The 142,622-nt window shown below is 37.5% G+C and overlaps 21 protein-coding genes and 4 pseudogenes across 21 annotated transcripts in view; 3 read left to right on the top strand and 22 right to left on the bottom strand.

The window, feature by feature from the left end:
- Positions 1–601, top strand: part of LOC136283649 (RYamide receptor-like) — a 1,041-nt gene extending 440 nt beyond the window's left edge. The window contains exon 1 of the mRNA XM_066172837.1: positions 1–601. This exon is cut by the window's left edge and continues 440 nt beyond it. Within this exon, the coding sequence (XP_066028934.1) occupies positions 1–601 (601 nt within the window).
- A 7,218-nt stretch (positions 602–7,819) lies between these two features.
- On the bottom strand, positions 7,820–8,795 carry LOC131780485 (QRFP-like peptide receptor; annotated as a pseudogene).
- Positions 8,796–10,618: 1,823 nt separating this feature from the next.
- Positions 10,619–12,060, bottom strand: LOC136283996 (QRFP-like peptide receptor). Its single transcript, XM_066173657.1, has one exon. The coding sequence runs from the start codon at positions 12,058–12,060 to the stop codon at positions 11,062–11,064; it is 999 nt and encodes a 332-aa protein (XP_066029754.1). The 3' UTR covers positions 10,619–11,061.
- An 8,558-nt stretch (positions 12,061–20,618) lies between these two features.
- On the bottom strand, positions 20,619–21,743 carry LOC136283648 (neuropeptide SIFamide receptor-like; annotated as a pseudogene).
- A 2,194-nt stretch (positions 21,744–23,937) lies between these two features.
- Positions 23,938–24,936, bottom strand: LOC131798684 (neuropeptide FF receptor 1-like). The gene has a single exon (XM_059116360.2). The coding sequence runs from the start codon at positions 24,934–24,936 to the stop codon at positions 23,938–23,940; it is 999 nt and encodes a 332-aa protein (XP_058972343.2).
- Positions 24,937–31,332: 6,396 nt separating this feature from the next.
- Positions 31,333–32,331, bottom strand: LOC136283998 (RYamide receptor-like). Its single transcript, XM_066173675.1, has one exon. The coding sequence runs from the start codon at positions 32,329–32,331 to the stop codon at positions 31,333–31,335; it is 999 nt and encodes a 332-aa protein (XP_066029772.1).
- A 4,860-nt stretch (positions 32,332–37,191) lies between these two features.
- Positions 37,192–38,395, bottom strand: LOC136283647 (uncharacterized). The gene is made up of 2 exons (XM_066172836.1): positions 37,594–38,395; positions 37,192–37,230 (listed from the first exon to the last, which is right to left on the bottom strand). The coding sequence occupies exons 1-2, from the start codon at positions 38,374–38,376 to the stop codon at positions 37,192–37,194; spliced, it is 822 nt and encodes a 273-aa protein (XP_066028933.1). The 5' UTR covers positions 38,377–38,395.
- Positions 38,396–42,460: 4,065 nt separating this feature from the next.
- LOC131791769 (QRFP-like peptide receptor) lies at positions 42,461–43,526 on the bottom strand. Its single transcript, XM_066173686.1, has one exon. The coding sequence runs from the start codon at positions 43,524–43,526 to the stop codon at positions 42,552–42,554; it is 975 nt and encodes a 324-aa protein (XP_066029783.1). The 3' UTR covers positions 42,461–42,551.
- A 1,828-nt stretch (positions 43,527–45,354) lies between these two features.
- On the bottom strand, positions 45,355–46,353 carry LOC136283646 (RYamide receptor-like). The gene has a single exon (XM_066172835.1). It carries the CDS (start codon positions 46,351–46,353, stop codon positions 45,355–45,357), a length of 999 nt encoding a protein of 332 aa, XP_066028932.1.
- Positions 46,354–53,337: 6,984 nt separating this feature from the next.
- Positions 53,338–54,441, bottom strand: LOC131798693 (RYamide receptor-like). Its single transcript, XM_059116369.2, has one exon. It carries the CDS (start codon positions 54,439–54,441, stop codon positions 53,443–53,445), a length of 999 nt encoding a protein of 332 aa, XP_058972352.2. The 3' UTR covers positions 53,338–53,442.
- An 8,522-nt stretch (positions 54,442–62,963) lies between these two features.
- Positions 62,964–64,087, bottom strand: LOC131791776 (neuropeptide SIFamide receptor-like). The gene has a single exon (XM_059109159.2). It carries the CDS (start codon positions 64,085–64,087, stop codon positions 63,113–63,115), a length of 975 nt encoding a protein of 324 aa, XP_058965142.2. The 3' UTR covers positions 62,964–63,112.
- Positions 64,088–66,182: 2,095 nt separating this feature from the next.
- Positions 66,183–67,181, bottom strand: LOC136283645 (neuropeptide FF receptor 1-like). Its single transcript, XM_066172834.1, has one exon. The coding sequence runs from the start codon at positions 67,179–67,181 to the stop codon at positions 66,183–66,185; it is 999 nt and encodes a 332-aa protein (XP_066028931.1).
- A 7,837-nt stretch (positions 67,182–75,018) lies between these two features.
- Positions 75,019–75,965, bottom strand: LOC131798695 (QRFP-like peptide receptor; annotated as a pseudogene).
- A 1,394-nt stretch (positions 75,966–77,359) lies between these two features.
- Positions 77,360–78,343, bottom strand: LOC131798691 (RYamide receptor-like). The gene has a single exon (XM_059116366.2). It carries the CDS (start codon positions 78,341–78,343, stop codon positions 77,360–77,362), a length of 984 nt encoding a protein of 327 aa, XP_058972349.2.
- Positions 78,344–80,176: 1,833 nt separating this feature from the next.
- Positions 80,177–81,022, top strand: LOC136283644 (RYamide receptor-like). Its single transcript, XM_066172833.1, has one exon. The coding sequence runs from the start codon at positions 80,177–80,179 to the stop codon at positions 81,020–81,022; it is 846 nt and encodes a 281-aa protein (XP_066028930.1).
- Positions 81,023–81,504: 482 nt separating this feature from the next.
- On the bottom strand, positions 81,505–82,218 carry LOC131798689 (neuropeptide FF receptor 1-like). The gene has a single exon (XM_059116364.2). It carries the CDS (start codon positions 82,216–82,218, stop codon positions 81,505–81,507), a length of 714 nt encoding a protein of 237 aa, XP_058972347.2.
- Positions 82,219–83,624: 1,406 nt separating this feature from the next.
- On the bottom strand, positions 83,625–84,632 carry LOC131798687 (substance-K receptor-like). The gene has a single exon (XM_059116363.2). It carries the CDS (start codon positions 84,630–84,632, stop codon positions 83,625–83,627), a length of 1,008 nt encoding a protein of 335 aa, XP_058972346.2.
- A 6,636-nt stretch (positions 84,633–91,268) lies between these two features.
- On the bottom strand, positions 91,269–92,866 carry LOC131791742 (substance-K receptor-like). The gene is made up of 2 exons (XM_066173670.1): positions 92,611–92,866; positions 91,269–92,482 (listed from the first exon to the last, which is right to left on the bottom strand). Exon 2 carries the CDS (start codon positions 92,431–92,433, stop codon positions 91,420–91,422), a length of 1,014 nt encoding a protein of 337 aa, XP_066029767.1. The 5' UTR covers positions 92,434–92,482; positions 92,611–92,866; the 3' UTR covers positions 91,269–91,419.
- Positions 92,867–98,823: 5,957 nt separating this feature from the next.
- LOC131791768 (RYamide receptor-like) lies at positions 98,824–99,898 on the bottom strand. Its single transcript, XM_059109151.2, has one exon. It carries the CDS (start codon positions 99,896–99,898, stop codon positions 98,900–98,902), a length of 999 nt encoding a protein of 332 aa, XP_058965134.2. The 3' UTR covers positions 98,824–98,899.
- A 7,487-nt stretch (positions 99,899–107,385) lies between these two features.
- LOC136284022 (QRFP-like peptide receptor) lies at positions 107,386–108,360 on the bottom strand. Its single transcript, XM_066173733.1, has one exon. It carries the CDS (start codon positions 108,358–108,360, stop codon positions 107,386–107,388), a length of 975 nt encoding a protein of 324 aa, XP_066029830.1.
- A 1,924-nt stretch (positions 108,361–110,284) lies between these two features.
- Positions 110,285–111,283, bottom strand: LOC136283643 (QRFP-like peptide receptor). The gene has a single exon (XM_066172831.1). It carries the CDS (start codon positions 111,281–111,283, stop codon positions 110,285–110,287), a length of 999 nt encoding a protein of 332 aa, XP_066028928.1.
- Positions 111,284–118,134: 6,851 nt separating this feature from the next.
- LOC131798692 (neuropeptide SIFamide receptor-like) lies at positions 118,135–122,339 on the bottom strand. The gene is made up of 2 exons (XM_066172830.1): positions 122,088–122,339; positions 118,135–118,665 (listed from the first exon to the last, which is right to left on the bottom strand). Exons 1-2 carry the CDS (start codon positions 122,337–122,339, stop codon positions 118,135–118,137), a joined length of 783 nt encoding a protein of 260 aa, XP_066028927.1.
- A 1,616-nt stretch (positions 122,340–123,955) lies between these two features.
- LOC136283966 (RYamide receptor-like) lies at positions 123,956–125,418 on the bottom strand (annotated as a pseudogene).
- Positions 125,419–131,705: 6,287 nt separating this feature from the next.
- LOC131769276 (RYamide receptor-like) lies at positions 131,706–132,746 on the bottom strand. Its single transcript, XM_059085009.2, has one exon. It carries the CDS (start codon positions 132,702–132,704, stop codon positions 131,706–131,708), a length of 999 nt encoding a protein of 332 aa, XP_058940992.2. The 5' UTR covers positions 132,705–132,746.
- Positions 132,747–139,190: 6,444 nt separating this feature from the next.
- On the top strand, positions 139,191–140,231 carry LOC131798683 (RYamide receptor-like). The gene has a single exon (XM_066172829.1). The coding sequence runs from the start codon at positions 139,191–139,193 to the stop codon at positions 140,229–140,231; it is 1,041 nt and encodes a 346-aa protein (XP_066028926.1).
- Positions 140,232–142,622: the final 2,391 nt, after the last annotated feature.

Raw genomic sequence — 142,622 nt, 5'->3', positions numbered from 1 at the left:
TATTCTCGCCACTTGGATCATCTCCATTGCTATCAAGTCCCCACAACTGTTTGCCTGGAAACTTGTCGAGAGTCGAAATGGGTCAGCGTGTGAGCTGCGATGGAACGACGCGTTTGGAGATTTATTGCCCTTTAAAAGCTACATTTTGGCATTGAGCGTTGTATTTTGGTTTACTCCTTTAGTTTTGATCGCCATACTCTACGTCACCATTGTGCTCAAACTTAAATCCCAGAAGATCCCAGGCGAGCAATCAGTAAATGTAAGAGAGCAACGTTTGAAGAGAGACAGAAATGTTTTGAAGATGTCTGTTGCTGTTGTGTTGGTATTCATAGTGTGCTGGATGCCTACCACCATCCGGATGTTACTAAGCTTCTATTCATCAGACAACATTATGATATCATCTTGTAGTTTCCAATACTTCAAACATATTGGTTATTTTCTTGTTCAATCAAACTGTGCTATAAATCCTTGGATCTTTTTCATTTTCAGTGGACATTTTCGTCAGGGGCTTAAAAATATCCTCAGCTGTTTGTACAGGACTAATCGAGATGAACTCCCTAAAGTTGAATTGAGGAACTATAGATGTAGCACTAACTTGTAAAAAACAAAAACTGAGAATCTAGAAGAAGAAAATAAAAATTCGAAAGAAAAGTAAAAGAAAAAGCAGGAGGAGAATTGAAAGAAATATAATAGAGTTTGATAAACTGGAGCTTGTAAAAACATTACAATAGTTTGGAGTGTAAATTAAAAATTCATTTTTAAGCCCTAGATGGTCATAGATGTGAATTAAGTGAATGATCTACTTCTCTGTACTATCCCATCTGATCTGGCTTTATTTTTACAAACTCAGAAATATGCTCATACTCAGACGGCCCCGAAGAGGACGGAGCAAAACAAAAGGTCTAATGAGTAGAACAAATAGCTCAGTACGTGCGTTTTAAATTTCCTACATTTTTTTAGCTGCCCTCTGCAAAACATCAACGTGAAATGACCAAAAATTTGCGTTCACTGAGAACGGAAACCCCGACGGCAAATTTGGAACTCGACACCGCTCTCATACGTTATGCTGAAGTTGAGATGCGGCGCCGTTAGTGACGATAAACACATCTACCCATTTGTAGACTTCGCAAAACCCCAACTAAAAATATAAATTCATTTGTTAAACTACATGTTCTTGCCCCCAGGATTGTTTAAGGTTAAAACGTATTACGTTTTGAAATACAGCATGTAATCGAAGTTTCCCGATTCCAGTTCACATATTAAGATCTTTAGTGGTACGAATTGATGGTTTCAGTAATTTTTATGTTTCTCAGTGGTCATTTGGTTTTAAGACGTTTGTGAACTGAGCAGGTCAACGGAAAAAGACCCCCCATGGATGTTTGCATTGAAAACGCCGCCTAATTACTATGTCTTTTGAAAGACCTGCCGATGAAATATGTCAAAGCCACGGTATTTACACATAATTTTTATGCACATGGCTCAACCCTAGTTAGCAATTTGAATCTAATAAGCTTGTGCCTGATGGTACTTTGTTCACGAACTTCCCTTCAGCTGAGCGGATGATTTAAGTTTAGCGCCAACTGAAATGACTAGTGCTGGAAAAGATCAATCTTAGAAATTGAAGTTCCATGTTCTTCTTGATTCATGTTGTGACTGTTTTGAAATAACTTTTTAGATAATAACAAACCTTTCATTCGCCCTATTTAACTACAAAAACAATGGCTACAAAACAACCTTACGGTAAATTATCTCTGTCATAATAACTTAATTAAGCGGTCTTTATCTTCAAATACCTTTGCATATTGCGAGACTACTTTTCGTGTAAACATTCCTTTTTGGGAATTTCCAACTGTCAGCTCAATTACTAAGGCAATTTCTATTTAACGAATTTCGAAATTCTCTTAACGGTGACAGCTTTTTAATCAAAGTATTCAGGCCATTTGTATCGTAAAGCCGCTCTGTAAAAATTTTGCATTTTCTTTCTTTCGATTTAAAAAAAAAATAGCGAATGGAGAATAAATAGTTGACTTAAACGACTGCATAAGCTCATCAACCATATGTGCCTCGGCGATTCCATCTAGTCAAAATGTAACATCGCCGAGCGGCAAATTTCGGTCTCCGCGGTAAAACCAAAGTACAGGTGATATGACTATCAAAGAAGAACAAAAAGACGAAAGAGTAAAAAAAAGAATAAATGTCGGCCTCGATGAACCGCATCCCTGAGGTTGTTTTAGGCAAACGATAATTTCCCTTTTTTTAACCAATCTTTGGCTTTGAACCCAACTTTTAAAATAAGAACTGCATGAACAGACAAAGCAGCGTAATTTTGCTTGAATTAGTTAGTTTATATTGAAGTCCATTCAGACAGGAATACGCTTCTTGCTTTATGTCTTGTACATCTTTTCGGGGAGTTAATTTCACTAACTTGTTAATTTATTTTCGTCACCAAAACTCCCATAAAGTTTCTTGAGTTTAACAAGATTTTCCGTTATAAAAAATTAAGCTTTTATACCTGGCTTCTTATCTTCTTCTGATTTTTTGACATGCCGCTGAATGCAAATGAGCGATCAGTTTCAAGAGGGACCAATGAACGTCTTTATCATCATAGTTTTTAAAAACACCAAACTGACAATCGACAAAGTTCACCTTTGTTATTCAACTAAGAACTTTTACTAAAAAGATATTTTTTACTGTAAAGTTGACTTTCCTTAAGTTCTGATTAAAACGGTCAGTACGAAATTTATCCTTGATTGCGACTGATGAGCATATTATAGTGCGGGGCCTAGCTACGGCGGCGCAACCTGATTAGCCCTTAGCGCTATGGAGAAGCAAATGAAGGGATTTTTAGGACCCTGGCGGTCATGTACAATGGAAATAAAACAAATGCAGGGGCTTACAGCACAGTATGAGTACATCAAAAATCGGACAATCTCCGTGGAATATTAAAATCCACAAGACCATATTACTGTTTTGTCTGATGAATAGATAATATTCCTTTTTCCATCAGAAGCATTTGGGAAATTTTCATACAATTACACGAGAGCGAATTTCCGACACAGATGACTTTATTTCACAGATCTGACATTTTCTCAATTCTGAAGGCCAAAGTGTAAAGGAAAAAGGAATTTTTAAAATTCGTTCCCCATTATGCTCTATGAAAACTTGGGTGTCATCTGAAGCCTCTAATAAGAAACGATTAAGTTCTGTTTGTCTCTATTTGAACATGTTTATATCTTTTCGTCTGTCTTTATTTAATTTGAATATGTTTATATCACTGTCATGTATGAAATCTTAATTAGAATTATAGGGAGGGGGGGGGGATAAAGTATTAAAGAATCCGTGATCTCTTTCATCTCATTAACCAATCATGATTGCTCGACAATCTTGTACTAAATAAGTGTAAATCCAAAAGATTTTTCCCCATGGTAAAAACTCCTTCCTTACTCGCTTATTAATTTTTTCCCAAAAAAGTCATTTCAGACCGCACGACTTTTCGGGAAATTTACATGAATGCTTAAACCGTTATTTTGAATAGTTATGGCTTAATGATCGTTTGATAAATATAATTCTAGTTACATATTTTTAAACATGTTTTTTTAGACTGCTGTCGTTGAAATTTTCCCAAGAGGTAAAAGGACCGGATAAAAAATAAGATCGAATTGATCGCATGTAGCCTCCACTTAATTAAGACAAAACAAAGTACGTAACCACAGCTCTTTCATGACCATTGTGTTCGCGAAAATTTAACCCGTCCGCGCCTTGTTATACCCGAAAACATATAATTAAAATCCTCTTCTTTAACAATTAAAAGCAAGTTAACAGATTGTTTGAATGAGTGTGCTTGAAATAGTTTTTAAACGAAGGGATCAAAATATATTTAGAGCAATAGAAAGAATTACATCTGTTTATTCTTTGGCGTCAGAAATAAAAAGAGATATCAAAGAAGTACATGGGACATTAGGGTTTGACTGAATTAGGAAAAAAAATTGATCGAGAATTGAAAGAAATTTTGCGCTATTTAAACTTCATCAATTCCTTCCTTAGCACTCATATCACCGGCCACTTTGTAAGTTGCTTTTACCTCGGGGTCTTCATGACATTTGCCACTCAGTAATATTTACACCTTGAATAAATGACCTCACCAGAGCACTTAACATAAGTGCGTTTATGCGGTCGTTGATGGCAACGGAAAACAGTAAAATTAAATTTTAAATTTAAATTTTAAATTTAAATTTGAAAGACCTCCCGATGAAATATGTCGGTATTGACACATAATTTTTATGCACAGGGCTCAACCCGAGTTAGCAATTTGAATCCGATAAGCTTTTGCTTGATGGCACTTTGTTCACGAAACTTCCCTTCAGCTGAGCGGATGATTTAAGTTTAGCGCCAACTGAAATGACTAGTGCTGGAAAAGATCAATCTTAGAAATTGAAGTTCCATGTTCTTCTTGATTCATGTTGTGACTGTTTTGAAATGACTTTTTAGATAATAATAAACCTTTCATTCGCCCTATTTAACTACAAAAACAATAGCTACAAAACAACCTTACGGTAAATTATCTTTGTCATGATAACTTAATTAAGCGGTCTTTATCTTCAAACACCTTTGCATATTGCGAGACTACTTTTCGTGTAAACATTCCTTTTTGGGAATTTCCAACTGTCAGCTCACTTTCTATTTAACGAATTTCGAAATTCTTTTAACGGTGACAGCTTTTTGATCAAAGTATTCCGGCCATTTGTATCGTAAAGCCGCTCTGTAAAAATTTTGCATTTTCTTTCTTTCGATTTAAAAAGCATAATAGCAAATGGAGATAAATAGTTGACTTAAACGACTGCATAAGCTCATCAACCATATGTTCCTCGGCGAGTCCATCTAGTCAAAATGTAAACATCGCCGAGCGGCAAATTTCAGTCTCCGCGGTAAAACCAAAGTACAGGTGATATGACTATCAAAGAAGAACAAAAAGACGAAAGAATAAAAAAAAGGATAAATGTCGGCCTCGATGAACCGCATCCCTGAGGTTGTTTTAGGCAAACGATAATTTCCCTTATTTTAACCAATCTTTGGCTCTGAACCCAACTTTTAAAATAAGAAAAACTGCATGAACAGACGAAGCAGCGTAATTTTGCTTGAATTATTTAGTTTACATTGAAGTCCATTCAGACAGGAATACGCTTCTTGCTTTATGTCTTGTACATCTTTTCGGGGAGTTAATTTCACTAACTTGTTAATTTATTTTCGTCACCAAAACTCCCATAAAGTTTCTTGAGGTTAACAAGATTTTCCGTGATAAAAAATTAAGCTTTTATACCTGGCTTCTTATCTTCTTCTGATTTTTTGACATGCCGCTGAATGCAAATGAGCGATCACTTTCAAGCGGGACCAATGAACGTCTTTATCATCATAGTTTTTAAAAACACCAAACTGACAATCGACAAAGTTCACCTTTGTTATTCAACTGAGAACTTTTACTCAAGGGATATTTTTTTACTGTTAACTTGACTTTCCCTAAGTTCTGATTAAAACGGTCAGTACGAAATTTATCTTTGATTGCAACTGATTAGCATTTTATAGTGCGGGGCTTAGCTACGGCGGCGCAACCTGATTAGCCCTTAGCGCTATGGAGAAGCAAATGAAGGGATTTTTAGGACCCTGGCGGTAATGTCCGATGGAAATAAAACAAATGCAAGGGCTTACAGCACAGTATGAGTACATCAAAAATCGGACAATCTCCGTGAAATATTAAAATCCACAAGACCATATCACTGTTTTGTCTGATGAATAGATAATATTATTTTTTCCATCAGAAGCATTTGGGAAATTTTCATACAATTACACGAGAGCGAATTTCCGACACAGATGACTTTATTTCACAGATCTGACATTTTCTCAATTCTAAGGTCAAAGTGTAAAGGAAAAAGAAATTTTTAAAATTCGTTCCCCATTATGCTCTATGAAAACTTGGGTGTCATCTGAAGCCTCTAATAAGAAACGATTAAGTTCTGTTTGTCTCTATTTGAACATGTTTATATCTTTTCGTCTGTCTTTATTTAATTTGAATATGTTTATATCACTGTCATGTATGAAATCTTAATTAGAATTATAGGGGGGGGGGGGGGGGATAAAGTGTTAAAGAATCCGTGATCTCTTTCATCTCATTAACCAATCATGATTGCTCGACAATCTTGTACTAAATAAGTGTAAATCCAAAAGATTTTTCCCCATGGTAAAAACTCCTTCCTTACTCGCTTATTAATTTTTTCCCAAAAAAGTCACTTCAGACCGCACGACTTTTAGGGAAATTTACATGAATGCTTAAACCGTTATTTTGAATAGTTATGGCTTAATGATCGTGTGATACATATAATTCTAGTTACATATTTGTAAACATGTTTTTGTAGACTGCTGTCGTTGAAATTTTCCCAAGAGGTAAAAGTATCAGATAAAAAATAAGATCGAATTGATCGCATGTAGCCTCCACTTAATTAAGACAAAACAAAGTAAGACAAAACAAAGTACGTAACCACAGCTCTTTCATGACCATTGTGTTCGCGAAAATTTAACCCGTCCGCGCCTTGTTTTACCCGAAAACATATAATTAAAATCCTCTTCTTTAACAATTAAAAGCAAGTTAACAGATTGTTTGAATGAGTGTGCTTGAAATGGTTTTTAAACGAAGGGATCAAAATATATTTAGAGCAATAGAAAGAATTACATCTGTTTATTCTTTGGCGTCAGAAATAAAAAGAGATATCAAAGAAGTACATGGGACATTAGGGTTTGACTGAATTAGGAAAAAAAATTGATCGAGAATTGAAAGAAATTTTGCGCTATTTAAACTTCATCAATTCCTTCCTTAGCACTCATATCACCGGCCACTTTGTAAGTTGCTTTTACCTCGGGGTCTTCATGACATTTGCCACTCAGTAATATTTACACCTTGAATAAATGACCTCACCAGAGCACTTAACATAAGTGCGTTTATGCGGTCGTTGATGGCAACGGAAGACAGTAAAATTAAATTTTTCAGTTTACTGGGTTTTTCTCAAAAGAAACTCTTGGTTTCTCTATAATCCTTTAAAATACTGTGCACTACATCTTGGAACATTTTCCTTCAAGTATAGGCTGTCATCACACGGAACCAGCTGTCAAACGTTATTCAACAAATAACGCTATTTCAGTATTTGCTTTCCAGTCATTTGCTTAATTTTATTGCCTTTTTAATTCAGATCACGCCTCGCAGGGGAAGAAAATAACAAAATACAAAATAAAGACGGTATATACATTACTGAGTTGGATTTAGTTCTGCATGAGGAACAGATCCAAAAGATTTTTTCCCACAGTAAAAACTTCTTTCCTTACTCGCTTATTAACTTTTTTCCTGTCTTTATTTATTTATTTTATATTTTATAAAAGCTGTTGGCAAAGTTGAATCCGATTCTCTTTCCTTCAGTAACTGGATTTAAGCAGCTCGGTACCTGTGCTCCATTCATCGTTGCGGTCACGTTCACCGACATTCGATATCCTATTTCGATATCCTATCCTTAGCAAAAACTACTTGATTAATATATTTTATTCATAGTTGTTTCTAATGCAAGGTTGACAGAATTCCTTAATGCATATCAACGGTTCACCCCTAGGAAAAAATGTTTTTACGGCAACAGATTTGTTTCTAAACCCTGAAGTGTGGATGTTCTTTACTTTTCATAATGATGTATTTAATTTAGTTTCAGTTCAGTTTACAAACAATTCTTATTATATTCCAAAGCGGCTGCCATGATACATTGCATCTTTATTAGCCCTGGCAACTCACTCAGCAGCCGAGGAGATTCTTGAGACCTTGGCGATAATTTCCACTGAAAATAAAACAGATGCAGGGGTTCATAGCGCTATTTGTTCGACTCAGTAGCAGAGCAACTTGCTCTAATAACTGTTTGAATCCACAGGACATTGTAGCATTGTTTTCATCTGCAAACATACGTACTAATGCAAAAAATACTGAATGGAATCTAGCATACAGCGAACCCTAACACAATAGCAATGGAAAGCTTCAGCGCATTTCTCTCCCTTCTCAAGCGCTGAATTTGAGCGTTCATTGAGCGTTCGCCTGGTCCTCTCTGGGACTTCAGTTTCAAAAAAATCGCAAGATATAGAATAAACATCAGAACGAAGGGAATATAAAAAAATGCAATAAAAAGTGCCATAAAGTATTTCGTCACGGACGAGGAATCGTCAAAAACACGCATCCATTGCCGCACACACTTGTACTCATGATCATATTCGACCAGCTTGAACGCGACCAGGTAAGGGATGAATGTAGCTATGGCGATGATCCACGTGGCGAGAATAAAGAAGCGGTACAATTTTGAACTGAAGAGCGGGGAACGGAGGGGAAATACCACAGCTACAAATCGATCCACTGCGATGAGCACAAGGCTCTAAATTGACACAGAAGAGGAGAGATCGGCTGAAAAAGGAGCGAGCTTACACAAAACCTCGCCAAGATGGCCTCCAATGGGCCAATCATCGTCATGTATCTCTATTACAGTTTTCGGGATCAAGAATATCGGGAACAGTATGTCTGACATAGCCATGTTCACAATTAGATAGTTGATGGGTTTTCGCATGGTTTTCGTCTTGTAAACAATTATTCCAATAAAGGAATTTCCAACCACAGAAATAATAAATATTACGCAGTAAGCAACTGTGTGCCCAATCCTCAACGCTGTGGGATTATAGCAGTTCGACGGCTAAGTTGCATTCACTGTTGCGCTCAAGTTCGTGGACATTTCGAAGACGCGTTCTTCAGTCACCGTTAAAGTCAAGTATTATTTTATGAAAGTCACAAACACCTCTATTTGTATTACCGCTTGCTGTGGAAGTGATGTGAACATTTGAATATTTTATTTTGATGATGCACGCTGAAACCAATTATTTAAGGTCTTTATTTGGGTTTGTTGTCATAGATCCCGAAATTTTGTTTGTATTTTCCAGTTAATAGCTGTTTTTAAAATTGCCGTCGGCAACTATGGTGGAGCCGGAAAGAAGGAGAAATCTGGAAGAAAGTTTCACAGTTTTCTACGTTATCACCCGCTAATTCGTTACCAATCCGCGGGACACTTTTAAGACAAAATAAAACCACTGAGTGATTATCACTCATGAAGCATGATGAAGCACTCTTTACTTTAAGTGTTTGGGGTTAGCCTTTCAAAAGCTGCGTTCTAGCAAAACTCTCAGTAATGAAAGTCAATTTCAAAACATCAGCATAATCTATCAGGAAGGGATTGCAGTTTTCCGCCGACAATGAATTCTCATTTAAGTTCGTGGTTAAATCGACGTCGTAAATCGATGTGCGTAAAACAAGGATCGCCGTATTTTTTCGAGTAAACGCCGTGGGCGCTTAATACATTTTTAGACTTTCAGAGTAACCGCTTATTCGAGGAGGGCGCTTTTGTGATTTACTTCATTTTCAGCAAGTATTTAGTTTATTTCGCCACAAAATGATAAATAATAACAATACGCGAAGATGTACCATAGGCATTGAATTTCGAGATTGTAAGGAAATATTGAATAAGTTACACTCCTCTTAGAGGCTCTCGACCGGGTTCACCGTTAGGCATAAAACGGCCTAACAGTTTAGCCGTTAGGCGGAAAAATTGGCAAATTTTAACCTTTAGTCGCAAAAAAAGTTAACAGTAAAAATTTTCTAGTAATCACAAGGGAAGGAAGTTAACCGCTAGCCGTAAAATGGCCGACATTTTAACAGTTAACCATCGCCTCCTGAAGAGCCTCCTCCTATACACTACGTTTTCTTTTGCAAGCAGGGGGGTGGGGAGGGGGAAGCAGAAGGAGAGGGGAGGGCCCATAATCAAGGTGAGGCGTCAATCCAATAAATACGGAACTTGAGAGGAATAACCGTAATAACAATTTAGCTTCTGAGAGAAAAACCAGTCCGCATAGCTTTTTTTGATGTTATTTATTTCATCTTGGATTTAAATCAGACTTTATTTTTTCTCATCTAATTATAACAGCTTATTGATCGAAAAAAGTCTTTCATTTTACAGGCTGAAATATTTAAAATGATTGTTATATAAACATTAAAAACGGAAATCCTGAAACCACAGTTCAAACAACCATTGGGGCTTTTGAAGGAAACTAGCTTGCATGAGCAAACTGGACGGAAGGTACCAAGAATTGTGCTCACGGAAGCTTCTTCTTTAATCAATTACGCGTTGCCGCTACAACGTTTACAGTATTCCCTTTCTGATTAACTCCAACTCTAAAGCTTCTTCTTTAATTTATTACACGTTGCCGCTACAACATTTACAATATTCCCTTTCTGATTAACTCCAACTCTAAAGCTTCTTCTTTAATTTATTACACGTTGCCGCTACAACGTTTATAGTATTCCCTTTCTGATTAACTCCAACTCTAAAGCTTCTTCTTTGATTTATTACACGTTGCCCCTACAACGTTTACAGTATTCCCTTTGTGATTAACTTCAGCTCCAAAGTTTTTCTTTAATTTATTACGCGTTGCCGCTGGCGTGTATCTCAAGGAGATCCCACATTATCTCAACAACGTCTATTGTCACTTTGCCTGACCAGTTGAAAATACATACGGGCTGTCTTTTTTCGGGTGCCAAGTCAAAAATTTCAGAAGCAATATAGCGAGGCTCTTCTAAAAGGGATTACGAACAGTTTCAACAAGTCAGAAAGAGATGGCCAGAGTTGTAAAATGTGGAAAGTTTGTTGTCACCAAACAGTAAATCAGTTGATGGATGGGTTTCGCTGCACCAACTACTTCATAAGTGTAGTTATTAGAGAGCTTAAGCATCGACGGCAAGTTAAAAGTTCTTATTCCTTACGGTCGATGAATTAGTGTCAAATCGCGCCAGATTTAGTTTTATTCTTTCTCCTGTTGCTGCCCGCGTCTCAAAAATTTCTCTGCTCAAATTCTCTATAAATAGGGATAAAGAAACGGCGGGCATGTTCAGCCACATCAATGCACGGATAAATCCAAACAGCATGCAGAAGGCTGGGGAGAAAACGATAACTAAGCAGCTTCGCCTGTAGGAAAACAACCGAAGAGATTCTTGAGACCTTGACGATAATTACCACTGAAGATAAAACAGATGCAAGGATTTACAGCACAGTACGAGCGCACCAGAAGAAAGGCAATAGTTCCAAAGTATTGCATGCCACAAGATGACCTCATAGCCATGTTTGATGAATAAAGGAACAGCAAGGTGTAGAGGCTGAGTGGCAACGAGCATACGGCGAACACCAGGACAATGGCTACGGACATATTAAGAACATTTCTTTCTTTCTTCAAACGTCGTTCTCTTGCATTAGCTGATTGTTTCCCTCGAATCTTCTGCGATTTAATTTTTAAGGAAATGACAAAATAAAGCATGGAAATCAAAACCAAAGGGACATAGCTGATAACAACGATCAATCCCAGTATGTAGGTTTGCTGCGATAGGGACTCTCCAAATGTGTCATTCCACTGCCACCCACAAAACAGCCCCTCTGGATACTCGACAACTTTCAGGGCGATCAAATATGGGCAATAGACTGCCATGGCGACGATCCAAATGACGAGAATGAAGTACCGGCACTGCTTTGAACTGATCAGTGGGGAACGGAGAGGAAATACTACAGCTACAAATCGATCCACTGCGATCAACAACAGGCTCTGAATTGACACTAGAGTTGAGACATCTGCAGCGAAGGAACTCAGTTTACACGCCGCATGGCCAAGGGAACCGCCAACCAACCAGTGGCCGGCCGGGTTTAATAGTACAAGAATTCGAGGAAAGCAGAAAATCGGGAACAACAGATCGGAGATTGCCATATTTACAATCAAAATGTTGATTGGTGTTCTCAGAGTTTTCGTCCTATAGACTATTATTCCAATGAAGGTATTCGCAGCCAGCGACACAACAAATAGCAGACAGTAGGCGAAGGTTTGACCAATTCTTCTCGCTGTGGGGTTGAAGCAGCTCGACATGGACTGTGTTCCATTCACCATTGCTGTCACGTTTGTAGACATTTTTCGATACCAAGAGATCAGGTTTTTCTTCAGCCAACAGCATTGCGGTGGGTACCTAAACTCGACTGGATGAAAACACAGCCTATCCATCTTATATAGATGAAACTTTCACATGTTTAATTAATGAACATACCCAGGAAAATTCTAGAAAATCGACAGTCTTCACCTGAGACCTCTAACTAAGAAAAGTATGGTTGGAATCAGCTGTTGTCCGAAATTAAGCAAACGATATGCTTTTTTAAATATTGTCGGCAAAAGGGACAATTTTCTCAAGTTTATAAGCAGGAGCCCATCTTATATGAGTTTTTAAAATCATTATCAATATTGTTCCAATGGCTCCAGAAATAGCCCAGCCACAGATGTTTACTGATATAGAATAACGGTTGACAGCTGGTAGCGAAAAGATCTACAATCTTCTTTTCAATTCAGAATTTATTTTTAATTATGTTGCCATCGAAAGTTAAATCCAGCCTCTAACTTACTGATTAGTCTTGTTGCTTAGTAAACTTATTGGAGTATTAAAGAAAATTTTCACGAAGTCGTAACAAAAAGGAAGGGTACAGGAAAATATAAGGCCGACTTCTTATGTGCGATAAAAAATGGTATGGCTTCATAAGTCTTCTTTTCAATTCAGAATTTATTTTTAATTATGTTGCCATCGAAAGTTTAATTAGCCTGAGCTTGTTGCTCAGTAGACTGGTTGGAGTTTTAAAGAAAACTTTCAGGAAGTTGTAATAAAAGGGAAGGACAATGCCGATTTCCTATATGCGAGAAAAATGGTATGGTTTCATAAGTCACCAGGAGAACTTGTAATAATCTAACAAATTTACATGACAGAATTCATATGGCTTACGATGTAAATTTTTCCTTTAATCTTGTTTCTGTATTCGAGCAAAGATGATATCTCCGTCGCTTTGACCGACTTAAACGATCGCATACACTCATTAACCTTCTGTGCCGCGGCGAGGCTACATATTCAAAATGTAAACATCGTTGAGCAACAAAATTCAGTCCCCGCGGTAAAACCAAAGTACAGGTGATATGACTATCAAAGAAGAACAAAAGGAAAAAAGAGTAAAAAAGGATAAATATCGGTTTCGATGAACCGTATCCCTGAAGTTGTTTTAAGAAAAGGATAATTTTCCTTTCTTTAACCAAGCTTTAGCACTGAGTAGTTCTCGGGGGGCTACCTTTAGTCTCAATAAACAAAACAAAGCTGATTAATGACAAATACCTTTCATTTACTTTCTTTAATTTAACTTCCTTTACTGAGTTGGATCTAGTTTTCCATGAGGAACAGATCCAAATGATTCTTCCTATAGTAAAAACTCCTTTCCTTTCTCGCTTATTAACTTTTTCCTGTCTTTATTTTGTATTTTGTTATTTTATAAAAGCTGTAAGCAAAGTTGAATTCGATTCTCTTTCCCTCAGTAACTGGATTTAAGTAGCTCGTTACCTGTGTTCCATTCATCGTTGCGATCACATTGCCGACATTCAGCCAACAGCTCTGAACTCTCTTTTTTTAAGTGAACGCAGTGATGATTTGCATAGATATTATTATTGTTCTAAATTGCATACGTTAGCTTCTCCAGAAATTTAAGAATATCGACAGATGTACCTGAACCTTCATTTTGATTAGCAAAAGTATCTACAACTGTAGTTACCTCAGATGAAAGAGTTGGGAATGATCTCATTTGGATAATTCTACTTTAAATAGAAATATCATTGGCCTCAGGAAAGTTTTAGAAAGTTCCATTTTCTCAGTCTATTTTCTTCTCTTGACGTGTATGTAAACAGCTGGTAATTACAACATTCAGTTTAAGTAAAGGAGAGACTTCCCTGAGAATTTATTAGTTATCGCATTTTTTATTTTGTTTCGTAAAAAATTAGCTGTAAAGAAGCGATACTACCTCGTGGAAAGAATCTGCCACAAAATAACATGCATGTCCTTATTTATAAACATCTTTGTTAATTGCTACATTATTTTCGGCCTCAAACTGTAAAGGTTTTTGTACGCTTTCAATACGTATCATAAATTTGTGCTTCAGTTACTTGATGCTGATTTTTGTATTTTTTAATTGACCGCTTGCTTGCATACTATTTTTGTACCAGACGATTGACGGATGTCAGTTTCCAAGCCAGAATGAGTCGCGAAAAACTAATATCAGCTAACAAAAAGCGAGGAATGTGTGTGCGAGAACGGCCTGGTAATTGAGGAGCGGGAAAGGGGGAAAAAATGAAGTTAAAATGAAAGCTGGCTGTTTTCTTCCCTTGCGAGGCGTGATCTAAATTAAAAAGACAATAAAACTTAAGCAAACGACTGGAAAGCAAAAACTGAAATAGCGTTATTTGTTGAATAACGTTTGACAGCTGGTTTCATGTGATGACAGCTTATAATAAGTGAAGGAAAATGTTGCAGAATGTAGTATGTAGTATGTTAAAGAATCACAGAGAAACCAAGAGATTCTTTTGAAAAAAAAACTTATTAAACTGAAAAATTTAATTTTACCGTTTTCCGTTGCCATAAACGACCGCATAAACGCACTTATGTTAAGTGCTCTGGTGAGGTCATTTATTCAAGGTGTAAATATTACTGAGCGACAAATGTCATGCCCCGAGGTAAAAGCAAATTACAAAGTGGAGGTGATATGAGTGCTAATGAAGGAATTGATGAAGTTTAAAAAGCGCAACATTTCTTTCAATTCTCGATCAATTTTGTTTTCTTAATTCAGTCAAACCCCAATGTCCCATGTACTTCTTTGATATCTCCTTTTATTACTCATGCCAAAGAATAAACAGATGTTGTTCTTTCTATTGCTCTCAATATAATTTCGTCCCTTCGTTTAAACCTATTTCAAGCACACTCATTCAAACAATAAGTTAACTTTCTTTTCATTGTGAAAAAAGAGGATTTTAATTATATGTTTTCTGGTATATATGACAAGGCGAGGTCGGGTTAATTTTTCGCGAACACAAAAGTCATGAAAGGGCTGTGGTTATGTAATATGTTTTGTCTTTATTTACTGGATGCTACATGTGATCAATTCGATCTTATTTTTTTATCTGATTCTTTAACCTCTTGGAAAAATTTCAACGACAGCGCTCTACAAAAAGTGTTTACAAAATATGTACCTAGAATTATATATATCAAACGATCATTAAGCCATAATTATTCTAAATAACGGTTTAAGCCGTCATAAAAATTTTCTTAAAAATTCTTTGAGTTGCCAGTTAGGTATAGACACGAAGTCTTGCGGTCTGAAGTGAGTTTGAAGATCCTGGTTTATTTCAACTTCCTTAACCGGTCATTTTGAATTAATAAGTGCCAGAATACCAGTAGACAAGATATTTTATATATATATATTTTTTAGCGGGTCGATTGAGTTGTATCCCAATCTTTAAACTTCGTTCGTGACTATTCAAAGAAGGAGTTTCACTTCAAAGTCGTATTAATTAGCCCATTTCTGTTATATATCAGCAGTAAAGCTGACATATTGTGTACCTGCACCAGAAACATCGTAAGCTAGTGAGCGAACATGCAACAGCTCGGGGGCTCAAACTATAACATAGCATATGGGTCAACCAGAAAGAACTGCCAGCTGTCCAACTGTCAGCTTAATCAATAAGTCGCTTCCTGCTCAAAGACTTTCGAAATTCTTGTAACGGTGACAGCTTTTCAATCGACGTATTCCGGCCATTTATATTGTGTAAAGCCGCTCCATAAAATATTTAGCATTTTCTCTCTTTCGGTTTAAAAAGCATCTAGGTCAACCAGAAAGAAATCATCTAAAGAGACTCTTAAAGCCTTGATGATAATTTCCATAGAAAGCGAAACAGATTAGTGATGGTAATAAAACCGAGTGAAGTCTAATTCGGTCTGTAATCATACGAGGGATCGACTAAATCGAACGACTGCGAAGTGGGAGTCCGATTTGTTGATCACGAGTATGATTACAGATAGACTTGGAAGATAAGAAGTGAAAACAACAATTTTAGAGAAATTTATTTACATATAAAAGACCAAACACAAGTCATTTTTAAGGAAGGTAGCTGAACGCAATGCGTGATCTGAATCTAAAGGCAAACATGAATAAAGCACATGATAGAATGGCGACTACCGAAATAGAATAATTTAGTGATGTTGAATGACAGTTGACAGCTTGTCTCAGAATCATCATGCATGAGAAAGAAGTTTTTCTAAAATAGAAAAGTTTAAGCGTGACGTTAACGGCAAATGGTATTGCAAAAGGCGACTATATAACGTTTTTCAGTCTACTTTCAGCTTTAATACCTGCCAGACAACTTTGGATTATTTCCGTCCAACTAATGGCTATTATAATTTATATGTTAATAATCAGACTTTTTTCCATAAATTGAGTGAAGAAAACACTTATTTAAATAGAGTGTAAGAACCCACAAGAGAAGTGCAACCTGAGGAAGACACTCAGAATCTCTGAGCGTGTAAATTAAAAATTCATTTTTAAGCCATAGATGGTCATAGATGTGAATCAAGTTAATGAACCACTTCTCTGTACTTTCTCATCTGATCTGGCTTTATTTTTACGAACTCAGAAATATGATCCTACTCAGACGGCCCAGACGAGAACGGAACAAACCAAGGATCTAATGGGTAAAACAAATAGCTCATCACGTGCGTTTTAAAATTTCCTTCATTATTTTAGCCGTCCTCTGCAAAACATCAACGTGAAATGACCAAAAATTTGCGTCCACTGGGAACGGAAACCCCGACGGCAAATTTAGAATTCGACACCGCTCTCATACGTTATGCTGAAGTTGAGATGTGGCGCTGTAGGTGACGGTAAACATATCTACCCATTTGTAGACTTCGCAAAACCCCAACTAAAAATATAAATTCATTTGTTAAACTACATGTTCTTGCCGTTAGGATTGTTTAAGGTTAAAATGTATCACGTTTTGAAATACAACATGTATAGTAGTTTCCCGATTCCAGTTCACATATTAAGATCTTTCGTGGTACGAATTGATGGTTTCAGTAATTTTTATTTTTCTCAGTGGTCATTTGGTTGTAAGAAGTTTGTGAACTGAGCACGTCAATGGAAAAAGACCCCCTATGGATATTTGCATTGAAAACGCCACTTAATAACTGTCTCTTGAAAGACCTCCCGATGAAATATGTCGGTATTGACACATAATTTTTATGCACAGGGCTCAACCCGAGTTAGCAATTTGAATCCGATAAGCTTGTGCCTGATGGCACTTTGTTCACTAAACTTCCCTTCAGCTGAGCGGATGATTTAAGTTTAGCGCCAACTGAAATGACTAGTGCTGGAAAAGATCAATCTTAGAAATTGAAGTTCCATGTTCTTCTTGATTCATGTTGTGACTGTTTTGAAATGACTTTTTAGATAATAATAAACCTATCATTCGCCCTATTTAACTACAAAAACAATAGCTACAAAACAACCTTACGGTAAATTATCTCTGTCATAATAACTTAATTAAGCGGTCTTTATCTTCAAACACCTTTGCATATTGCGAGACTACTTTTCGTGTAAACATTCCTTTTTGGGAATTTCCAACTGTCAGCTCACTTTCTATTTAACGAATTTCGAAATTCTTTTAACGGTGACAGCTTTTTGATCAAAGTATTCCGGCCATTTGTATCGTAAAGCCGCTCTGTAAAAATTTTGCATTTTCTTTCTTTCGATTTAAAAAGCATAATAGCAAATGGAGATAAATAGTTGACTTAAACGACTGCATAAGCTCATCAACCATATGTTCCTCGGCGAGTCCATCTAGTCAAAATGTAAACATCGCCGAGCGGCAAATTTCAGTCTCCGCGGTAAAACCAAAGTACAGGTGATATGACTATCAAAGAAGAACAAAAAGACGAAAGAGTAAAAAAAAGAATAAATGTCGGCCTCGATGAACCGCATCCCTGAGGTTGTTTTAGGCAAACGATAATTTCCTTCTTTTAACCAATCTTTGGCTCTGAACCCAACTTTTAAAATAAGAACTGCATGAACAGACAAAGCAGGGTAATTTTGCTTGAATTAGTTAGTTTATATTGAAGTCCATTCAGAAAGGAATACGCTTCTTGCTTTATGTCTTGTACATCTTTTCGGGGAGTTAATTTCACTAACTTGTTAATTTATTTTCGTCACCAAAACTCCCATAACGTTTCTTGAGGTTAACAAGATTTTCCGTTATAAAAAATTAAGCTTTTATACCTGGCTTCTTATCTTCTTCTGATTTTTTGACATGCCGCTGAATGCAAATGAGCGATCAGTTTCAAGTGGGACCAATGAACGTCTTTATCATCATAGTTTTTAAAAACATCAAACTGACAATCGACAAAGTTCACCTTTGTTAAGGCCTATTTACACGGTACGACTTTGTCGCATGCGACAAGCTTACGACAGGCCTACGACATGACTTAGGACAATTTACACGCGCACGACATTTTCACCAACGACATGCCAAAATCGCGTGCAATTCCACTCGTTTCGGCCGCGGTCATTGTTTCAATAATTTGCAAGAGAAGGAAAAGAACCTCTTCCTCGCTCCACAGTGATATCATATTCTCTGTTTCCTCATCTGAGAATGTATTTTTCGCTTTGGAAGCAGTCTCCGACTTTCCGGAGGCGACTTCCTCCGCCATTTTGACGCAAGAAAATTTCACCTTCCTCCCCTACTCAGTAGAAATTTGTCACAAAATACGTCATTTTTTATCAATTTCGGCTTCGACTGTCGCAGCGTTTTAAAACATGTTTTAAAATCCTACGACATTTTTCGTGACGTGCACGACAGTCGTAAGCGAGTGGTAGGTTTGATTTACACGATACAATTCGTGTCGTAGGCCTGTCGTAAGCTTGTCGCATGCGACAAAGTCGTACCGTGTAAATAGGCCTTTATTCAACTAAGAACTTTTACTAAAAAGATATTTTTTTACTGTAAACTTGACTTTCCTTAAGTTCTGATTAAAACGGTCAGTACGAAATTTATCCTTGATTGCGACTAATTAACATTTTAGTGCGGGGCCTAGCTACGGCGGCGCAACCTGATTAGCCCTTAGCGCTATGGAGAAGCAAATGAAGAGATTTTTAAGACCCTGGCGGTAATGTCCAATGGAAATAAAACAAATGCAGAGGTTTACAGCACAGTATGAGTACATCAAAAATCGGACAATCTCCGTGAAATATTAAAATCCACAAGACCATATTACTGTTTTGTCTGATGAATAGATAATATTTCTTCTTCCATCAGAAGCATTTGGGAAATTTTCATACAATTACACAAGAACGAATTTCCGACACAGATGACTTTATTTCACAGATCTGACATTTTCTTGATTCTGACGGCGTAAAGGAAAAAGACATTTTTAAAATTCGTCCCCCATTATGCTCCATGAAAACTGGGTGTCATCTGAAGCCTGTAGTAAGAAGTGATTAAGTTCTGTCTGTCTTTATTTGAACATGTTCCTATCTTTTCGTCTGTCTTTATTTAATTTGAATATGTTTATATTATATATGAAATCTTAATCAGAATTATAGGGGGTAAAGTGTAAAAGAATCCGTGATCTCTTTCATATCATTAACTAGTCATGATTTCTCGACAATTTTGTACTAAATAAGTGAGTCATTGGCAGCCCTTTCTCTTATTTCAATTAAGAAATATAAAACGAAACTTCGTCCAAGGAAACCTCTGCGTGCATCTTTTATGCACCTGCCTCCGCGCCTGCCTCTCCTGACTGTAAGCCTCCGACAGGCGAGATTCATGAAGAAATTGAGGGGGTGGGAAGACAAGAAAACTTTATTTACTGAATGTTACTATTCGAAATAAAGAAAAGAGATCTGACAGACGTCAACAAGCGGACTCTATTTGAACAGAATTGTTTAATCAATAGCAAGAGAATATTAAATGTTTATATTCTGTTGTCAGTAGCTTTCCTCTTTCAGATATTTTTCCACCCACAATATACGATTGAGAGAATCAACTATTTGATACTTGCGTCAGGATGTCGCCAGCATATCGCGTCCTATTTTTGAATCTCCATTTAGGTGTTTGCTAAAGTTTTACCAGTATGAGCACCTGTTTGAACAAACGAGGCCTAATGAAAAACTTTCTTATATGGTATTACTACCAGAAGTAAGCAATATTTGATGCAAAGTGAATGTTTCCTCACGAAACAAAGTTGGTGATTGAGCGTTCGGAATCTAGACAATTTGGATTAATACATCTGACATGGTCGTATCTTCTATAAAGTGATTGATAAAATGATAAGTTTCTCCCTGTGTTCTGTATGGTATTTATAATATAATCCAAATGAAGATGATATTCCATATCCGACAGGAATTAAAACTTTTTATTCATAGTTGTTTCTAATGCAACGTTGACAGGATTCCTTAATGCATATCAACGGTTCACCCTTAGGAAAAAAATGTTTTTTCGGCAACAGATTCGTTTCTAAACCCCTCAGTGTGGATGTTCTTTACTTTTCATAATGAAGTATTTAATTTAGTTTCAGTTCAGTTTACAAACAATTCTTATTATATTCCAAAGCGGCTGCCATAATGTTACATTGCATCTTTATTAGCCCTGGCAACTCACTCAGCAGCCGAGGAGATTCTTAAGACCTTGGCGATAATTTCCACTGAAAATAAAACAGATGCAGGGGTTCATAGCGCTATTTGTTCGACTCAGTAGTAGAGCAACTTGCTCTAATAACTGTTTGAATCCACAGGACATTGTAGCATTGTTTTCATCTACAAACATACGTACTAATGCAAAAATACTGAATGGAATCCAGCATACAGCGAACCCTAACACTATAGCAATGGAAAGCTTCAGCGCATTTCTCTCCCTTCTTAAGCGCTGAATTTGAGCGTTCATTGAGTGTTCGCCTGGTCCTCTCTGGGACTTCAGTTTCAAAAAAATCGCAAGATATAGAATAAACATCAGAACGAAGGGAATATAAAAAATGTAATAAAAAGTGCCATAAAGTATTTTGTCACCGACGAGGAATCGTCAAAAACACGCATCCATTGCCGCACACACTTGTACTCATGATCATATTCGACCAGCTTGAACGCGAGCAGATACGGGATGAATGTAGCCATGGCGATGATCCACGTGGCGAGAATAAAGAAGCGATACAATTTTGAACTGAAGAGCGGAGAACGGAGGGGAAATACCACAGCTACAAATCGATCCACTGCTATGAGCACAAGGCTCTGAATTGACACAGCAGAGGAGAGATCGGCTGAAAAAGGAGCGAGCTTACACAAAACCTCGCCAAGATGGCCTCTAATGGGCCAATCATCGTCATGTATCTCTACTACAGTTTTCGGGATCAAGAATATCGGGGACAGTAGGTCTGACATAGCCATGTTCACAATTGGATAGTTGATGGGTTTTCGTATGGTTTTGTTTTGTAAACAATTATTCCAATAAAGGAATTTCCAACCACAGAAATAATAAATATTACGCAGTAAGCAATTGTGTGCCCAATCCTCAATGCTGTGGGATTATAGCAGTTCAACGGCTGAGTTACATTCATTGTTGCGCTCAAGTTCGTGGAAATTTCGTAGACGCGTTCTTCAGTCACCGTTAAAGTCAAGTATTATCTTATGGAAGTCACAAACACCTCTATTTGTATTACCGCTTGCTGTGGAAGTGATGTGAACATTTGAATATTTCATTTTGATGATTCACACTGAACCAATTATTTTAGGTCTTTATTTGGGTTTGTTGTCATAGATCACAAAATTTTGTTTGAATTTTCCAGTTAATAGCTGTTTTTAAATGGTGGAGCCGGAAAGAAGGAGAAATCTAGAAGAAAGTTTCACAGTTTTCTACGTTATCACCCGTTAATTCGTTACCAGTCCACGGGACACTTCAAAGAGAAAATAAGAGCGCTTTAGGGCCCGAAAAAACCGAGTTCTAAGTTTTTTAAAATTTTTCTTTTATGGGAATTGGTTTTTACACATAATAAGCTAAATATTTACGCCAAAAAAATTTCGTGTCATGGGCACTTTAACTCTAATTACCTAGAATTCTTTAACTCATTTCGGCAGGTGAAAAAAGAAATTGTAAAAGGGATGTTTGAATTTTTAAATTGTTTGGGTTTGTTGTCATGGATCATGTCTTAAAGTGCCTGTGACGTGAAATTTTTTTTTGCATTTTCCGGTTAATAGCTGTTTTTTAAAGTTAGAAATAATCGACTTTAGCGCCTAGAGAGTTCTCCTTAACCAATTTTATGTGAAAAATGTACGATTTGGTGGCCAAAAAGTACCGCCATTAAGCGCGCGGCCAAAACGATCATATTACATAGCCGTGACGTAGAAAACTGTGAAAACACGTCGGCAACTATGGTGGAAGCGGAAAGTAGGAGAATCGTAAAAGAAAGTTTGACAGTTTTCTACGTTATCACCTGCTAATTCGTTACAAGTCCACGGGACATTTTTAAGACAAAATAAAACCACTGAGTGATTATCACTCATGAAGCATGATGAAGCACTCTTTACTTTAAGTGTTTGGGGTTAACCTGTCAAAAGCTGCGTTCTAGCAAAACTCTCAGTAATGAAAGTCAATTTCAGAACATCAGCATAATCTATCAGGAAGGGATTGCAGTTTTCCGCCGACAATGAATTCTCATTTAAGTTCGTGGTTAAATCGACGTCGTGTATGTGCGTAAAACGAGGATCGCCGTATTTTTTCGAGTAAACGCCCTGGGCGCTTAATACATTTTTAGACTTTCAGAGTAACCGCTTATTCGAGGAGGACGCTTTTGTGATTTTCTTCATTTTCAGCAAGTATTAAGTTTATTTCGCCACAAAATGATAAATAATAACAATACGCGAAGATGTACCATAGGCAATGAATTTCGAGATTGTAAGGAAATATTGAATAAGTTATACTCCTCTTAGAGGCTCTCGATCGGGTTCACCGTTAGGCATAAAACGGCCTAAAAGTTTAGCCGTTAGGCGGAAAAATTGGCAAATTTTAACCTTTAGTCGCAAAAACGCCAGTTGTTGGGGCGTTTGAAGGAAACTAGCTTGCATGAGCAAACTGGACGGAAGGTACCAAGAATTGTGCTCACGGAAGCTTCTTCTTTAATCAATTACGCGTTACCGCTACAACGTTTACAGTATTCCCTTACTGATTAACTCCAACTCTAAAGCTTCTTCTTTAATTTATTACACGTTGCCGCTTCAACGTTTACAGTATTCCCTTTCTGATTAACTCCAACTCTAAAGCTTCTTCTTTAATTTATTACACGTTACCGCTACAACGTTTACAGTATTCCCTTTCTGATTAACTTCAGCTCTAAAGTTTTTCTTTAATTTATTACGCGTTGCCGCTGGCGTGTGTCTTAAGGAGATCCCACATTATCTCAACAACGTCTATTGTCACTTTGCCTGACCAGTTGAAAATACGTACGGGCTGTTTTTTTTCGGGTGCCAAGTCAAAAATTTCAGAAGCAATATAGCGAGGCTCTTCTAAAAGGGATTACGAACAGTTTCAACAAGTCAGAAAGAGATGGCCAGAGTTGTAAAATGTGGAAAGTTTGTTGTCACCAAACAGTAAATCAGTTGATGGATGGGTTTCGCCGCACCAACTACTTCGTAAGTGTAGTTATTAGGGAGCTTAAGCATCGACGGCAGACGCGGACGGCAGCCGCAAGTTAAAAGTTCTTATTCCTTACGGTCGATGAATTAGTGTCAAATCGCGCCAGATTTAGTTTTATTCTTTCTCCTGTTGCTGCCCGCGTCTCAAAACTTTCTCTGCTCAAATTCTCTATAAATAAGGATAAAGAAACGGCGGGCATGTTCAGCCACATCAATGCGCGGATAAATCCAAACAGCATGCAGAAGGCTGGGGAGAAAACGATAACTAAGCAGCTTCGCCTGTAGGAAAACAACCGAAGAGATTCTTGAGACCTTGACGATAATTACCACTGAAGATAAAACAGATGCAAGGATTTACAGCACAGTACGAGTGCGCCAGAAGAAAGGCAATAGTTTTAAAGTATTCCATACCACAAGATGACCTCATAGCCATGTTTGATGAATAAAAGAACAGCAAGGCGTAGATGCTGAATGGCAACCAGCATACGGCGAACACCAGGACAATGGCAACGGACATTTTAAGAACATTTCTTTCTTTCTTCAAACGCCGTTCTCTTGCGTTAGCTGATTGCTTCCCTGGAATCTTCTGCGATTTAATTTTTAAGGAAATGACAAAATAAAGTATGGCAATCAAAACCAAAGGGACATATATGATAACAACGATCAATCCCAGTACGTAGGTTTTCAACGATAGGGACTCTGCAAATGTGTTATTCCACTGCATCGAACAAACTAGCCCTTCTGAATACTCAAGAACTTTAAGGGCGATCAAATATGGGCAATGGACTGCCATGGCGACGATCCAAATGACGAGAATGAAGTACCGGCACTTCTTTGAACTGATCAGTGGGGAACGGAGAGGAAATACTACAGCTACAAATCGATCCACTGCGATCAACAACAGGCTCTGAATTGACACTAGAGTTGAGACATCTGCAACGAAGGAACTCAGTTTACACGCCGCATGGCCAAGGGGACCGCCAACCAGCCAGTTGCCGGCCGTGTTTAACTCTACAAAAATTTTAGGAAAGAGGAAAATCGGGTACAACAGATCGGAGATTGCCATGTTTACAATCAAAATGTTGATTGGTGTTCTCATAGTTTTCGTCCTATAGACAATTATTCCAATGAAGGTATTCGCAGCCAGCGACACAACAAATAGCAGACAGTAGGCGAAGGTTTGACCAATTCTTGTCGCTGTGGGGTTGAAGCAGCTCGACATGGACTGTGTTCCATTCACCATTGCTGTCACGTTTGCAGACATTTTTCGATACCAAGAGATCAGGTTTTTCTTCAGCCAACAGCCTTGCGGTGGGTACCTAAACTCGACTGGATGAAAACACAGCCTATCCATCTTATATAGATGAAACTTTCACATGTTTAATTAATGAACATACCTAGGAAAATTCTAGAAAATCGACAGTCTCCTGGAAAATTGACAGTCTTCACCTGAGACCTCTAACTAAGAAAAGTATGGTTGGAATCAGCTGTTGTCCGAAATTAAGCAAACGATATGCTTTTTCAAATATTGTCGGCAAAAGGGACAATTTTCTCAAGTTTATAAGCAGGAGCCCATCCTATATGAGTTTTTAAAATCATTGTCAATATTGTTCCAATGGCTCCAGAAATAGCCCAGCCACGGATTTTTACTGATATAGAATAACGGTTGACAGCTGGTAGCGAAAAGATCTACAATCTTCTTTTCAATTCAGAATTTACTTTTAATTATGTTGCCATTGAAAGTTTAGTCCAGCCTGAGCTTACTCATTAGTCTTGTTGCTTAGTAGACTAGTTGGAGCTTTAAAGAAAAATTTCACGAAGTTGTAATAAAAGGGAAGGACAATGCCGATTTCCTATATGCGAGAAAAATGGTATGGTTTCATAATTCACCAGGAGAACTTGTAATAATTTAACAAAATTTACACGACAGAATTCATATGGCTTACTTATTATGTAAATTTTTCCTTTAATCTTGTTTCTGTATTTGAGCAAAGATGATATCTCCGTTGCTTTAACCGACTTAAACGATCGCATACACTCATTAACCTTCTGTGCTTCGGCGAGGCCATCTATTCAAATTGTAAACATCGCTGAGCAACATTATCAGTCCCCGCCGTGAAACCAAAGTACAAGTGATATGACTATCAAAGAAGAACAAAAGGACAAAAGAGTAAAAAGGAATAAATATCGGTTTCGATGAACCGTATCCCTGAATTTGTTTTAATAAAAGGATAATTTCTCTTTCTTTGACCAATCTTTGGCTCTGAGCAGTTCTCGGGGGGGGGGGGGGGGGGCTACCTATAGTCTCAATAAACAAAACAAAGCTGATTACTACCAAATAACTTTCATTTACTTTCTTAAGTCCAACTTCTTTTACTGAGTTGGATCTAGTTTTCCATGAGGAACAGTTCCAAATAATTTTTCCCATGGTGAAAACTCTTTTCTTTCTCGCTTATTACCTTTTTTCCTGTCTTTATTTTGTATTTTGTTATTTTATAAAAGCTGTAAGCAAAGTTGAATCCGATTCTCTTTCCCTCAGTAACTGGATTTAAGCAGCTCGGTACCTGTGTTTCATTCATCGTTGCGGTCACATTTGCCGACATTCAGCCAACAGCTCTGAACGCTATCTTTTTTTTAGTGAACGCAGTGATGATTTACAAAGATATTATTATTGTTCTAAATTGCATACGTTAGCTTCTTCAGAAATTCAAGAATATCGACAGATGTACGCTGAACCTTCATTTTCATTAGCAAAAGTATCTACAACTGCAGTTACCAGAGATGAAATAGTCGGGAATGATCTCATTTGGATAATTGTACTTTGAATAGAAATATCATAGGGCTCAGGAACAGTTTTAGAAAGTGCCATTTTCTCAGTCTATTTTCCTCTCTTGACGTGTATGTAAACAGCTGGTAATTTTATTCGGCGTAAAACTGTAAAGGTTTTTTGACGCTTTCATTACATATCATAAATTTGTGCTTCAGTAACTTGATGCTGATTTTTGTATTTGTTAATTGATCGTTTTTTTGCTTACTATTTTCGTACCAGACGATTGACGGATGTCAGTTTCCCAGCCACGATGAGTCGTGAAAAACTTATATCAGCTAACAAAAAGCCAGGAATGTGTGTCAAGTTATGCGTATCTTTTCTTTCTTTGTGTACGAAAACGGCCTGGTAATTGAGGGACGGGAAACGGGGAGAAAAGGAAGTAAAAATGAAAGCTGGCTGCTTCCTTCCTCTGCGAGGCGTGATCTGAATTAGAAAGGAAATAAAACTTATGCAAATGACTGGAAAGCAAATTCTGAGATAGCGTTATTTGTTGAATAACGTTTGACAGCTGGTTCCATGTGATGACAGCCTATATTTAGTGAAGGAAAATGTTCCAAGATGTAGTAATCAGTATTTTAAAGGATTATAGAGCAACCAAGAGATTTATTTGAGAAAAACCCTGAGTAAACTTAAAAATTTAATTTTACTGTTTTCTGTTGCCATAAACGACCGCATAAACGCACTTATGTTAAGTGCTCTGGTGAGGTCAGTTATTCAAGTTGTAAATATTACTAAAACAACTGAGCGACAAATATCACGCAGTCCCCGAGGTAAAAGCAAATTATAAAGTGGCCGTTGATATGAGTGATAAGGAAGGAATTGATGAAGTTTAAAAAGCGCAAAATTTCTTTCAGTTCTCGATCAATTTTATTTCTTTATTCAGTCAAACCCTAATGTCCAATGTACTTCTTTGATATCTCTTTTTATTTCTCACGCCAAAGAATAAACAGATGTAATTCTTTTTATTGCTCTCAATATATTTTCTTCCCTTCGTTTAAAAACCATTTCAAGCACACTCATTGTTGATATATCTGCACCCGAAACATCGTAAGCTGGTGAGCGAACATGCAACAATTGGGGGCTCAAACTACAAGAAAGCATCTAGGTCAATCAGAGCGAAATCAGCTGAAGAGATTCTTAGGGCCTCGACGATAATTTCCATAGAAAGCGAAACAGACTAGTAATGGTAATAGGACCGAGTGGAGTCTAATTCGGTCTGTTATCATACGAGTGATTAACAAAGTCGAAGGACTGCGAAGCGGCATCATTGACCTTAGGAACAGTTGTAGAAAGTTCCATTTTCTTCTGTTTCCGCATCTTGACGTGTATGTAAAACGCTTTCAATACATGTCATAGATCTGTGCTTTAGTCACTTGATGATAATTGCTGTGGTTGTTTCTTGATCGCTTGTTTGCTCACTATTTTCGTAACAGACGATTGACGGATGTCAGTTTCCCATCCAGGATAAGTCGTGAAACGCTAATATCAGCTAACAAAAGGCGAGGAATGTGTCAAGTTATGCGTATCTTTTTTCTTTTGTGCACGAAAACGGCCTGGTAATTGAGGGACGGAAAACGGGGAAAAAGGAAGTTAAAACGAAAGCTGGCTGCTTCCTTTCCCTGCGAGGCGTGATCTGAATTAAAAAGCCGATATAGTATTTTAAAGGATTATAGAGAAACCAAGAGATTCTTGTCAACACCTAGTTAATTGAGAAATTTAATTTTATTGTTTTCCGTTGCCATAAACGACCGCATAAACGCACCAACCTTTAAACTTTGTCTCAATGTCATTATTCAAAAGTAGTATTAATGAGCCCATTTTTGTTATATATCAGCAGTAAGGCTGATATATTGTGTATCTGCACCAGAAACATCGTAAGCAGGTGAGCTAACATGCAACAGCTCGGGGCTCAAACTACAAAAAAGCATTTAGATCAACCAGAGAGAAATTAGCTAAAGAGATTCTTAGGGCCTCGACGATAATTTCCATTGAAAGTGAAACATATTAGTAATGGTAATGGGACCGAGTGGAGTCTAATAGTGGTCTGTAATCACACGAGTAATTAACAAAATCGAACAACTGCGAAGGGGGAGTCCGATTTGCTGAACATGAGTATGATTACAGACAGAATTGGAAGACGAGAAGTGAAAACAACAACTTGAGAGAGATGCATTTAAATATTGAAGAGGAAAAACAAGTCATTTCTAAGGAAGGTAGTTCAACGCAAGACGTGATCTGAATCTAAAGGCAAACATGAATAAAGCACGTGATAGAATGGCGAGTACCGAAATAGAATAGTTTAGTGTTGTTGAATGACAGTTGACAGCTTGTCTCAGAATCATCACGTATAAGAAAGGAAGTTGTTCTAAAATAGAGAAGTTAAACGTGACTTTAACGGCAAATAGTATTGCAAAAGGTGACTATGTGTATGTATTGCAAAAGGTGACTTTTTCCGTCTGCTTTCAGCTTTTCGCACTTTTTAAAACGAAAAAAATTCATACAAGCCACGAACAAGATTAGTGTTATTCTCTAATTTTACTTAGGATATTTTGGAGGATTACAGCATCTCCTTTGCTGTAAACGTCTTAAACGACCGCATACGCTCATCAACCTTCTGTGCTTCGGCGAGGACTCTTCAAATGTAAACATCGCCGAGGGACAAATTTCAGTCCCCGCGGTGAAACCAAAGTGCAGGTGATATGACAATCAAAGAAGAACAAAAGGACGAAAGAGTAAAAAAGAATAAATATCGGTTTCGATGAACTGTATCTCTGAAGTTTTTTTAAGCAAACGATAATTTCCCTTTTTTTTAACAAATCTTTGACTTTGAGCAGTTTTCAGAGAACTAACTATATTCTCAATAAACAAACAAAGCTGTTTACTAACAAATAATTTCATTAACTTTCATTAACTGTCTTAAGCCAAACTTCTTTTACTGAGTCGGATTTACTTTTCCATCGTAAAAGCTTAGCCTATTAAAAGCTGCCTTCTAGCAAAACTCTTGGTAATGAAGGTCAATTTCAAAACATCAGTATAATCTATCAGGAAGGGATTGCAGTTTTCCGCCGAATTCCTTTATAAGTTCGTGGTTTAATCGACCGCATGTATGTGCGTAAATCAAGGATTGCCGTATTTATTCGGGTAAACGTCCTGGTCTCTTAATAAATATTTTAGGCCTTCAGAGTGACCGCTTATTCGAGGTGGGCGCTTGTTTGATTTTATTCATTTTCAGCAAGTATTTAGTTTATTTCGCCACAAAATGATAAATAATAACAATACTCGAAGATGAACTATAGGCAGTGAATTTCGAGATTGTAAGGAAATATTGAATAAGTTATACTCTTCTTAATCGGGTTAACCGTTAGGCATAAAACGGCCTAAACGTTTAGCCGTTAGGCGGAAAAATTGGCAAATTTTAACCTTTAGTCGCAAAAAAAATTAACAGTAAAAATATTCTTAATAATCACAAAGAAAGGAAGTTAACCGCTAGCCGTAAAATGGCCGACATTTTACCCGTTAACCATCGCCTTTTGAAGAGCCTTCTCCTATACACCACGATTTTTTTTGCAAGCAGGGGGGTGGGGAGGGAGAAGCAGAAGTAGAGGGGAGGGCCCATAATCGAGGTGAGGCGTCAATCCAATAAATACGGAACTTGAGAGGAATAACCGTAATAACAATTTAGCTTATGAGAGAAAAACCAGTCCGCATAGCTTTTTTTGATCTTATTTATTTCATCTTGGATTTAAATCAGACTTTATTTTTTCTCATCTAATTATAGCAGCTTATTGATCGAAAAAAGTCTTTCATTTTACAGGCTGAATCTGAAATATTTAAAATGATTGTTATATAAACATTAAAGTCGGAAATCCTGAAACCACAGTTCAAACAACTATTGGGGCGTTTGAAGGAAACTAGCTTGCATGAGCAAACTGGACAAATGGTACCAAGAATTGTGCTCACGGAAGCTTCTTCTTTAATCAATTACGCGTTGCCGCTACAACGTTTACAGTATTCCCTTACTGATTAACTCCAACTCTAAAGCTTCTTCTTTAATTTATTACACGTTGCCGCTTCAACGTTTACAGTATTCCCTTTCTGATTAACTCCAACTCTAAAGCTTCTTCTTTAATTTATTACACGTTGCCGCTACAACGTTTACAATATTTCCTTTCTGATTAACTCCAACTCTAAAGCTTCTTCTTTAATTTATTTCACGTTGCCGCTTCAACGTTTACAGTATTCCCTTTCTGTTTAAATTCAGCTCTAACGTTTTTCTTTAATTTATTACGTGTTGCCGCTGGCGTGTGTCTTAAGGAGATCCCACATTATCTCAACAACGTCTATTGTCACTTTGCCTGACCAGTTGAAAATACATACGGGCTGTCTTTTTTCGGGTGCCAAGTCAAAAATTTCAGAAGCAATATAGCGAGGCTCTTCTAAAAGGGATTACGAACAGTTTCAGCAAGTCAGAAAGAGATGGCCATAGTTGTAAAATGTGGAAAGTTTGCTGTCACCAAACAGTAAATCAGTTGATGGATGGGTTTTGCTGCACCAACTACTTCATAAGTGTAGTTATTAGAGAGCTTGAGCATCGACGGCAGACGCGGACGGCAGCCGCAAGTTAAAAGTTCTTATTCCTTACGGTCGATGAATTAGTATCAAATCGCGCCAGATTTAGTTTTATTCTTTCTCCTGTTGCTGCCCGCGTCTCAAAAATTTCTCTGCTCAAATTCTCTATAAATAGGGATAAAGAAACGGCGGGCATGTTCAGCCACATCAATACGCGGATAAATCCAAACAGCATGCAGAAGGCTGGGGAGAAAACGATAACTAAGCAGCTTCGCCTGTAGGAAAACAACCGAGGAGATTCTTGAGACCTTGACGATAATTACCACTGAAGATAAAACAGATGCAAGGATTTACAGCACAGTACGAGCACCCCAGAAGAATGGCAATAGTTCTAAAGTATTGCATGCCACAAGATGACCATATGGCTATGTTTGATGAATAAAGGGACAGCAAGAAGTAGATGTTGAATGGCAAGAAGCATACGGCGAACACCAGGACAATGGCAACGGACATATTAAGAACATTTCTTTCTTTCTTCAAACGCCTTTCTCTTGCATTAGCTGATTGCTCCCCTGGAATCTTCTGCGATTTAATTTTTAAGGCAATGACAAAATAAAGTATGGCAATCAAAACCAAAGGGACATATAAGTTAACAACGATCAATCCCAGTATGTAGGTTTGCCACGATAGGGACTCTCCAAATGTATCATTCCACTGCCACCAACAAAACAGCCCCTCTGGATACTCGACAACTTTCAGGGCGATCAAATATGGATAATGGACTGCCATGGCGATGATCCAAATGACGAGAATGAAGTACCGGCACTGCTTTGAACTAATCAGTGGGGAACGGAGAGGAAATACTACAGCCCCAAATCGATCCACTGCGATCAACAACAGGCTCTGAATTGACACTAGAGTTGAGACATCTGTAGCGAAGGAACTCAGTTTACACGCCGCATGGCCAAGGGGACCGCCAACCAGCCAGTAGCTGGCCGTGTTTAACTCTACAAAAATTTTAGGAAAGAGGAAAATCGGGAACAACAGATCGGAGAGTGCCATGTTGACAATCAAAATGTTGATTGGTGTTCTCAGAGTTTTCGTCCTATAGACAATTATTCCAATGAAGGTATTCGCAGCCAGCGACACAACAAATAGCAGACAGTAGGCGAAGGTTTGACCAATTCTTCTCGCTGTGGGGTTGAAGCAGCTCGACATGGACTGTGTTCCATTCACCATTGCTGTCACGTTTGCAGACATTTTTCGATACCAAGAGATCAGGTTTTTCTTCAGCCAACAGCCTTGCGGTGGGTACCTAAACTCGACTGGATGAAAACACAGCCTATCCATCTTATATAGATCAAACTTTCACATGTTTAATTAATGAACATACCCGGGAAAATTCTAGAAAATCGACAGTCTTCACCTGAGACCTCTAATTAAGAAAAGTATGGTTGGAATCAGCTGTTGTCCGAAATTAAGCAAACGATATGCTTTTTCAAATATTGTCGGCAAAAGGGACAGTTTTCTCAAGTTTATAAGCAGGAGCCCATCCTATATGAGTTTATATAATCATTATCAATATTGTCCCAATGGCTCCAGAAATAGCCCAGCCACAGATGTTTACTGATATAGAATAACGGTTGACAGCTAGTAGCGAAAAGATCTACGAACTTACTGATTAGTCTTGTTGCTTAGTAAACTTATTGGAGTATTAAAGAAAATTTTCACGAAGTCGTAACAAAAAAGGAAGGGTACAGGACAATATAAGGCCGACTTCTTATGTGCGATATAAAATGGTATGGCTTCATAAGTCTTCTTTTCAATTCAGAATTTATTTTTAATTATATTGCCATCGAAAGTTTAATTAGCCTGAGCTTGTTGCTCAGTAGACTGGTTGGAGTTTTAAAGAAAACTTTCAGGAAGTTGTAATAAAAGGGAAGGAAACACCGGGACAAAGCCGATTTCCTATATGCGAGAAAAATGGTATGGTTTCATAAGTCACCAGGATAACTTGTAATAATTTAACAAATTTACATGACAGAATTCATATGGCTTACGATGTAAATTTTTCCTTTAATCTTGTTTCTGTATTCGAGCAAAGATGATATCTCCGTTGCTTTAACCGACTTAAACGATCGCATACACTCATTAACCTTCTGTGCTTCGGCGAGGCCATCTATTCAAAATGTAAACATCGTTGAGCAACAAAATTCAGTCCCCGCGGTAAAACCAAAGTACAGGTGATATGACTATCAAAGAAGAACAAAAGGACAAAAGAGTAAAAAAGGATAAATATCGGTTTCGATGAACCGTATCCCTGAAGTTGTTTTAAGAAAAGGATAATTTTCCTTTCTTTAACCAAGCTTTGGCACTGAGTAGTTCTCGGTGGGGCTACCTTTAGTCTCAATAAACAAAACAAAGCTGATTACTGACAAATACCTTTCATTTACTTTCTTTAGTCCAACTTCTTTTACTGAGTTGGATCTAGTTTTCCATGAGGAACAGATCCAAATGATAGTAAAAACTCCTTTCTTACTCGCTTATTAACTTTTTCCTGTCTTTATTTTGTATTTTGTTATTTTACGAAAGCTGTAAGCAAAGTTGAATTCGATTCTCTTTCCCTCAGTAACTGGATTTAAGCAGCTCGGTACCTGTGTTCCATTCATCGTTGCGATCACATTGCCGACATTCAGCCAACAGCTCTGAACGCTCTTTTTTTAAGTGAACGCAGTGATGATTTGCATAGATATTATTATTGTTCTAAATTGCATACGTTAGCTTCTCCAGAAATTTAAGAATATCGACAGATGTACCTGAACCTTCATTTTGATTAGCAAAAGTACCTACAACTGTAGTTACCTCAGATGAAAGAGGTGGGAATGATCTCATTTGGATAATTCTACCTTAAATAGAAATATCATTGGCCTCAGGAAAGTTTTAGAAAGTTCCATTTTCTCAGTCTATTTTCTTCTCTTGACGTGTATGTAAACAGCTGGTAATTACAACATTCAGTTTAAGGAAAGGAGAGACTTCCCTGAGAATTTATTAGTTATCGCATTTTTTATTTTGTTTCGTAAAAAATTAGCTGTAAGGAAGCGATACTACCTCGTGGAAAGAATCTGCCACAAAATAACATGCATGTCCTTATTTATAAACATCTTTGTTAATTGCTACAGTATTTTCGGCGTAAAACTGTAAAGGTTTTTGTACGCTTTCAATACGTATCATAAATTTGTGCTTCAGTTACTTGATGCTGATTTTTGTATTTTTTAATTGACCGCTTGTTTGCATACTATTTTTGTACCAGACGATTGACGGATGTCAGTTTCCAAGCCAGAATGAGTCGTGAAAAACTAATATCAGCTAACAAAAAGCGAGGAATGTGTGTGCGAGAACGGCCTGGTAATTGAGGAGCGGGAAACGGGGAAAAAATGAAGTTAAAATGAAAGCTGGCTGTTTTCTTCCCCTGCGAGGCGTGATCTAAATTAAAAAGGCAATAAAACTTAAGCAAACGACTGGAAAGCAAAAACTGAAATAGTGTTATTTGTTGAATAACGTTTGACAGCTGGTTTCATGTGATGACAGCTTATAATAAGTGAAGGAAAATGTTGCAGGATGTAGTACACAGTATGTTAAAGGATTATAGAGAAACCAAGAGATTCTTTAGAGAAAAAACTTATCAAACTGAAAAATTTAATTTTACTGTTTTCCGTTGCCATAAACGACCGCATAAACGCACTTATGTTAAGTGCTCTGGTCAGGTCATTTATTCAAGGTGTAAATATTACTGAGCGACAAATGTCATGCACTCCCAAAGGTAAAAGCAAATTACAAAGTGGAGGTGATATGAGTGCTAATGAAGGAATTGATGAAGTTTAAAAAGCGCAACATTTCTTTCAATTCTAGATCAATTTTGTTTTCTTAATTCAGTCAAACCCCAATGTCCCATGTACTTCTTTGATATCTCTTTTTATTTCTCATGCCAAAGAATAAACAGATGTTGTTTTTCTATTGCTCTCAATATAATTTCGTCCCTTCGTTTAAACCTATTTCAAGCACACTCATTCAAACAATAAGTTAACTTTCTTTTCATTGTGAAAAAAGAGGATTTTAATTATATGTTTTCTGGTATATATAACAAGGCGAGGTCGGGTTAATTTTTCGCGAACACAAAAGTCATGAAAGGGCTGTGGTTATGTAATATGTTTTGTCTTTATTTACTGGATGCTACATGTGATCACTTCGATCTTATTTTTTTATCTGATCCTTTAACCTCTTGGAAAAATTTCAACGACAGCGCTCTACAAAAAGTGTTTACAAAATATGTACCTAGAATTATGTATATCAAACGATCATTAAGCCATAATTATTCTAAATAACGGTTTAAGCCGTCATAAAAATTTTCTTAAAAATCCTCTGAGCTGCCAGGTAGGTATAGACACGAAGTCGTGCGGTCTGAAGTGACTTTTTCTAAGGAGTTTGAAGATCCTGGTTTATTTCAACTTCCTTAACCGGTCATTTTGAATTAACAAGTGCCAGAATACCAGTAGACAAGATATTTTATATATATATATATTTTTAGCGGGGTTGATTGAGTTGTATCCCAATCTTTAAACTTCGTTCGTGACTATTCAAAGAAGGAGTTTCACTTCAAAGTCGTATTAATTAGCCCATTTCTGTTATATATCAGCAGTAAAGCTGACATATTGTGTACCTGCACCAGAAACATCGTAAGCTAGTGAGCGAACATGCAACAGCTCGGGGGCTCAAACTACAACATAGCATATGGGTCAACCAGAAAGAACTGCCAGCTGTCCAACTGTCAGCTTAATCAATAAGTCGCTTTCTGCTCAAAGACTTTCGAAATTCTTGTAACGGTGACAGCTTTTCAATCGACGTATTCCGGCCATTTATATCGTGTAAAGCCGCTCCATAAAATATTTAGCATTTTCTCTCTTTCGGTTTAAAAAGCATCTAGGTCAACCAGAAAGAAATCAGCTAAAGAGACTCTTAAAGCCTTGATGAAACCCCGACGGCAAATTTAGAATTCGATACCGCTCTCATACGTTATGCTGAAGTTGAGATGTGGCGCTGTAGGTGACGGTAAACATATTTACCCATTTGTAGACTTCGCAAAACCCCAACTAAAAATATAAATTCATTTGTTAAACTACATGTTCTTGCCGTTAGGATTGTTTAAGGTTGAAACGTATCACGTTTTGAAATACAACATGTATAGTAGTTTCCCAATTCCAGTTCACATATTAAGATCTTTCGTGGTACGAATTGATGGTTTCAGTAATTTTTATTTTTCTAAGTGGTCATTTGGTTGTAAGACGTTTGTGAACTGAACACGTCAACGGAAAAAGACCCCCCATGGATGTTTGCATTGAAAACGCCGCCTAATTACTATGTCTTTTGAAAGACCTGCCGATGAAATATGTCAAAGCCACGGTATTTACACATAATTTTTATGCACAGGGCTCAACCCTAGTTAGCAATTTGAATCTAATAAGCTTGTGCCTGATGGCACTTTGTTCACGAAACTTCCCTTCAGCTGAGCGGATCATTTAAGTTTAGCGCCATCTGAAATGACTAGTGCTGGAAAAGATCAATCTTAGAAATTGAAGTTCCATGTTCTTCTTGATTCATGTTGTGACTGCTTTGAAATAACTTTTTAAATAATAAAAAACCTTTCATTCGCCCTATTTAACTACAAAAACAATAGCTACAAAACAACCTTGCGGTAAATTATCTCTGTCATAATAACTTAATTAAGCGGTCTTTATCTTCAAACACCTTTGCATATTGCGAGACTACTTTTCGTGTAAACATTCCTTTTTGGGAATTTCAAACTGTCAGCTCAATTAATAAGTCACTTTCTATTTAACGAATTTCGAAATGCTTTTAACGGTGACAGCTTTTTAATCAAAGTATTCCGGCCATTTGTATCGTAAAGCCGCTCTGTAAAAATTTTGCATTTTCTTTCTTTTGATTTAAAAAGCATAATAGCAAATGGAGATAAATAGTTGACTTAAACGACTGCATAAGCTCATCAACCATATGTGCCTCCGCGAGTCCATCTAGTCAAAATGTAAACATCGCCGTGCGGCAAATTTAAGTCTCCGCGGTAAAACCAAAGTACAGGTGATATGACTATCAAAGAAGAACAAAGAGACGAAAGAGTTAAAAAAAGAATAAATGTCGGCCTCGATGAACCGCATCCCTGAGGTTGTTTTAGGCAAACGATAATTTCCCTTATTTTAACCAATCTTTGGCTCTGAACCCAACTTTTAAAATAAGAACTGCATGAACAGACGAAGCAGCGTAATTTTGCTTGAATTATTTAGTTTATATTGAAGTCCATTCAGACAGGAATACGCTTCTTGCTTTATGTCTTGTACATCTTTTCGGGGAGTTAATTTCACTAACTTGTTAATTTATTTTCGTCACCAAAACTCCCATGAAGTTTCTTGAGTTTAACAAGATTTTCCGTTATAAAAAATTAAGCTTTTATACCTGGCTTCTTATCTTCTTCTGATTTTTTTCAATCATTTCGTCTAGGTCCACTTTTAACTTCTTGGCTGATTTAAAATTTATGTCGCGGACCCTAGCATATTCTACCTCGCTTGCGAAGCTTGGCAGTATCCAGCTGCACTTCATTTGCGTGCACGCCAGCCTTCCATTCACCTTTGTCCAGGCCTCAAGGTAAAAAAGCACGCTAGCAATATGCGAGCATGATTCAGCAAGTCCAGCCTTGCATCCAAGACAATGCGCGCAGTTTATTGTTCCATCTTTCTCGGTAATGATCCAGATTGGAATCAAGGCCTCGTTCATCCGCTGAGAGTGCCGCACTTTCGCCAACACGACAAACTTGCTTGCGACCATATGCCCTTGCACGTTGTAAACAAACCCCGAAACCATTTGATTGTACGCTTCCAGACTGCGAAAGGCTTTAAATTGCTTTTGCGTGTAAAAGCTGGTCTCAAGAACCAAATAACAGAGTAAATCTGTCGATTCAACCGGCGGAAGACAGTCAGGTTCGAAGTGTTTCCCCTCTATCAAGGCAGGATCGATTCCAATCGTCGAGATTTTCTTAACGTAGCGCTCTCTGACTTTCCCATCCAGCTTTTTAGCGTAATCAGACAGGGGAATTTGAACAACATTGTCAGGATCAGACGAAGAATTTTTTTTTTCCTCGGAAGCCATAATTTTCGACTGTGAACTGAGAAGAATTATAACTTTGGACTCTGTTTGCATATATTTCTTACTGAAACACGTGACTCGGATGTGCACCAACATGGCGGAAATTAATTCTGTGACGTCACGTGAAAACGATCTATACCTGGCTTCTTATCTTCTTCTGGTTTTTTGACATGCCGCTGAATGCAAATGAGCGATCAGTTTCAAGAGGGACCAATGAACGTCTTTATCATCATAGTTTTTAAAAACATCAAATTGACAATCGACAAAGTTCACCTTTGTTATTCAACTGAGAACTTTTACTAAAAAGATATTTTTTTTCTGTAAAGTTGACTTTCCTTAAGTTCTGATTAAAACGGTCAGTACGAAATTTATCCTTGATTGCGACTGATGAGCATTTTATAGTGCGGGGCTTAGCTACGGCGGCGCAACCTGATTAGCCCTTAGCGCTATGGAGAAGCAAATTAAGGGATTTTTAGGACCCTGGCGGTAATGTCCAATGGAAATAAAACAAATGCAGAGGTTTACAGCACGGTATGAGTACATCGGACAATCTCCGTGAAATATTAAAATCCACAAGACCATATCACTGTTTTGTCTGATGAATAGATAATATTATTTTTTCCATCAGAAGCATTTGGGAAATTTCCATACAATTACACAAGAGCGAATTTCCGACACAGATGACTTTATTTCACAGATCTGACATTTTCTGATTCTGACGGCCAAAGTGTAAAGGAAAAAGACATTTTTAAAATTCGTCCCCCATTATGCTTCATGAAAACTGGGTGTTATCTGAAGCCTGTAGTAAGAAGTGATTAAGTTCTGTCGTTCTTTATTTGAACATGTTCATATTTAATTTGAATATGTTTATATTATATATGAAATCTTAATCAGAATTATAGGAGGGGGGAAGTGTAAAAGAATTCGTGATCTCTTTCATCTCATTAACTAGTCATGATTTCTCGACAATTTTGTACTAAATAAGTGAGTCATTGGCAGCCCTTTCTCTTATTTCAATTAAGAAATATAAAACGAAACTACGTCCAAGGAAACCTCTGCGTGCCATCTTTTATGCGCCTGCCTCCTCGCCTGTCTTTGCTGACTGTAAGCCTCCGACAGGCGAGATTCATGAAGAAATTGAGGGGGAGGGAAGACAAGGAAACTTGATATATTGAATGTTACTAATCGAAATAAAGAAAAGAGATCTGAAAGACGTCAACAAGCGGACTCTATTTGAACAGAATTGTTTAATCAGTAGCAAGAGAATATTAAATGTTTATATTCTGTCGTCAGTGGCTTTCCTCTTTCAGATATTTTTCCACCCACAATATACGATTGAGAGAATCAAAAATTTGATAATTGCGTCAGGATGTCGCCAGCATATCGTGTCCTATTTTTAAATCTCCATGTAACTGTTTGCTAATGTTTTACCAGTATGAGCAGCTGTTTGAACAAACGAGGCCAAATGGAAAACTTTCTCACATTGTATTCTTACCAGAAGTAAGCAATATATGATGCACAGTAAATGTTTCCTCACAAAACAAAGAAAATCTAGAAAATTTGGATTAATACATCTGATATGGTCATATCTTCTATAAAGTGATTGATAAAGTGATAAATTTCTCCCTGTGTTCTCTATGGTATTTATAATATAATCCAAATGAAGATGATATTCTATATCCGACAGGAATTAAAACCCTTTCTAATGCACATGACTGTAAGATTTTATCAGATACTACTTGATTAATATGTGTTATTCATAGTTGTTTCTAATGCAACGTTGACAGGATTCCTTAATGCATATCAACGGTTCACCCCCAGGAAAAAAATGTTTTTACGGCAACAGATTCGATTCTAAACCCCTTTTTGCACTTTGAAACGAAAAATATTCACACAACCGCGAACAAGATTAGTATTATTTTTTAATTTTACTTAAGATATTTTGGAGGAATAGAGGAAAAATGATATCTCCGTTGCCTTAAATCGACCGCATACGCTCATTAACCTTCCGTGCTTCGGCTAGGCCATCTATTCAAAATGTAACCATCGCTGAGCAACAAAATTCACTCCCCGCCGTGAAGCCAAAGTACAGGTAATATGACTATCCAAAGAAGAACAAAAGGACGAAAGAGCAAAAAAAAAAATAAATATCGGTTTCGGTGAACCGTATCTCGAATAGGTTTTAAGAAAAGGATAATTACCCTTTCTTTAACCAATCTTTGGCTCTGAGCAGGTCTCGGGGGGCAACCTAGTCTCAATAAACAAAACAAAGCTGATTACTCACAAATAGCTTTCATTTACTATCTTTAGCCCAACTTCTTTTACTGAGCTGGATCTGGTTTCCATGAGAAACAGATCCAAAAGATTTTTCCCCATGGTAAAAACTCCTTCCTTACTCGCTTATTAATTTTTTCCCAAAAAAGTCACTTCAGACCGCACGACTTTTAGGGAAATTTACATGACAGCTTAAACCGTTATTTAGAATAATTATGGCTTAATGATCGTGTGATACATATAATTCTAGTTACATATTTGTAAACATGTTTTTGTAGACTGCTGTCGTTGAAATTTTTCCCAAGAGGTTAAAGTATCAGATAAAAAATAAGATCGAATTGATCGCATGTAGCCTCCACTTAATTAAGACAAAACAAAGTACGTAACCACAGCTCTTTCATGACCATTGTGTTCGCAAAAATTTAACCCGTCCGCGCCTTGTTATACCCGAAAACATATAATTAAAATCCTCTTCTTTAACAATTAAAAGCAATTTAACAGATTGTTTGAATGAGTGTGCTTGAAATGGGATCAAAATATATTGAGAGCAATAGAAAGAATTACATCTGTTTATTCTTTGGCATGAGAAATAAAAGGAGATATCAAAGAAGTACATGGGACATTAGGGTTTGACTGAATTAGGAAAAAAAATTGATCGAGAACTGCAAGAAATTTTGCGCTATTTAAACTTCATCAATCCCTTCCTTAGCACTCATATCAACGGCCACTTTGTAATTTGCTTTTACCTCGGGGTCTGCATGACATTTGCCGCTCAGTAATATTTACACCTTGAATAAATGACCTCACCAGAGCACTTAACATAAGTGCATTTATGCGGTCGTTGATGGCAACGGAAAACAGTAAAATTAAATTTTTCAGTCTACTGGGTTTTTCTCAAAAGAAACTCTTGGTTTCTCTATAGTCCTTTAAAATACTGTGCACTACATCTTGGAACATTTTCCTTCACTAATTATAGGCTGTCATCACACGGAACCAGCTGTCAAACGTTATTCAACAAATAACGCTATTTCAGTATTTGCTTTCCAGTCATTTGCTTAATTTTATTGCCTTTTTAATTCAGATCACGCCTCGCAGGGGAAGAAAATAACAAAATACAAAATAAAGACGGTATATACATTACTGAGTTGGATTTAGTTCTGCATGAGGAACAGATCCAAAAGATTTTTCCCACAGTAAAAACTTCTTTCCTTACTCGCTTATTAACTTTTTTCCTGTCTTTATTTATTTATTTTTTATTTATAAAAGCTGTTAGAAAAGTTGAATCCGATTCTCTTTCCCTCAGTAAGTGGATTTAAGCAGCTCGGTACCTGTGATCCATTCATCGTTGCGGTCACGTTCACTGACATATGATATCCTATTTTTGAAACTTCATGTAAGTGTTTGCCTATGTTTAACCAGTATGAGCACCTGTTTGAACAAATGAGGCCAAATTAAAAACTTTCTTACATTGTATTCTTACCAGAAGTAAGCAATATATGATGCACAGTAAATGTTTCCTCACGAAACAAAGTTGGTGATTGAGCGTTCGGAATCTAGAAAATTTGGATTAATACATCTGATATGGCCATATCTACGATAACGTGATTGATAAAGTGATAAGTTTCTCCCTGTGTTCTGTATGGTATTTATAATATAATCCAAATGAAGATGATATTCTATATCCGACAGGAATTAAAACCTTTCTAATGCACATGACTGTAAGATTTTATCAGATACTACTTGATTAATATGTGTTATTCATAGTTGTTTCTAATGCAACGTTGACAGAATTCCTTAATGCATATCAACAGTTCACCCCTAGGAAAAAAAATGTTTTTACGGCAACAGATTTGTTTCTAAACCCTTAAGTGTGGATGTTCTTTACTTTTCATAATGATGTATTTAATTTAGTTTCAGTTCAGTTTACAAACAATTCTTATTATATTCCAAAGCGGCTGCCATGATACATTGCATCTTTATTAGCCCTGGCAACTCACTCAGCAGCCGAGGAGATTCTTAAGACCTTGGCGATAATTTCCACTGAAAATAAAACAGATGCAGGGGTTCATAGCGCTATTTGTTCGACTCAGTAGCAGAGCAACTTGCTCTAATAACTGTTTGAATCCACAGGACATTGTAGCATTGTTTTCACCTGCAAACATACGTACTAATGCAAAAATACTGAATGGAATCCAGCATACAGCGAACCCTAACACAAAAGCAATGGAAAGCTTCAGCGCATTTCTCTCCCTTCTCAAGCGCTGAATTTGAGCGTTCATTGAGTGTTCGCCTGGTCCTCTCTGGGACTTCAGTTTCAAAAAAATGGCAAGATATAGAATAAACATCAGAACGAAGGGAATATAAAAAAATGTAATAAAAATTGCCATAAAGTATTTTGTCACCGACGAGGAATCGTCAAAAACACGCATCCATTGCCGCACACACTTATACTCATGATCGTATTCGACCAGCTTGAACGCGAGCAGATACGGGATGAATGTAGCCATGGCGATGATCCACGTGGCGAGAATAAAGAAGCGACACAGTTTTGAACTGATCAGTGGGGAACGGAGGGGAAATACCACAGCTACAAATCGATCTACTGCTATGAGCACAAGGCTCTGAATTGACACAGCAGAGGAGAGATCGGCTGAAAAAGGAGCGAGCTTACACAAAACCTCGCCAAGATGGCCTCTAATGGGCCAATCATCGTCCTGTATCTCTACTACAGTTTTCGGGATCAAGAATATCGGGAACAGTAGGTCTGACATAGCCATGTTCACAATTAGATAGTTGATGGGTTTTCGCATGGTTTTTGTCTTGTAAACAATTATTCCAATAAAGGAATTTCCAACCACAGAAATAATAAATATTACGCAGTAAGTAATTGTGTGCCCAATCCTCAATGCTGTGGGATTATAGCAGTTCGACGGCTGAGTTCCATTCATCGTTGCGCTCAAGTTCGTGGACATTTCGTAGACGCGTTCTTCAGTCACCGTTAAAGTCAAGTATTATCTTATGGAAGTCACAAACACCTCTATTTGTATTACCGCTTGCTGTGGAAGTGATGTGAACATTTGAATATTTCATTTTGATGATTCACACTGAAACCTATTATTTTAGGTCTTTATTTGGGTTTGTTGTCATATAGATCACGAAATTTTGTTTGCATTTTCCAGTTAATAGCTGTTTTTAAAATTTCCGTCGGCAACTATGGTGGAGCCGGAAGTAGGACAAATCTAGAAGAAAGTTTCACAATTTTCTACTTTATCATCCGCTAATTCGTTACCAGTCCACGGGACACTTTTAAGACAAAATAAAAGCGCTTTAGGGCCCGAAAAAACCGAGTTTTAAGTTTTTTGAAATTTTTCTTTTATGGAAATTGGTTTTTACACATAATAAGCTAAATATTTACGCCAAAAAAATTTCGTGTCATGGGCACTTTAACTCTAATTACCTAGAATACACGAAGATGTACCATAGGCAATGATTTTCGAGATTGTAAGGAAATATTGAATAAGTTACACTCCTCTTAGAGGCTCTCGATCGGGTTAACCGTTAGGCATAAAACGGCCTAAAAGTTTAGCCGTTAGGCGGAAAAATTGCCAAATTTTAACCTTTAGTCGCAAAAAAGTTAACAGTAAAAATTTTCTTAGTAATCACAAAGGAAGGAATTTAACCGCTAGCCGTAAAATGGCCGACATTTTAACCGTTAACCATCGCCTTCTAAAGAGCCTCCTCCTATACACTACGATTTTTTTTGCAAGCAGGGGGGTGGGGAGGGGGAAGCAGAAGGAGAGGGGAGGGCCCATAATCGAGGTGAGGCGTCAATCCGATAAATACGGAACTTGAGAGGAATAACCGTAATAACAATTTAGCTTATGAGAGAAAAACCAGTCCGCATAGCTTTTTTTGATGTTATTTATTTCATCTTGGTTTAAATCAGACTTTATTTTTTTCTCATCTAATTATAGCAGCTTATTGATCGAAAAAAGTCTTTCATTTTACAGGCTGAGTCTAAAATATTTAAAATGATTGTTATATAAACATTAAAGTCGGAAATCCTGAAACCACAGTTCAAACAACTATTGGGGCGTTTGAAGGAAACTAGCTTGCGTGAGCAAACTGGGCGGAAGGTACCAAGAATTGTGCTCACGGAAGCTTCTTCTTTAATTTATTTCACGTTGCCGCTTCAATGTTTACAGTATTACCTTTCTGTTTAAATTCAGCTCTAAAGTTTTTCTTTAATTTATTACGTGTTGCCGCTGGCGTGTGTCTTAAGGAGATCCCACATTATCTCAACAACGTCTATTGTCACTTTTGCCTGACCAGTTGAAAATACATACGGGCTGTCTTTTTTTCGGGTGCCAAGTCAAAAATTTCAGAAGCAATATAGCGAGGCTCTTCTAAAAGAGATTACGAACAGTTTCAACAAGTCAGAAAGAGATGGCCAGAGTTGTAAAATGTGGAAAGTTTGCTGTCACCAAACAGTAAATCAGTTGATGGATGGGTTTCGCTGCACCAACTACTTCGTAAGTGTAGTTATTAAGGAGCTTAAGCATCGACGGCAGACGCGGACGGCAGCCGCAAGTTAAAAGTTCTTATTACTTACGGTCGATGAATTAGTGTCAAATCGTGCCAGATTTAGTTTTATTCTTTCTCCTGTTGCTGCCCGCGTCTCAAAACTTTCTCTGCTCAAATTCTCTATAAATAGGGATAAAGAAACGGCGGGCATGTTCAGCCACATCAATGCGCGGATAAATCTAAACAGCATGCAGAAGGCTGGGGAGAAAACGATAACTAAGCAGCTTCGCCTGCAGGAAAACAACCGAAGAGATTCTTGAGACCTTGACGATAATTACCACTGAAGATAAAACAGATGCAAGGATTTACAGCACAGTACGAGTTCGCCAGAAGAAGGGCAATAGTTCCAAAGTATTGCATGCCGCAAGATGACCATATAGCTATGTTTGATGAATAAAGAGACAGCAAGTGGCAGATGCTGAGTGGCAACCAGCATACGGCGAACACCAAGACAATGGCAACGGACATATTAAGAACATTTCTTTCTTTCTTCAAACGCCGTTCTCTTGCGTTAGCTGATTGCTCCCCTGGAATCTTCTGCGATTTAATTTTTAAGGCAATGGCAAAATAAAGTATGGCAATCAAAACCAAAGGGACATATATGATAACAACGATCAATCCCAGTATGTAGGTTTGCCACGATAGGGACTCTCCAAATGTGTCATTCCACTGCAACAAACAAACTAGCCCTTCTGAATACTCATGAACTTTCAAGGCGATCAAATATGGGCAAAAGACTACCATGGCGACGATCCAAATGACGAGAATGAAGTACCGGCACTGCTTTGAACTGATCAGTGGGGAACGGAGAGGAAATACTACAGCTACAAATCGATCCACTGCGATCAACAACAGGCTCTGAACTGAAACTAGAGTTGAGACATCTGTAGTGAATACACTTAGTTTACACACCGCTTGGCCAAAGGGACCGCTGACCAGCCAGTAGCCGGCCGTGTTTAATCGTACAAGAATTCGAGGAAAGTAGAAAATCGGGATCAACAGATCGGAGATTGCCATGTTTACAATCAAAATGTTGATTGGTGCTCTCAGAGTTTTCGTCCTATAGACAATTATTCCAATGAAGGTATTCGCAGCCAGCGACACAACAAATAGCAGACAGTAGGCGAAGGTTCCACCAATTCTTGTTGCTGTGGGGTTGAAGCAGCTCGACATGGACTGTGTTCCATTCACCATTGCTGTCACGTTTGCAGACATTTTTGGATACCAAGAGATCAGGTTTTTCTTCAGCCAACAGCCTTGCGGTGGGTACCTAAACTCGACTGGATGAAAACACAGCCTATCCATCTTATATAGATCAAACTTTCACATGTTTAATTAATGAACATACCTAGGAAAATTCTAGAAAATTGACAGTCTTCACCTTAGACCTCTAAATAAGAAAAGTATGGTTGGAATCAGCTGTTGTCCGAAATTAAGCAAACGATATGCTTTTTTAAATATTGTCGGCAAAAGGGACAATTTTCTCAAGTTTATAAGCAGGAGCCCATCTTATATGAGTTTTTAAAATCATTATCAATATTGTTCCAATGGCTCCAGAAATAGCCCAGCCACGGATTTTTACTGATAAAGAATAACGGTTGACAGCTGGTAGCGAAAAGATCTACAATCTTCTTTTCAATTCAGAATTTATTTTTAATTATATTGCCATCGAAAGTTTAATCCAGCCTCGAACTTACTAATTAGTCTTGTTGCTTAGTAGACTAGTTGGAGCTTTAAAGAAAAATTTCACGAAGTTGTAATAAAAGGGAAGGACAATGCCGATTTCCTATATGCGAGAAAAATGGTATGGTTTCATAATTCACCAGGAGAACTTGTAATAATTTAACAAAATTTACACGACAGAATTCATATGGCTTACGATGTAAATTTTTCCTTTAATCTTGTTTCTGTATTTGAGCAAAGATGATATCTCCGTTGCTTTAACCGACTTAAACGATCGCATACACTCATTAACCTTATGTGCTTCGGCGAGGCCATCTATTCAAATTGTAAACATCACTGAGCAACAAAATTCAGTCCCCGCCGTGAAACCAAAGTACAAGTGATATGACTATCAAAGAAGAACAAAAGGACAAAAGAGTAAAAAGGAATAAATATCGGTTTCGATGAACCGTATCCCTGAATTTGTTTAAATAAAAGGATAATTTCTTTTTCTTTGACCAATCTTTGGCTCTGAGCAGTTCTCGGGGGGGGGGGGGGGCTACCTATAGTCTCAATAAACAAAACAAAGCTGATTACTACCAAATAACTTTCATTTACTTTCTTTAGTCCAACTTCTTTTACTGAGTTGGATCTAGTTTTCCATGAGGAACAGTTCCAAATAATTTTTCCCATGGTGAAAACTCTTTTTTTTCTCGCTTATTACCTTTTTTCCTGTCTTTATTTTGTATTTTGTTATTTTATAAAAGCTGTAAGCAAAGTTGAATCCGATTCTCTTTCCCTTAGTAACTGGATTTAAGCAGCTCGGTACCTGTGTTTCATTCATCGTTGCGGCCGACATTCAGCCAACAGCTCTGAACGCTATCTTTTTTTTAGTGAACGCAGTGATGATTTACAAAGATATTATTATTGTTCTAAATTGCATACGTTATCCTCTTTAGAAATTCAAGAATATCGACAGATGTACGCTGAACCTTCATTTTCATTAGCAAAAGTATCTACAACTGCAGTTACCAGAGATGAAATAGTCGGGAATGATCTCATTTGGATAATTGTACTTTGAATAGAAATATCATAGGGCTCAGGAACAGTTTTAGAAAGTGCCATTTTCTCAGTCTATTTTCCTCTCTTGACGTGTATGTAAACAGCTGGTAATTTTATTCGGCGTAAAACTGTAAAGGTTTTTTGACGCTTTCATTACATATCATAAATTTGTGCTTCAGTAACTTGATGCTGATTTTTGTATTTGTTAATTGATCGCTTGTTTGCTTACTATTTCCGTACCAGACGATTGACGGATGTCAGTTTCCCAGCCACGATGAGTCGTGAAAAACTTATATCAGCTAACAAAAAGCCAGGAATGTGTGTCAAGTTATGCGTATCTTTTCTTTCTTTGTGTACGAAAACGGCCTGGTAATTGAGGGACGGGAAACGGGGAGAAAAGGAAGTAAAAATGAAAGCTGACTGCTTCCTTCCTCTGCGAGGCGTGATCTGAATTAGAAAGGAAATAAAACTTATGCAAATGACTGGAAAGCAAATTCTGAAATAGCGTTATTTGTTGAATAACGTTTGACAGCTGGTTCCATGTGATGCAGCCTATATTTAGTGAAGGAAAATGTTCCAAGATGTAGTAATCAGTATTTTAAAGGATTATAGAGCAACCAAGAGATTTATTTGAGAAAAACCCTGAGTAAACTTAAAAATTTAATTTTACTGTTTTCTGTTGCCATAAACGACCGCATAAACGCACTTATGTTAAGTGCTCTGGTGAGGTCAGTTATTCAAGTTGTAAATATTACTAAAACAACTGAGCGACAAATATCACGCAGTCCCCGAGGTAAAAGCAAATTATAAAGTGGCCGTTTATATGAGTGATAAGGAAGGAATTGATGAAGTTTAAAAAGCGCAAAATTTCTTTCAGTTCTCGATCAATTTTATTTCTTAATTCAGTCAAACCCTAATGTCCAATGTACTTCTTTGCTATCTCTTTTTATTTCTCACGCCAAAGAATAAACAGATGTAATTCTTTTTATTGCTCTCAATATATTTTCTTCCCTTCGTTTAAAAACCATTTCAAGCACACTCATTGTTGATATATCTGCACCCGAAACATCGTAAGCTGGTGAGCGAACATACAACAATTGGGGGCTCAAACTACAAGAAAGCATCTAGGTCAATCAGAGCGAAATCAGCTGAAGAGATTCTTAGGGCCTCGACGATAATTTCCATAGAAAGCGAAACAGACTAGTAATGGTAATAGGACCGAGTGGAGTCTAATTCGGTCTGTTATCATACGAGTGATTAACAAAGTCGAAGGACTGCGAAGCGGCATCATTGACCTCAGGAACAGTTGTAGAAAGTTCCATTTTCTTCTGTTTCCGCATCTTGACGTGTATGTAAAACGCTTTCAATACATGTCATAGATCTGTGCTTTAGTCACTTGATGATAATTGCTGTGGTTGTTTCTTGATCGCTTATTTGCTCACTATTTTCGTAATAGACGATTGACGGATGTCAGTTTCTCATCCAGGATAAGTCGTGAAACGCTGATATCAGCTAACAAAAGGCGAGGAATGTGTCAAGTTATGCGTATCTTTTTTCTTTTGTGCACGAAAACGGCTTGGTAATTGAGGGACGGAAAACAGGGAAAAAGGAAGTTAAAACGAAAGCTGGCTGCTTCCTTTCCCTGCGAGGCGTGATCTGAATTAAAAAGCCGATATAGTATTTTAAAGGATTATAGAGAAACCAAGAGATTCTTGTCAGAAACACCTAGTTAATTGAGAAATTTAATTTTATTGTTTTCCGTTGCCATAAACGACCGCATAAACGCACTTACGTTAAGTGCTCTGGTTAGGTCAGTTATTCAAAATGTAAATATTACTGAGCGACAAATGTCATGCAGTCCTCGAGGTAAAAGCAACTTACAAAGTGGCCGGTGATATGAGTGCTAAGGAAGGAATTGATGAAGTTTAAAAAGCGCAACATTTCTTTCAGTTCTCGATCAATTTTTTTCCTTAATTCAGTCAAACACTAATGTCCGAGGTACTTCTTTGATATCTCTTTTTATTTCTTAAAGGTTTAAAAACCATTTCAAGCACACTCATTCAAACAATATGTTAACTTGCTTTTAATTGTAATAAAAGAGGATTTTAATTATATGTTTTCGGGTATAACAAGGCGGGGACGGGTTAGTGTTTTCGCGGACACAATGGTCATGAAAGAGCTGTGGTTTATAATATGTTTTGTCTTCATTAACTGGAGGCTACGTGTGATCTATTCGATCTTATTTTCTATCTGATCCTTTTACCTCTTAGGAAAATTTCAACGACAGCTCTCTACAAAAAAATATTCACAACATATGTACCTTGAATTATATATATCAAACGATCATTAAGCCATAATTATTCTAAATAATGGTTTAAGCCGTTATGCAAATTTCGTTTAAAATTCTTTGAGCTGTCAGTTAGGTATATACATGAAGTCGTGCGGTCTGAAGTGACTTTTTTGTGAGGATTTTGAAGGTGTTGGTTTATTTCAACCTCTTTGGCCGGTCATTTTGAATGAGCAAGTACCAGAATACCAGTAGACAAGATATCTGTTTATTTTTTGTTTTTGCGGGGTCGATTGAGTTGTATCCCAACCTTTAAACCTCGTCTCAATGTATGTCATTATTCAAAAGTAGTATTAAAGAGCCCATTTTTGTTATATATCAGCAGTAAGGCTGATATATTGTGTATCTGCACCAGAAACATCGTAAGCAGGTGAGCTAATATGCAACAGCTCGGGGCTCAAACTACAAAAAAGCATTTAGATCAACCAGAGAGAAATCAGCTAAAGAGATTCTTAGGGCCTCGACGATAATTTCCATTGAAAGCGAAACATATTAGTAATGGTAATGAAACCGAGTGGAGTCTAATAGTGGTCTGTAATCACACGAGTAATTAACAAAATCGAACAACTGCGAAGGGGGAGTCCGATTTGTTGAACATGAGTATGATTACAGACAGAATTGGAAGACGAGAAGTGAAAACAACAACTTGAGAGAGATGCATTTAAATATTGAAGAGGAAAAACAAGTCATTTCTAAGGAAGGTAGTTCAACGCAAGACGTGATCTGAATCTAAAGGCAAACATGAATAAAGCACGTGATAGAATGGCGAGTACCGAAATAGAATAGTTTAGTGTTGTTGAATGACAGTTGACAGCTTGTCTCAGAATCATCACGTATAAGAAAGGAAGTTGTTCTAAAATAGAGAAGTTAAACGTGACTTTAACGGCAAATAGTATTGCAAAAGGTGACTATGCAACTTTTTCCGTCTGCTTTCAGCTTTTCGCACTTTTTAAAACGAAAAAAATTCATACAAGCCACGAACAAGATTAGTGTTATTCTCTAATTTTACTTAAGATATTTTGGAGGATTACAGCATCTCCTTTGCTGTAAACGTCTTAAACGACTGCATACGCTCATCAACCTTCTGTGCTTCGGCGAGGACTCTTCAAATGTAAACATCGCCGAGGGACAAATTTCAGTCCCCGCGGTGAAACCAAAGTGCAGGTGATATGACTATCAAAGAAGAACAAAAGGACGAAAGAGTAAAAAAGAATAAATATCGGTTTCGATGAACTGTATCTCTGAAGTTGTTTTAAGCAAACGATAATTTCCCTTTTTTTAACAAATCTTTGACTTTGAGCAGTTTTCAGAGAACTAACTATATTCTCAATAAACAAACAAAGCTGTTTACTAACAAATAATTTCATTAACTTTCATTAACTGTCTTAAGCCAAACTTATTTTACTGAGTCGGATTTACTTTTCCATCGTAAAAGCTTAGCCTATTAAAAGCTGCCTTCTAGCAAAACTCTTGGTAATGAAGGTCAATTTCAAAACATCAGTATAATCTATCAGGAAGGGATTGCAGTTTTCCGCCGAATTCCTTTATAAGTTCGTGGTTTAATCGACCGCATGTATGTGCGTAAATCAAGGATTGCCGTATTTATTCGGGTAAACGTCCTGGGCTCTTAATAAATATTTTAGGCCTTCAGAGTGACCGCTTATTCGAGGTGGGCGCTTGTTTGATTTTATTCATTTTCAGCAAGTATTTAGTTTATTTCGCCACAAAATGATAAATAATAACAATACTCGAAGATGAACTATAGGCAGTGAATTTCGAGATTGTAAGGAAATATTGAATAAGTTATACTCTTCTTAGAGGCTCTCGATCGGGTTAACCGTTAGGCATAAAACGGCCTAAAAGTTTAGCCGTTAGGCGGAAATATTGGCAAATTTTAACCTTTAGTCGCAAAAAAGTTAACAGTAAAAATTTTCTTGGTAATCACAAAGGAAGGAAGTTAACCACTAGCCGTAAAATGGCCGACATTTTAACCGTTAACCATCGCCTTCTGAAGAGCCTCCTCCTATACACTACGATTTTTTTTGCAAGCAGGGGGGTTGGGAGGGGGAAGCAGAAGGAAAGAGGAGGGCCCATAATCGAGGTGAGGCGTCAATCCAATAAATACGGAACTTGAGAGGAATAACCGTGATAACAATTTAGCTTATGAGAGAAAAACCAGTCTGCATAGCTTTTTTTGATGTTATTTATTTCATCTTGAATTTAAATCAGACTTTATTTTTTCTCATCTAATTATAACAGCTTATTGATCGAAAAAAGTCTTTCATTTTACAGGCTGAGTCTGAAATATTTAAAATGATTGTTATATAAACATTAAAACCGGAAATCCTGAAACCACAGTTCCAACAACTATTGGGGCGTTTGAAGGAAACTGGCTTGCATGAGCAAACTGGGCGGAAGGTACCAAGAATTGTGCTCACGGAAGCTTCTTCTTTAATCAAATACGCGTTGCCGCTACAACGTTTACAGTATTCCCTTTCTGATTAAATCCAACTCTAAAGCTTCTTCTTTAATTTATTACACGTTGCCGCTACAACGTTTACAGTATTTCCTTTCTGATTAACTCCAACTCTAAAGCTTCTTCTTTAATTTATTTCACGTTGCCGCTACAACGTTTACAGTATTCCCTTTCTGTTTAAATTCAGCTCTAAAGTTTTTCTTTAATTTATTACGTGTTGCCGCTGGCGTGTGTCTTAAGGAGATCCCGCATTATCTCAACAACGTCTATTGTCACTTTGCCTGACCAGTTGAAAATACATACGGGCTGTCTTTTTTCGGGTGCCAAGTCAAAAATTTCAGAAGCAATAGAGCGAGGCTCTTCTAAAAGGGATTACGAACAGTTTCAACAAGTCAGAAAGAGATGGCCAGAGTTGTAAAATGTGGAAAGTTTGCTGTCACCAAATAGTAAATCAGTTGATGGATGGGTTTCGCTGCACCAACTACTTCATAAGTGTAGTTATTAGAGAGCTTGAGCATCGGCGGCAGACGCGGACGGCAGCCGCAAGTTAAAAGTTCTTATTCCTTACGGTCGATGAATTAGTATCAAATCGCGCCAGGTTTTAGTTTTATTCTTTCTCCTGTTGCTGCCCGCGTCTCAAAAATTTCTCTGCTCAAATTCTCTATAAATAGGGATAAAGAAACGGCGGGCATGTTCAGCCACATCAATGCGCGGATAAATCCAAACAGCATGCAGAAGGCTGGGGAGAAAACGATAACTAAGCAGCTTCGCTTGTAGGAAAACAACCGAAGAGATTCTTGAGACCTTGACGATAATTACCACTGAAGATAAAACAGATGCAAGGATTTACAGCACAGTACGAGCGCGCCATAAGAAAGGCAATAATTTTAAAGTATTCCATGCCACAAGATGACCTCATAGCCATGTTTGATGAATAATGGAACAGCAAGGCGTAGATGCTGAGTGGCAACCAGCATACGGCGAACACCAAGACAATGGCAACGGACATATTAAGAACATTTCTTTCTTTCTTCAAACGCCGTTCTCTTGCGTTAGCTGATTGCTTCCCTGGAATCTTCTGCGATTTAATTTTTAAGGAAATGACAAAATAAAGTATGGAAATCAAAACCAAAGGGACATAGATGGTAACAACGATCAATCCCAGTATGTAGGTTTGCTGCGATAGGGACTCTCCAAATATGTCATTCCGCTGCCACCGACAAAACAGCCCTTCTGAAGACTCAAGAACTTTAAAGGCGATCAAATATGGGCAATGGACTGCCAAGGCGACGATCCAAATGACGAGAATGAAGTACCGGCACTGCTTTGAACTGATCAGTGGGGAACGGAGAGGAAATACTACACCTACAAATCGATCCACTGCGATCAACAACAGGCTCTGAATTGACACTAGAGTTGAGACATCTGCAGCGAAGGAACTCAGTTTACACGCCGCATGGCCAAGGGGACCGCCAACCAGCCAGTGGCCGGCCGTGTTTAACTCTACAAAAATTTTAGGAAAGAGGAAAATCGGGTACAACAGATCGGAGAGTGCCATGTTTACTATCAAAATGTTGATTGGTGTTCTCATAGTTTTCGTCCTATAGACAATTATTCCAATGAGGGTATTCGCAGCCAGCGACACAACAAATAGCAGACAGTAGGCGAAGGTTCCTCCAATTCTTCTCGCTGTGGGGTTGAAGCAGTTCGACATGGACTGTGTTCCATTCACCACTGCTGTCACGTTTGCAGACATTTTTCGATACCAAGAGATCAGGTTTTTCTTCAGCCAACAGCCTTGCGGTGGGTACCTAAACTCGACTGGATGAAAACACAGCCTATCCATCTTATAGAGATGAAACTTTCACATGTTTAATTAATGAACATACCTAGGAAAATTCTAGAAAATTGACAGTCTTCACCTGAGACCTCTAACTAAGAAAAGTATGGTTGGAATCAGCTGTTGTCCGAAATTAAGCAATCGATATGCTTTTTCAAATATTGTCGGCAAAAGGGACAATTTTCTCAAGTTTATAAGCAGGAGCCCATCTTATATGAGTTTATATAATCATTATCAATATTGTTCCAATGGCTCCAGAAATAGCCCAGCCGCAGATGTTTACTGATATAGAATAACGGTTGACAGCTGGTAGCCAAAAGATCTACAATCTTCTTTTCAATTCAGAATTTATTTTTAATTATGTTGCCATCGAAAGTTTAATCCAGCCTCGAACTTACTGATTAGTCTTGTTGCTTAGTAAACTTATTGGAGTATTAAAGAAAATTTTCACGAAGTCGTAACAAAAAGGAAGGGTACAGGACAATATAAGGCCGACTTCTTATGTGCGATAAAAAATGGTATGGCTTCATAAGTCTTCTTTTCAATTCAGAATTCATTTTTAATTATGTTGCCATCGAAAGTTTAATTAGCCTGAGCTTGTTGCTCAGTAGACTGGTTGGAGTTTTAAAGAAAACTTTCAGGAAGTTGTAATAAAAGGGAAGGAAACACCGGGACAAAGCCGATTTCGTATATGCGAGAAAAATGGTATGGTTTCATAAGTCACCAGGAGAACTTGTAATAATTTAACAAATTTACATGACAGAATTCATATGGCTTACGATGTAAATTTTTCCTTTAATCTTGTTTCTGTATTCGAGCAAGATGATATCTCTGTTGCTTTAGCCGACTTAAACGATCGCATATACTCATTAACCTTCTGTGCCTCGGCGAGGCCATCTATTCAAAATGTAAACATCGTTGAGCAACAAAATTCAGTCCCCGCGGTAAAACCGAAGTACAGGTGATATGACTATCAAAGAAGAACAAAAGGACAAAAGAGTAAAAGAGGATAAATATCGGTTTCGATGAACCGTATCCCTGAAGTTGTTTTAAGAAAAGGATAATTTTCCTTTCTTTAACCAAGCTTTGGCACTGAGTAGTTCTCGGGGGGCTACCTTTAGTCTCAATAAACAAAACAAAGCTGATTACTGACAAGTACCTTTCATTTACTTTCTTTAGTCCAACTTCTTTTACTGAGTTGGATTTAGTTCTGCATGAGGAACAGATCCAAAAGATTTTTCCCACAGTAAAAACTTCTTTCCTTACTCGCTTATTAACTTTTTCCTGTCTTTATTTTGTATTTTGTTATTTTACGAAAGCTGTAAGCAAAGTTGAATTCGATTCTCTTTCCCTCAGTAACTGGATTTAAGCAGCTCGGTACCTGTGTTCCATTCATCGTTGCGATCACATTGCCGACATTCAGCCAACAGCTCTGAACGCTCTTTTTTTAAGTGAACGCAGTGATGATTTGCATAGATATTATTATTGTTCTAAATTGCATACGTTAGCTTCTCCAGAAATTTAAGAATATCGACAGATGTACCTGAACCTTCATTTTGATTAGCAAAAGTATCTACAACTGTAGTTACCTCAGATGAAAGAGTTGGGAATGATCTCATTTGGATAATTCTACTTTAAATAGAAATATCATTGGCCTCAGGAAAGTTTTAGAAAGTTCCATTTTCTCAGTCTATTTTCTTCTCTTGACGTGTATGTAAACAGCTGGTAATTACAACATTCAGTTTAAGTAAAGGAGAGATTTCCTTGAGAATTTATTAGTTATCGCATTTTTTATTTTGTTTCGTAAAAAATAAGCTGTAAAGAAGCGATACTACCTCGTGGAAAGAATCTGCCACAAAATAACATGCATGTCCTTATTTATAAACATTTTTGTTAATTGCTACAGTATTTTCGGCGTAAAACTGTAAAGGTTTTTGTACGCTTTCAATACGTATCATAAATTTGTGCTTCAGTTACTTGATGCTGATTTTTGTATTTTTTAATTGACCGCTTGCTTGCATACTTTTTTTGTACCAGACGATTGACGGATGTCAGTTTCCAAGCCAGAATGAGTCGTGAAAAACTAATATCAGCTAACAAAAAGCGAGGAATGTGTGTGCGAGAACGGCCTGGTAATTGAGGAGCGGGAAACGGGGAAAAAATGAAGTTAAAATGAAAGCTGGCTGTTTTCTTCCCCTGCGAGGCGTGATCTAAATTAAAAAGGCAATAAAACTTAAGCAAACGACTGGAAAGCAAAAACTGAAATAGCGTTATTTGTTGAATAACGTTTGACAGCTGGTTTCATTTGATGACAGCTTATAATAAGTGAAGGAAAATGTTGCAGGATGTAGTATACAGTATGTTAAAGGATCACAGAGAAACCAAGAGATTCTTTTGAGAAAAAACTTATTAAACTGAAAATTTTAATTTTACCGTTTTCCGTTGCCATAAACGAACGCATAAACGCACTTATGTTAAGTGCTCTGGTGAGGTCATTTATTCAAGGCGTAAATATTACTGAGCGACAAATGTCATGCACTCCCAAAGGTAAAAGCAAATTACAAAGTGGAGGTGATATGAGTGCTAAGGAAGGAATTGATGAAGTTTAAAAAGCGCAACATTTCTTTCAATTCTAGATCAATTTTGTTTTCTTAATTCAGTCAACCCCAATGTCCCATGTATTTCTTTGACATCTCCTTTTATTTCTCATGCCAAAGAATAAACAGATGTTGTTGTTTCTATTGCTCTCAATATAATTTGTCCCTTCGTTTAAACCTATTTCAAGCACACTCATTCAAACAATAAGTTAACTTTCTTTTCATTGTGAAAAAAGAGGATTTTAATTATATGTTTTCTGGTATATATGACAAGGCGTGGTCGGGTTAATTTTTCGCTAACACAAAAGTCATGAAAGGGCTGTGGTTATGTAATATGTTTTGTCTTTATTTACTGGATGCTACATGTGATCAATTCGATCTTATTTTTTTATCTGATCCTTTAACCTCTTGGAAAAATTTCAACGACAGCGCTCTACAAAAAGTGTTTACAAAATATGTACCTAGAATTACATATATCAAACGATCATTAAGCCATAATTATTCTAAATAACGGTTTAAGCCGTCATAAAAATTTCCTTAAAAATTCTTTGAGTTGCCAGTTAGGTATAGACACGAAGTCGTGCGGTCTGAAGTGACTTTTTCTAAGGAGTTTGAAGATCCTGGTTTATTTCAACTTCTTTAACCGGTCATTTTGAATTAATAAGTGCCAGAATACCAGTAGACAAGATATTTTATATATATATTTTTTAGCGGGGTCGATTGAGTTGTATCCCAATCTTTAAACTTCGTTCGTGACTATTCAAAGAAGGAGTTTCACTTCAAAGTCGTATTAATTAGCCCATTTCTGTTATATATCAGCAGTAAAGCTGACATATTGTGTACCTGCACCAGAAACATCGTAAGCTAGTGAGCGAACATGCAACAGCTCGGGGGCTCAAACTACAACATAGCATATGGGTCAACCAGGAAGAACTGCCAGCTGTCCAAATGTCAGCTTAATCAATAAGTCGCTTTCTGCTCAAAGACTTTCGAAATTCTTGTAACGGTGACAGCTTTTCAATCGACGTATTCCGGCCATTTATATCGTGTAAAGCCGCTCCATAAAATATTTAGCATTTTCTCTCTTTCGGTTTAAAAAGCATCTAGGTCAACCAGAAAGAAATCAGCTAAAGAGACTCTTAAAGCCTTGATGATAATTTCCATAGAAAGCGAAACAGATTAGTGATGGTAATAAAACCGAGTGAAGTCTAATTCGGTCTGTCATACGAGGGATCGACTAAATCGAACGACTGCGAAGTGGGAGTCCGATTTGTTGATCACGAGTATAATTACAGATAGACTTGGAAGACAAGAAGTGAAAACAACAATTTTAGAGGAATTTATTTACATATGAAAGTCATTTTTAAGGAAGGTAGCTGAACGCAATGCGTGATCTGAATCTAAAGGCAAACATGAATAAAGCACGTGATAGAATGGCGAATACCGAAATAGAATAATTTAGTGATGTTGAATGACAGTTGACAGCTTGTCTCAGAATCATCACGTATGAGAAAGAAGTTTTTCTTAAATAGAAAAGTTTAAGCGTGACGTTAACGGCAAATGGTATTGCAAAAGGCGACTATACAACGTTTTTCAGTCTACTTTCAGCTTTAATACCTGCCAGACAACTTTGGATTATTTCCGTCCAGCTAATGGCTATTATAATTTATATGTTAATAATCAGACTTTTTTCCATAAATTGAGTGAAGAAAACACTTATTTAAATAGAGTGTAAGAACCCACAAGAGAAGTGCAACCTGAGGAAGACACTCAGAATCTCTGAGCGTGTAAATTAAAAATTCATTTTTAAGCCATAGATGGTCATAGATGTGAATCAAGTTAATGAACCACTTCTCTGTACTTTCTCATCTGATCTGGCTTTATTTTTAAGAACTCAGAAATATGATCATACTCAGACGGCCCAGACGAGAACGGATCAAACGAAGGATCTAAAGGGTAAAACAAATAGCTCAGCACGTGCGTTTTAAAATTTCCTACATTATTTTAGCCGTCCTCTACAAAACATCAACGTGAAATGACCAAAAATTTGCGTCCACTGGGAACGGAAACCCCGACGGCAAATTTAGAATTCGACACCGCTCTCATACGTTATGCTGAAGTTGAGATGTGGCGCTGTAGGTGACGGTAAACATATCTACCCATTTGTAGACTTCGCAAAACCCCAACTAAAAATATAAATTCATTTGTTAAACTACATGTTCTTGCCGTTAGGATTGTTTAAGGTTAAAACGTATTACGTTTTGAAATACAACATGTATAGTAGTTTCCCGATTCCAGTTCACATATTAAGATCTTTCGTGGTACGAATTGATGGTTTCAGTAATTTTTATTTTTCTCAGTGGTCATTTGGTTGTAAGAAGTTTGTGAACTGAGCACGTCAATGGAAAAAGACCCCCTATGGATGTTTGCATTGAAAACGCCACTTAATAACTGTCTTTTGAAAGACCTCCCGATGAAATATGTCGGTATTGACACATAATTTTTATGCACAGGGCTCAACCCGAGTTAGCAATTTGAATCCGATAAGCTTGTGCCTGATGGCACTTTGTTCACGAAACTTCCCTTCAGCTGAGCGGATGATTTAAGTTTAGCGCCAACTGAAATGACTAGTGCTGGAAAAGATCAATCTTAGAAATTGAAGTTCCATGTTCTTCTTGACTCATGTTGTGACTGTTTTGAAATAACTTTTTAGATAATAATAAACCTTTCATTCGCCCTATTTAACTACAAAAACAATAACTACAAAACAACCCTATGGTAAACTATCTCTGTCATAATAACTTAATTAATCTGTCTTTATCTTCAAACACCTTTGCATATTGCGAGACTACTTTTCGTGTAAACATTCCTTTTTGGGAATTTCCAACTGTCAGCTCAATTAATAAGTCACTTTCTATATTTAACGAATTTCGAAATTCTTTTAACGGTGACAGCTTTTTAATCAAAGTATTCTGGCCATTTGTATCGTAAAGCCGCTCTGTAAAAATTTTGCATTTTCTTTCTTTCGATTTAAAAAGCATAATAGCAAATGGAGATAAATAGTTGACTTAAACGACTGCATAAGCTCATCAACCATATGTGCCTCGGCGAGTCCATCTAGTCAAAATGTAAACATCGCCGAGCGGCAAATTTCAGTCTCTGCGGTAAAACCAAAGTACAGGTGATATTACTATCAAAGAAGAACAAAAAGACGAAAGAGTAAAAAAAGAATAAATATCGGTCTCGATGAACCGTATCCCTAATGTTGTTTTAGGCAAACGATAATTTCCCTTTTTTTAACCAATCTTTGGCTCTGAACACAACTTTTAAAATAAGAACTGCATGAACAGACATAGCAGCGTAATTTTGCTTGAATTAGTTAGTTTATATTGAAGTCCATTCAGACAGGAATACGCTTCTTGCTTTATGTCTTGTACATCTTTTCGGGGAGTTAATTTCACTAACTTGTTAATTTATTTTCGTCACCAAAACTCCCATAAAGTTTCTTGAGGTTAACAAGATTTTCCGTTATAAAAAATTAAGCTTTTATACCTGGCTTCTCATCTTCTTCTGATTTTTTGACATGCCGCTGAATGCAAATGAGCGATCAGTTTCAAGCGGGACCAATGAACGTCTTTATCATCATAGTTTTTAAAAACACCAAACTGACAATCGACAAAGTTCACCTTTGTTAAGGCCTATTTACACGGTACGACTTTGTCGCATGCGACAAGCTTACGACAGGCCTACGACATGACTTAGGACAATTTACACGCGCACGACATCTTCACCTACGACATGCCAAAATCGCGTGCAATTCCACTCGTTTGGGCCGCGGTCATTGTTTCAATAATTTGCAAGAGAAGGAAAAGAACCTCTTCCTCGCTCCACAGTGATATCATATTCTCTGTTTCCTCATCTGAGAATGTATTTTTCGCTTTGGAAGCAGTCTTCGACTTTCCGGAGGCGACTTCCTCCGCCATTTTGACGCAAGAAAATTTCACCTTCCTCCCCTACTCAGTAGAAATTTGTCACAAAATACGTCATTTTCTATCAATTTCGGCTACGATTGTCGCAGCGTTTTAAAACATGTTTTAAAATCCTACGACATTTTTCGTGACGTGCACGACAGTCGTAAGCGAGTGGTAGGTTTGATTTACACGATACAATTCGTGTCGTAGGCCTGTCGTAAGCTTGTCGCATGCGACAAAGTCGTACCGTGTAAATAGGCCTTTATTCAACTAAGAACTTTTACTAAAAAGATATTTTTTTACTGTAAACTTGACTTTCCTTAAGTTCTGACTAAAACGGTCAGTACGAAATTTATCCTTGATTGCGACTAATTAGCATTTTAGTGCGGGGCTTAGCTGCGGCGGCGCAACCTGATTAGCCCTTAGCGCTATGGAGAAGCAAATGAAGGGATTTTTAAGACCCTGGCGGTAATGTCCAATGGAAATAAAACAAATGCAGGGGTTTACAGCACAGTATGAGTACATCAAAAATCGGACAATCTCCGTGAAATATTAAAATCCACAAGACCATATCACTGTTTTGTCTGATGAATAGATAATATTCCTTTTTCCATCAGAAGCATTTGGGAAATTTTCATACAATTACACGAGAGCGAATTTCCGACACAGATGACTTTGTTTCGCAGATCTGACATTTTCTTGATTCTGACGGCCAAAGTGTAAAGGAAAAAGACATTTTTAAAATTCGTCCCCCATTATGCTCCATGAAAACTGGGTGTCATCTGAAGCCTGTAGTAAGAAGTGATTAAGTTCCGTCTGTCTTTATTTGAACATGTTCATATCTTTTCGGCTGTCTTTATTTAATTTGAATATGTTTATATTATATATGAAATCTTAATCAGAATTATAGGGGGGTAAAGTGTAAAAGAATCCGTGATCTCTTTCATCTCATTAACTAGTCATGATTTCTCGACAATTTTGTACTAAATAAGTGAGTCATTGGCAGCCCTTTCTCTTATTTCAATTAAGAAATATAAAACGAAACTACGTCCAAAGAAACCTCTGCGTGCCATCTTTTATGCGCCTGCCTCCTCGCCTGTCTTTGCTGACTGTAAGCCTCCGACAGGCGAGATTCATGAATAAATTGAGGGGGAGAGAAGACAAGAAAACTTTATTTACTGAATGTTGCTATTCGAAATAAAGAAAAGAGATCTGACAGACGTCAACAAGCGGACTCTTTTTGAACAGAATTGTTTAATCAGTAGCAAGAGAATATTAAATGTTTATATTCTGTTGTCGGTAGCTTTCCTCTTTCAGATATTTTTCCACCCATAATATACGATTGAGAGAATCAACTATTTGATAATTGCGTCAGGATGTCGCCAGCATATCGCGTCCTATTTTTGAATCTCTATGTAAGTGTTTGCTAATGTTTTACCAGTATGAGCACCTGTTTGAACAAACGAGGCCAAATGGAAAACTTTCTTACATTGTATTCTTACCAAAAGCAAGCAATATATGATGCACAGTATATGTTTCCTCACAAAACAAAGTTGGTGATTGAGCGTTCGGAATCTAGAAAATTTGGATTAATACATCTGATATGGTCTAATCTACGATAAAGTGATTGATAAAATGATAAGTTTCTCCCTGTGTTCTGTATAGTATTTATAATATAATCCAAATGAAGATGATATTCTATATCCGACAGGAATTAAAACCCTTTCTAATGCACATGACTGTAAGATTTTATCAGATACTACTTGATTAATATGTTTTATTCATAGTTGTTTCTAATGCAACGTTGACAGGATTTCTTAATGCATATCAACGGTTCACCCCTAGGAAAAAAATGTTTTTACGGCAACAGATTTGTTTCTAAACCCTTAAGTGTGGATGTTCTTTACTTTTCATAATGATGTATTTAATTTAGTTTCAGTTCAGTTTACAAACAATTCTTATTATATTCCAAAGCGGCTGCCATGATACATTGCATCTTTATTAGCCCTGGCAACTCACTCAGCAGCCGAGGAGATTGTTAAGACCTTGGCGATAATTTCCACTGAAAATAAAACAGATGCAGGGGTTTATAGCGCTATTTGTTCGACTCAGTAGCAGAGCAACTTGCTCTAATAACTGTTTGAATCCACAGGACATTGTAGCATTGTTTTCATCTGCAAACATACGTACTAATGCAAAAATACTGAATGGAATCCAGCATACAGCGAACCCTAACACAATAGCAATGGAAAGCTTCAGTGCATTTCTCTCCCTTCTCAAGCGCTGAATTTGAGCGTTCATTGAGTGTTCGCCTGGTCCTCTCTGGGACTTCAGTTTCAAAAAAATCGCAAGATATAGAATAAACATCAGAACGAAGGGAATATAAAAAAATGCAATAAAAAGTGCCATAAAGTATTTTGTCACCGACGAGGAATCGTCAAAAACACGCATACATTGCCGCACACACTTGTACTCATGATCATATTCGACCAGCTTGAACGCGACCAGATACGGGATGAATGTAGCCATGGCGATGATCCACGTGGCGAGAATAAAGAAGCGATACAATTTTGAACTGAAGAGCGGAGAACGGAGGGGAAATACCACAGCTACAAATCGATCCACTGCTATGAGCACAAGGCTCTGAATTGACACAACAGAGGAGAGATCGGCTGAAAAAGGAGCGAGCTTACACAAAACCTCGCCAAGATGGCCTCTAATGGGCCAATCATCGTCATGTATCTCTACTACAGTTTTTGGGATCAAGAATATCGGGAACAGTAGGTCTGACATAGCCATGTTCACAATTAGATAGTTGATGGGTTTTCGCATGGTTTTTGTCTTGTAAACAATTATTCCAATAAAGGAATTTCCAACCACAGAAATAATAAATATTACGCAGTAAGCAATTGTGTGCCCAATCCTCAATGCTGTGGGATTATAGCAGTTCGACGGCTGAGTTGCATTCATTGTTGCGCTCAAGTTCGTGGACATTCCGAAGACGCGTTCTTCAGTCACCGTTAAAGTAAAGTATTATCTTATGGAAGTCACAAACACCTCTATATGTATTACCGCTTGCTGTGGAAGTGATGTGAAAATTTGAATATTTCATTTTGATGATTCACACTCAAACCTATTATTTTAGGTCTTTATTTGGGTTTGTTGTCATAGATCATGAAATTTTGTTTGCATTTTCCAGTTAATAGCTGTTTTTAAAATTGCCGTCGGCAACTATGGTGGAGCCGGAAGTAGGACAAATCTAGAAGAAAGTTTCACAATTTTCTACTTTATCACCCGCTAATTCGTTACCAGTCCACGGGACACTTTTAAGACAAAATAAAAGCGCTTTAGGGCCCGAAAAAACCGAGTTTTAAGTTTTTTGAAATTTTTCTTTTATGGAAATTGGTTTTTACACTTAATAAGCTAAATATTTACGCCAAAAAGATTTCGTGTCATGGGCACTTTAACTCTAATTACCTAGAATACACGAAGATGTACCATAGGCAATGATTTTCGAGATTGTAAGGAAATATTGAATAAGTTACACTCCTCTTAGAGGCTCTCGATCGGGTTAACCGTTAGGCATAAAACGGCCTAAAAGTTTAGCCGTTAGGCGGAAAAATTGCCAAATTTTAACCTTTAGTCGCAAAAAAGTTAACAGTAAAAATTTTCTTAGTAATCACAAAGGAAGGAATTTAACCGCTAGCCGTAAAATGGCCGACATTTTAACCGTTAACCATCGCCTTCTAAAGAGCCTCCTCCTATACACTACGATTTTTTTGCAAGCAGGGGGGTGGGGAGGGGGAAGCAGAAGGAGAGGGGAGGGCCCATAATCGAGGTGAGGCGTCAATCCGATAAATACGGAACTTGAGAGGAATAACCGTAATAACAATTTAGCTTATGAGAGAAAAACCAGTCCGCATAGCTTTTTTTGATCTTATTTATTTCATCTTGGATTTAAATCAGACTTTATTTTTTCTCATCTAATTATAGCAGCTTATTGATCGTTATATAAAAAATGATTGTTATATAAACATTAAAACCGGAAATCCTGAAACCACAGTTCAAACAACTATTGGGGCGTTTGAAGGAAACTAGCTTGCATGAGCAAACTGGGCGGAAGGTACCAAGAATTGTGCTCACGGAAGCTTCTTCTTTAATCAATTACGCGCTGCCGCTACAACGTTTACAATATTCCCTTTCTGATTAAATCCAACTCTAAAGCTTCTTCTTCAATTTCTTACACGTTGCCGATACAACGTTTACAGTATTCCCTTTCTGATTAACTCCAACTCTAAAGCTTCTTCTTTAATTTATTACACGTTGCCGCTACAACGTTTATAGTTTTCCCTTTCTGATTAACTCCAACTCTAAAGCTTCCTCTTTAATTTATTACACGTTGCCGCTACAACGTTTATAGTATTCCCTTTCTGATTAACTCCAACTCTAAAGCTTCTTCTTTGATTTATTACACGTTGCCGCTACAACGTTTACAGTATTCCCTTTCTGATTAACTTCAGCTCTAAAGTTTTTCTTTAATCTATTACGCGTTGCCGCTGGCGTGTGTCTTAAGGAGATCCCACATTATCTCAACAACGTCTATTGTCACTTTGCCTGACCAGTTGAAAATACATACGGGTTGTCTTTTTCCGGGTGCCAAGTCAAAAATTTCAGAAGCAATATAGCGAGGCTCTTCTAAAAGGGATTACGAACAGTTTCAACAAGTCAGAAAGAGATGGCCAGAGTTGTAAAATGTGGAAAGTTTGTTGTCACCAAACAGTAAATCAGTTGATGGATGGGTTTCGCTGCACCAACTACTTCATAAGTGTAATTATTAGAGAGCTTAAGCATCGACGGCAGACGCGGACGGCAGCCGCAAGTTAAAAGTTCTTATTCCTTACGGTCGATGAATTAGTGTCAAATCGCGCCAGATTTAGTTTTATTCTTTCTCCTGTTGCTGCCCGCGTCTCAAAACTTTCTCTGCTCAAATTCTCTATAAATAGGGATAAAGAAACGGCGGGCATGTTCAGCCACATCAATGCGCTGATAAATCCAAACAGCATGCAGAAGGCTGGGGAGAAAACGGTAACTAAGCAGCTTCACCTGCAGGAAAACAATCGAAGAGATTCTTGAGACCTTGACGATAATTACCACTGAAGATAAAACAGATGCAAGGATTTACAGCACAGTACGAGTGCGCCAGAAGAAAGGCAATAATTTTAAAGTATTCCATGCCACAAGATGACCTCATAGCCATGTTTGATGAATAATGGAACAGCAAGGCGTAGATGCTGAGTGGCAACCAGCATACGGCGAACACCAGGACAATGGCAACGGACATATTAAGAACATTTCTTTCTTTCTTCAAACGCCGTTCTCTTGCGTTAGCTGATTGCTTCCCTAGAATCTTCTGCGATTTAATTTTTAAGGAAATGCCAAAATAAAGTTTGGAAATCAAAACCAAAGGGACATATCTGGTAACAACGATCAATCCCAGTATGTAGGTTTGCTGCGATAGGGACTCTCCAAATGTGTCATTCCACTGCAACCAACAAACTAACCCTTCTGAATACTCAAGAACTTTAAAGGCGATCAAATATGGGCAATGGACTGCCATGGCGACGATCCAAATGACGAAAATGAAGTACCGGCACTGCTTTGAACTGATCAGTGGGGAACGGAGAGGAAATACTACAGCTACAAATCGATCCACTGCGATCAACAACAGGCTCTGAATTGACACTAGAGTTGAGAAATCTGAAACGAAGGAACTCAGTTTACACGCCGCATGGCCAAGGGGACCGCCAACCAGCCAGTTGCCGGCCGTGTTTAACTCTACAAAAATTTTAGGAAAGAGGAAAATCGGGTACAACAGATCGGAGATTGCCATGTTTACAATCAAAATGTTGATTGGTGTTCTCATAGTTTTCGTCCTATAGACAATTATTCCAATGAAGGTATTCGCAGCCAGCGACACAACAAATAGCAGACAGTAGGCGAAGGTTCCTCCAATTCTTCTCGCTGTGGGGTTGAAGCAGCTCGACATGGACTGTGTTCCATTCACCATTGCTGTCACGTTTGCAAACATTTTTCGATACCAAGAGATCAGGTTTTTCTTCAGCCAACAGCCTTGCGGTGGGTACCTAAACTCGACTGGAAACACAGCCTATCTATCTTATATAGATGAAACTTTCACATGTTTAATCAATGAACATACCTAGGAAAATTCTAGAAAATCGACAGTCTTCACCTGAGACCTCTAACTTAGAAAAGTATGGTTGGAATCAGCTGTTGTCCGAAATTAAGCAATCGATATGCTTTTTCAAATATTGTCGGCAAAAGGGACAATTTTCTCAAGTTTATAAGCAAGAGCCCATCTTATATGAGTTTATATAATCATTATCAATATTGTTCCAATGGCTCCAGAAATAGCCCAGCCGCAGATGTTTACTGATATAGTATAACGGTTGACAGCTAGTAGCGAAAAGATCTACAATCTTCTTTTCAATTCAGAATTTATTTTTAATTATGTTGCCATCGAAAGTTTAATCCAGCCTCGAACTTACTGATTAGTCTTGTTGCTTAGTAAACTTATTGGAGTATTAAAGAAAATTTTCACGAAGTCGTAACAAAAAGGAAGGGTAGAGGACAATATCAGGCCGACTTCTTATGTGCTATAAAAAATGGTATGGCTTCATAAGTCTTCTTTTCAATTCAGAATTTATTTTTAATTATGTTGCCATCGAAAGTTTAATTAGCCTGAGCTTGTTGCTCAGTAGACTGGTTGGAGTTTTAAAGAAAACTTTCAGGAAGTTGTAATAAAAGGGAAGGAAACAGCCGGGACAAAGCCGATTTCCTATATGCGAGAAAAATGGTATGGTTTCATAAGTCACCAGGAGAACTTGTAATAATTTAACAAATTTACACGACAGAATTCATATGGCTTACGATGTAAATTTTTCCTTTAATCTTGTTTCTGTATTCGAGCAAAGATGATATCTCCGTTGCTTTAACCGACTTAAACGATCGCATACACTCATTAACCTTCTGTGCCTCGGCGAGGCCATCTATTCAAAATGTAAACATCGTTGAGCAACAAAATTCAGTCGCCGCGGTAAAACCAAAGTACAGGTGATATGACTATCAAAGAAGAACAAAAGGACAAAAGAGTAAAAAAGGATAAATATCGGTTTCGATGAACCGTATCCCTGAAGTTGTTTTAAGAAAAGGATAATTTTCCTTTCTTTAACCAAGCTTTGGCACTGAGTAGTTCTCGGGGGGCTACCTTTAGTCTCAATAAACAAAACAAAGCTGATTACTGACAAATACCTTTCATTTACTTTCTTTAGTCCAACTTCTTTTACTGAGTTGGATTTAGTTTTCCATGAGGAACAGATCCAAATGATTTTTCCCATAGTAAAAACTCCTTTCTTACTCGCTTATTAACTTTTTCCTGTCTTTATTTTATATTTTGTTATTTTATAAAAGCTGTAAGCAAAGTTGAATTCGATTCTCTTTCCCTCAGTAACTGGATTTAAGTAGCTCGTTACCTGTGTTCCATTCATCGTTGCGATCACATCGCCGACATTCAGCCAACAGCTCTGAACGCTCTTTTTTCAAGTGAACGCAGTGATGATTTGCATAGATATTATTATTGTTCTAAATTGCATACGTTAGCTTCTCCAGAAATTTAAGAATATCGACAGATGTACCTGAACCTTCATTTTGATTAGCAGATGAAAGAGTTGGGAATGATCTCATTTGGATAATTCTACTTTAAATAGAAATATCATTGGCTTCAGGAAAGTTTTAGAAAGTTCCATTTTCTCAGTCTATTTTCTTCTCTTGACGTGTATGTAAACAGCTGGTAATTACAACATTCAGTTTAAGGAAAGGAGAGACTTCCCTGAGAATTTATTAGTTATCGCATTTTTTATTTTGTTTCGTAAAAAATTAGCTGTAAAGAAGCGATACTACCTCGCGGAAAGAATCTGCCACAAAATAACATGCATGTCCTTATTTATAAACATCTTTGTTAATTGCTACAGTATTTACGGCGTAAAACTGTAAAGGTTTTTGTACGCTTTCAATACGTATCATAAATTTGTGCTTCAGTTACTTGATGCTGATTTTTGTATTTTTTAATTGACCGCTTGTTTGCATACTATTTTTGTACCAGACGATTGACGGATGTCAGCTTCCAAGCCAGAATGAGTCGTGAAAAACTAATATCAGCTAACAAAAAGCCAGGAATGTGTGTGCGAGAACGGCCTGGTAATTGAGGAGCGGGAAACGGGGAAAAAATGAAGTTAAAATGAAAGCTGGCTGTTTTCTTCCCCTGCGAGGCGTGATCTAAATTAAAAAGACAATAAAACTTAAGCAAACGACTGGAAAGCAAAAACTGAAATAGCGTTATTTGTTGAATAACGTTTGACAGCTGGTTTCATGTGATGACAGCTTATAATAAGTGAAGGAAAATGTTGCAGGATGTAGTATACAGTATGTTAAAGGATCACAGAGAAACCAAGAGATTCTTTTGAGAAAAAACTTATTAAACTGAAAAATTTAATTTTACCGTTTTCCGTTGCCATAAACGACCGCATAAACGCACTTATGTTAAGTGCTCTGGTGAGGTCATTTATTCAAGGTGTAAATATTACTGAGCGACAAATGTCATGCACTCCCAAAGGTAAAAGTAAATTACAAAGTGGAGGTGATATGAGTGCTAAGGAAGGAATTGATGAAGTTTAAAAAGCGCAACATTTCTTTCAATTCTAGATCAATTTTTTTTTCTTAATTCAGTCAACCCCAATGTCCCATGTACTTCTTTGATATCTCTTTTTATTTCTCATGCCAAAGAATAAACAGATGTTGTTCTTTCTATTGCTCTCAATATAATTTCGTCCCTTCGTTTAAACCTATTTCAAGCACACTCATTCAAACAATAAGTTAACTTTCTTTTCATTGTGAAAAAAGAGGATTTTAATTATATGTTTTCTGGTATATATAATGAAAGGGCTGTGGTTATGTAATATGTTTTGTCTTTATTTACTGGATTCTACATGTGATCAATTCGATCTTATTTTTTTATCTGATCCTTTAACCCCTTGGAAAAATTTCAACGACAGTGCTCTACAAAAAGTGTTTACAAAATATGTACCTAGAATTATATATATCAAACGATCATTAAGCCATAATTATTCTAAATAACGGTTTAAGCCGTCATAAAAATTTTCTTAAAAATTCTTTGAGTTGCCAGTTAGGTATAGACACGAAGTCGTGCGGTCTGAAGTGACTTTTTCTAAGGAGTTTGAAGATCCTGGTTTATTTCAACTTCCTTAACCGGTCATTTTGAATTAATAAGTGCCAGAATACCAGTAGACAAGATATTTTATATATATATTTTTTAGCGGGGTCGATTGAGTTGTATCCCAATCTTTAAACTTCGTTCGTGACTATTCAAAGAAGGAGTTTCACTTCAAAGTCGTATTAATTAGCCCATTTCTGTTATATATCAGCAGTAAAGCTGACATATTGTGTACCTTCACCAGAAACATCGTAAGCTAGTGAGCGAACATGCAACAGCTCGGGGGCTCAAACTACAACATAGCATATGGGTCAACCAGAAAGAACTGCCAGCTGTCCAACTGTCAGCTTAATCAATAAGTCGCTTTCTGCTCAAAGACTTTCTAAATTCTTGTAACGGTGACAGCTTTTCAATCGACGTATTCCGGCCATTTATATCGTGTAAAGCCGCTCCATAAAATATTTAGCATTTTCTCTCTTTCGGTTTAAAAAGCATCTAGGTCAACCAGAAAGAAATCAGCTAAAGAGACTCTTAAAGCCTTGATGATAATTTCCATAGAAAGCGAAACAGATTAGTGATGGTAATAAAACCGAGTGAAGTCTAATTCGGTCTGTAATCATACGAGGGATCGACTAAATCAAACGACTGCGAAGTGGGAGTCCGATTTGTTGATCACGAGTATGATTACAGATAGACTTGGAAGACAAGAAGTGAAAACAACAATTTTAGAGAAATTTATTTACATATAAAAGACGAAACACAAGTCATTTTTAAGGAAGGTAGCTGAACGCAATGCGTGATCTGAATCTAAAGGCAAACATGAATAAAGCACATGATAGAATGGCGACTACCGAAATAGAATAATTTAGTGATGTTGAATGACAGTTGACAGCTTGTCTCAGAATCATCATGCATGAGAAAGAAGTTTTTCTAAAATAGAAAAGTTTAAGTGTGACGTTAACGGCAAATGGTATTGCAAAAGGCGACTATACAACGTTTTTCAGTCTACTTTCAGCTTTAATACCTGCCAGACAACTTTGGATTATTTCCGTCCAGCTAATGGCTATTATAATTTATATGTTAACAATCAGACTTTTTTCAAAAACACTTATTTAAATAGAGTGTAAGAACCCACAAGAGAAGTGCAACCTGAGGAAGACACTCAGAATCTCTGAGCGTGTAAATTAAAAATTCATTTTTAAGCCATAGATGGTCATAGATGTGAATCAAGTTAATGAACCACTTCTCTGTACTTTCTCATCTGATCTGGCTTTATTTTTACGAACTCAGAAATATGATCCTACTCAGACGGCCCAGACGAGAACGGAACAAACGAAGGATCTAAAGGGTAAAACAAATAGCTCAGCACGTGCGTTTTAAAATTTCCTTCATTATTTTAGCCGTCCTCTGCAAAACATCAACGTGAAATGACCAAAAATTTGCGTCCACTGGGAACGGAAACCCCGACGGCAAATTTAGAATTCGACACCGCTCTCATACGTTATGCTGAAGTTGAGATATGGCGCTGTAGGTGACGGTAAACATATCTACCCATTTGTAGACTTCGCAAAACCCCAACTAAAAATATAAATTCATTTGTTAAACTACATGTTCTTGCCGTTAGGATTGTTTAAGGTTAAAACGTATTACGTTTTGAAATACAACATGTGGAGTAGTTTCCCGATTCCAGTTCACATATTAAGACCTTTCGTGGTACGAATTGATGGTTTCAGTAATTTTTATTTTTCTCAGTGGTCATTTGGTTGTAAGAAGTTTGTGAACAGAGCACGTCAATGGAAAAAGACCCCCCTATGGATGTTTGCATTGAAAACGCCACTTAATAACTGTCTTTTGATAGACATAGAAATATGTCGGTATTGACACATAATTTTTATGCACAGGGCTCAACCCGAGTTAGCAATTTGAATCCGATAAGCTTTTGCTTGATGGCACTTTGTTCACGAAACTTCCCTTCAGCTGAGCGGATGATTTAAGTTTAGCGCCAACTGAAATGACTAGTGCTGGAAAAGATCAATCTTAGAAATTGAAGTTCCATGTTCTTCTTGACTCATGTTGTGACTGTTTTGAAATGACTTTTTAGATAATAATAAACCTATCATTCGCCCTATTTAACTACAAAAACAATAGCTACAAAACAACCTTACGGTAAATTATCTCTGTCATAGTAACTTAATTAAGCGGTCTTTATCTTCAAACACCTTTGCATATTGCGAGACTACTTTTCGTGTAAACATTCCTTTTTGAGAATTTCCAACTGTCAGCTCACTTTCTATTTAACAAATTTCGAAATTCTTTTAACGGTGACAGCTTTTTGATCAAAGTATTCCGGCCATTTGTATCGTAAAGCCGCTCTGTAAAAATTTTGCATTTTCTTTCTTTCGATTTAAAAAGCATAATAGCAAATGGAGATAAATAGTTGACTTAAACGACTGCATAAGCTCATCAACCATATGTGCCTCGGCGAGTCCATCTAGTCAAAATGTAAACATCGCCGAGTGGCAAATTTCAGTCTCCGCGGTAAAACCAAAGTACAGGTGATATGACTATCAAAGAAGAACAAAAAGACGAAAGAGTATAAAAAAGAATAAATGTCGGCCTCGATGAACCGCATCCCTGAGGTTGTTTTAGGCAAACGATAATTTCCCTTCTTTTAACCAACCTTTGGCTCTGAACCCAACTTTTAAAATAAGAAAAACTGCATGAACAGACAAAGCAGCGTAATTTTGCTTGAATTATTTAGTTTATATTGAAGTCCATTCAGACAGGAATACGCTTCTTGCTTTATATCTTGTACATCTTTTCGGGGAGTTAATTTCACTAACTTGTTAATTTATTTTCGTGACCAAAACTTCCATAAAGTTTCTTGAGTTTAACAAGATTTTCCGTTATAAAAAATTAAGCTTTTATACCTGGCTTCTTATCTTCTTCTGATTTTTTGACATGCCGCTGAATGCAAATGAGCGATCAGTTTCAAGAGGGACCAATGAACGTCTTTATCATCATAGTTTTTAAAAACATCAAACTGACAATCGACAAAGTTCACCTTCGTTATTCAACTAAGAACTTTTACTAAAAAGAAATTTTTTACTGTAAAGTTGACTTTCCTTAAGTTTTGATTAAAACAGTCAGTACGAAATTTATCCTTGATTGCGACTGATGAGCATTTTATAGTGCGAGGCCTAGCTACGGCGGCGCAACCTGATTAGCCCTTGGCGCTATGGAGAAGCAAATGAAGGGATTTTTAGGACCCTGGCGGTAATGTCCAATGGAAATAAAAGAAATGCAGGGGTTTACAGCACAGTATGAGTACATCAAAAATCGGACAATCTCCGTGAAATATTAAAATCCACAAGACCATATCACTGTGTTGTCTGATGAATAGATAATATTACTTTTTCCATCAGAATCATTTGGGAAATTTTCATACAATTACACGAGAGCGAATTTCCGACACAGATGACTTTATTTCACATATCTGACATTTTCTCGATTCTGACGGCCAAAGTGTAAAGGAAAAAGACATTTTTAAAATTCGTCCCCCATTATGCTACATGAAAACTGGGTGTTATCTGAAGCCTGTAGTAAGAAGTGATTAAGGCCTAGTTCAAACGTCGATCTTTACATGTACCGAACCTAATTGCAATTTGGGTCGACTCGAATAATTAAGAGCGGCAGTTGATTTAAACGTCTATACAAATCTGCCGATCCTAATTGATTCAAACGTCGATCTTTACATGTACTTAATAGAAACGTTAGGTTCGTTACATGTAAAGATCGACGTTTGAACTAGGCCTAAGTTCTGTCTGTCTTTATTTGAACATGTTCATATCTTTTCGTCTGTCTTTATTTAATTTGAATATGTTTATATTATATATGAAATCTTAATCAGAATTATAGGGGGGTAAAGTGTAAAAGAATCCGTGATCTCTTTCATATCATTAACTAGTCATGATTTCTCGACAACTTTGTACTAAATAAGTGAGTCATTGGCAGCCCTTTCTCTTATTCAAATTAAGAAATATAAAACGAAACTACGTCCAAGGAAACCTCTGCGTGCCATCTTTTATGCGCCTGCCTCCTCGCCTGTCTTTGCTGACTGTAAGCCTCCGACAGGCGAGATTCATGAAGAAATTGAGGGGGAGGGAAGACAAGGAAACTTTATTTACTGAATGTTACTATTCGAAATAAAGAAACAAGATCTGACGGACGTCAACAAGCGGACTCTTTTTGAACAGAATTGTTTAATCAGTAGCAAGTTTCTCCCTGTGTTCTGTATGGTATTTATAATATAATCCAAATGAAGATGATATTCTATATCCGACAGGAATTAAAACCCTTTCTAATGCGCATGACTGTAAGATTTTATCAGATACTACTTGACTAATATATTTTATTCATAGTTGTTTCTAATGCAACGTTGACAGGATTCCTTAATGCATATCAACGGTTCACCCCTAGGAAAAAATGTTTTTTCGGCAACAGATTCGTTTCTAAACCCCTTAGTGTGGATGTTCTTTACTTCTTATAACGATGTTTTTAATTTAGTTTCAGTTCAGTTTACAAACAATTCTTATTATATTCCAAAGCGGCTGCTATGTTACATTGCATCTTTATTAGCCCTGGCAACTTGGAAGCAGCCGAGGAGATTCTTAAGACCTTGGCGATAATGTTCACTGAAAATAAAGCAGATACAGGGGTTCATAGCGCTGTTTGTTCGACTCAGTAGCGGAGCAACTTGCTCAAATAACTGTTTGATTCCACAAGACATTGTAGTATTGATTTTATCTGCAAACAAACGTACTAATGTAAAAATACTGAATGGAATCCAGCTACAGCGAACCCTAACACAATAGCAATGGAAAGCTTCAGCGCTGAATTTGAGCGTTCATTGAGTGTTCGCCTTGTCCTCTCTGGGACTTCAGTTACAAAAAAATCGCAAGATATAGAATAAACATCAGAACGAAGGGAATATAAAAAAATGCAATAAAAAGTGCCATAAAGTATTTTGTCATCAACGAGGAATCGTCTAAAACACGCATCCATAGCTGCACACACTTGTACTCATGATGATATTCGACTAGTTTGAACGCGAGCAGATACGGGATGAATGTAGCCATGGTGATGATCCACGGAAACAGAGAGGGAATACTACAGTCCCAAATCGATCCACTGCGATCAACAACAAGCTCCGAACTGACACTAGAGTTGAGACATCTGTAGCAAAGGAACTCAGTTTACTCATCGCTTGGCCAAGGGACCGCTGACCAGCCAATGGCCAGCTGTGTTTATCTTTACAGAAATTTTAGGAAAGTGGAAAATCGGAAACAACAGATCGGAGATTGCCATGTTTACAACCAAAATGTTGACTGGTGTTCTCAGAGTTTTCGTCCTATAGACAATTATTCTGATGAAGGTATTCGCAGCCAGCGACACAATAAACAGCAGACAGCAGGCTAACGTTTCACCAATTCTTTTTGCTGTGAGGTTGAAGCAGCTCGACATGGACTGTGTTCCATTCATCATTTCGGTCACGTTTGGCCACATTTTTTCGATGCCAAGAGATCAGGTTTTTCTTCCGCCAAAAGCCCTGCGGTGGGTACTTAAACTATGCTGGATCAAAACACAACCTATCCATCTTGTATAGATCAATCAAACTTTCACATGTTTAACTAATGAACATACCTAGGAAAATTTTAGAAAATTGACAGTCTTCACCTGAGACCTCTAAATAAGAAAAGTATAACTGGAATCAGCCGTTGTCCGAAATTAGGCAATTGATATGCTTTTTCAAATATTGTCGGCAAAAGGGACAATTTCTCAAGTTTATGAGCAGGAGCCCATCTTATATGAGTTTTTAAAATTATCAATATTGTTCCAATGGCTCCAGAAATAGCCCAGCCGTAGATGTTTACTGATATGGAATAACGGTTGACAGCTGGTAGCGAAAAGATCTACAATGCTCTTTTCAATTCAGAATTTATTTTCAATTATGTTGCCATTGAAAGTTTAATCCAGCCTGAGCTTACTCATTAGTCTTGTTGCTCAGTAGAATGGTTGGAGTTTTAAAGAAAACCGTCACGAAGTTGTAATAAAAGGGAAGGAAACAGCCGGGACAAAGCCGATTTCCTATATGCGAGAAAAAAGGTATGGTTTCATAAGTCACCAGGAGAACTTATAATAATTTAACAAATTTACATGACAGAATTCATATGGCTTACGATGTAAATTTTTCCTTTAACCTTGTTTCTGTATTCGAGCAAAGATCAAATTTCCGTTGCTTAAACCGACTTAAACGACCGCATACGCTCATTAACCTTCTGTGCTTCGGCGAGGCCATCTATTCAAAATGTAAACATCGCTGAGCAACAAAATTCAGTCCCCGCGGTAAAACCAAAGTACAAGTAATATGACTATCAAAGAAGAACAAAAGGACGAAAGAGTAAAAAAGAATAAATATCGGTTTCGATGAACCTTATCGCTGAAGTTGTTTTAGGCAAACGTTAATTTCCCTCAGTTTTTTTAACCAATCTTTGGCTCTGAGCCCAAACTTTTAATATAAGAACTGAACAGACAAAGCAACGAAATTAAGCTTTAATTAGTTAGTTCTTTGGCTCTGAGCCCAAACTTTTAATATAAGAACTGAACAGACAAAGCAACGAAATTAAGCTTTAATTAGTTAGTTTATATTGAAATCCATTAAGAGAGAAATACGCTTCTTGCCTTAAGTCTTGTACATCTTTTCGTGGAGTTCATTTCACTAACTTGTTAATTTATTTATAACACCAAACTTCCCTGTTGAAAGTACTCCGTTTACTGACTCTCCGAAGAAGTACAACCGAACTTGAATTAAGCGGTCAACTTATATTGTGAGCGCTGAATACAAGTTCGACTATTGTACTGTTATAGTGCGGAGCTTAAGCTACGGCGGTGCAACTTGATTATGGCGCCCTGGGCGCCGTAGAGAAACAACTGAGGAAATTTTTAAGACCCTGGCGGTAATGTTCAATGAATATAAAACAGATACAGGGGTTTACAGCACAGTATGAGTACATCAAAAATCGGACAATCTGCGTGAAATAATGAAATCCACAAGACCATATCACTGTTTTGTCTGATGAATAGAAGTACACCAACCACCAGATACTGAGTGGCAGCCAGCCCATTGAAAATGCTGACACGATAGCAATAGAGGTCTTCCCAACGATTTTCGCTCTCTTTAAACGTTGTTCTCTCCCGCTGACTGATTGTTCGCCCGCAGTTTTCTGAGATTTGATTGTTAAAGCGATGGTAAGGTAAAGTATGGTGATCAATATTAATGGGACATAAAAGACGACGGCGATCATTGCCACAGTATAGTGTTTGAGGTACGGAGACCACAGCGGCGTACATTCCAGCCCGTCTGGATACTCTAAAACCTCAAAGAAGAACAGAATCGGGCACCTAACAACCATGGCAATGATCCAAGTGGCGAGAATGAAGAAGCGGCACTTGTTTAAACTGATCAGTGGGGAACGGAGGGGAAAAACTACAGTTCCGAATCGATCGACTGCGATAAGAACCAGACTCTGAGATGAAACAACAGTGGAGACTTCTATTGAGAAGGAGGCAACCTTACACAATGCCTGCCCGAGAGGACCGCTGACCAACCAGGAGTCGCTGATGAATAATGAAGCTATATCACGAGGAAGCATGGAAATCGGATACACCAGATCTGACATGGCCATGTTTGCAATAAAATAGTTGACTGGCTTTTTCAGGGATTTCGTCTTGTAGACAATTATTCCAATAAAGATGTTTCCAACCAGTGAAATTAGAGATATCGGAAAAAATGCAGCGATGTAAGCGATCCTTAGTACTTCGTAATCAAAGCAGGACGACACGCTCTGTGTTTCATTTACCACAGCAGTCTCATTCACCGTCATTCTTGGAGCTGAAATACTAGTTCTTCTTCAGAGCAGTCCTCAGGAAGCTACCTATATCCTCAGTAAAGAAAACAAAGCTGACTCACAGTTTTTACCGAGCTACTCTTTCAAAATAGCTGCATCCACTCTGTAAAACCAATCAACGTTTGGTCGTTTGGGGGAAACAATCTTATTCAGGTACGGATCCAAAAGTTATTCTCGACATATAAATTTCTGGAAGAAAGATGTTTTCGTCTTGTCACGAGCGTGCGACAAAGAAAAAAGTCTTAGTCCCTTTGCGGCATCATTTTATCGGTTTCTTCTTCGGCCAACAGTTCTCTGTCTGACTCTGAATCCTACCTATGCTTTATGAAAGAAAACACAGGTGATTGTTTACATATATACTGATAATATTAATGAATTCATAAATTTCGTCAGAGTCCTTAGTCGTATGCCAAGAGTTCTTAATTGAAAGGCTGCCTAAACCCTATTTAAATAAAGCAGAGACGACTGTCTACGTATACATTAAAAATTGATTAACTAAGTATCTTCAGATATCATTTTACTTTCAGTTAATTTCGACTTATAGTCTGTACTCAAAAAAAGATTTTGAATTCTATAATTTTTTCTAACCTTTTGGTATGATTGGTAAATGGTGAAAACAACAATTTTAGAGAAATGTATTTAAATATTGAAGAGTTTTAAGCCGTCATGCAAATTTCCTTGAAAATTCTTTGAGCTTTCTATGAGAAAGGAAGTTGTTCTAAAACAGAGAAGTTTAAGCGTGACGTTAACGGCAAATAGTATTGCAAAAGGCGACTATGCAACGTTTTTCCGTCTGCTTTCAGCTTTTTGCACTTTTAAACGACAAAAATTCGCACAAGCCGTGAACAAGATTAGCCTTCTCTTCTAATTTTACTCAAGATATTTTGGAGGATTACAGCAAATATGATATCTCTGTTGCTTTAATAGAATCGACTGCATACACTCATCAAGTTTCTGTGCTTCGGCGAGGCTAGCGATTCAAAATGTAAACATCGTCGAGCGAAAAATTTCAGTCCCCGTGGTGAAACAAGGAAGAACAAAAGGACGAGAGAGTGAAAACGAATAAATATCGGTTTTGATAAACTGTATCCCTGAACTTGTTTCAGGCAAACGATAATTTCCCCTTTTTTAACCAATCTTTGGCTCTGAACTCAAACTTTTAGTAAATAAAAGCAGAGTGACCGAGATTTTGAAAGTCATCACAAATATTAACGAGATTCAGTTTCGAGATCGGATAAAAGGTTTTGAGACTCTCGATTTTGGGAGGTGTCCGATTCACATCGTCTGTCATTTTGTAGGGCATAACTCCTGGATCTACGTCTCGAGAAAAATATCATCAGTTTCCTCCAAACGTGCGGTCGTTCATTGTTGTACTTAGTGGATTTATCTTTTGAACGAACCTTCGCCAAAACTCATAAGAGATTCAGTCACGCTACAAAGATAAGGTATGGGAAGCTGTTTTTCTACTACTTTATACACGGTTTTGGGCAATGAATAACTCATGATACTTTTCAGAGACTGAATGAAATGTTTTCGGTTGACTCCTTTTAGAAACCGTGCTAAGCAACTGTTATAAGTGCATGTCTTTGGACACAAGGATTCGTTTCTTTCTTTTGTATATCAATTTATAATTCTCTAAAACTGATTTCACCACTGATCGTCTTACTACTAAGTATTTTTATGAAGGTGGTAACAATAACTCTCATGTTAAATGTTATTTGTTAGTAATCAGCTTTGTTTTCTTTATTGAGAATATAGATAGCCTCCTGAAAACTGCTCTGAAGAAGAACTGGTATCTCAGTTCCAAGAATGTCGGTAGATGAGACTGTAATGATAAATGGAACACAGACTGTATTGTCCTACTTTGATTACGAAGTACTAAGAATCGCTCACAGTGCTGCATTTTTTCCGGTATTTCTAGTTTCATTAGTTGGAAACATCGTTATTGGAAAAATTGTTTACAAGAAGAAATCCTTGAAAAAGCCAGTCAACTTTTTTATTGTAAACATGGCCATGTCAGATCTGGTGTATCCGATTTCCATGCTTCCTCGTGACGTAGCTTTATTGTTCATCAGCAGCTCCTGGTTGGTCAGCGGTCCTCTCGGCCAAGCATTGTGTAAGCTTGCCTCCTTCTCAATAGAAGTCTCCATTCTTGTTTCATCTCAGATGCTGGTTCTTATCGCAGTCGATCGATTTGGAACTGTGGTTTTTCCCCTCCGTTCCCCACTGATCAGTTCAAACCAGTGCCGGTTCTTCATTCTCGCCACTTGGGTCATTGCCATGGTTGTCAGGTGCCCCGTTTTGTTCTTCTTTAAAGTTTTGGAGTATCCAGACGGTCTGGTATGTACGCCATTGTGGTCTCCCTACTTCAAACACTATACTGTGGCGATGATCGCCGTTGTCTTTTATGTCCCATTAGTTTTGATCACCATACTTTACCTAACCATCGCTATAACAATCAAATCTCAGAAAACTGCGGGCGAACAATCAGTCAGCAGAAGAGGACAACGTATAAAGAGAGAGAAAATCATCCTGAAGATCTCTATTGCTATCGTGTCAGCATTTACAATGGGCTGGCTGCCACTCAGTATCTGGTGGTTGGTGTACTTCTATTCATCAGACAAAACAGTGATATGGTCTTGTGGATTTCACTAAATTTTTTTTATTTATTGTACCTCTTTTTTATTTCGACTGATAACATAACGAGTGACGAAACCAATCTCTGAAGTCTGTTACATGCCATGCAAACGGCCCGGTCAAATTTTTTATAAATAAAAACAGATGATAATATTTACCTTACAATCATTAGCAAATCAAAAATAGATTTTTGATGGAGTTTATCAAGAAATTAATCCCTTTGTGGGCGTGAATAATTTAAGAAAATAGCTTGGGAATCAAACCAAGGTGTAATTTGATTAAGCGTTTGACCAACAGAGAAGCAACTGAAGAGATTTTTAAGACCTTGACGATAGTTTCCACAAATACGGCAATAACCCCAAAGAATTGAAAGCCACACGATGATATTGATCTGACTGAAGAATAGAGGAACAACAGCCACCAAATGCTGAATGGCACCCAACATACTGCGAACACCAATACAATTGCAATGCACATCTTCAGAACATTTCTTTCTCTCTTTAACGTTGTTCTCTAACGTTGACCGATTGCAAGCCTATAATCCTTTTGGTTTTTATTTTTAAAGCAATAATAAGGTACAGAATGCCAATAAAAACCAAAGGAAAATACAGATATATAATAGTCATCGCGGCAGAAAAGGTTTTTTTAAGTGAAGACTCTCCAACTGCCGCTTTCCACCGCCTCACACACGCCAGCCCCTCTGGATGCTCCACAACTTTCCAAGTAAACAGGGATGGGCAGAAGACAACCATAGCGATGATCCGAGTGGCGAGAATGAAGAACCGACAGCGCTTTGAACTAATCAGTGGGGAACTAAGGGGAAATACCACAGCTCCAAATCGATCTACTGCTATTGTAACGAGACTCTGAATGGACACAGCACTTGACGCATCAACTAAATAACCAGACAGCTTACATAATGCTTGGCCAAGAGGACCATCGATCAGCCAGGTATTAGTATTCAACTGAACTAAAACCTGAGGGATCAGGAAAATAGGAAACAGCAGATCAGATATGGCCATGTTTGCAATAAAATAGTTGACGGGATTTCTCAGACCTCGGGTTTTGTACACAACAATTCCAATCAAGGCGTTTCCAGTCAGCGAAACAGCAAATACCAGACAGTAAGCAGAAGTGTAACTAATTCTTTCTACTGAGAGGTTGGAGCAACTCGCCATAGATTGTATTCCAGTTGCCGCCACGTTTGCTGACATTCTCACAACAAAGAGATAAGTATCTTCTTCAGCCGGCAGTTTTGCGACTCAGAAGATTACCTACCTATACTCTATTGACATAAAACACGCGTACAGCGGATTATTTACATAATTGTATAATAAAATCATATTCAGACCTGATTATCTACATAGAAATCAAGAACAAGTCTCAGTAAGAATCAAACATCTTGGGAAATGCAAATTTTCAACCCTCCTTCAAATTTTGCATGCAGTTAGGCTCTCAAGGGGGATGCACAAAAATGCCATTTTTAAAGGTTGCAGCACTCTTGTTGAAAAATCATAAAAAAGTCCGAAATAAAAGATTTAATGAAATCATAATATCCACCTTTCAAACAACTCATTATCCACACGCAAATCACAACTCGTCGTCTCCGAAACTCTGGATTGCTTCATGTCCTTCAGGAAAAAGAACAGCAATTTCATCACCATTATTTTACATACCTTTCTCCCGGATATCTTTACAAACTTAAAGAAAGATGAGTATAACGCAATCTCCCAGTGATTTACACGAGAAGAAGTCAAAGGTCTCTTTGAGTTTCCCCTGAGGTGGCCGGCTCACCAGGAAGAAACAGGAGATCGTTCGGTCCAACTGAACGTTAGCCTGCGGGGATCACCAAGCTAATAACTGACAAGATTGTGCCCTTTGGTTCATCAGTGACAGCATTAATTATTTCAAATCTGTATTTCTCGGTCGTATAATATCCTATTACTTTGCGAATCATTTGCAACCAATCCTAAAGTTAAGAGAGTAGATCCGATTTTGAAAAGTTTGTTCACCATGATATTCACCTGAGAAAAGACTTTCTGATATTAAAAGAAAGTTTAAGGCAACTGGAGTTCTCGATGGCTTTGAGGCAGTTAATATTGGATCAAAAAATTTCAAGTAATAAATAGATTTCCTGTTTCACAGACGAGAAGAAAAGTGATGCTTCTTTATTTTATTTAACATTGTGTTTCCATTCTGCATTGTCATCTTGAAAGGGAATACTATTTCATATCATGACAATTATGGTAATGATACAAACTCGACTCAGCTACTGATAAACATTTTAGATGTCTTTTGTCCACTACATCATATGTGTCTCCTAATGTGTAACGTTTCGGTCAAAAGACTCCTAAATTTCAAATAAAGTCCTTAAATTAGGTGATCAGATTAATATAGCTCACAAAAACATTCGTTGTGCAAAAGTTCAAACAACGGTTTGACCTTTGAACAAAGCTTCTCTATTGATAAGTTTATTTATTTTTCGTTAATTAATGATTTAAAAAAATGTAACTTTCGAATCTTTAATTACCTTGCTGACTTTATCGTAATCTGAAATTAAAACACTCAGTAAAAAATTATTCCTTAGGTGAAGTAAAGTTTTAGAGTCCTGGGGGTCACACTACGGTGCATCTCGATCAACGTCAGAACCAAAAGAAGAGCAACTGAGAATATTCTTGAGACCTCGACTATAATGTCCACCAAAGCATATACAGGTCCAAGGGTTTATCGCACAATTCGACTTGGCTAGAAATAAGGAAACAGACCAGAAGTAATAGAAGCCACAAGATGATGTTATTGTTCGGTCTGAGTTGAAGAACATGAACCAAACAATACTTAGGGGCAGCCAGCACAATGCAAACCCCAACACAATGGCGACGGACAGTTTAAGAACATTTCGCTTTCTTTTCAAGCGTTTTTCTCTTGTGTTAGTTGATTGCTCTCTTGGAATCTTCTGGGATTTGATTTTTAACGTAATGGCAGAGTAAAGTATTGTGATCAAAACCAAAGGGACATAAAAAATTACAACTTGCATCACCAAAACGAAGTTTTTGTAGGACGACGACTCTCCTAATGCGTCCTCCCAATCAGCCACACACGCCAGCCCCTCTGGAGACTCGACAACTTTCGAGGCGAACAGCTTTGGGCAAAAGATAGCCATAGCGATGAACCAGGTGGCGAGAATGAAGACCCGGCATCGCTTTAAATTAATCAGCGGGGAACAAAGGGGAAACATCACAGCTCCAAATCGATCGACCGCTATTAAAACCAGGCTTTGAATAGACACAATAAAGGACAGATTAGATGCATAGATACTCAGCTTACATAACACTTGACCAAGCGGACCGCCTATCAGCCAGGAGCGAGTGTATGTCAAAACCAATTCACGAGGAAAAAGGAAAATCGGAACAAGCATATCGGACATGGCCATGTTAACAATCAAGAAATTAATAGGCTTTCTTAGAGTTTTTGTCTTGAAGACAATAATTGCGATGAAGGTATTTCCAACCACCGAAACAAGAAATAGCAAGCAGTAAGCAAAGGTTTCACCGATTCTTCTCGCCGTGGGGTTGAAGCAGCTCGACATGGACTGTGTTCCATTCATCGTTGCACTCACGTTTTCTGACATTCTTGAGAGATCTGTTCTTATTCAGTCAGTGGTTAACTGGAGGCTGCCTCTACTCTTTTTAAAGAAAACACAGCGGATTATTTAGACAAACTTTAAAATTGTGTTATTTCGCTCCCTCCATGCGAACCGTCATACTGTATTCATTGGAAAAAATCGAAAAACAGTAAAAGAGTGCACTTACCTTATGAAAAAACCTCACAGTTTTAGCCGAACTATTCTTTCAAGAAAGCTTCATCCACTCTGTAAAACCAATCAACAATTAGTTATTTGAAGGAAAAAATCTTTTTCAGGTACGGATCCAAAAGTTATTCTTAACATAAAGATTTCTGGAAGAAAGATGCTTGCGTCTTGTGCTAAGGAAGGAATTGATGAAGTTTAAAAAGCGCAAAACTTCTTTCAGTTCTCGATCAACCATTTTCTTAATTCAGTCAAACCCTAATGTCCCACCTCTTTGATATCTCTGTTTATTTCTCATGTCAAAAAATAAACGAATGTTGTTCTTTCCATTACTCTCAATATATTTTCATATCTTTTCGTTTAATAACCATTTCAGGCATACTCATTCAAAATACACGTTAACTTGCTTTTGATTGTAAAAAAGAGGATTTTAATTATATGTTTTCGGGTCTTTAACAAGGCGGGGACGGGTTAAGTTTTCACGAACACAATGGTCATGAAAGAGCTGTGGCTACGTGATGTGTTTTGTCTTTATTAGCTAGAAGCTCCGTGTGATCAATTCGATCTTATTTCTATCTGATCCTTTTTCCTCTTGGGAAAATTTCAACGACAGCACTCTACAGAAATTAACGATTGGTTCATACGTCAGCGTGCGTTCATCGAGATATGAAGCACGCGGAAAGTTTGGAGAGCACAAAAGATGTGTAAGAGTTGCTCGAGGCGTAGCCGAGAGGAACTCTAGCTTCTTGAGTGCTCTCCAAACTTCCCAAGTGCTTCATATCTTGATAAACGCACAGCTGACATATGAACCAATTGTTTTATAACACTTTCAACCCGATGGAAAAATTTTTTCCTCGAGGGATTTGTTTGTTGACGTCATGAGCGTGCACAATAGGAATATGAAGTACGCCCGCGCAATTGAATTTGAGAAGACAAATTTACGAGCTATGTTATAAAAAGGTTTACAAAATATGTACCTAGAATTATATATATCAAACGGTCAATAAGCCATAATTATTCTAAATAATGGTTTAAGCCGTCATGCAAATTTCCCTAAAAATTCTTTGAGCTGCCAGTTAGGTATATACATGAAGTCGTTCGGTCTGAATTGACTTTTTTCTGAGGATTTTGAAGATGTTGATTCATTTCAACTTCCTTGGCCGGTCATTTTGAATGAGCAAGCGCCAGAATATCAGTAGAGAAGTAGAGACGCAGATCCAGGAGTTATGCCCGACAAAATAACAGATGGTGTGAATCGGATACCTTCAAAAATCGTGAGTCTCGAAAATTTTTATCCGATCTCGAAACTAAATCTCTTTAACATTTTTGATGACTTTCAACTTCACGTTCTCTCTGCTTTTTCTTCCGGTACGGAAGCCTTGTAATAGTCGGAGACCTCTGTAAAAAGGCAAACAGAGGAGCTTAAAGTTGTGAGCGACAAAAATCTGTGTATTTCATATTGCTTTCGCTGCAAATTATAGCAAAGAAAATTCGATACATCGTAGAATCGAACACTAAGACAGTCCCCCATCTCTTCCTGTCATTTATTTCCTCGCGATAATCTGAACAAAGGGAAGGTAATAGTTTGGTATTGTATGGCTAAAATTGCTGATTTCTGGACCCTTTTATTTTCAGCCGCCACACTTGAAAAATTTTTTGTCCTGACAGTATTTTTTTTCTATTTGCAAGAAAGTTTTTGACAGGATGCCATTACTGTTGTTGAATCTGTTCGATAATCAGTGTGTCTTTTACGTCAGTTAGGAACTATGTACATTTTATGGCCTTTCTGATACTGAAAAGTACACACAATTCGTGATGTATTCATGAATAAGCACAATATCATTGACAGTTTTTTTAATGACATGTTCCGGCCTTCCAGTGTAGGGAAAAGCTGTAGGTGTCCTATCTTGGGCTCAAAAAGTGAAATTGTAGTTAGAATGTACACAGACAAAATGAGCTGTGTTTTTCGTTTTTATCATTTGGTTCACCAAATATTGGAAAAGTGAAGAGACATCGAGCATTGGAACTTAGCCATCGGATTTGGAATCAGATGGGGATCCAATTTGTAAAGGTTACAATTTATTTTAAATAGCAAAGTATTCGGTCAACTTCTTTCAAATCTAATGGACAAACTGAAAGAGACCTCAAGCTCAGGTGCCAGCCCTGGAACTAAAGTGAAGAACAAGCCTTCCTTTGTGCTGTGAGTCAATTACTTGCTAACTGTGAGGAACCGATTAAACAATTTTGAGGCACTGTATACTCTTACCCTGACCTATCTCGACTTGCCACCTCCTCATCTGATTTTTAATATATGATTGGTCACAAATAAAAAGCACTTTGTGACCACTCATGTGTTACAAATCAAAATACGTCACGATCATGTTAAAAATCTTGTTTTTATTTCTTTTTTATGTAGACTGATAACATAGCGAGTAACGAAACCAATCTCTGGAGTCTGTTACATGCCACGCAAAACGGCCCGGTCAAATGTTTTGTAAATAAAAGCAGATGGATAAAATTTGCCTTTCAATCATTAGCAAATGAAACATAGATTTTTGATGGTGGTTATCAAGAAAATAGGAAACAGCAGATCAGATATGGCCATGTTTGCAATAAAATAGTTGACGGGATTTCTCAGACTTCGGGTTTTGTACACAACAATTCCAATCAAAGCGTTTCCAGTCAGCAAAACAGCAAATAGCAGACAGTAAGCAAAAGTGTAACCAACTGTTTCTACTGAGAGGTTGAAGCAGCTTGACATAGACTGTGTTCCAATCGTCGTTACCGCCATGTTTGCCGACATTCTCAAAACGAAGAGGTAGGTTTCTTCTTCAGCCAGCAGTTCTGCGACTTTAAAGATTAACTACCTACGCTCTATTGACATAAAACACACACACAGCTGATTATTTACATATATAATAACATTGTTTATTGTTTTTTTAGAGGGCACGGTAACGAATCTTGCAATCTGATTGGTTCTTTACCCGGTCAGTATTTTCCTATCTCTGCCCACGGGCCAAGGTAACGCTTTCGTGAGTCGCCGAGTACATCCCAACTTTCGTTGTCATTTTTCATAAATATACCTCGTTTTCCGGCTGGGCAGTATTTTTAAGCAAACACTTCGGTCACTACCTCAAGCCGATAAATAACTTATGAATCCTCTCTTTTCTCTCTCTCAAATCACTTTGGTTGACAGAAAAATATTGGTTTCAGAATGAATTTGTATAAACAATAGTGTCATTACGTTTGTTGACAAGCGGCCTAAAAACCGTCTGCAATTAATTTTAATCGTTCACAAAAAGTACCCAGAAAGTTGAAACGTGAGGTATTTGGTTACAGTTAAACTGAACGATGGAACTTTCATTCATTTAATATCTGAATTTTCTCGAGCAATTTGTTCATAGTGAAAGAGCGAGCGAAGTTTTAATTTAAGTTCTACAACAAATATACGCTCCTGGTGAGTCTTTCCAATTCCGTTCAATTTGGACATTTGTACCTTAAATTGCACAACAGAAATTGAAGGAATTTTTTGAGAAAAGGTCGCATTACATTCCCTTGTGTCTCGTTGGAGTGTGCCGTTCGAATTTAGTTTTTGGAAAGATCAGGAAAGATCAGAGTTAAACACGCCATTACAGCAAACAAACGAACAAACTCTCACAACTTCAAAATAAAAAAATTGAATTTACTCACAATTACTTTCCTCGCCGTTTACTTAATGAACAGAGGTAAATCTTCGTACATGAATGAATGGTCGATGAGAGTGAATAATACTTTCCGTTAGATCATTAACTGATTTTGAAGAAACTTTGTCGTGACAGTCCTTGCCAAACTAAGTTCTTTTGGTTTTCAAATGTTCCTACGCTTTTTTTTTTCTTGCGCGCTCTCTAATTGACAGGTGTCAGATTGTGACAGATACTTGTAAAAATAATGTTTCAAAGTTTGTTTGGAAGCCTTTTAAATCACCTTTATCGTTACGGAAATGAAAATGTTTCGCTGAGGCATCTCTCTTAAATTTGCATCACCTCTGTTTTAACTACCATTTACTCACTCAAAACATTGTTCAGTTTATGGAAGATCTTGCCGTATTTACGGCCATAAATCATTCGGGTTCTTTCGGAAAGAATTTCGTCAAGTTTAAAAACAATAAATATGTTATTTACCGGCTAAGGGTCGGTCCGTATGGTGAAAAACTGTGACCTCGGTCTTGAAAATGCTGCCCTCGGCCTACGGCCTCGGGCAGTATTTTCAAGACCTCGGTCACAGTTTTTCACCATACGGACCTCCCAGCCGGCAAATAACATATATATATCTGGACCTGATTGTCTATATAGAAATTAAAACTGTTTAATTTTATGAAGCACCTCCAGACCTTAATTAGTTTTAGTCTTAATTCGCACTCTGTCTCCAAAACTTCCCGAGATTAAAAAACTGCGTTATCATACATGTCAATAGTTACCCGGAATGGTATGGTTAAAAATATTCTATAATTGGTATTATAATGTTAAATTATAAAAATAATAAGAAAAAACCAATATACTCGATATCAGTGATTATAACAGTTCTGAGAAACACGTCTTCGTATGTTAAGGAAATACGTGAATTATTGTCTCTCGACGGTTGTAACAGTCACCATGATGACTTTTAGGTGAAAACAAATGTATTTAGCTTCTGCCCGATTTACCTTCAGATTAAGGAAAGGAACCACCTAATTGCTTTCATGGTGTAGATTGGTCTTGCCTCCACCAATCTGTACTCGCCACCACCCCCGACTTAGGTTAGAGCAAATCTCTTGAAGTCGTAGCCTCTAACTGCAGAGCTTAAAGTAACAGTTGTAAGCAGTGAGAAAGTTTTTTGGTCAATGAGGGTTTGAGTTGATATCACTTTACATGCAGAGGATTGAGAGACTTTTTCTCTGCCATTTAAATTTAGCTCGTCAGCTCTACTCGTTGATTTTTAAGGTTCATTATCAAAGTGAACGTTTTGTTAGTAAGTCAACACGACTCTTTCTCCCTCGTCGACTCTCTGTCTGGGTTTGCAGCCTGCACCTGTTGTTTTGATGAATGTCTACAACATGAATTAAACCTAGTTTTGTTTTTTAGTGATGGCTATTGTGGCTAGTAACCAATCACAAAACAGCACTTTGCACAAGTGACAAAGATCACCAATGCCACACACTGGGTGTAGTTCAAAGATTTTATGTCCATTTACAAACCCAGTTTGAGTTCAATTTCGAACGACTTATCACTTGGAAAAAACTCTGGTACAGGAGGAAACATTTTCACAAAAATCATCTTTGCAGGCGACGCCAATTGTCGCTTGGACTTGTACCCCCCGTTATGTCACCGTACACATGGAGTAGTCATTTTTCCTATCATTTTTTCTCTCAAAATTATTTCTAAATGGTTAAGAATATATGAAAGTCATATATTTGAACTATAATATAAAGACGTGAATGAAAGTGATCCTCGCAGTAATGTACACTACTTAGGCAGTAGTGGAAATAAGGCCTGAAAAATATTTCAGGCCTGTACGGGATTTGAACCCATGACCTCTGCGATACCGGTGCAGCGCTCTACCAACTGAGCTAACAAGCCAACTGGGAGCTGATGTTGGTTCTAAATAAACCCGTGGAGTGAGCCTTTTATATCAACTCATTGACTGAATTCGAAGGGATCATGTATCCTTTTCCTTTGCGAATCATTTGCAGCAAATACTAAAGTTAAGAGAGTAGATCCGATTTTGAAAAGTTTGTTTACCTTTATATTCACCTTATAACCGACTTTCTAAAATGAAAAGGAAGTTTAAGGCAATTGGAGTTCTCGACGGCTTCGAGGGAGTTAATATTGAATGAAAAATTGCAATTAAGCTTTAAAATAGATTTCCTGTTCTATACACGCGAAGAAAATTGATGCTTTTTTTTCTGCCTTTATTTTATTTACCATCGTGTTTCCATTCTGCAGTGTCATCTTGAAAGGGAATACTACTTCAAATAATGATCATGACGATTATGGTAATGATGCAAACTCGACTCGGCTACTGATAAACATTTTATTTCATCTCTTTTTGTCCAATGCATAACATCACATTTGTCTTCAATGTAGTACGTTTAAATAAAGTCCTTAAATTAAGTGATCAGATTAATACAGCTCACAAAAACAGTCATTGGGCAAAAGTTCAAACAACGGTTTGACCGTTGATGAAAGCTTCTCTATCGATAAGTTTATCTATGTACATTTTTATAGTAAGTGAGCTGACAAAGGAAGATAAGAATACTTAAAATGTGTTTGCAGTATTGGAGTGTTGCATAGAGGGAGTTATAACGTCTTTCTGATAACTTCTATATGCCATTTTCAGCAATAAAACAATCAATTTTTAACCAGAACCAGTCCTTATTTTGATATATCACGTCTTAAAAGACATCAAGCGGACAATTTACACCATTCCTTTTGATTAATCAATAATTCAAAAAAAATAAATTATGCTTTTTCAATAAGACGTTTCACTTTAAGATCTTTAATTACCTTGCTGACTTTTTCGTAGTCTGAAATAAAAACCTTCAGTAAAAAATTAATCCTTAAGTGAAATAAAGTCTTAGGGTCCCGGGGTCGCACTACGGTGCATTTTGCTCAACGTCAGGACCAAAAGAAGAGCAACTTAGAAGATTCTTGAGACCCTGACGATAATTTCCACCAAAACATACACAGATCCAAGGGTTGATCGCGCAGTTCGACATAGCTAGAAATAAGGAAACATACCAGAAGTAAAAGAAGCCACAAGATGATGTTATTGTTCGGTCTGAGTTGAAGAACATGAACCACGCAATACTTAGGGGCAGCCAGCATAATGCAAACCCCAACACGATGGCAACGGACAGTTTAAGAACCTTTCGCTCTCTTTTCAATTGTTTTTCTCTTATGTGAGTTGATTGCTGTCCTGGAATTTTCTGGGATTTGATTTTTAACGTAATGGCAGAGTAAACTATGACGATAAATACCAAAGGAACATAAACAAATACAACTTGCATCACCAAAGAGAAGCTTTTGAAGGACGAAGACTCTCCGAATGCGTCATTCCAATCACGCACGCACGCACGCGACAGCCCCTCTGGAAACTCGACAACTTTCCAGGCGAACAGGTCTGGGCACCAGATAGCCATAGCGATGATCCAAGTGGCGAGAATGTAGAATCGGCATCGCTTTGAATTAATCAGCGGGGAACGGAGGGGAAATATCACAGCTCCAAATCGATCGACCGCTATTAAAACCAGACTTTGAACAGATACAGTAAAGGACACATTAGGTGCATAAATAGTGAACTTACATAACAATTGACCAAGCGGACCGCCTATCACCCAGGAGTTAGTGTATAACAAAACCAAATGATCAGGAAAAAGGAAAATTGAAAGAAGCAAATCGGACATGGCCATGTTAACAATCAAGAAATTAATAGGCTTTCTCAGAGTTTTTTTCTTAAAGACAATCATTGCAATGAAGGTATTTCCAATCAACGAAACAAGAAAGAGCAAGCAGTAAGCAAAGGTTTCACCGATTCTTGTCGCTGTGGGGTTGAAGCAGCTCGACGTGGACTGTGTTCCATTCATCGTTGCAGTCACGTTTTCTGACATTCTTGAGAGATCAGTTCTTATTCAGTCAGTGGTTATCTGGAGGCTGCCTCTATTTAAAGAAAACACAGCTGATTATTTTGACAAACTTTAAAATTGTTTTATTTCGCTCCCTCCATGCAAAGCGTCATACTTTATTCATTGGAGAAAAACCGAAATACAGTAAAAGAGTGCTCCTACCTTACGGAAAAACCTTCTCACAGTTTTTACTGAAGTATTCTTTCAAAAGAGCTGCAAAACCAATCAAGAATTGGTCGTTTAAGGGAAACAATCTTTTTCAGGTACGGATCCAAAAGTTATTCCCGACATGTAAATTTCTGGAAGAAAGATGTTTTCGTCTTGTCACGAGCGTGCAACAAAGAAAAAAGTCTTAGTCCCTATGCGGAATCCGATTATCGGTTTCTCCTTCGGCCTACAGTTCTCTGTCTGACTCTGAATCCTACCTATGCTTTATGAAAGAAGACATAGCTAATTGTTTACTTATATATTGATAATACTAATGAATTCATAAATTTCGTCGGAGTCCTTAGTCTTATGCTAAGAGCTCTTAATTGAGAAGCTGCCTACACTCTATTTAAATAAAGCAGAGGCGACTGTCTACGTATACATTAAAAATTGATTAACTAAGAATCTTTAGATATCATTTTACTTTCATTTAATTTCGACTTGCAGTCTGTGCTCAAAAATTATTTTTTAGGTAAGGAATAGAGTCAGTTGAAATAAGATTGTCAAGAACGAAAAATGATTTTGAATGCTATACTTTTTTTTAAGCTTTTGGTATGATTGGTAAATGGTGAAAACAACTATTTTAGAGAAATGTATTTACATATAAAAGAGGAAAAACAAGTCGTTTCTAGGGAAGGTCGTTCAACGCAAGGCGTGATCTGAATCTAAAGGCAGACATTAATAAAGCACATGATAGAATGGCGAATACCGAAATAGAATAATTTAGTGATGTTAAATGACAGTTGACAGCTTGTCTCAGAATCATCACGTATGAGCAAACGATATTTCCCTTTTTTAACCAATCTTTGACTTTGAGCAGTTTTCAGAGAACTATCTATATTCTCAATAAACAAACAAAGCTGCTTACTAACAAATAACTTTTATTAACTTTCATTAACTGCCTTAAGCCAAACTTCTTTTACTGAGTTGGATCTAGTTTTCTATGAGGAACAGCTCCAAAAGATTTTTCCCATAATAAAAACTCCTTTCCTTACTCGCTTATTAACTTTTTTCCTGTCTTTATTTTGTATTTTTTTTATTTTATAAAAGTTGTAAGCAAAGTTGAATCCGATTCTCTTTCCCTCAGTAACTGGATTTAAGCAGCTCGGTACCTGTGTTCCATTCATCGTTGCGGTCACGTTCGCCAACAGCTCTGAACGCTATCTTTTTTAAAGTGAACGCAGTGATGATTTGCATAGATATTATTATTGTTCTAAATTGCATACGTTAGCTTCTCTGGAAATTTAATATCGACAGATGTACCCTGAACCTTCATTTTAATTAGCAAAAGTATCTACAATTGTAGTTTGAATAATTGTACTTTAAATAGAAATATCATTGGCCTCAGGAACATTTGTAGAAAGTTCCATTTTCTTCTGTTTCCGCATCTTGACGTGTATGTACATCGCTTTCAATACATATCATAAATTTGTATTTCAGTCACATGATGATAATTGTTGTGGTTGTTTCTTGATCGCTTATTTGCATACTACTTTCGTAACAGACGATTGACGGATGTCAGTTTCCCATCCAGGATAAGTCGTGAAAAACTAATATGAGCTAACAAAAGGCGAGGAATGTATCAAGTTATGCGTATCTTTTTTCTTTTGTGCACGAAAACAGCCCGGTAATTGAGGGACGGAAAACGGGGAAAAAGGAAGTTAAAACGAAAGCTGGCGGCTTCCTTTCCCTGCGAGACGTAATCTGAATTAAAAAGGAGATAAATGTTTAGCAAATGACTGGAAAGCAAAAGCTAAAATAGCGTTATTTATTGAATTACGTTTGACAGCTGACTCAATGTGATGGCGGCTTATAATAAGTGAAGGAAAATGTTCTATGATGTAGTACACACTATTTTAAAAGATTATAGAGAAACCAAGAGATTCTTTTGAGAAAAACCTAGTAAACTGAAATATTTGACTTTACTGTTTTCCATTGCCATAAACGACCGCATAAACTTCAACAAAACCACAAATGGAACGCAGACAACATCGTGCTTCGATCCTACAGCAAGAAGAATCGGATACACTGTTACTCACAGCCTGATCTCCGTAGTTTCACGAGAGAAGTTCACAAAGTCTGACGTTTCAGGCGTTTCTGCCTTTGTTGGTCCTGACAAACGAAAGTTTGAAGAGAAGACAAATTTTAAGTCACCTCTCGTTATACTTTGAAAATGAAACCCGGGTACCACCTGGAGCCTGTAATAAAAAAAGCCATTAAGTTTCGTCTCTCTTGACATCGCATCGAACTTTCAATTTTCGAAAAAAAAGGAAAAAATAAAAAGACCAAAGCTATTAATTTAAGTCAATATCGGCATTCATTCTATTTTATCTTTTTTTTTATGTTTCTTTTTCCACCAGAAGCATTTGGGAAATTTTCATACAATTACACGAGAGCGAATTTCCGACACAGATGACTTTATTTCACAGATCTGACATTTTTTCGATTCTGACGGCCAAAGCGTAAAGGAAAAAGAACTTTGTAAAATTCGTCCCCCATTATGCTCTATGTCATCTGAAGCTTGTAATAAGAAGCGATTAAGTTTCGTCTATCTTTATTTGAACATGTTCACATCTACGAATACAAGAAATCCTCGCAGTGTAAAAGAATCCGTGATCTCTTTCATATCATTAACTAATCACGATTGCTCAACAATCTTGTACTAAATAAGTGAGTCATGGAACATTGGCAGCCCTTTCTCTCATTTCAATTAAGAAATACAAAATGAAACTTTATTGAAACTACGTCCGAGGAAACCTCCGAGTGCCATCTTTTATGCGCCTGCCTCCCCGCCTGTCTTTGCTGACTGTAAGCCTCCGACAGGCGAGATTCATGAAGAAATTGAGGAGAGGGAAGACAAGGAAACTTGATATATTGATTGTTACTAATCGAAATAAAGAAAAGAGATCTGAAAGACGTCAACAAGCGGACTCTATTTGAACAGAATTGTTTACTCAGTTGCAAGAGAATATTAAATGTTTATATTCTCTTGTCTGTAGCTTTCCTCTTTCAGATATTTTTCCACCCACAATATACGATCGAGAGAATCAAATATTTGATAATTGCGTCAGGACGTCGCCAGCATATCGCGTCCTATTTTTGAATCTCTATGTAAGTGTTTGCTAATGTTTTACCAGTATGAGCACCTGTTTTAACAAACGAGGCCAAATGGAAAGCTTCCCAAAAGCAAGCAATATATGATGCACAGTATATGTTTCCTCACCAAACTGTTTTCCTCCCTGTGTTCTGTATGGTATTTATAATATAATCCAAATGAAGATGATATTCCATATCCGACAGGAATTAAAACCCTTTCTAATGCACATGACTGTAAGATTTTATCAGATACTACTTGATTAATATATTTTATTCATAGTTGTTTCTAATGCAACGTTGACAGGATTCCTTAATGCATATCAACGGTTCACCCCTAGGAAAAAATGTTTTTACGGCAACAGATTCGTTTCTAAACCCCTCAGTGTGGATGTTCTTTACTTTTCATAATGATGTATTTAATTTAGTTTCAGTTCAGTTTACAAACAATTCTTATCATATTCCAAAGCGGCTGCCATGATGTTACATTGCATCTTTATTAGCCCTGGCAACTCACTCAGCAGCCGAGGGGATTGTTAAGACCTTGGCGATAATTTCCACTGAAAATAAAACAGATGCAGTGGTTCATAGCGCTATTTGTTCGACTCAGTAGCAGAGCAACTTGCTCTGATAACTGTTTGGATCCACAGGACATTGTAGCATTGTTTTAATCTGCAAACATACGTACTAATGCAAAAATACTGAATGGAATCCAGCATACAGCGAACCCTAACACAATAGCAATGGAAAGCTTCAGCGCATTTCTCTCCCTTCTGAAGCGCTGAATTTGAACGTTCATTGAGTGTTCGCCTGGTCCTCTCTGGGACTTCAGTTTCAAAAAAATGGCAAGATATAGAATAAACATCAGAACGAAGGGAATATAAAAAGATGTAATAAAAAGTGCCATAAAGTATTTTGTCACCGACGAGGAATCGTCAAAGACACGCATCCATTGCCGCACACACTTGTACTCATGATCATATTCGACCAGCTTGAACGAGAGCAGATACGGGATGAATGTAGCCATGGCAATGATCCACGTGGCGAGAATAAAGAAGCGATACAATTTTGAACTGAAGAGCGGGGAACGGAGGGGAAATACCACAGCTACAAATCGATCCACTGCTATGAGCACAAGGCTCTGAATTGACACAGCAGAGTTGCTTTCATTGTTGCGCTCAAGTTCGTGGACATTTCGAAGACGCGTTCTTCAGTCACCGTTAAAGTCAAGTATTATCTTATGGAAGTCACAAACACCTCTATTTGTATTACCGCTTGCTGTGGAAGTGATGTGAAAATTTGAATATATCATTTTGATGATTCACACTGAAACCAATTATTTTAGGTCTTTATTTGGGTTTGTTGTTGTTTCCAGTTAATAGCTGTTTTTAAAATTGCCGTCGGCAACTATGGTGGAGCCGGAAAGAAGGAGAAATCTAGAAGAAAGTTTCACAGTTTTCTACGTTATCACCCGCTAATTCGTTACCAGTCCACGGGACACTTTTAAGACAAAATAAAAGCGCTTTAGGGCCTGAAAAAACCGAGTTCTAATTTTTTTGAAATTTTTCTTTTATGGGAATTGGTTTTTACACATAATAAGCTAAATATTTACGCCAAAAAAATTTCGTGTCATGGGCACTTTAACTCTAATTACCTAGAATTCTTTAACTCATTTCGGCAGGTGAAAAAGGAAATTGTAAAAGGGATGTTTGAATTTTTAAATTGTTTGGGTTTTTTGTCATGGATCATGTCTTAAAGTGCATGTGACGCGAAATTTTTTTTGCATTTTCCGGTTAATAGCTGTTTTTAAAGATAGAAATAATCGACCTTAGCGCCTAGCGAGTTCTCCTTAACCAATTTTATGTGCATTGAAAGTAAGATTTGGCGCCTAAAAAGTATCGCAATGAAGCGCGCGGCAAAAACGATCATATTACATAGCTGTGACGTAGAAAACTGTGAAGACACGTCGGTAACTATGGTGGAGCCGGAAGAAGGACAAATCTAGAAGAAAGTTTGACAGTTTTCAACGTTATCACCCGCTAATTCGTTACCAGTCCACGGGACACTTTTAAGACAAAATAAAACCGCTGAGAGATTATCACTCTGAAGCATGATGAAGCACTCTTTACTTTTAGTGTTTGGGCTTAGCCTGTTAAAAGCTGCATTCTAGCAAAACTCTTAGTAATGAAAGTCACTTTCAAAACATCAGTATAATCTATCAGGGATCGCAGTTTTCCGCCGACAATGAATTCTCATATAAGTTCGTGGTTAAATCGACGTCGTGCATGTGCGTAAAACAAGGATCGCCTTATTTATTCGAGTAAACGCCCTAGGCGCTTAATACATTTTGAGACCTTCAGAGTGAGCGCTTATTCGAGAAGGGCGCTTATTTGATATTTTTCATTTTCAGCAAGTATTTAGTTTATTTCGCCACAAAATGATAAATAATAACAATACACGAAAATGTACCATAGGCAGTGAATTTCGAGATTGTAAGGAAATATTTAATAGAGGCTCTCGATTGGGTTAACCGTTAGACTCCAACGCCAAAGCTTCTTCTTTAATTTATTACATTTTGCCGCTACAACGTTTACAGTTCCCTTTCTGATTAACTCCAACTCTAAAGCTCCTTATTTAATTAATAACGCGTTACCGCTACAACGTTTACAGTATTCCCTGACCAGTTGAAAATACATACCGGCTGTCTTTTTTCGGGTGCCAAGTCAAAAATTTCAGAAGCAATATAGCGAGGCTCTTCTAAAAGGGATTACGAACAGTTTCAACAAGTCAGAAAAAGAAGGCCAGAGTTGTAAAATGTGGAAAGTGTACTGTCACTAAACAGTAAATCAGTTGATGGATGGATTAGGCCGCACCAGCTACTTCGCTAGAGTAGTTATTAGGGAGCTTAAGCATCAACGGCAGACGCGGACGGCAGCCGCAAGTTAAAAGTTCTTATTTCTTGCGGTTGATGAATTAGCGTCAAATCGCGCCAGATTTAGTTCCATTCTTTATCCTGTTGCCGCCCGTGTCTCAAAAACGTCTCTGCTCAAATTCTCTATAAATAGGAATAAAGAACTGGTGGGCATGTTCAGCCACATCAATGCGCGGATAAATCCAAACAGCATGCAGAAGGCTGGGGAGAAAACGATAACTAAGCAGCTTCGCCTGTAGGAAAACAACCGATGAGATTCTTGAGACCTTGACGATAATTACCACTGAAGATAAAACATATGCAAGGATTTACAGCACAGTACGAGCGCGCCAGAAGAAGGGCAATAGTTCCAAAGTATTGCATGCCACAAGATGACCATATAGCTATGTTTGATGAATAAAAGAACAGCAAGAGGCCGATGCTGAATGGCAACCAGCATACGGCGAACACCAAGACAATGGCAACGGACATATTAAGAACATTTCTTTCTTTCTTCAAACGCCTTTCTCTTGCGTTAGTTGATTGCTTCCCTGGAATCTTCTGCGATTTAATTCTTAAGGCAATGGCAAAATAAAGTATGGCAATCAAAACCAAAGGGACATAGATGGTAACAACGATCAATCCCAGTATGTAGGTTTGCTGCGATAGGGACTCTCCAAATGTGTCATTCCACTGCCACTTACAAAACAGCCCTTCTGGATACTCGACAACTTTCAGGGCGATCAAATATGGGCAATGGACTGCCATGGCGACGATCCAAATGACGAGAATGAAGTACCGGCACTGCTTTGAACTAATCAGTGGGGAACGGAGAGGAAATACTACAGCCCCAAATCGATCCACTGCGATCAACAAAAGGCTCTGTGTTGACACTAGAGTTGAGACATCTCCAGCGAAGGAACTCAGTTTACACGCCGCTTTGCCAAACGGACCGCTGACCAGCCAGTGGCCAGCCGTGTTTATCTCTACAAGAATTCGAGGAAAGCTGAAAATCGGGAACAACAGATCGGAGAGTGCCATGTTGACAATCAAAATGTTGATTGGTGTTCTCATAGTTTTCGTCCTATAGACAATTATTCCAATGAAGGTATTCGCAGCCAGCGACACAACAAATAGTAGACAGTAGGCGAAGGTTTCACCAATTCTTGTCGCTGTGGGGTTGAAGCAGCTCGACATGGACTGTGTTCCATTCACCATTGCTGTCACGTTTGCAGACATTTTTCGATACCAAGAGATCAGGTTTTTCTTCAGCCAACAGCCTTGCGGTGGGTACCTAAACTCGACTGGATGAAAACACAGCCTATCCATCTTATATAGATCAAACTTTCATATGTTTAATTAATGAACATACCCGGGAAAATTCTAGAAAATCGACAGTCTTCACCTGAGACCTCTAACTAAGAAAAGTATGGTTGGAATCAGCTGTTGTCCGAGATTAAGCAATCGATATGCGTTTTCAAATATTGTCGGCAAAAGGGACAGTTTTCTCAAGTTTATAAGCAGGAGCCCATCTTATATGAGTTTTTATAATTATGATCAATATTGTTCCGATGGCTCCAGAAATAGCCCAGCCACAGATGTTTACTGATATAGAATAACGGTTGACGGCTGGTAGCGAAAAGATCTACAATTTTCTTTTCAATTCAGAATTTATTTTTAATTATGTTGCCATCGAAAGTTTAATCCAGCCTCGAACTTACTAATTAGTCTTGTTGCTCAGTAGACTTGTTGGAGTTTTAAAGAAAATTTTCACCAAGTTGTAACAAAAAGGAAGGGTACAGGACAATATAAGGCCGACTTCTTATGTGCGATAAAAAATGGTATGGCTTCATAAGTCACCAGGAGAACCTGTAATAATTTAATCTTTTAGGTTAGGCATTGAGTCAGTTAAAATAGGATTGTCAAGAACAAAAATGGTTTTGAATTCTCTAATTATTTTTAACTTTTTGATATGATTGGTATTGGTGAAGACGAGGAAAAACAAGTCATTTCTAAGGAAGGTCGTTCCACACAAGGCGTGATCTGAATCTAAAGGCAAACATGAATAAAGCACATGATAGAATGGCGAGTACAGAAATAGAATAATTTAGTGACGTTGAATGACAGTTGACAACTTGTCTCAGAATCGTCACGAATGAGAAAGAAAGTTGTTCTAAAATAGAGAAATTAAAGGTGACGTTAACGGCAAATAGTATTGCAAAAGGCGACTATGCAGCGTTTTTCCGTCTACTTTCAGCTTTTTTGCACTTTTTGAAACGAAAAAAATTCACACAAGTCACGAACAAAATTACTGTTATTCTCTAATTTTACTCAAGATATTATGGAGGATTACAGCAAATATGATATCTCCGTTGCTGTAAACGTCTTAAACGACCGCATTCGCTCATCAACCTTCTGTACTTCGGCGAGAACTCTTCAAATGTAAATATCGCCGAGGGACAAATTTCAGTCCCCGCGGTAAAACCAAAGTACAGGTGATATGACTATCAAAGAAGAACAAAAGGACGAAAGAGTAAAAAAGAATAAATATCGGTTTCGATGAACCGTATCCCTGAAGTTGTTTTAAGCAAACGATAATTTCCCTTTTTTTAACCAATCTTTGACTTTGAGCAGTTTTCAGAGAACTACCCATATTCTCAATAAACAAACAAAACTGTTTATTGACAAATATTTTTCATTAACTTTCATTAACTGTCTTTAGCCAAGCTTCTTTTACTGAGTTGGATTTAGTTTTCTATGAGGAACAGATCCAAAAGATTTTTCCCATAGCAAAAACTCCTCTCCTTACTCGCTTATTAACTTTTTTCCTGTCTTTATTTTGTATTTTGTTATTTTATAAAAGCTGTAAGCAAAGTTGAATCCGATTCTCTTTCCCTCAGTAACTGGATTTAAGCAGCTCAGTACCTGTGTTCCATTCATCTTTGCGGTTACGTTTGCCGACATTCAGCCAACAGCTCTGAACGCTATCTTTTTTTGTAATTAAACGCAGTGATGATTTGCATAGATATTATTATTGTTCTTAATTGCATATGTTAGCTTCTCTAGAAACTTAAGCCTATCGACAGATGTACCCTGAACCTTCATTTTGATTGGCAAAAGTATCTACAACTGTCGTTGCCGAGATGAAAGAGTTGGGAATGATCTCATTTGGATAATTGTACTTTAAATAGAAATATCATTGGCCTCAGGAACAGTTGTTGAAAGTTCCATTTTCTTCTGTTTCCGCACCTTGACATGTATGTAAAACGCTTTCAATAATAAATTTGTGCTTCAGTCAATTGATGATAATTGTTGTGGTTGTTTCTTGATCGTTTGTTTGCATACTATTTTCGTACCAGACGATTGACGGATGTCAGTTTCCCATCCAGGATAAGTCGTGAAAAACTAATATGAGCTAACAGCGAGGAATATGTCAAGTTATGCGTATCTTTTTTCTTGGGACGGAAAACGGGGAAAGAGGTTAGAATGAAAGCTGTCTGCTTCCTTCCCCTGCGAGGCGTGATCTGAATTAAAAAGCCAATAAATGTTTAGCATATGACTGGAAAGCAAAAACTGAAATAGCGTTATTTATTGAATTACGTTTGACAGCTGGCTCCATGTGATGGCGGCTTATAATAAGTGAAGGAAAATGTTGCAAGATGTAGTACACAGTATTTTAAAGGATTATACAGAAATCAAGAGATTCTTTTGTGAAAAACCTAGTAAACTGAAAAATTTAACTTTACTGTTTTCCGTTGCCATAAACGACCGCATAAACGCACTTATGTTAAGTGCTCTGGTGAGGTCAGTTATTCAAGTTGTAAATATTACTGAGTGAAAAATGTCATGAATTCCCCGAGGTAAAAGCAAATTATAAAGTGGCCAGTGATATGAGGAAGGAATTGATGAAGTATAAAAAGTGCAAAATTTCTTGCAGTTCTCGATCAATTTGTTTTCCTAATTCAGTCAAACCCTAATGTCCCATGTACTTCTTTGATATCTCTATTTATTTCTGACGCCAAAGAATAAACAGATGTTATGCTTTCTATTGCTCTCATCCCTTCGTTTAAAAACCATTTCAGACACACTCATTCAAAAAACATGTTAACTTGCTTTTTATTGTAAAAAAGAGGATTTAATTATATGTTTTCTGGTATAACAAGGCGCGGTCGGCCGAGTTAAGTTTTCGCGAACACAATGGTTGTGAAGGAGTTGTAGTTAAGTGATGTGTTTTGTCTTTATTAACTCGAAGCTACATGCGATCAATTCGATCTTATTTTTATCTGATCCTTTTACTTCTTAGGAAAAATTCATCGACAGTAGTCTACAAAGAAATGTTTACAAATCATGTACTTAGAATTATATATATCAAACGATCATTAAGCCATAACTATTCTAAATAATGGTTTAAGCTGTCATGCAAATTTCCATAAAAATTCTTTGAGCTACCAGTTAGGTATATACATGAAGTCGTGCAGTCTGAAGTGACTTTTTTCTGAGGATTTTGAAGATGTTGGTTTATTTCAACTTCCTTGGCCGGTCATTTTGAATGAGCAAGTGCCAGAATACCAGTAGACAAGATATCTGGTTGTTTTTTTTTTTGCGGGGTCGATTGAGTTGTTTCCCTACCTTAAACTTTGCCTCAAAGTGATTATTCAAAAGTAGTATTAATGAGCCCCTTTTTATACTCAGACGGCCCCGAAGAAGAGGACGGAGCAAAACAAAAGGTCTAATTAGTAGAACAAATAGCTCAGTACGTGCGTTTTAAATTTCCTACATTTTTTTAGCTGTTCTCTGCAAAACATCAACGTGAAATGACCAAAAATTTGCGTTCACTGAGAACGGAAACCCCGACGGCAAATTTGGAACTCGACACCGCTCTCATACGTTATGCTGAAGCTGAGATGCGGCGCCGTTAGTGACGATAAACACATCTACCCATTTGTAGACTTCGCAAAACCCCAACTAAAAATATAAATTCATTTGTTAAACTACATGTTCTTGCCGCCAGGATTGTTTAAGGTTAAAACGTATTACGTTTTGAAATACAGCATGTAATCGAAGTTTCCCGATTCCAGTTCACATATTAAGATCTTTAGTGGTACGAATTGATGGTTTCAGTAATTTTTATTTTCTCAGTGGTCATTTGGTTTTAAGACGTTTGTGAACTGAACACGTCAACGGAAAAAGACCCCCCATGGATGTTTGCATTGAAAACGCCGCCTAATTACTATGTCTTTTGAAAGACCTGCCGATGAAATATGTCAAAGCCACGGTATTTACACATAATTTTTATGCACAGGGCTCAACCCTAGTTAGCAATTTGAATCTAATAAGCTTGTGCCTGATGGTACTTTGTTCACGAACTTCCCTTCAGCTGAGCGGATCATTTAAGTTTAGCGCCAACTGAAATGACTGGTGCTGGAAAAGATCAATCTTAGAAATTGAAGTTCCATGCTCTTCTTGATTCATGTTGTGACTGCTTTGAAATAACTTTTTAAATAATAAAAAACCTTTCATTCGCCCTATTTAACTACAAAAACAATAGCTACAAAACAACCTTGCGGTAAATTATCTCTGTCATAATAACTTAATTAAGCGGTCTTTATCTTCAAACACCTTTGCATATTGCGAGACTACTTTTCGTGTAAACATTCCTTTTTGGGAATTTCAAACTGTCAGCTCAATTAATAAGTCACTTTCTATTTAACGAATTTCGAAATGCTTTTAACGGTGACAGCTTTTTAATCAAAGTATTCCGGCCATTTGTATCGTAAAGCCGCTCTGTAAAAATTTTGCATTTTCTTTCTTTCGATTTAAAAAGTATAATAGCAAATGGAGATAAATAGTTGACTTAAACGACAGCAGAAGCTCATCAACCATATGTGCCTCGGCGAGTCCATCTAGTCAAAATGTAAACATCGCCGAGCGGCAAATTTCAGTCTCCGCGGTAAAACCAAAGTACAGGTGAATGACTATCAAAGAAAAAAAGAAGACGAAAGAGTGAAAAAAGAATAAATATCGGTTTCGATGAACCGTATCTCCTGAGGTTGTTTTAGGCAAACGATAATTTCCCTTCTTTTAACCATTCTTTGGCTCTGAACCCAACTTTTAAAATAAGAACTGCATGACCAGACAAAGCAGCGTAATTTTGCTTGAATTAGTTAGTTTATATTGAAGTCCATTCAGACAGGAATACGCTTCTTGCTTATGTCTTGTACATCTTTTCGGGGAGTTAATTTCATTAACTTGTTAATTTATTTTCGTCACCAAAACTCCCATAAAGTTTTTTTGAGTTTAACAAGATTTTCCGTTATAAAAAATTAAGCTTTTATACCTGGCTTCTTATCTTCTTCTGATTTTTTGACATGCCGCTGAATGCAAATGAGCGATCAGTTTCAAGAGGGACCAATGAACGTCTTTATCATCATAGTTTTTAAAAACGTCAAACTGACAATCGACAAAGTTCACCTTTGTTAAGGCCTATTTACACGGTACGACTTTGTCGCATGCGACAAGCTTACGACAGGCCTACGACATGACTTAGGACAATTTACACGCGCACGACATTTTCACCTACGACATGCCAAAATCGCGTGCAATTCCACTCGTTTCGGCCGCGGTCATTGTTTCAATAATTTGCAAGAGAAGGAAAAGAACCTCTTCCTCGCTCCACAGTGATATCATATTCTCTGTTTCCTCATCTGAGAATGTATTTTTCGCTTTGGAAGCAGTCTTCGACTTTCCGGAGGCGACTTCCTCCGCCATTTTGACGCAAGAAAATTTCACCTTCCTCCCCTACTCAGTAGAAATTTGTCACAAAATACGTCATTTTCTATCAATTTCGGCTACGATTGTCGCAGCGTTTTCAAACATGTTTTAAAATCCTACGACATTTTTCGTGACGTGCACGACAGTCGTAAGCGAGTGGTAGGTTTGATTTACACGATACAATTCGTGTCGTAGGCCTGTCGTAAGCTTGTCGCATGCGACAAAGTCGTACCGTGTAAATAGGCCTTTATTCAACTAAGAACTTTTATTAAAAAGATATTTTTTTACTGTAAACTTGACTTTCCTTAAGTTCTGATTAAAACGGTCAGTACGAAATTTATCCTTGATTGCGACTGATGAGCATTTTATAGTGCGGGGCTTAGCTACGGCGGCGCAACCTGATTAGCCCTTAGCGCTATGGAGAAGCAAATGAAGGGATTTTTAGGACCCTGGCGGTAATGTCCAATGGAAATAAAACAAATGCAGAGGTATCAGCACAGTATGAGTACATAAAAAATCGGACAATCTCCGTGAAATATTAAAATCCACAAGACCATATCACTGTTTTGTCTGATGAATAGATAATATTATTTTTTCCATCAGAAGCATTTGGGAAATTTACATACAATTACACAAGAGCGAATTTGCGACACAGATGACTTTATTTCACAGATCTGACATTTTCTCGATTCTGACGGCCGAAGTGTAAAGGAAAAAGACATTTTTAAAATTCGTCCCCCATTATGCTTCATGAAAACTGGGTGTTATCTGAAGCCTGTAGTAAGAAGTGATTAAGTTCCGTCTGTCTTTATTTGAACATGTTCATATCTTTTCGTCTGTCTTTATTTAATTTGAATATGTTTATATTATATATGAAATCTTAATCAGAATTATAGGGGGGTAAAGTGTAAAAGAATCCGTGATCTCTTTCATCTCATTAACTAGTCATGATTTCTCGACAATTTTGTACTAAATAAGTGAGTCATTGGCAGCTCTTTCTCTTATTTCAATTAAGAAATATAAAACGAAACTACGTCCAAGGAAACCTCTGCGTGCCATCTTTTATGCGCCTGCCTCCGCGCCTGCCTTTCCTGACTGTAAGCCTCCGACAGGCGAGATTCATGAAGAAATTGAGGGGGTGGGAAGACAAGAAAACTTTATTTACTGAATGTTACTATTCGAAATAAAGAAAAGAGATCTGACAGACGTCAACAAGCGGACTCTATTTGAACAGAATTGTTTAATCAATAGCAAGAGAATATTAAATGTTTATATTCTGTTGTCAGTAGCTTTCCTCTTTCAGATATTTTTCCACCCACAATATACGATTGAGAGAATCAACTATTTGATACTTGCGTCAGGATGTCGCCAGCATATCGCGTCCTATTTTTGAATCTCCATTTAGGTGTTTGCTAAAGTTTTACCAGTATGAGCACCTGTTTGAACAAACGAGGCCTAATGAAAAACTTTCTTATATGGTATTCTTAACAGAAGTAAGCAATATTTGATGCAAAGTAAATGTTTCCTCACGAAACAAAGTTGGTGATTGAGCGTTCGGAATCTAGACAATTTGGATTAATACATCTGACATGGTCGTATCTTCTATAAAGTGATTGATAAAATGATAAGTTTCTCCCTGTGTTCTGTATGGTATTTATAATATAATCCAAATGAAGATGATATTCCATATCCGACAGGAATTAAAACTTTTTATTCATAGTTGTTTCTAATGCGACGTTGACAGGATTCCTTAATGCATATCAACGGTTCACCCTTAGGAAAAAAATGTTTTTTCGGCAACAGATTCGTTTCTAAACCCCTCAGTGTGGATGTTCTTTACTTTTCATAATGAAGTATTTAATTTAGTTTCAGTTCAGTTTACAAACAATTCTTATTATATTCCAAAGCGGCTGCCATGATGTTACATTGCATCTTTATTAGCCCTGGCAACTCACTCAGCAGCCGAGGAGATTCTTAAGACCTTGGCGATAATTTCCACTGAAAATAAAACAGATGCAGGGGTTCATAGCGCTATTTGTTCGACTCAGTAGTATAGCAACTTGCTCTAATAACTGTTTGAATCCACAGGACATTGTAGCATTGTTTTCATCTACAAACATACGTACTAATGCAAAAATACTGAATGGAATCCAGCATACAGCGAACCCTAACACAATAGCAATGGAAAGCTTCAGCGCATTTCTCTCCCTTCTCAAACGCTGAATTTGAGCGTTCATTGAGTGTTCGCCTGGTCCTCTCTGGGACTTCAGTTTCAAAAAAATGGCAAGATATAGAATAAACATCAGAACGAAGGGAATATAAAAAAATGTAATAAAAAGTGCCATAAAGTATTTTGTCACCGACGAGGAATCGTCAAAAACACGCATCCATTGCCGCACACACTTGTACTCATGATCATATTCGACCAGCTTGAACGCGACCAGATACGGGATGAATGTAGCCATGGCGATGATCCACGTGGCGAGAATAAAGAAGCGATACAATTTTGAACTGAAGAGCGGAGAACGGAGGGGAAATACCACAGTTACAAATCGATCCACTGCTATGAGCTCAAGGCTCTGAATTGACACAGCAGAGGAGAGATCGGCTGAAAAAGGAGCGAGCTTACACAAAACCTCGCCAAGATGGCCTCTAATGGGCCAATCATCGTCATGTATCTCTACTACAGTTTTCGGGATCAAGATTATCGGGAACAGTAGGTCTGACATAGCCATGTTCACAATTAGATAGTTGATGGGTTTTCGCATGGTTTTTGTCTTGTAAACAATTATTCCAATAAAGGAATTTCCAACCACAGAAATAATAAATATTACGCAGTAAGCAATTGTGTGCCCAATCCTCAATGCTGTGGAATTATAGCAGTTCGAGGGCTGAGTTGCATTCATTGTTGCGCTCAAGTTCGTGGACATTTCGTAGACGCGTTCTTCAGTCACCGTTAAAGTCAAGTATTATCTTATGGAAGTCACAAACACCTCTATTTGTATTACCGCTTGCTGTGGAAGTGATGTGAACATTTGAATATTTCATTTTGATGATTCACACTGAAACCTATTATTTTAGGTCTTTATTTGGGTTTGTTGTCATATAGATCACGAAATTTTGTTTGCATTTTCCAGTTAATAGCTGTTTTTAAAATTGCCGTCGGCAACTATGGTGGAGCCGGAAGTAGGACAAATCTAGAAGAAAGTTTCACAATTTTCTACTTTATCACCCGCTAATTGTTTAAGACAAAATAAAAGCGCTTTAGGGCCCGAAAAAACCGAGTTTTAAGTTTTTTGAAATTTTTCTTTTATGGAAATTGGTTTTTACACTTAATAAGCTAAATATTTACGCCAAAAAAATTTCGTGTCATGGGCACTTTAACTCTAATTACCTAGAATACACGAAGATGTACCATAGGCAATGATTTTCGAGATTGTAAGGAAATATTGAATAAGTTACACTCCTCTTAGAGGCTCTCGATCGGGTTAACCGTTAGGCATAAAACGGCCTAAAAGTTTAGCCGTTAGGCGGAAAAATTGGCAAATTTTAACCTTTAGTCGCAAAAAAGTTAACAGTAAAAATTTTCTTAGTAATCACAAAGGAAGGAATTTAACCGCTAGCCGTAAAATGGCCGACATTTTACCCGTTAACCATCGCCTTCTAAAGAGCCTCCTCCTATACACTACGATTTTTTTGCAAGCAGGGGGGTGGGGAGGGGGAAGCAGAAGGAGAGGGAAGGGCCCATAATCGAGGTGAGGCGTCAATCCGATAAATACGGAACTTGAGAGGAATAACCGTAATAACAATTTAGCTTATGAGAGAAAAACCAGTCCGCATAGCTTTTTTTGATCTTATTTATTTCATCTTGGATTTAAATCAGACTTTATTTTTTCTCATCTAATTATAGCAGCTTATTGATCGTTATATAAAAAATGATTGTTATATAAACATTAAAACCGGAAATCCTGAAACCACAGTTCAAACAACTATTGGGGCGTTTGAAGGAAACTAGCTTGCATGAGCAAACTGGGCGGAAGGTACCAAGAATTGTGCTCACGAAAGCTTCTTCTTTAATCAATTACGCGCTGCCGCTACAACGTTTACAATATTCCCTTTCTGATTAAATCCAAATCTAAAGCTTCTTCTTCAATTTCTTACACGTTGCTGCTACAACGTTTACAGTATTCCCTTTCTGATTAACTCCAACACTAAAGCTTCTTCTTTAATTTATTACACGTTGCCGCTACAACGTTTATAGTTTTCCCTTTCTGATTAACTCCAACTCTAAAGTTTTTCTTTAATTTATTACGCGTTGCCGCTGGCGTGTGTCTTAAGGAGATCCCACATTATCTCAACAACGTCTATTGTCACTTTGCCTGACCAGTTGAAAATACATACGGGCTGTCTTTTTCCGGGTGCCAAGTCAAAAATTTCAGAAGCAATATAGCGAGGCTCTTCTAAAAGGGATTACGAACAGTTTCAACAAGTCAGAAAGAGATGGCCAGAGTTGTAAAATGTGGAAAGTTTGTTGTCACCAAACAGTAAATCAGTTGATGGATGGGTTTCGCTGCACCAACTACTTCATAAGTGTAATTATTAGAGAGCTTAAGCATCGACGGCAGACGCGGACGGCAGCCGCAAGTTAAAAGTTCTTATTCCTTACGGTCGATGAATTAGTGTCAAATCGCGCCAGATTTAGTTTTATTCTTTCTCCTGTTGCTGCCCGCGTCTCAAAACTTTCTCTGCTCAAATTCTCTATAAATAGGGATAAAGAAACGGCGGGCATGTTTAGCCACATCAATGCGCGGATAAATCCAAACAGCATGCAGAAGGCTGGGGAGAAAACGATAACTAAGCAGCTTCGCCTGCAGGAAAGCAACCGAAGAGATTCTTGAGACCTTGACGATAATTACCACTGAAGATAAAACAGATGCAAGGATTTACAGCACAGTACGAGTGCGCCAGAAGAAAGGCAATAATTTTAAAGTATTCCATGCCACAAGATGACCTCATAGCCATGTTTGATGAATAATGGAACAGCAAGGCGTAGATGCTGAGTGGCAACCAGCATACGGCGAACACCAGGACAATGGCAACGGACATATTAAGAACATTTCTTTCTTTCTTCAAACGCCGTTCTCTTGCGTTAGCTGATTGCTTCCCTAGAATCTTCTGCGATTTAATTTTTAAGGAAATGCCAAAATAAAGTTTGGAAATCAAAACCAAAGGGACATATCTGGTAACAACGATCAATCCCAGTATGTAGGTTTGCTGCGATAGGGACTCTCCAAATGTGTCATTCCACTGCAACCAACAAACTAACCCTTCTGAATACTCAAGAACTTTAAAGGCGATCAAATATGGGCAATGGACTGCCATGGCGACGATCCAAATGACGAGAATGAAGTACCGGCACTGCTTTGAACTGATCAGTGGGGAACGGAGAGGAAATACTACAGCTACAAATCGATCCACTGCGATCAACAACAGGCTCTGAATTGACACTAGAGTTGAGAAATCTGAAACGAAGGAACTCAGTTTACACGCCACATGGCCAAGGGGACCGCCAACCAGCCAGTTGCCGGCCGTGTTTAACTCTACAAAAATTTTAGGAAAGAGGAAAATCGGGTACAACAGATCGGAGATTGCCATGTTTACAATCAAAATGTTGATTGGTGTTCTCATAGTTTTCGTCCTATAGACAATTATTCCAATGAAGGTATTCGCAGCCAGCGACACAACAAATAGCAGACAGTAGGCGAAGGTTCCTCCAATTCTTCTCGCTATGGGGTTGAAGCAGCTCGACATGGACTGTGTTCCATTCACCATTGCTGTCACGTTTGCAGACATTTTTCGATACCAAGAGATCAGGTTTTTCTTCAGCCAACAGCCTTGCGGTGGGTACCTAAACTCGACTGGAAACACAGCCTATCTATCTTATATAGATCAAACTTTCACATGTTTAATCAATGAACATACCTAGGAAAATTCTAGAAAATCGACAGTCTTCACCTGAGACCTCTAATTAAGAAAAGTATGGTTGGAATCAGCCGTTGTCCGAAATTAAGCAAACGATATGCTTTTTCAAATATTGTCGGCAAAAGGGACAGTTTTCTCAAGTTTATAAGCAGGAGCCCATCCTATATGAGTTTATATAATCATTATCAATATTGTTCCAATGGCTCCAGAAATAGCCCAGCCACAGATGTTTACTGATATAGAATAACGGTTGACAGCTGGTAGCGAAAAGATCTACAATGTTCTTTTCAATTCAGAATTTATTTTTAATTATGTTGCCATCGAAAGTTTAATCCAGCCTCGAACTTACTGATTAGTCTTGTTGCTTAGTAAACTTATTGGAGAATTAAAGAAAATTTTCACGAAGTCGTAACAAAAAGGAAGGGTACAGGACAATATAAGGCCGACTTCTTATGTGCGATAAAAAATGGTATGGCTTCATAAGTCTTCTTTTCAATTCAGAATTTATTTTTAATTATGTTGCCATCGAAAGTTTAATAAGCCTGAGCTTGTTGCTCAGTAGACTGGTTGGAGTTTTAAAGAAAACTTTCAGGAAGTTGTAATAAAAGGGAAGGAAACAGCCGGGACAAAGCCGATTTCCTATATGCGAGGAAAATGGTATGGTTTCATAATTCACCAGGAGAACTTGTAATAATTTAACAAATTTACATGACAGAATTCATATGGCTTACGATGTAAATTTTTCCTTTAATCTTGTTTCTGTATTCGAGCAAAGATGATATCTCCGTTGCTTTAACCGACTTAAACGATCGCATACACTGATTAACCTTCTGTGCCTCGGCGAGGCCATCTATTCAAAATGTAAACATCGTTGAGCAACAAAATTCAGTCCCCGCGGTAAAACCAAAGTACAGGTGATATGACTATCAAAGAAGAACAAAAGGACAAAAGAGTAAAAAAGGATAAATATCGGTTTCGATGAACCGTATCCCTGAAGTTGTTTTAAGAAAAGGATAATTTTCCTTTCTTTAACCAAGCTTTGGCACTGAGTAGTTCTCGAGGGGCTACCTTTAGTCTCAATAAACAAAACAAAGCTGATTACTGACAAATACCTTTCATTTACTTTCTTTAGTTTAACTTCCTTTACTGAGTTGGATCTAGTTTTCCATGAGGAACAGCTCCAAATGATTTTTCCCATAGTAAAAACTCCTCTCCTTACTCGCTTATTAACTTTTTTCCTGTCTTTATTTTGTATTTTGTTATTTTATAAAAGCTGTAAGCAAAGTTGAATTCGATTCTCTTTCCCTCAGTAACTGGATTTAAGTAGCTCGTTACCTGTGTTCCATTCATCGTTGCGATCACATCGCCGACATTCAGCCAACAGCTCTGAACGCTCTTTTTTTAAGTGAACGCAGTGATGATTTGCATAGATATTATTATTGTTCTAAATTGCATACGTTAGCTTCTCCAGAAATTTAAGAATATCGACAGATGTACCTGAACCTTCATTTTGATTAGCAAAAGTATCTGCAACTGTAGTTACCTCAGATGAAAGAGTTGGGAATGATCTCATTTGGATAATTCTACTTTAAATAGAAATATCATTGGCCTCAGGAAAGTTTTAGAAAGTTCCATTTTCTCAGTCTATTTTCTTCTCTTGACGTGTATGTAAACAGCTGGTAATTACAACATTCAGTTTAAGGAAAGGAGAAACTTCCCTGAGAATTTAATAGTTATCGCATTTTTTATTTTGTTTCGTAAAAAATTAGCTGTAAAGAAGCGATACTACCTCGTGGAAAGAATCTGCCACAAAATAACATGCATGTCCTTATTTATAAACATCTTTGTTAATTGCTACAGTATTTTCGGCGTAAAACTGTAAAGGTTTTTGTACGCTTTCAATACGTATCATAAATTTGTGCTTCAGTTACTTGATGCTGATTTTTGTATTTTTTAATTGACCGCTTGTTTGCATACTATTTTTGTACAAGACGATTGACGGATGTCAGTTTCCAAGCCAGAATGAGTCGTGAAAAACTAATATCAGCTAACAAAAAGCGAGGAATGTGTGTGCGAGAACGGCCTGGTAATTGAGGAGCGGGAAACGGGGAAAAAATGAAGTTAAAATGAAAGCTGGCTGTTTTCTTCCCCTGCGAGGCGTGATCTAAATTAAAAAGGCAATAAAACTTAAGCAAACGACTGGAAAGCAAAAACTGAAATAGCGTTATTTGTTGAATAACGTTTGACAGCTGGTTTCATGTGATGACAGCTTATAATAAGTGAAGGAAAATGTTGCAGAATGTAGTATGCAGTATGTTAAAGGATCACAGAGAAACCAAGAGATTCTTTTGAGAAAAAACTTATTAAACTGAAAAATTTAATTTTACCGTTTTACGTTGCCATAAATGACCGCATAAACGCACTTATGTTAAGTGCTCTGGTGAGGTCATTTATTCAAGGTGTAAATATTACTGAGCGACAAACGTCATGCAGCCCCCGAGGTAAAAGCAAATTACAAAGTGGAGGTGATATGAGTGCTAATGAAGGAATTGATGAAGTTTAAAAACCGCAACATTTCTTTCAATTCTAGATCAATTTTTTTTTCTTAATTCAGTCAAACCCTAATGTCCCATGTACTTCTTTGATATCTCTTTTTATTTCTCATGCCAAAGAATAAACAGTTGTAATTATTTCTATTGCTCTCAATACATTTTCATCCCTTCGTTCAATAACCATTTCAGACACACTCATTCAAACAACATGTGAACTTTCTCTTCATTGTGGAAAAAGAGGATTTTAATTATATGTTTTCTGGTATATATAACAAGGCGCGGTCGGGTTAAGTTTCCGCGAACACAAAAGTCATGAAAGGGCTGTAGTTATGCAATATGTTTTGTCTTTATTTACTGGAGGCTACAGGTGATTAATTCGATCTTATTTTTTATCTGATCCTTTTACCTCTTGGAAAAATTTCAACGACAGCGCTCTACAAAAAGTGTTTACAAAATATGTACCTAGAATTATATGTATCAAACGATCATTAAGCCATAATTATTCTAAATAACGGTTTAAGCCGTCATAAAAATTTTCTGAAAAATTCTTTGATGTGCCAGTTAGGTATAGACACGAAGTCGTGCGGTCTGAAGTGACTTTTTCTAAGGAGTTTGAAGATCCTGGTTTATTTCAACTTCCTTAACCGGTCATTTTGAATCAATAAGTGCCAGAATACCAGTAGACAAGAAATTTTATATATATATATTTTTAGCGGGGTCGATTGAGTTGTATCCCAATCTTTAAACTTCGTTCGTGACCATTCAAAGAAGGAGTTTCACTTCAAAGTCGTATTAATTAGCCCATTTCTGTTATATATCAGCAGTAAAGCTGACATATTGTGTACCTGCACCAGAAACATCGTAAGCTAGTGAGCGAACATGCAACAGCTCGGGGGCTCAAACTGCAACATAGCATATGGGTCAACCAGAAAGAACTGCCAGCTGTCCAACTGTCAGCTTAATCAATAAGTCGCTTTCTGCTCAAAGACTTTCGAAATTCTTGTAGCGGTGACAGCTTTTCAATCGACGTATTCAGGCCATTTATATCGTGTAAAGCCGCTCCATAAAATATTTAGCATTTTCTCTCTTTCGGTTTAAAAAGCATCTAGGTCAACCAGAAAGAAATCAGCTAAAGAGACTCTTAAAGCCTTGATGATAATTTCCATAGAAAGCGAAACAGATTAGTGATGGTAATAAAACCGAGTGAAGTCTAATTCGGTCTGTAATCATACGAGGGATCGACTAAATCGAACGACTGCGAAGTGGGAGTCTGATTTGTTGATCACGAGTATGATTACAGATAGACTTGGAAGACAAGAAGTGAAAACAACAATTTTAGAGAAATTTATTTACATATAAAAGACGAAACACAACTCATTTTTAAGGAAGGTAGCTGAACGCAATGCGTGATCTGAATCTAAAGGCAAACATGAATAAAGCACATGATAGAATGGCGACTACCGAAATAGAATAATTTAGTGATGTTGAATGACAGTTGACAGCTTGTCTCAGAATCATCATGCATGAGAAAGAAGTTTTTCTAAAATAGAAAAGTTTAAGTGTGACGTTAACGGCAAATGGTATTGCAAAAGGCGACTATACAACTTTTTCAGTCTACTTTCAGCTTTAATACCTGCCAGACAACTAACGTCCAACTAATGGCTATTATAATTTATATGTCAATAATCAGACTTTTTTCCATAAATTGAGTGAAGAAAACACTTATTTAAATAGAGTGTAAGAACCCACAAGAGAAGTGCAACCTGAGGAAGACACTCAGAATCTCTGAGCGTGTAAATTAAAAATTCATTTTTAAGCCATAGATGGTCATAGATGTGAATCAAGTTAATGAACCACTTCTCTGTACTTTCTCATCTGATCTGGCTTTATTTTTACGAACTCAGAAATATGATCATACTCAGACGGCCCAGACGAGAACGTAATAAACGAAGGATCTAATGGGTAAAACAAATAGCTCAGCACGTGCGTTTTAAAATTTCCTTCATTATTTTAGCCGTCCTCTGCAAAACATCAACGTGAAATGACCAAAAATTTGCGTCCACTGGGAACGGATACCCCGACGGCAAATTTAGAATTCGACACCGCTCTCATACGTTATGCTGAAGTTGAGATGTGGCGCTGTAGGTGACGGTAAACATATCTACCCATTTGTAGACTTCGCAAAACCCCAACTAAAAATATAAATTCATTTGTTAAACTACATGTTCTTGCCGTTAGGATTGTTTAAAACGTATCACGTTTTGAAATACAACATGTATAGTAGTTTCCCGATTCCAGTTCACATATTAAGATCTTTCGTGGTACGAATTGATGGTTTCAGTAATTTTTATTTTTCTCAGTGGTCATTTGGTTGTAAGAAGTTTGTGAACTGAGCACGTCAATGGAAAAAGACCCCCTATGGATGTTTGCATTGAAAACGCCACTTAATAACTGTCTTTTGAAAGACCTCCCGATGAAATATGTCGGTATTGACACATACTTTTTATGCACAGGGCTCAACCCTAGTTAGCAATTTGAATCCGATAAGCTTTTGCTTGATGGCGCTTTGTTCACGAAACTTCCCTTCAGCTGAGCGGATGATTTAAGTTTAGCGCTAACTGAAATGACTAGTGCTGGAAAAGATCAATCTTAGAAATTGAAGTTCCATGTTCTTCTTGATTCATGTTGTGACTGTTTTGAAATGACTTTTTAGATAATAATAAACCTTTCATTCGCCCTATTTAACTACAAAAACAATAGGTAAAAAACAACCTTATGGTAAATTATCTCTGTCATAATAACTTAATTAATCGGTCTTTATCTTCAAACACCTTTGCATATTGCGAGACTACTTTTCGTGTAAACATTCCTTTTGGGGATTTCCAACTGTCAGCTCAATTAATAAGTCACTTTCTATTTAACGGGTTTCGAAATTCTCTCGACGGTGACAGCTTTTTAATCAACGTATTCCGGCCATTTGTATCGCGTAAAGCCGCTAGCGCTCTGTAAAAATTTTGCATTTTCTTTCTTTCAGTTTAAAAAGCATAATAGCGAATGGATAATAAATAGTTGACTTAAACGACTGCATAAGCTCATCAACCATATGTACCTCGGCGAGGCCATCTATTCAAAATGTAAACATCGCTGAGCGACAAATTTCAGTCTCCGCGGTAAAACAAAGAACAGGTGATACGACTATCAACGAATAACAAAAAGACTAAAGAGTAAAAAAAGAATAAATATCGGTTTCGATGAACCGTACCCCTGAGGTTGTTTTAGGCAAACGATAATTTCCCTTTTTTTAACCAATCTTTGGCTCTGAACCCAACTTTTAAAATAAGAACTGTATGACAAAGACAAAGCATCGTAATTTTGCTTGAAGGGATCAAAATATATTGAGAGCAATAGAAAGAATAACATCTGTTTATTCTTTGGCGTCAGAAATAAAAAGAGATATCAAAGAAGTACATGGGACATTGGGGTTTGACTGAATTAGGAAAAAAAATTGATCGAGAATTGAAAGAAATTTTGCGCTATTTAATTAAACTTCATCAATTCCTTCCTTAGCACTCATATCACCGGCCACTTTGTAAGTTGCTTTTACCTCGGGGTCTTCATGACATTTGCCACTCAGTAATATTTACACCTTGAATAAATGACCTCACCAGAGCACTTAACATAAGTGCGTTTATGCGGTAGTTGATGGCAACGGAAAACAGTAAAATTGAATTTTTCAGTTTACTGGGTTTTTCTCAAAAGAAACTCTTGGTTTCTCTATAATCCTTTAAAATACTGTGCACTACATCTTGGAACATTTTCCTTCAATAATTATAGGCTGTCATCACACGGAACCAGCTGTCAAACGTTATTCAACAAATAACGCTATGTCAGTATTTGCTTTCCAGTCATTTGCTTAATTTTATTGCCTTTTTAATTCAGATCACGCCTCGCAGGGGACGAAAATAACAAAATACAAAATAAAGACGGTATATACATTACTGAGTTGGATTTAGTTCTGCATGAGGAACAGATCCAAAAGATTTTTCCCACAGTAAAAACTTATTTCCTTACTCGCTTATTAACTTTTTTCCTGTCTTTATTTATTTATTTTATATTTTATAAAAGCTGTTAGCAAAGTTGAATCCGATTCTCTTTCCCTCAGTAACTGGATTAAAGCAGTTCGGTACCTGTGATCACAATAGCAATGGAAAGCTTCAGCGCATTTCTCTCCCTTCTCAAGCGCTGAATTTGAGCGTTCATTGAGTGTTCGCCTGGTCCTCTCTGGGACTTCAGTTTCAAAAAAATGGCAAGATATAGAATAAACATCAGAACGAAGGGAATATAAAAAAATGCAATAAAAAGTGCCATAAAGTATTTTGTCACCGACGAGGAATCGTCAAAAACACGCATCCATTGCCGCACACACTTGTACTCATGATCATATTCGACCAGCTTGAACGCGACCAGATACGGGATGAATGTAGCCATGACAATGATCCACGTGGCGAGAATAAAGAAGCGATACAATTTTGAACTGAAGAGCGGAGAACGGAGGGGAAATACCACAGCTACAAATCGATCCACTGCTATCAGCACAAGGCTCTGAATTGACACAGCAGAGGAGAGATCGGCTGAAAAAGGAGCGAGCTTACACAAAACCTCGCCAAGACGGCCTCTAATGGACCAATCATCGTCATGGAGGATTTGTCGTATCATCAGTTTTGCCGATGGTTTAAATCTGCCGCTCGTATGATAATAGGAAATTTTGAAAAACCCCGCGTGTATTTTAAAGCTGTTTCCGGATCAGAATTTCGGTCATGGCGGCTGCTCTGCGTTTACGTTCCGCCGTTTGCTCCATTGTAGTGTATCTTTTGGTTAGTTTGATAGTCTGTAAACTGGCCGAATGTCCACAGAAACGATCCAGAGATGAAAGATTATCTAAACTGACGGCAGCAAAGACTGCGAACACAGTAAACATCAAAGCAGTGAAACCACTTGGCGATAAGCAAGTCAGCAAGAAGGCTCGTTCGCAAACAACGGGAAGTGTCAAACTTATCAATGCGATGAAATTATTGAATATGGCACTAGCTGCAAACCTAATTCTCCTGTCTAACGACGTTTCACTAAATCCTGGACCAACACAGCCCTCGCCATCCTTGATGAAAGGTCTTCGCTTATTTCATCTCAACATTTGCAGCCTACGCAATAAAACGGACGAACTCAGACTTTTCTGCGACGAGCACAAACCGCACATCGTGACAATAAACGAGACTTGGCTTGATGACTCGTTCACCGACGCGGAAATAACTCTTCCTGGCTACAATGTTATGCGAAAAGACAGAGACGAAAATGGTGGAGGCGTTGCGGTATACATAGCAGAGCAACTAAATTACAGTCAGCTTGACGAAAGTGCAATCCAAACACAGAACGACAACTTTGAATCAATTTGGTTTGAAGTATGCCAGCCAAAATCGAAGAAGATTTTATGCGGAGCAATCTACAAAACACCAGATGCTGACCCAGCGGCTTTTACTAGCCGGGTCGAAGAAATTCTAAACAACGTTCTGACAAATGATGGTGAAATTGTTCTTATTGGAGACTTCAACCTGAATTATTTGAACCCGACTTCTGCGACAAAGCATTTTCAGCAAACAACAAAATCTTTTCATCTGAAACAAACAATCACCGAGCCCACTCGAATCACTGAGGAGACTAGAACTTTAATTGACCTATTTCTAACATCAAGACCAGAACTGTACACCTGCGGTGTTATTCCAATCGGCTTCTCTGATCACTGTGCTATTTTCGGAGTCAGAAAACTCCACAACATCAAGCGCCCTCCGCCTAAAATTATTCAGAGCAGAAATTATAAAAATTATGATCCTGCATTCTTTAGCGACGATTTGAATAAGATCCCATGGGATATTCTCGAAATGGAATCAACGTCAAATGAAGCTTGGATTGTTTTCAAAGATCTTTTTTTGACAGTTGCTGACAAACATGCGCCTGTTGCCACGCGAAGAGTTCGCGGGTTTTCAGTTCCATGGCTAACATCAAGTATAAAAGAATTAATGACAGAAAGGGATTACCATCATAAAAAGGCGATCAAAACAAATCAAGAACTGCACTGGAGCAAATACAAGCGCTTACGAAACACCGTTAGCAAGAAAATGAAGAAAGCAAAATCGGATTATTATTCTTCTCGCTTAACAGAAACCCAAGATCCAAAAACAATGTGGGAAATCCTGAAAGAAATCATGCCAAATAAGAAAAATGCCGGTGTGCCAAAAACCAACAGTTTGTCTGCATTAAAGTTCAATCACTTCTTCACTTCCATCGCCGAAAAACTATGTGAACGATTTCAACTAAGCACTTACATAAAGCCACTAACACCAAGAGTAAATAACAAATTTTCTATGGAAGAAGTGAACGAAATGTTTGTCTGTAATGAACTGAAGAGACTTAAATCAAAGAAAGCCACTGGTCTAGATGGAATGTCTGCAAGACTTTTAAAGGATGCAGCTTCTGTGATAGCCAAACCCATTACTTATATTATTAATCTGACTATTTCAACTGGCGAAATTCCACCTGAACTTAAAGAAGCGAAAGTTACGCCTATATTCAAGAACGGTAAAAGAACCGAAGAAAGTAACTATAGGCCTATATCCGTGTTGCCCCTAGTCTCCAAGGTTATGGAGCGTGCAATCCAAGTACAGCTTGTGAAATTTCTTGAAGCAAACGAAGTTCTGTCAGCGTACCAATCTGGATTCCGAAAAGGACATTCTACCGAAACTGCTGTGACTTATCTCACTGATCAGATCTTGGAACACATGGATAATCAACAAATGACTGGCTCCGTCTTCATTGACTTAAAGAAGGCTTTCGACCTAGTTAACCATAACTGTTTGTTACAGAAGTTAGAGCACTATGGTGTCAGAGGGAAAAGTCTCACATGGTTCCAGAACTACCTAGGATCTCGTACACAACGAGTACGATTTGGACAGGACTTGTCACCAAGCCTCCCCATTGACTATGGTGTTCCACAGGGATCCCTGCTGGGACCACTACCTTTCGTTATATACATCAATGACCTGCCAAGCTGTCTCAAAAACACGCACATTAGTATGTATGCTGATGATACAGTCATCTATTGCTCGGGTGCAAACCCAAAGGAGATAAAGAAGGCCCTTCAAGAAGACCTAGAGCGGGTTGTAACTTGGATGGATATAAATCGTCTGATTCTGAACAAAGAGAAAACAAAGGGAATTCTTTTCGGGACGAGACAAAGGCTGGAAGCCGTCGCAAACTTTTACATCACCATAAGTGGTACCAATGTCGAGATGGTCAGTAAATTCACATACTTGGGCGTTACCCTCGATGAGGAACTGAAATGGAAAATACACGCTGAAGATGTTCACAAGAAAGTATCCAAGCGACTCGGTCTCCTCAGACGAATACGCTCCACTCTTACTTTACAAGCAGCACAAGCGGTATACAAATGCATTATTGAACCAATTTTTAGTTACGCAGACACAGCCTGGGGTGAACTACCCGAGAGCAGTATCACTAGTCTGCAACGATTACAAAATCGAGCCGCGAAAATCGTCACCTGTCAGAAAAGTACAAAGACAGCCCGAAATATTGTAAATTGGCCAGATTTAGAAACACTGCGAAAAATACACAAATGTATTTTAGTATATAAATGTTTACGGAATTTCGTTCCTATATACTTAAAAAACTATTTTAAGGTAAACAATGATGTACACAATTACAACACTAGGCAGAGGAGAAATATTCACCCAAATAAAACAAATCTTGTTCTTGGGGGGCGAACTTTTAAAAATTCAGGGCGTTTAGCTTTTAACTCACTGCCAAGCAGAATCAAAGAGGCAAGTTCTCTAGCAATTTTTAAACGCCTTCTTAAAGGACATTTTATCTGATTTTTTTTTTTTTTTTCCTCCCCTTTTGTAAATTTTAGCAAATTTTACCTAACCTTGTAATCTTATTGTAAATGTTTATATGTAATTTTTATTGAACCCAGGGCCCCTAAGGATACCAGCCTTGCAGCTGACTGGGCTACCCTGGTAAAATAAAGTTGTCTTGTCTTGTCTTGTCTTATGTATCTCTACTACAGTTTTCGGGATCAAGAATATCGGAAACAGTAGGTCTGACATAGCCATGTTCACAATTAGATAGTTGATGGGTTTTCGCATGGTTTTTGTCTTGTAAACAATTATTCCAATAAAGGAATTTCCAACCACAGAAATAATGAATATTACGCAGTAAGCAATTGTGTGCCCAGTCCTCAATGCTGTGGGATTATAGCAGTTCGACGGCTGAGTTCCATTCATTGTTGCGCTCAAGTTCGTGGACATTTCGTAGACGCGTTCTTCAGTCACCGTTAAAGTCAAGTATTATCTTATGGAAGTCACAAACACCTCTATATGTATTACCGCTTGCTGTGGAAGTGATGTGAAAATTTGAATATTTCATTTTGATGATTCACACTGAAACCAATTATTTTAGGTCTTTATTTGGGTTTGTTGTTATAGATCACGAAATTTTGTTTGCATTTTCCAGTTAATAGCTGTTTTTAAAATTGCCGTCGGCAACTATGGTGGAGCCGGAAGTAGGACAAATCTAGAAGAAAGTTTCACAATTTTCTACGTTATCACCTGCTAATTCGTTACCAGTCCACGGGACACTTTTAAGACAAAATAAAAGCGCTTTAGGGCCCGAAAAAACCGAGTTTTAAGTTTTTTGAAATTTTTCTTTTATAGGAATTGGTTTTTACACATAATAAGCTAAATATTTACGCCAAAAACATTTCGTGTCATGGGCACTTTAACTCTAATTACCTAGAATTCTTTAACTCATTTCGGCAGGTGAAAAAAGAAATTGTAAAAGGGATGTTTGAATTTTTAAATTGTTTGGGTTTGTTGTCATGGATCATGTCTTAAAGTGCCTGTGACGCGAAATTTTTTTTTTGCATTTTCCGGTTAATAGCTGTTTTTAAAGTTAGAAATAATCGACCTTAGCGCCTAGCGAGTTCTCCTTAACCAATTTTATGTGCATTGAAAGTAAGATTTGGCGCCTAAAAAGTATCGCAATGAAGCGCGCGGCAAAAACGATCATATTACATAGCTGTGACGTAGAAAACTGTGAAGACACGTCGGTAACTATGGTGGAGCCGGAAGTAGGACAAATCTAGAAGAAAGTTTGACAGTTTTCAACGTTATCACCCGCTAATTCGTTACCAGTCCACGGGACACTTTTAAGACAAAATAAAACCGCTGAGAGATTATCACTCTGAAGCATGATGAAGCACTCTTTACTTTTAGTGTTTGGGCTTAGCCTGTTAAAAGCTACATTCTAGCAAAACTCTTAGTAATGAAAGTCACTTTCAAAACATCAGTATAATCTATCAGGGATCGCAGTTTTCCGCCGACAATGAATTCTCATATAAGTTCGTGGTTAAATCGACGTCGTGCATGTGCGTAAAACAAGGATCGCCTTATTTATTCGAGTAAACGCCCTAGGCGCTTGATACATTTTGAGACCTTCAGAGTGAGCGCTTATTCGAGAAGGGCGCTTATTTGATATTTTTCATTTTCAGCAAGTATTTAGTTTATTTCGCCACAAAATGATAAATAATAACAATACGCGAAAATGTACCATAGGCAGTGAATTTCGAGATTGTAAGGAAATATTTAATAGAGGCTCTCGATTGGGTTAACCGTTAGACTCCAACGCCAAAGCTTCTTCTTTAATTTATTACACTTTGCCGCTACAACGTTTACAGTTCCCTTTCTGATTAACTCCAACTCTAAAGCTCCTTATTTAATTAATAACGCGTTACCGCTACAACGTTTACAGTATTCCCTGACCAGTTGAAAATACATACCGGCTGTCTTTTTCGGGTGCCAAGTCAAAAATTTCCGAAGCAATATAGCGAGGCTCTTCTAAAAGGGATTACGAACAGTTTCAACAAGTCAGAAAAAGAAGGCCAGAGTTGTAAAATGTGGAAAGTGTACTGTCACTAAACAGTAAATCAGTTGATGGATGGGTTAGGCCGCACCAGCTACTTCGCTAGAGTAGTTATTAGGGAGCTTAAGCATCAACGGCAGACGCGGACGGCAGCCGCAAGTTAAAAGTTCTTATTTCTTGCGGTCGATGAATTAGCGTCAAATCGCGCCAGATTTAGTTCCATTCTTTCTCCTGTTGCCGCCCGTGTCTCAAAAACGTCTCTGCTCAAATTCTCTATAAATAGGAATAAAGAACTGGTGGGCATGTTCAGCCACATCAATGCGCGGATAAATCCAAACAGCATGCAGAAGGCTGGGGAGAAAACGATAACTAAGCAACTTCGCCTGTAGGAAAACAACCGATGAGATTCTTGAGACCTTGACGATAATTACCACTGAAGATAAAACATATGCAAGGATTTACAGCACAGTAAGAGCGCGCCAGAAGAAAGGCAATAGTTACAAAGTATCGCATGCCACAAGATGACCATATAGCTATGTTTGATGAATAAAGGGACAGCAAGAGGCAGATGCTGAGTGGCAACCAGCATACGGCGAACACCAAGACAATGGCAACGGACATATTAAGAACATTTCTTTCTTTCTTCAAACGCCGTTCTCTTGCGTTAGTTGATTGCTTCCCTGGAGTCTTCTGCGATTTAATTCTTAAGGCAATGGCAAAATAAAGTATGGCAATCAAAACCAAAGGGACGTAGCAGACAACAAGGATCAATCCTAGTAGGTAGGTTTGCCACGATAGGGACTCTCCAAATGTGTCATTCCACTGAAACACACAAAACAGCCCCTCTGGATACTCGACAACTTTCAGGGCGATCAAATATGGACAATGGACTGCCATGGCGACGATCCAAATGACGAGAATGAAGTACCGCCACTGCTTTGAACTGATCAGTGGGGAACGGAGAGGAAATACTACAGCCCCAAATCGATCCACTGCGATCAACAACAGGCTCTGAACTGAAACTAGAGTTGAGACATCTAAAGTGAATAGACTTAGTTTACACACCGCTTGGCCAAAGGGACCGCTGACAAGCCAGTACCGGCCGTGTTTATCTCTACAAGAATTGGAGGAAAGCTGAAAATCGGGAACAACAGATCGGAGAGTGCCATGTTGACAATCAAAATGTTGATTGGTGTTCTCAGAGTTTTCGTCCTATAGACAATTATTCCAATGAAGGTATTCGCAGCCAGCGACACAACAAATAGCAGACAGTAGGCGACGGTTCCTCCAATTCTTGTCGCTGTGGGGTTGAAGCAGCTCGACATGGACTGTGTTCCATTCACCATTGCTGTCACGTTTGCAGACATTTTTCGATACCAAGAGATCAGGTTTTTCTTCAGCCAACAGCCTTGCGGTGGGTACCTAAACTCGACTGGATGAAAACACAGCCTATCCATCTTATATAGATCAAACTTTCACATATTTAATTAATGAACATACCTAGGAAAATTCTAGAAAATCGACAGTCTTCACCTGAGACCTCTAACTAAGAAAAGTATGGTTGGAATCAGCTGTTGTCCGAAATTAAGCAAACGATATGCTTTTTCAAATATTGTCGGCAAAAGGGACAATTTTCTCAAGTTTATAAGCAGGAGCCCATCCTATATGAGTTTATATAATCATTATCAATATTGTTCCAATGGCTCTAGAAATAGCCCAGCCAAGGATTTTTACTGATATAGAATAACGGTTGACAGCTGGTAGCGAAAAGATCTACAATCTTCTTTTCAATTCAGAGTTTACTTTCAATTATGTTGCCATCGAAAGTTTAATCCAGCCTGAGCTTACTCATTAATCTTGTTGCTCAGTAAAACTTGTTGGAGTTTTAACAAAAAATTTCACGAAGTTGTAATAAAAGGGAAAGAAACAGCCAGGACAATGCCGATTTCCTATATGCGAGAAAAATGGTATGGTTTCATAAGTCATCAGGGGAATTTGCAATAATTTAACAAATTTGCATGACAGAATTCATATGGCTTACGATGTAAATTTTTCCTTTAATCTTGTTTTTGTATTCGAGCAAAGATGATATCTCCGTAGCTTTAACCGACTTAAACGACCGCATACGCTCATTAACTGTCTGTGCTTCGGCGAGACCGTCTATTCGAAATGTAAACATCGCTGAGCGACAAAATTCAGTCCCCGCCGTGAAACCAAAGTACAGGTGATATGACTATCAAAGAAGAAAAAAAGGACGAAAGAGTAAAAAAGAATAAATATCGGTTTCGATGAACCGTATCCCTGAAGTTGTTTTAAGAAAAGGATAATTTCTCTTTCTTTAACCAATCTTTGGCTCTGAGCAGTTCTCGGAGGGGCTACCTTTAGTCTCAATAAACAAAACAAAGCTGATTACTAACAAATAACTTTCATTTACTTTCTTTAGCTTAACTTCCTTTACTGAGTTGGATCTAGTTTTCCATGAGGAACAGATCCAAAAGATTTATCCCACAGTAAAAACTCCTTTCTTATTCGCTCATTAATTTTTTTCGTGTCTTTATTTTGTTTTTTTTTTTATTAAAGCTGTAAGCAAAGTTGAATCCGATTCTCTTTCCCTCAGTAATTAAATTTAAGTAGCTCGGTACCTGTGTTCCATTCATTGTTGCGGTCACGTTCGTCGACATTCAGCCAACAACTCTGAACGCTATCTTTTTTAAAGTGAACGCAGTGATGATTTGCGTAGATATTGTTATTGTTCTAAATTGCATACGTTAGCTTCTCGAAAAATTCAAGAATATCGACAGATGTACCCTGAACCTTCATTTTGATCAGTAAAAGTATCTACAATTGCAGTTGCCTGAGATGAAAGAGTTGGGAATGATCTCATTTGGATAATTGTACTTTAAACTGAGAAATATCATTGGCCTTAGGAACACGCATTATAAATTTGTGCTTCAGTCACTTGATGATAATTGTTGTGGTTGTTTCTTGATCGCTTGTTTGCATACTATTTTCGTAACAGACGATTGACGGATATAAGTTTCCCATCCACGACGAGTCGTGAAAAACTAATATCAGCTAACAGAAAGCGAGGAATGTGTCAAGTTATGGGAATCTTTTTTCTTTTGTGCACGAAAACGGCATGGTAATTGAGGGACGGAAAACGGGGAAAAAGGAAGTTTAAACGAAAGTTGGCTGCTTCCTTCCCCTGCTAGACGTGATCTGAATTAAAAAGCCGATAAATGTTTAGCAAATGACTGAAAGAAAAAACTGAAATAGCGTTATCCTGGCCTCAGGAACAGTTGTTGAAAGTTCCATTTTCTTCTGTTTCCGCACCTTGACGTGTATGTAAAACGCTTTCAATAATAAATTTGTGCTTCAGTCAATTGATGATAATTGTTGTGGTTGTTTCTTGATCGTTTGTTTGCATACTATTTTCGTAACAGACGATTGACGGATGTCAGTTTCCCATCCAGGATAAGTCGTGAAAAACTAATATGAGCTAACAGCGAGGAATATGTCAAGTTATGCGTAACTTTTTTCTTTTGAACACGAAAACGGCCTGATAATTGAGGGACGGAAAACGGGGAAAGAGGTTAAAATGAAAGCTGTCTGCTTCCTTCCCCTGCGAGACGTGATCTGAATTAAAAAGCCAATAAATGTTTAGCATATGACTGGAAAGCAAAAACTGAAATAGCGTTATTTATTGAATTACGTTTGACAGCTGGCTCCATGTGATGGCGGCTTATAATAAGTGAAGGAAAATGTTGCAAGATGTAGTACACAGTATTTTAAAGGATTATAGAGAAACCAAGAGATTCTTTTCAAAAAAACGCTGAGTAAACTGAAAAATTTAACTTTACTGTTTTCTGTTGCCATAAACGACCGCATAAACGCACTTATGTTTTCAAGTTGTAAATATTACTGAGCGACAAATGTCATGCAGTCCCGGAGGTAAAGGCAAATTATAAAGTGGCCGGTGATATGAGTGCTAAGGAAGGAATTGATGAAGTTTAAAAAGCGCAAAATTTCTTGCAGTTCTCGATCAATTTTTTTTTCTTATCTCGGTCAAACCCTAATGTCCCATGTACTTCTTTGATATCTCTTTTTATTTCTCATGCCAAAGAATAAACAGATGTAATTCTTTCTATTGCTCTCAATATATTTTCATCCCTTCGTTCAATAACCATTTGAGACACACTCATTCAAACAACATGTTTACTTCCTTTTAATTGTAAAAATAAATGATTTTAATGATATGTTTTCTGGTATATAAAACAAGGCGCGGACGGGTTAAGTTTACGCGAACACAATGGTCATGAAAGAGCTGTGGTTACGTAATGTGTTTTGTCTTTATTAACTGGGAGGCTACATGTTATCAATTCGATCTTATTTTTTTTCTGATCCTTTTACCTCTTGGGAAAATTTCAACGACTGCAGTCTACAAAAAAATGTTTACAAAATATGTACCCAGTTTTATATATATCAAACGACCATTAGGCCATAGTTATTCCAAATAATGGTTTAAGCCGTCATCCAAATTTTCTTAAAAATCCTCTGAGCTGCCAGTTAGAAGTCGTGCGGTCTCAAGTGACTTTTTTTCTGAGGATTTGTTTTTGTTTTTGTTTTGGTTTTTTTTGCGGGGTCGATTGAGTTTTATCCCGACCTTTAAACTTCGTCTCAAAGAGATTATTCAAAAGTAGTAATAATGAGCCCATTTTTGTTATATACCAGCAGTAAGGCTGATATATTGTGTATCTGCACTAGAAACATCGTAAGCTGGTGAGCTAACAAACTACAAAAAAGCATCTAGGTCAACCAAAGAGAAATCAGCTCAAGAGATTCTTAAGGCCTCGACGACAATTTCCATAGAAAGTGAAACAGATTAGTAATGGTAATGATAAGACTGAGTGGAGTCCAATTCAGTCTGTAATCATACGAGTGATTAACAAAATCGAACGAAAAGCGAAGCGGGAGTCCGATTTGTTAATCATGAGTATGAGTACAGACAGAATTGGAAAACAAAAAGTGAAAACAACAATTTAAGAGAAATGTATTTACGTATAAAAGAGGAAAAACAAATCATTACTAAGAAAGGTAGTTCAACGCAAGGCGTGATCTGAATCTAAAGGTAAACATGAATAAAGCACGTGATAGAATGGCGAGTACCAAACTAGAATAATTTAGTGACGTTGAATGACATTTGACAGCTTGTCTCAGAATCATCACGTTTGAGAAAGAAAGTTGTTCTAAAATAGAGAAGTTAAACGTGACGTTAACGGCAAATAGTATTGCAAAAGGTGACTATGCAACGTTTTCCGTCTGCTTTCAGCTTTTCGCAGTTTGAAACGAAAATAATTCACACAAGCCACGAACACGATTACTGTTATTCTCTAATTTTACTCAAGATATTTTGGAGGATTACAGCAAATATGAAAACTCCGTTGCTGTAAACGTCTTAAACGACCGCATACGCTCATCAACCTTCTGTGCTTCGGCGAGGACTATTCAACTGTAAACATCGCCGAGGGACAAATTTCAGTCCCCGCAGTAAAACCAAAGTGCAGGTGATATGACTATCAAAGAAGAACAAAAAGACGAAAGAGTAAAAAAGAAAAAATATCGGTCTCGATGAACTGTATCCCTGAAGTTGTTTTAAGCCAACGATAATTTCCCTTTTTTTAACCAATCTTTGACTTTGAGCAGTTTTCAGAGAACTACCTATATTCTCAATAAACAAACAAAGCTGTTTATTAACAAATAACTTTCATTAACTGTATTTAGCCAAACTTCTTTTACTAAGTTGGATTTACTTTTCCATCGTAAAAGCTTAGCCTGTTAAAAGCTGCCTTCTAGCAAAACTCTTGGTAATGAAGGTCAATTTCAAAACATCAGCATAATCTATCAGGAAGGGATTTAGCTTATTCGAGGCGGGCGTTTGTTTGATTTCATTAATTTTCAGCAAGTATTTAGTTTATTTCGCCACAAAATGATAAATAATAACAATACTCGAAGATGAACTATAGGCAGTGAATCTCGAGATTGTAAGGAAATATTGAATAAGTTATACTTCTCTTAGAGGCCCTCGATCGGGTTCACCGTTTGGCATAAAAATCAGCCAAAAAATTTAGGCGTTAGGCGGAAAAATTGACAAATTTTAACCGTTAGTCGCAAAAAAAAAATAAAAGTAAAATTTTCTTAGTAATCACAAAGAATAGAAGTTACACGTTAGCAGTAAAATGGCCGACATTTTAACCGTTAACCATCGCCTTTTGAAGAGCCTCCTCCTAGACACTTTTTTTTTGGCAAGCAGGGGGGTGGGGAGGGGGAAGCAGAAGGAGAGGGGAGGGTGCATAATCGAGGTGAGGCGTTAATCCAATAAATACGGTACTTGAGAGGAATAACTGTAATAACAATTTAGCTTATGAGAGAAAAACCAGTCCGCATAGCTTTTTTCGATGTTATTTATTTCATCTTGGATTTAAATCAGACTTTATTTTTTATCATCGCGTTATAACAGCTTATTGATCGAAAAAGATCTTTCATTTACAGGCAGAGTCCAAAATATTGAAAATAATTGTTATATAAACATTAGAACCGGAAATCCTGAAGCGAAAGTTCAAACAATTGTTGGGGCGTTTGAAGTAAACTAGCTTGCATGAGCAAACTAGACAAATGGTACCAAGAATTTTGGTTCACAAGAAGCTTCTTTTTTAATTAATTACACGTTGCCGTTACAACGTCTACATTATTACCTTTCTGATTAAATCCAACGCCAAATCTTTTCTTTAATTTATTTCACGTTGCCGCCACAACGTCTACAGTATTCCTTTTCTGATTAACTCCAACTCAAAAGCTTTAAATTATTACACGTTGCCGCTACAACGTTTACAGTATTCCCTTTCTGATTAACTCCAACTCTAAAGCTTCTTCTTTAATTTATTACACGTTACACGCTACAACGTTTACAATATTTCCTTTCTGATTAACTCCAAACCTAACTTCAACTGATTTCGGCGACAATTTCAACTACGACTAACAACCATTAACCAAAAGCTACGCGCTTAAATCTCATTTGAAAGTGGGCAAAAGTAAATATATAGTTAAATATGAATAAGATAATGTCGCAAATTAATGACATTACAATTTGGGAGAGACGACTAAAGCTGACGTGTGTTTTAAGGAGATCCCACATTATCTCAATAACGCCTATTGTCACTTTGCATGAATAGTTGAAAATACATACCAGCTGTCTTTTTTCGGGTGCCATGTTAAAATTTCAGAAGAAATATAGTGAGGCTCTTCTAAAAGGGATTGCAGAACAATTTAAACAAGTCAGAAAAAAACGACCGAGTTGTAAAATGTGGAAAGTTTACTGTCACTAAACAGTAAATCAGTTGATGGATGTTTACGGCGCACCAACAACGTCGTAAGTGTAGGTATTAGGGAACTTAAGCATCAACGGCAGATGCGGACGGCAGCCGGAAGTTAAAAGTTCTTATTTCCGGTGATAAATACATCTTTTTGGTCAGTTAAATTTGGTACAAAATTCAAAAACAAATACCTTAAGGTCGATAAATTAGCGTCAAATCGCGCCAGATTTAGTTTCATTCTTTCTTCGGTTGCCGCCCGCGTCTCAAAAACGTCTCTGCTCAAATTCTCTATAAGTAGGGAGAAAGAACTGGTGGGCATGTTCAGCCACATCAATGCGCGGATAAATCCAAACAGCATGCAGAAGGCTGGGGAGGAAACGATAACTAAGCAGCTTCGCCTGTAGAAAAATAACTGATGAGATTTTTAAGACCTTGACGATAATTACCACTGAAAATAAAACAGATGCAAGGGTTTACAGCACAGTATGAGCACGCCAGAAGAAAGGCAATAGCACCAAAGTATTGCATGCCACAAGATGACCTCATAGCCATGTTTGATGAATAAAGGAACAGCATGATGCTGATGCTGAATGGCAACCAGCATACGGTGAACACCAAGACAATGGCAACGGACATATGAAGAACATTTCTTTCTTTCTTCAAGCGCCGCCTTCTTACGTTAGCTGATTGCTCGCCTGGAATCTTCTGCGACTTAATCCTTAAGGCAATGGCAAAATAAAGTATAGCGATCAAAACCAAAGGGACATATCTGGTAACAACAAACAATCCCAGAAAGTAACTTTCAAACGATAGGGACTCTCCAAATGTCTCATTCCACTGCCACCGACAAAACAGCCCTTCTGGATACTCGACAACTTTAAAGGCGATCAAATGTGGGCAATGGACTGCCATGGCGACGATCCAAATGACGAGAATGAAGTACCGGCACAGCTTTGGACTGATCAGTGGGGGACGGAGAGGAAACACTACAACTACAAATCGATCCACTGCCATAATAACCAGACTCTGAACTGACACTAGACCTGAGACATCAGAAGTGTAGGAACTCAGCTTACAGAGCACTTGGCCAAGGGGACCGCTGATAGGCCAGAAGCCGCCTGTGGTTAAAGTTAAAAACAACCGTGGAAAGAGGAAAATCGGAACCAACAGATCGGAGATGGCCATGTTTACAATCAAAATGTTGATTGGTGTTCTCAGAGATTTCTTCCTATAGACAATCATCCCTAAGAGGATATTTCCAAACAAGGACACAACAAATATCAGTGAGTAAGCGAGGGTTTTACCAATTCTTGTTGCTGTGGGGTTGAAGCAGCTCGACATGGACTGTGTTCCATTCATCATTTTGGTCACGTTTGCCGACATTTTTTCAATACTAAGAGGTCAGGTTTTTCTTCAGCCAGCAGCCTTGCGGTGGGTACGTAAATTCTACTGGATGAAAACAAAACTATCCATCTTATATAGATCAAACTTTCACATGTTTAATTAATGAACATACCCAGGAAAATTCTACAAAATTGGCAGTCTTCACCCAAGACCTAACCAAGAAAAGTATAGTTGGAATCAGCTGTTGTCCGAGATTAAGCAATCGATATGCGTTTTCAAATATTGTCGGCAAAAGGGACAGTTTTCTCAAGTTTATAAGCAGAAGCCCATCTTATATGAGTTTTTATAATTATGATCAATATTGTTCCGATGGCTCTAGAAATAGCTCAGCCACAGATGTTTACTGATATAGAATAACGGTTGACAGCTGGTAGCGAAAAGATCTACAATCTTCTTTTCAATTCAGAATTTATTTTTAATTATGTTGCCATCGAAATTTTAATCCAGCCTCGAACTAACTAATTAGTCTTGTTGCTCAGTAGACTTGTTGGAGTTTTAAAGAAAATTTTCACGAAGTTCTAACAAAAAGGAAGGGTACAGGACAATATAAGGCCGACTTCTTATGTGCGATAAAAAATGGTATGGCTTCATAAGTCACCAGGAGAACCTGTAATAATTTAATCTTTTAGGTTAGGCATTGAGTCAGTTAAAATAGGATTGTCAAGAACAAAAATGGTTTTGAATTCTCTAATTATTTTTAACTTTTTGATATGGTTGGTACTGGTGAAAACGAGGAAAAACAAGTCATTTCTAAGGAAGGTCGTTCCACACAAGGCGTGATCTGAATCTAAAGGCAAACATGAATAAAGCACATGATAGAATGGCGAGTACAGAAATAGAATAATTTAGTGACGTTGAATGACAGTTGACAACTTGTCTCAGAATCATCACGAATGAGAAAGGAAGTTGTTCTAAAATAGAGAAATTAAAGGTGACATTAACGGCAAATAGTATTGCAACAGGCGACTATGCAGCGTTTTTCCGTCTACTTTCAGCTTTTTTGCACTTTTTGAAACGAAAAAATTCACACAAGTCACGAACAAAATTACTGTTATTCTCTAATTTTACTCAAGATATTTTGGAGGATTACAGCAAATATGATATCTCCGTTGCTGTAAACGTCTTAAACGACCGCATTCGCTGATCAACCTTCTGTGCTTCGGCGAGAACTCATCAAATGTAAATATCGCCGAGGGACAAATTTCAGTCCCCGCGGTAAAACCAAAGTGCAGGTGATATGACTATCAAGGAAGAACAAAAAGACGAAAGAGTAAAAAAGAATAAATATCGGTTTCGATGAACCGTATCCCTGAAGTTGTTTTAAGCAAACGATAATTTCCCTTTTTTTAACCAATCTTTGACTTTGAGCAGCTTTTAGAGAACTACCCATATTCTCAATAAACAAACAAAACTGTTTACTGACAAATAATTTTTATTAACTTTCATTAACTGTCTTTAACCAAACTTCTTTTACTGAGTTGGATTTAGTTTTTTATGAGGAACAGATCCAAAAGATTTTTCCCATAGTAAAAACTCCTTTCCTTCCTCGCTTATTAACTTTTTTCCTGTTTTTATTTTGTATTTTTCTTATTTTATAAAAGCTGTAAGCAAAGTTGAATCCGATTTTCTTTCCCTCAGTAACTGGATTTAAGCAGCTCGGTACCTGTGTTCCATTCATCTTTGCGGTTACGTTTGCCGACATTCAGCCAAAAGCTCTGAACGCTATCTTTTTTTGTAATTAAACGCAGTGATGATTTGCATAGATATTATTATTGTTCTTAATTGCATATGTTAGCTTCTCTAGAAACTTAAGCCTATCGACAGATGTACCCTGAACCTTCATTTTGATTAGCAAAAGTATCTACAACTGTCGTTGCCGAGATGAAAGAGTTGGGAATGATCTCATTTGGATAATTGTACTTTAAATAGAAATATCATTGGCCTCAGGAACAGTTGTTGAAAGTTTCATTTTCTTCTGTTTCCGCACCTTGACGTGTATGTAAAACGCTTTCAATAATAAATTTGTGCTTCAGTCAATTGATGATAATTGTTGTGGTTGTTTCTTGATCGTTTGTTTGCATACTATTTTCGTAACAGACGATTGACGGATGTCAGTTTCCCATCCAGGATAAGTCGTGAAAAACTAATATGAGCTAACAGCGAGGAATATGTCAAGTTATGCGTATCTTTTTTCTTTTGAGCACGAAAACGGCCTGATAATTGAGGGACGGAAAACGGGGAAAGAGGTTAAAATGAAAGCTGTCTGCCTCCTTCCCCTGCGAGGCGTGATCTGAATTAAAAAGCCAATAAATGTTTAGCATATGACTGGAAAGCAAAAACTGAAATAGCGTTATTTATTGAATTACGTTCGACAGCTGGCTCCATGTGATGGCGGCTTATAATAAGTGAAGGAAAATGTTGCAAGATGTAGTACACAGTATTTTAAAGGATTATACAGAAATCAAGAGATTCTTTTGTGAAAAACCTAGTAAACTGAAAAATTTAACTTTACTGTTTTCTATTGCCATAAACGACCGCATAAACGCACTTATCTTAAGTGCTCTGGTGAGGTCAGTTATTCAAGTTGTAAATATTACTGAGCGAAAAATGTCATGAATTCCCCGAGGTAAAAGCAAATTATAAAGTGGCCAGTGATATGAGGAAGGAATTGATGAAGTTTAAAAAGTGCAAAATTTCTTGCAGTTCTCGATCAATTTTTTTTTCCTAATTCAGTCAAACCCTAATGTCCCATGTACTTCTTTGATATCTATTTTTATTTATGACGCCAAAGAATAAACAGATGTTATGCTTTCTATTGCTCTCATCCCTTCGTTTAAAAACCATTTCAGGCACACTCATTCAAAAAACATGTTAACTTGCTTTTATTGTAAAAAAGAGGATTTAATTATATGTTTTCTGGTATATATAACAAGGCGCGGTCGGCCGAGTTAAGTTTTCGCGAACACAATGGTTGTGAAGGAGATGTAGTTAAGTGATGTGTTTTGTCTTTATTAACTCGAAGCTACATGCGATCAATTCGATCTTATTTTTATCTGATCCTTTTACTTCTTAGGAAAAATTCCTCGACAGTAGTCTACAAAGAAATGTTTACAAATCATGTACTTAGAATTATATATATCAAACGATCATTAAGCCATAACTATTCTAAATAATGGTTTAAGCCGTCATGCAAATTTCCATAAAAATTCTTTGAGCTGCCAGTTAGGTATATACATGAAGTCGTGCGGTCTGAAGTGACTTTTTTCTGAGGATTTTGAAGATGTTGGCTTATTTCAACTTCCTTAGCCGGTCATTTTAAATGAGCAAGTACCAGAATATCAGTAGACAAGATATCTGGTTTTTTTTTTTGTTTTTGCTTTTTTTTTTGCGGGGTCGATTGAGTTGTTTCCCTACCTTAAACTTTGCCTCAAAGTGATTATTCAAAAGTAGAATTAATGAGCCCCTTTTTATTATATATCAGCAGTAAGGCTGATATATTGTGTATCTGCATCAGAAACATCGTAAGCTGATGAGCTAATAAACTACAAAAAAGCATCTGGGTCAACCAAAGAGAAATCAGCTAAAGAGATTCTAAAGGCCTCGACGATAATTTCCATGGAAAGCGAAACAGATTAGTAATGGTAAGAGGACCGAGTGGAGTCTAATTCGGTCTGTAATCATACGAGTGATTAAAATTAAAATCGAACAACTGCGAAACAGGAGTCCGATTTGTTGATCACGAGTATGATTACAAACAGAATTGGAAGACAAGAAGTGAAAACAACAATTTCAGAGAAATATGTTTAAATATAAAAGAGGAAAAACAAGTCATTACTAAGAAAGGTAGTTCAACGCAAGGCGTGATCTGAATCTAAAGGCAAACATGAATAAAACACGTGATAGAATGGCGAGTGCTGAAATAGAATATTTTAGTGATGTTGAATGACAGTTGACAGCTTGTCTCAGAATCATCACACATGAGAAAGGAAGTTGTTCTAAAATAGAGGAGTTAAGCGTGACGTTAACGGCAAATAGTATTGCAAAAGGAGACCATGAAACGTTTGTTGAAGTCCTAAATGTAATAACTGTCCTAAATGTAATAAAGTCCTAAATGTAATAACGTTCGGTCCTAAATGTAATAAGCCTCCTATGCAATCTTTTAACTGCGCTAACATTGAGATGTCAAAGTGACAGCTGTTGCACCAAAGAATCCTCTGACCAATATTCATGGAATATTGCGGGCTCACTGATATTAATCAGCGTCTTTTTATTTGCTAAAGACGTAGGTTGAGAAACATTGGTTACAAAGCCTTATACTGATACTGATGTGCTTTTGGCAGCAAATTGACGGACGCAAAAGCAATGAGAACGTTGACCAATAGCTGTCTTTATATCATTGGCTCAGACTCTTAAGTGTAACAGATTTTAACGATATACTTCTTTCATCAGTGCTGAAGTTAACACTTCATGAACCGAATTATAAGGAAAAGGAAGTCCACCGACTTATACCTTAGACAAATTCTGGGCTCGGAAGGGCATTTTTTGTACTGTCTTCCCTTGCCAAATTTGTACGGGTCTGCATAAAATATATTCATATGCGTTATTGACCAAGAGTGAGGTCAAAATGGCTGGATATTAGCCGAGTTCCTTTTTTTTTGCGTTTTTATGGACTGAGACGAAGTCTCGGTCCATAAAAAAGTAGAAAAAAACGAGGCTAATATCCAGTAATCTTGACCATACAAGCTTGGTCAAGAAAGTTTATATTCTCTTGGCTTAATCATTAAAGGATTCATTGTATAGCAAAAGATTTCACTTTGATAAGAATCAAGAATGGCCCGTTTATTTCGAGAGCCGATAGTGAAAGCCAGCTGTGTTTGCAGCACAATAAACTCAGGAGGATCGTTAATTTCTTTTTTTTTATGTATATGCAAACATTGTCCAAAAGTTACGAACTTTGTAGGTTTTCTTGCGTGGGATCAATACGGGGAATCCCGAGGGGGCGAGGGTGGGCCCATCATGCCCGCTCAGGTAGCCAATCAGAACACAGGATTCACTTCATTTTGCCCGCGTGCGCTGCAAGCTATATGATAAAGTGACTTACAGAGCAAGATATCTACTGACCATTTATATGTTATCCCATTTCACGATCACTGGTCTCGACATGTTGCCTTTTTTCCACGCAAGAGTCAAATTGAACCATTGAGCTACGACATTCAACACATGATGGTCAGTTGACGGTCTAATGAACCATTCATTTTTTTACTTTAGCCCCTTATGACGGGTTCATCAGTTCCCGAACCGAAATATTGGGAAAAAAATATATTTTAAAGTTGATCTCAAGTTTATATTTCATTTTTTGTCTTCATCTCTTCTCCCCGCCGTGAGGGGAGAAAATGAATAGATATATAGATGAATGAAAAAAGAAAGCTCAACAGTTTCCACCTATAGTCATATGGTACATGAACTGATTACTGAGGTGGAGTAAAGCCATAGAGGGCTAGAAATGCAATACCCTAAGTTCAAAATTGAATAAATCAGGATAGTCATTCTTAAAAATGAACTCAAATGCTTCATTAAAATCAACCGACACTGGATAACATTGATAACAGTGCAAAATTTCAGTAACGCTACTGATAATAATAATTTTCTTTTGGATTAACATGTGACACAGCGAAATCATTCAAACTGCTCTAAAATGGTGCATCACTACTAAAGACTTTAACACGAACGATAACATCAACAAAAGCAAGCTAGTTCATCATCAATTGTAGTCAATGTCTTTTCCAAAAAATTAATAATCTCGTACCAATCTATTCCATCCTATTAAGCTTCCAGCCAAGCACTAGCCCACTTTGGGCTGGAAATGATTTTCTTCAACTCGATCAATAAACCGCTTTATGAACCATGATGTCTAGCAAGTAAAAAGACGCTGGTTGATATCAGCGAGCCCGTAATGTGACATGTGTACTGGTCAGCGGTTTTTTTTGGTGCAACAGCTGTCACTAACATCTCAGTGTGGATGTCCGCCATAACAAATATGCACTGAAGGAGTTGAACGATTGCATTGGTGGCTTATTACATTTAGGACTAAATGTTATTACATTTAGGAGTTTATTACATTTAGGACCAAATGTTATTACATTTAGGACTTTATTACATTTAGGACAGATATTACATTTAGGACTTCAACAACGTTTTCCCGTCTGCTTTTTGTATTTTGAAACGAAAAAAATTCACACAAGCCATGAACAAGATCAGTATTATTTTCTAATTCTACTCAAGATGTTTTGGAGGATTACAGCACATATGATATCTCCGTTGCTGGGGATGCTTAGAATGTAATATGTTAATGATCAGACGTTTTTCCTTGAATCGAGTGTAGCAAACATATTTTTAAATAGAGTGAAAGAACCCGCGAGAGAAGTGCTACCTGAGGAAGACACTCAGGATCTCTGAGCAACAAAAATGTTGACAGAAGTAAACGCAACCACAAATGGAACACGAGAAACGAGCTGCTTTGATTCAACAGCAGCCAAAGCCGGTACAACCACAGTTCTGTGTGCGCTCTTCGTAGCCTCGCTGATTGGAAACATCTTCATCGCACTGGTAGTATACAAGACGAAAACCCTAAGAAAACCCATCAACTTTTTCATTCTAAACATGGCCATGTCCGATCTTCTATTTCCGATTTTCCTGTTTCCACGTATTGTGACCGGGTTGTACGTCGATTTCTGGCTGATCGACGGGCCTTTCGGCGAAGCGATGTGCAAAATTTTTTCTTACTCAATCGACGTTTCCACTCTTGTGTCTATACAAAGCCTGGTTATGATGGCTGTTGATCGTTTTGGAGCTGTGGTATTTCCTTTCCGTTCTCCCTTTATCAGTACTAAGTTGTGTCGTTTCTTTATTCTCGCCACTTGGATCATCTCCGTCGCTATCAAGTCCCCAGAACTGTTTGCCTGGAAACTTGTCGAGAGTCGAAATGGGTCAGCGTGTGAGCTGCGATGGAAGGACGCGTTTGGAGATTTATTGCCCTTTAAAAGCTACATTTTGGCATTGAGCGTTGTATTTTGGTTTACTCCTTTAGTTTTGATCGCCATACTCTACGTCACCATTGTGCTCAAAATTAAATCCCAGAAGATCCCAGGCGAGCAATCAGTAAATGTAAGAGAGCAACGTTTGAAGAGAGACAGAAATGTTTTGAAGATGTCTGTTGCGGTCGTGTTGGTGTTCACATTGTGCTGGATGCCTACCGCCATCCGGATGTTGCTAAGCTTCTATTCATCAGACAAAATTTTGATATCATCTTGTAGTTTCCAATACTTTGAACATATTGGTTATTTTCTTGCTCAATCAAACTGTGCTATAAATCCTTGGATCTGTTTCATTTTCAGTGGAAATTATCGTCAGGGGCTTAGAAATATCCTCAGCTGTTTGTACAGGACTAATCGAGTTGAACTTCCTAAAGTTGAATTGAGGAACTATAGATGTAGCACTAACTTGTAAAAAACAAAAACTGAGAATCTAGAAGAAGAAAATAAAAATTCGAAAGAAAAGTAAAAGAAAAAGCAGGAGGAGAATTGAAAGAAATATAATAGAGTTTGATAAACTGGAGCTTGTAAAAACATTACAATAGTTTGGAGTGTAAATTAAAAATTCATTTTTAAGCCATAGATGGTCATAGATGTGAATTAAGTGAATGATCTACTTCTCTGTAATATCCCATCTGATCTGGCATTACTTTTACGAACTCAGAAATATGCTCATACTCAGACGGCCCCGAAGAGGACGGAGCAAAACAAAAGATCTAATGGGTAGAACAAATAGCTCAGTACGTGCCTTTTAAAATTTCCTACATTTTTTTAGCTGTCCTCTGCAAAACATCAACGTGAAATGACCAAAAATTTGCGTTCACTGAGAACGGAAACCCCGACGGCAAATTTGGAACTCGACACCGCTCTCATACGTTATGCTGAAGTTGAGATGCGGCGCCGTTAGTGACGATAAACACATCTACCCATTTGTAGACTTCGCAAAACCCCAACTAAAAACATAAATTCATTTGTTAAACTACATGTTCTTGCCGCCAGGATTGTTTAAGGTCAAAACGTATTGCGTTTTGAAATACAGCATGTAATCGAAGTTTCCCGATTCCAGTTCACATATTAAGATCTTTAGTGGTACGAATTGATGGTTTCAGTAATTTTTATTTTTCTCAGTGGTCATTTGGTTGTAAGACGTTTGTGAACTGAACACGTCAACGGAAAAAGACCCCCTATGGGTGTTTGCATTGAAAACGCCGCCTAATTACTATGTCTTTTGAAAGACCTGCCGATGAAATATGTCAAAGCCACGGTATTTACACATAATTTTTATGCACAGGGCTCAACCCTAGTTAGCAATTTGAATCTAATAAGCTTGTGCCTGATGGTACTTTGTTTACGAACTTCCCTTCAGCTGAGCGAATCATTTAAGTTTAGCGCCAACTGAAATGACTAGTGCTGGAAAAGATCAATCTTAGAAATTGAAGTTCCATGTTCTTCTTGATTCATGTTGTGACTGTTTTGAAATAACTTTTTAGATAATAACAAACCTTTCATTCGCCCTATTTAACTACAAAAACAATAGCTACAAAACAACCTTACGGTAAATTATCTCTTTATCTTCAAACACCTTTGCATATTGCGAGACTCCTTTTCGTGTAAACATTCCTTTTTGGGAATTTCCAACTGTCAGCTCAATTAATAAGTCACTTTCTATTTAACGAATTTCAAAGTATTCCGGCCATTTGTATCGTAAAGCCGCTCTGTACAAATTTTGCATTTTCTTTCTTTCGATTTAAAAAGCATAATAGCAAATGGAGATAAATAGTTGACTTAAACGACTGCATTGGCTCATCAACCATATGTGCCTCGGCAAGTCCATCTAGTCAAAATGTAAACATCGCCGAGCGGCAAATTTCAGTCTCCGCGGTAAAACCAAAGTACAGGTGATATGACTATCAAAGAAGAACAAAAAGACGAAAGAGTAAAAAAAAGAATAAATATCGGTCTCGATGAACCGCATCCCTAAGGTTGTTTTAGGCCGAACGATAATTTCCCTTTTTTTAACCAACCTTTGGCTCTGAACCCAACTTTTAAAATAAGAACTGCATGAACAGACAAAGCAGCGTAATTTTGCTTGAATTAGTTAGTTTATACTGAAGTCCATTCAGAAAGGAATACGCTTCTTGCTTTATGTCTTGTACATCTTTTCGGGGAGTTAATTTCACTAACTTGTTAATTTATTTTCGTCACCAAAACTCCTATAAAGTTTCTTGAGTTTAACAAGATTTTCCGTGATAAAAAATTAAGCTTTTATACCTGGCTTCTTATCTTCTTCTGCTTTTTTGACATGCCGCTGAATGCAAATGAGCGATCAGTTTCAAGAGGGACCAATGAACGTCTTTATCATCATAGTTTTTAAAAACATCAAACTGACAATCGACAAAGTTCACCTTTGTTATTCAACTAAGAACTTTTACTAAAAAGATATTTTTTTACTGTAAACTTGACTTTCCTTAAGTTCTGATTAAAACGGTCAGTACGAAATTTATCCTTGATTGCGACTGATGAGCATTTTATAGTGCGGGGCCTAGCTACGGCGGCGCAACCTGATTAGCCCTTAGCGCTATGGAGACTGAAGAGATTTTTAAGACCCTGGCGGTAATGTCCAATGGAAATAAAACAAATGCAGGGGTTTACAGCACAGTATGAATACATAAAAAATCGGACAATCTCCGTGAAATATTAAAATCCACAAGACCATATCACTGTTTTGTCTGATGAATAGATAATGTTTCTTTTTCCACCAGAAGCATTTGGGAAATTCTCATACAATTACACAAGAGCGAATTTC

Source organism: Pocillopora verrucosa, chromosome 10 (assembly GCF_036669915.1).
Source record: "Pocillopora verrucosa isolate sample1 chromosome 10, ASM3666991v2, whole genome shotgun sequence".
NCBI lineage: Eukaryota > Metazoa > Cnidaria > Anthozoa > Scleractinia > Pocilloporidae > Pocillopora > Pocillopora verrucosa.
This window is presented reverse-complemented; position numbering and strand designations above follow the sequence as displayed.

What these genes read in the sequence shown, in the direction of transcription:
- LOC136283996 (XM_066173657.1), bottom strand. Translation starts at nt 12,060, where the DNA reads ATGTCTACAAACGTGACAGCAATGGTGAATGGAACACAGTCCATGTCG.
- LOC131798684 (XM_059116360.2), bottom strand. Translation starts at nt 24,936, where the DNA reads ATGTCTGCAAACGTGACAGCAATGGTGAATGGAACACAGTCCATGTCG.
- LOC136283998 (XM_066173675.1), bottom strand. Translation starts at nt 32,331, where the DNA reads ATGTCTGCAAACGTGACAGCAATGGTGAATGGAACACAGTCCATGTCG.
- LOC136283647 (XM_066172836.1), bottom strand. Translation starts at nt 38,376, where the DNA reads ATGTTGGTGCACATCCGAGTCACGTGTTTCAGTAAGAAATATATGCAA. An exon ending in AGAAGAAGATAAGAAGCCAG is followed by an intron (nt 37,231 to 37,593) that starts GTATAAAAGCTT and finishes CTTCTTTGATAG; the next exon opens with TCATATCACCTGTACTTTGG.
- LOC131791769 (XM_066173686.1), bottom strand. Translation starts at nt 43,526, where the DNA reads ATGTCCACGAACTTGAGCGCAACGATGAATGGAACTCAGCCGTCGAAC.
- LOC136283646 (XM_066172835.1), bottom strand. Translation starts at nt 46,353, where the DNA reads ATGTCTGCAAACGTGACAGCAATGGTGAATGGAACACAGTCCATGTCG.
- LOC131798693 (XM_059116369.2), bottom strand. Translation starts at nt 54,441, where the DNA reads ATGTCTGCAAACGTGACAGCAGTGGTGAATGGAACACAGTCCATGTCG.
- LOC131791776 (XM_059109159.2), bottom strand. Translation starts at nt 64,087, where the DNA reads ATGTCCACGAACTTGAGCGCAACAATGAATGCAACTCAGCCGTCGAAC.
- LOC136283645 (XM_066172834.1), bottom strand. Translation starts at nt 67,181, where the DNA reads ATGTTTGCAAACGTGACAGCAATGGTGAATGGAACACAGTCCATGTCG.
- LOC131798691 (XM_059116366.2), bottom strand. Translation starts at nt 78,343, where the DNA reads ATGACGGTGAATGAGACTGCTGTGGTAAATGAAACACAGAGCGTGTCG.
- LOC136283644 (XM_066172833.1), top strand. Translation starts at nt 80,177, where the DNA reads ATGTCGGTAGATGAGACTGTAATGATAAATGGAACACAGACTGTATTG.
- LOC131798689 (XM_059116364.2), bottom strand. Translation starts at nt 82,218, where the DNA reads ATGTCAGCAAACGTGGCGGCAACTGGAATACAATCTATGGCGAGTTGC.
- LOC131798687 (XM_059116363.2), bottom strand. Translation starts at nt 84,632, where the DNA reads ATGTCAGAAAACGTGAGTGCAACGATGAATGGAACACAGTCCATGTCG.
- LOC131791742 (XM_066173670.1), bottom strand. Translation starts at nt 92,433, where the DNA reads ATGTCAGAAAACGTGACTGCAACGATGAATGGAACACAGTCCACGTCG.
- LOC131791768 (XM_059109151.2), bottom strand. Translation starts at nt 99,898, where the DNA reads ATGTCTGCAAACGTGACAGCAATGGTGAATGGAACACAGTCCATGTCG.
- LOC136284022 (XM_066173733.1), bottom strand. Translation starts at nt 108,360, where the DNA reads ATGTCCACGAACTTGAGCGCAACAATGAATGCAACTCAGCCCTCGAAC.
- LOC136283643 (XM_066172831.1), bottom strand. Translation starts at nt 111,283, where the DNA reads ATGTCTGCAAACGTGACAGCAATGGTGAATGGAACACAGTCCATGTCG.
- LOC131798692 (XM_066172830.1), bottom strand. Translation starts at nt 122,339, where the DNA reads ATGTCCACGAACTTGAGCGCAACAATGAATGGAACTCAGCCGTCGAAC. An exon ending in TCCCGAAAACTGTAGTAGAG is followed by an intron (nt 118,666 to 122,087) that starts ATACATAAGACA and finishes ATACGACAAATC; the next exon opens with CTCCATGACGATGATTGGTC.
- LOC131769276 (XM_059085009.2), bottom strand. Translation starts at nt 132,704, where the DNA reads ATGTCGGCAAACGTGACCAAAATGATGAATGGAACACAGTCCATGTCG.
- LOC131798683 (XM_066172829.1), top strand. Translation starts at nt 139,191, where the DNA reads ATGTTGACAGAAGTAAACGCAACCACAAATGGAACACGAGAAACGAGC.